Below are 144,179 nucleotides of genomic sequence, written 5' to 3'. Positions count from 1 at the left end.
GTGAGGCAAGCCAACCATAAATACTCGATTTGGTTCTCGTTTTAATATTTTGAAATCGTATTTTTCCTTCTATTAAACAGTAGAAGATGAAATTTATAGAGTAAATGATAATATTTTTAACAAATTTCAATACAAAACAAATCATAGCCACCCTAAAACCTGATGTCACAAGTTCATGAGCATCAACTAGGAATATAAAATAAAATACATCATCTGTCCAGAATACAAATTTGGACAGGAGAAATATAAATACTCTGAAGGAGACTCTACCGGCTGCGGGTCGTAATGTGGAATGCAGCTCACGTAAGTCCCCGTATGCATACACGCCTCTGCTCTCACAAGGCCACTAGTCACAGATGTACTTGCACAAAAATATGCAGCAAGTGTAGCATGAGTACGTAATCAACGTGTACCCAGTAAGTATCTAGCCTAACCCCGGAGAAGTAGTGACGAGGGGTCGACATAGACACCCACTAATGGTCCAATAATATAGAGTATAGTGAAGAGGTAAGTAAAATGAGGTAGGGTAAATAAATGAGGTAAACAAGTAATAAATCACGTGGTACAAATTCCCCCTCTTCACGAGGAACTCAAGCTCTCCATTAGAAATTCCCTCCTTAACCGGAGCATATATATATATAGTGGATCTCATCAAATAGATCGTCATAACTCAAATGGCAAAAACTCACAGATATATTGGCTTTTTGCCAAATATTACGCACGAATCCATGAGGATATGATATAGGAAATGCTGAGGCGTACGGCCCAATCCAACATAATAATAAAACTGTGCACTGTCGAGGGTCGAACGTCCCGAACCATATGATAAATCAATTAACATGCCGAGGCGAACGGCCCTCTCCCATGAGAGTGTGGTACATAAATCCTGTCGAGGCGAATGACCCGATCCCATAAGAATAAGAGGCTTTGACGGGTCCTTGACCCCACTCACGAATAAACGTGTGAATATCTTTAACAAAACCCTTTCAACAAAACATATATGTATATATGTATATATCACGGAAACATGTCGTAGGAGGAGTAAAATTACTCGGTGTCTAATCGTGAAATCGTGAAGTCTCTACAATAGCAATTCTAGTCTCAAATAGAATATAAAGCAGGGGATTTAATAAGCGAGAGACTACTCAAATAGTACAGCTATAGCATGATGTGAACCTAAGTCTACCCGGACAATAACAAGAATAGAGCTACGCAAGGACTCACGTCACCTCGCGCATACGTAGTGCCCACAACAAGTAGCACACATCAAACATATCACCTAGGGGTAATTTTCCCCTCACAGAGTTAGATATGAAACTTACCTCACTCTGAAGTTCCATAACCGGCTCCAAAGCCTTTCCAACAACTCGAACTGATGCCCATCGCTCCAAAACTTGACATAGATGATGCAGAATCTCCCTTCCAAGAGCTCCAAAAATTGCTCAACCAAATGAAAAAGAAATGGAGGAAAAATGGCCAAATCCCGAAATCAAAATAATCTGCCCAGGACAGGACCTTCATCGCATTCGCAATCAAAGCCTCGCGTTCGCGAAGGCTGCAGACACCACGGCTCCGCGTTCGCGGCTGTAGCTCCGCGTACGCGAAGACCAAACTACAGCAGGCTCCCACATCACTTTCTTCTTCGCGTTCGTGACCCCTGTATCGTGTTCGCGTAAGATACCTTAGGCAACCCCCCACGTTCGCGACCTCCGCCTCGCGTTTGCGAAGGCCAAAAACCCAGCTGCCTCCAATTCCTCTTCGCGAACGCGTGACACCCTTCGAGTTCGCGATGAAGGAAACTAGATACCAGCAACAACAGTCCAAAATAGGCCGAAATGATCCGAAATACACCCCACGCCCCCGAGACCCCGTCTAATCACATAAACCAGTCCCACAACATAACACAGACCTGCTCGAGGCCTCAAATAACATCAAACAACATCAAAATCATGAATCACACCCCAATTCGAGCTTAATAAACTTTAGAACTTCAAACTTCTACATTTGATGCCGAAATCTATCAAATCACGCTCGATTGACCTCTAACTTTGTACACAAGTCACATTTGACATTACGGACCTACTCCAACTTCCGGAATCGGAATCCGACCCCGATATCAAAAAGTCCACTCCCGGTCAAACTCTCCAAAACCTTCAAATTTCTAACTTTCGCCAAATGATCTCCAAATGACCTACAGATCTCCAAATCCACATCCGGATGTGCTCCCAATACCAGAATCATCATATGGAACTATTCCTAGACTCGAAATCCCAAACGGATATCGATAGCATTGAAATACACCTCAACCTAATTTTTATGAAATTCTTCCAAAATGCCAACTTCCACAATAGGTGTTGAAACGCTCCCGGGTCATCCTAAACCCGATCCGTACATACGCCCAAGTCCAAAATCATCATATGAACCTGTTGGAACCTTCAAATCCCGATTCTGAGGTCGTTTACCTAAAAATCACGCTTTAGTCAATTCCTCCAACTAAAAGCTTTCGAAATTAGAATTTTCTTTCCAAATCAACTCCGAACTTCCCGAAATTAAATTTTGACCACGTGTACAAGTCATAATACCTGAAGTGAAGCTGCTCAGGGTCTCAAACCACTGAATATCACGCTAGATCTCAAAACGACTGGTCAGGTCGTTACACCCGGGGCCCCGTCCGAACATACCAACAAGTTTGGAATCATAAAACGGACTCGCTCGAACCCTCGGAACGTGTTAGACAATATCAAAACTAAGAATCATTCCTCAAACCAAATTGATTCAACTTAGAAATTTCAAATTCTTCATACTTATTCTGAACCCACCGAAACATACTTAAACTACTCGAAATGACACCAAATTTTGCGTGCAAGTCTTAAATCACCATACAGAACTACTCCCAGGCTCGAAATTCCAAACGAACCTCGATTACTTAAAAACCTACTCCAAACCAAATTTAAAGAACCTTAAAATCTTCAAATAGCAAACTTTCACTATTAAGCGCTGAAACGTTCCCGGGTTGTCCAAAACCCAATTCGAACATACGCCCAAGTCCAAAATCATCATATGAACCTATTGGAACCATAAAATCTCGATTCCAAGGTTGTTTTCTAAAATTATTGACCGAAGTCAAACTTAGCCTTTTTAAAGCCAATTAAGGAACCAAGTGTTCCGATTTCAACCCGAACCCTTCCAATTCCTTAACTAACCATCCCCGCAAGTCACAAAATAGTAAAAGAATCTTATTATCAACTTTGAGTCACCAATAATTTACATACCATTTTAGTTAGAAACCTTTCTCTTGCTTCTTTCCAGGAGGAAATCACAATACACCACACGTTCTCCACACCGGTAGAAACCATCAAGAATACTTTGGAATTCATTTGTACATAATCAAGCCCTTAAAACTAAATTCCTCTAACTCGGACAAGCTACGCAGGTCGCCAAGTCCAGGTTTATTGCCACAAAGCACCTGTAGAAACAATCCTACATCATAAGCACCCAAGAACCAATCATATCCATTACCATACTGATCCAACCTACTACCTAGTTGTCCTATTTTCTCCAAGTCCCTTCCGAATTTGTCTTCAGATTGATACTTCTTCTTGCTAAAATACCACGATCGTTAACCACAACTCACCCTACAAACCTTGCATAGAACCACAATGCCCTACGGCCCATAAGCAACTATATTCTTCTTAAGCCCCTTCAAAAATACCACAACTGTGACACTCACTTTGAGAATACCTTATGTGAATTTGAAATTGTTCTCCTTACCTTCCTTACACAAAAATGTAGAATCCATACACAAGTCCGGAAACATTCTCAATTACTATATATAATTCTCAAACCCACTGGAATTTTCTCGGGAGTCACCCACTTTGCTCACATCTAATTGCACCACCTAAATGGGTCAAATGACACGTGCCCCATTAGCACCACAACACTCAAAGAAGTAACTCTACTTTAACACCACATAGCAACTTCATACTCCGTGCGCACTACATCATTCACCAATAACAACTCACTCATCTTGCGAATTTCATTTACTCATACGTGCAATATAATCCTTAACCAGGAATTTTCTTATTCGAGTCATCCTCGATCTCAACTTTTGCAAGTCATAGCTAACCCACAAATATGCATCAGACCAAAATTAAAATTTAACACCTAACCATGAAATCAAATTATCAATAACAGACTCCCCCACTTGGCTCAAAGCCATAAATTTAAACACTAGATAATATCCATACTCTATTACTGTCATACAACCGCAGTCGGTTCAACAAAAAAAAATTCTCAAGCTCATACAACACCAACCGTAAAATACCTCAATCATCCACTAAGCTCGCATTTATTCTCTTGACACGCAAGTCAACTTTATCAGCCATATTCAAATTCAAGTCTCCACCCATACACCCCGTCGGCAGAAAAGAAACTCTCTACTCACATCATAAGGAATACACTTACGTAGATTACTTCGCAGGGGATAACCTACCTGCTTAGCCTCAAACTGATATCTTGTTATACCCTTTCGTAGTCACAATTACTATGCAATCACTTAGTCTATCTGAGTCCAAACTCACTAACCAGACATGAGAATTTAATTTGTCCCAAAATTTAACAATCGTGAAAGATCCTTCAAAACATTCACACTCGGGACTGTACGTCACATAGAAACGAAAATCAAGCACCCAATGACCTTTCCTTTACATTTCAAGGAAACACTTCTCGTCATATTCAAAACGTCTTAACACGTTCCGCAGTTATATCATACTCATCACAAAGCCATTCCACCGCTCATCAAACCACAAATTCCACATGTAGGGACATTATCGGACATATGAATCCAAATATACAGGTTACAACTGAAGCTACCGAGCCTAAACTGCGGTCTAAACCTGGCCTCAAGTCCTCCAGACTAGCCCATCACCAAAACACTTAATACACATCATGAACCCCGTTCATAAAATCACAAGCCGGCGATGCACAACTGATACCGAGCGCTCATGTGCGCATACAAATACGTGGAAGGAATTCAAAGAGTTATGTCTCAAGGTGAATCAATCTCGCACGATAAGGAAAGAAAGATGGGAAGTATATATCCTAAATGCCCTGTAGCCTCTCGAAGATAAGTATGGACGTCATCATACCGATATGCAAGACTCTACTAGATACTTGTTCATGACTTGTAGAACCTATGAACCTAGAGATCTGATACCACCTTGTCACGACCCAAAATCTAACTAGTCGTGATGGCACCTAACTCAACCCGCTAGGTAAGCCAACTTTCAATTATCCAATTCCAGTAACAATTTTTAAAGTAATTTAAGTGAATAAACATCTTAATCTTATACATCCCCTAAGAACTGGTAGTACAAATCATGAGCTTCTAAGAATAGAGTATACAAAGCGGAAATAAAATAAATACATAGTCTGTTTGATTAATACAAAAATAGAGCTTTTTATAAATCTAAGGCTACCCTGAACAAGAGGCAGCTACAACAGGAACGCAGGTACATCTTCAAGTCCTGCAACTATTGAGCACAGCAACAACAGCTGCCAACATCTACACGCAATGTGCAGAAGTGTAGTATCAGTACAACCGACCACATGTACTGAGTAAGTAACAAACCTAGCCGTAGGTTAAAATTAGTGACGAGCTTCTACCAAGGTCGGGTCCATAACCAATAGTCCACAACAGTCCATAATATCATAAAGCAAATAATACCCGAAGTAACTCAGAGATAAAATACTCAGCCAAATCATGATTTAAAAAAATAATAGTTCCTCCTTTCAAATACATCAGTGAAAACCCAAATCGTTTGTCGGAGTTGCCAAAAATATGAATAGTTTGAAAACAATAAATTTCTCCCAAAATCTTGTCAATAATAAATAAGATGTTTCATTTTCCTTCCGGATAACCCGTGTAAAAACAAATGCTTCACTATGCACATCTGTCAAAAATGTGTGCAAAATCATGAATGATGTGATGCAGTACAACACGAGGAAATACATCTCTATGTCTGTATGTCATGTGGGCATGCCAATGCGGTGCAACTCAATGATAAAATCATAAACAGCCCCTCGGGCAGAACATCACTCATATACAGCCCCTCGGGCAAACCTCACAGTCACTCGTGCCACTCGGGCATACCTCACAATAACTCTTGCCACTCGGGCATACCTCACAATCACTCTTGCCACTCGGGCATACCTCACAATCACTCTTGCCACTCGGGAATAACTCACAATCACTCTTGCCACTCGGGCATACCTCACAATCACTCATGTCTCCCAGTCACTCAGCACTCGGCACTCGCATTCAGTAGGTACCTGCACTCACTGGGGGTGTGTACAGACTCCGGAGGGGCTCCTTCAGCCCAAGCGCTATAATTTGCACGAACAACTCACGTGCTATAATAATAAAGTATGCTGCAGGCGGGCAGCCCCGATCCACACTCATCCTCACAATCAGGCCCTTGGACGATATCAAATATGTTGCGGCATGCAGCCCGATCCCATAAATATGCAACATGCTGCGGCGTGCAGCCCGGTCCCATAAATATCCTCATAAATCAGTCCCTCGGCCTCACTCAGTCATCAATCTCTCCAGTCTCTCGGGCTCACAATGTCATGAAAAATAGCCCAAAATGATGATATGATGTATCAATAAATAACAACAGAGGCTGAGATATGATATGCAATGAAATGAATATGACTGAGTATGAATTTTAAATTTTACACAATAATTCACAGCAATATGACCTCTATGGGTCCCAATAATACTGGCACATAGCCTCAACATGATTTTTAATATGCTTTTCAGCTCAATTTCTTTAACACATAAAATCGCATGGAAAATGAAAAGATTATTTAACTATAAAATTCCACAGAAATAATTATGTCATAATTTCTATAGTGCACGCCCACACGCCCGTCACCTGGCATGTGTGTTACCTCTCAACAATTCACAAAATACATATATTCAGGGTTCATACCCTCAACTCCAAGATTATAAGAGTTACTTACCTCGAGCAAGCCGAATCCAATGTCGAGCAAGCTAAACAATGCTCCAGAAATCCCATTATGCGCGTATCAACTCCCGAATGGCTCGAATCTAGTAATAATTAATTTGATTCAGTCCACACAATTTATAGGAATTAATTCCATATCAAAATGCTAATATTTTCCACAAAAATCCGAAATTACGCCCCAAAAATCACCCGTGGGGCCCACATCTCGAAATCTGACGAAACTCCCAAAATACGACAACCTATCCAATTACAAGTTCAACCATACTAATTTCACTCAAATCCGACTCCAAATCGGTATTCAAACTTAAAAAATTCGTTTTGTGATATTATAGAAATTTTCTTCTATTTCTCTTGAAGATTCAATAATCTTACACCACAAATGAAGATTAATTCATGGAATATAATCACAAGGGAGTTAAGAACACTTACCCCAAGTTGTGTGAAACATTTCCTCTCCAAAATGGCCCAAATCATGCTCCAAAATCCGAAAATGAGAAATTCTCGGAACCCTCGTTTTAAACACTGCCCATGCATTTTCGCACCTGCGCATCCGCATTTGCGGAAAACATTGCGCGCCTGCGGACAATGCCAACCTCTCAAAACCTCGCATCTGCGGTGCCCTTCACACATCTGCGGGCTTGCAGATGTGCAAACCCTTCGCACCTGCGTTCGGCCCAGGCCAGCCCCAGTCCGCATCTGCGCCAACACCTTCGCACATGCGGCCTCGCAGATTCAAAAAATTCCTCGCACCTGCGAGCACTGCCCAGTCCCACTCTTGGCCGCTTCTACGACTGATCTCTCCCACATGCGGCTTCGCACGTGCGATCAAAAGCTTTGCTGGTGCGATCACACTAGTAGGCAGCAGTTCCAGAAATGTTTCAAGTTGAATTTGATCCGTCAACCATCCGAAACTCACCCAAGCCACTCGGGACCCTGTCCAAATACACCAACAAGTCCTAAAACACACTACAAACCTACTCGAGGCCTCAAATCACATCAAACAATCTCAAAAATATGAATTACATACGGATTCAAGCCTAATAAATTTTGAAATTTCCAAATTCTACAAACGACACCGAAACCTATCAAATCACGTCCGATTGACTTCAATTGCACACAAGTCACATTGCACATTACGGGCCTATTCAAATTTCCAGAATCTGATTCCGACCCCAATATTAAAAGTCAACCCCCCGGTCAAACTTTCCAAAAAATTAACTTTAGGCATTTCAAGCCAAACTCTACTACGTACTTCCAAATAATTTTTCAGACACGCTCCTAAGTCCGAAATCACCATACGGAGCTATTAGAATCATCAAAACTTTATTCTGGGGTCGTTTATACATAAGTCGACATCCGGTCACTGTTTTAACTTAAGCTTTACTCCTTGGAACTAAGTGTTCCAATTCATTCCTAAACCTCACTGGACCCAAACCATTTGCCCCGACAATTCACACAATAACTGTAAAGTACAATTTGAGCAGTAAAGGGGGAAGCAAGGTTGTAATACTCAAAATGACCGGCCGGGTCGTTACAGTAGCATTAGTGCTTTTTCCTGACATACCCCAAAAACCCAGTCTCTGAAGTTTAACATTTTCTACAGATTTTTACACTTATATGTTGCACTGTGCGTCGCCCAGTGTGCCACACTAGTTGGCAATTTGGGAAAATATAAAGAGCGAAAGTTGTAGAACTTTTAAATAGCTTTCCAATGATATATTGTGAAGCCCAAATGGATTTCTGAGTGAAACGTTATGTGCATTTTACTGGACGCTGCGTAATATGCCTGCTCAATTCTTCGTTTCGTTCTTAAAGTGCGCTATCATCCGTTGATCCCCAAACAAGATCCCAACTTAATCCTTGAGCTTCTACTCAGACTTCAAAGCTCTAGAATAGCTTGAATTCATTCCATAACTGTAATGACCCAAAATCCAAAAAGGCCGTGATGGTGCCGGACACCACTGTCAGGCAAGCCAACCATAATCAATTAACTTAATTACCCATTTTAGTATTTTTGAAATAAAGATTTATTCAATGAAATAGTAAAGATAAAACTCATAGAGCAAATAATAAATATTTTTAGCAACTAAATTTCTAAACAATTCACAACCATTTCCAAAACCCGGTGTCACAAGTGCATGAGCATTTACTAGGGAATTAAAAATAAAATATAGCATCTGTCCATAATACAAATTAGACGGGAAAATATAATAACTCTGAAGGAGACTCTGTTAGTTGCGGATCGTAATATAAAATACAGCTCACCTATCTCCCCACAATTATTAACCATACCTCTGCGCCCACAAGGCCGCTATACATATATGTACCAACACAATAAAATGTGCAGCAAGTGCAGTATGAGTACGAAAACAACGTGTACCCAATAAGTATCAAGCCTAATCTCGAAGTGGTAGAGACGAGATAGCCGACTTTGACACTCACTATGGGTCAATAATAATAATTGAAATGAAACTAGAATATCTAAATCAGCATAATTCACAGAATATACAATAATGTATTTAACCAGCAGAAATAATCAAATTCCTTCAAATGCAATAATTCTCAATATATTAATTAAATTCCTTCAATTCAAATAATTTCCAATTTATCAATTAATCTCATTTACAGGGAATAACAATTAATTCCTTAACAAGCAGGAATAATAATTCATTAAATTTCAAGGATTCTCCAATTTATCAATTAGCTTCGCAAGCTGAAATAACAATTAAAGTATCGTATAATTATTATTATTAAGCACGATTTCTGCCGAGGACGTACGGCCCGATCCAGAGTGTCGTGTACACTGTCGAGGGACGTGCGACACGATCCATATATGCATTTATCTTGCCGAGGCGTTCGGCCCGCTTCACAAGAAAGGAGGACATATTTCTTATGTACCTCCGTGAATGAGAGTATGTTTATTATAAGATAAATTCGAGAGGATGAATAATTTCTTTTAATAATTAATTAATTTAAACAGAAAATCAAGCATATGAGGTTTCCATCCTTTAATATCTTTATCTAACAATTCACAATATGTTCTCATATATATATATATATATATATATATATATATCAATTAATAATAATTAAACAAAAAATATAATTTACACAAGTAATTCATGCTTTGAGTCCTAAACTACCCGGACTTTAGCATTAATAGTAGCTACGCACGGACTCTCGTCACCTCGTGCGTACATAGCCCCCGCAATTACCAGCAATTATTCAATTTAATTCCTATGGGGTAATTTCCCCCTCTCAAGATTAGACAAGAGACTTACCTCGTCTCAAAATCCACTTTTCGATTACCTCACCGCATTGAATTCTCGATTCAACGCCGAAAATCCAAAACTATCCAAATATTATACAAAGTAATTAATATATGCTAAACGATTCGAAATTTATCTATTAAATAAATTACCTTATCCAAAATGGTAAAATTCTAAAAATTCACCGCCCACGTGCCCGGATTTTGGAAATTTTCTGATGAAAACGTTACCCATAATCTCAAGAACTTAAATATATAATTTCTACCCAATTCCATACTATTTACGTGGTTAAAATCTCATTTTTATAAAAATCTAGGTTTTTCATCTAAATCTTTGATTTCTAAGATTTACTAGTTATAATCTATATATTTAACTCAAGGGGTGTAGAATTAACTTACCTCCAAGTTGTTAGTTGAACTCCCTTCTCAAAAGATCTGAAATCGCCCGAAAATGGAGGAAAAATGGGCTAAAAATGTCTGAGCCCCGATTTTTAACTATTCTGCCAAGTAGTGTTTCGCACCTGCGGAAGGGGTACCGCACCTGCGAAAAAATCCTCGTAGGTGCGAGTTTCGATCGCCTGCCCCCTTTCACATCTGCGCGCACTGCCTCGCACCTGCGTTCGCAGGTGCGCCAAAATTTCGCATTTGCGGCACTGGCCTCCCCTTCCCTTTTTCCGCTTCTGCGCATGAACCTCGCATCTGCGAGAGTCGCACCTGCGGCTGTCCAAGCGCAGGTGCGAACGTACCAGAAACAGAAGGCTTCAGTTCTTCTTCAAAATTCCAAAGTTGGTCCGAGCCTCGTCCGGTTAACATTCAGGGATCCTGGAGCCCCGCCCGAACATACCAAAAGGTTTGAAATCATAAAACGGACTCGCTCGAACTCTGGAAACACGTAAAATAACATCAAATCTAAGAATCATACCCTAAACCAAATTGATTCAAACTTAAGAATTTCAAGTTCGTCAATTCACTTCCAATGTGCCGAAATATACTTAAACTACTCAGAATGACACGAAAATTTGCGTGCAAGTCTTAAATCACTATACGAAACTATTCCCAAACTCGAAATTCCAAACGGACTTCAGTTACTCAAAATCCTACTCCAAACCAAATTTAAAGAATTTTAAACCTTCAAATAGTTGATTTTTACTATTAAGCGTCAAAATGCTCCTGGGTTATCCAAAACCCGATTCGGATATACGCCCTAGTCCAAAATCATCATATGAACCTATTAGAACCGTCAAATCCCGACTCCGATGTCGCTTTCTCAAAATGTTGACTGAAGTCAAACTTGGCCTTTTAAGGCTAACTTAAGGGACCAAGTGTTCCGATTTCAACCCGAACACTTCCAAATCCTGAACCAACAATCCCCGCAAGTCATAAATCATTAAAAACACATACGGGAAATTTTATTTAGGGGAACGGGGTTCTAACAGTCAAAACGACCGGTTGGATCGTTACATTCTCTCCTACTTAAATATACATTCGTCCTCGAACGTGCTAAGGACTGTTCCGGAGTTGTCCAAAATCACAGTTTAACACTTCGAGCACCTACCTGTGCTACCACACCCAATTGAGCACATTCGCTCGAGCCAATCTGAAGATTCTCCCCTTTATATAGGCGATTAAGCCTTAGAGCCCAATTCTAACATCCAGAATTCTCCACCATGCATGTTTCCAACCTACGAACAACGTATCAATCACTACACGATGCACCAATACAGGGTTGCATACCTTGGTTGAATTTAGACCATGCACCGCACCATTCACATGATCATAATATCATCCTTCGATAACAATAGCCGAAATTCCATGAATCTGATGTTCACAACACACCTCATGATACATATAATTCCTGTTCCAACTCTTGAACTGCTTCCACGATGGAAGAAATGTGTAGAAATTCATAACCAACTATTGAGCCAACTAATTATTGAGTTTCTCCTTCTGACAAGAACCATTGCCTCATTATGGACCAAATAATGGTATTTGCTCTTTATTATACTTCATATAATCCGATCATACTGATCCCAGATCCAATAACCTCGTCTCACTTAGTATAAGCTGCTCAGGCAATAAGCCACCTCAGACATGACAAAAAGTCTCATATGACGCCACAATGAGCTAATAAGCTACGGACTCGATTGCAATACATAAGGAAACCAGACTATGGAAAGGATTACTCAACCCACGTGACTAATTAAACAACTGAAAAGGTGTTATGAACCTTCTTCAGAAAATGGGACACAAAACACACAAGATAGAATATAGGGAACTGTACTCAACATCACACTGTTGCGGCGTGCAACCCGATCCGCACAAAAAGAATCTATAAAAAAATACTTACCAAGCTAGAATTCTCATTACTTACAAAATATCCGAACATCGGACACAAGCATGGTAAGTGCATAATACCATCCTTGGAAGGACCGACAACGCTATACGCTACAAAACTCAAGCACAACTAAAGTGCGATATATGATCTGAATCTCGAGAGCCATCCTGCTCACATAACACCGTCGCTATGCGGAACCTCAACACACAAGAAATTTATCAAGTCATTTTGCAACTCACACGATGCAATATAGTATTACATGAAATAATCGACGACGAAACGACATCCAACGTCTGAATACTCCTCCATAGGGAGCGGTTATGTTGAAATGAACACATTCAGCCTGATATAAAGCCCATATTCATATTCAAATCCATCTACAGATCTCAAGACGATTCTGATCGCATCGTACTAGGCTAATAACCTTTCAAGTATCCATAATAACCCTTTTTTCCCATAACATACAAGAATAGCCATCAAAACCGGAACAATACTTCCACAGTCGACAACCAAATGAACCAAGCGCCCTCCAGGCATAAATTCTCGAATCAACGATATTACCACAATCTTCATACTTGGTTTCAATCTTCACTCAATCAAGTGACTACATGTCACTCTTACACAATCTTTCCATGAGACACGCTCCCACGACCTTCCGCACCAGGTAACAAGTCTGCACATCCATGCTACCGGTTACACTAATGCTATAAAACATATCAAGAATCCACAAATCAATACACAAGGTCTCTTACACTTGACATCAACCTTAGATGATGCCAAAAAACAATACCACCTTACTTTAAACATCTAAATCCTTTTCCTGCTCATCCGAGATCATGTAATCCTTGTCAACAGCGAACCGAAATCTTAAATCCTCAACTTTCGAATCCCATGCTACTTAGTGCACTTAACCACGCCAATGCTCAGGAGTACAAGAATTCCATCATAACTCTTGAACCACTAATAGGGTAAAAACTTCATCATATAGAAACCTTCTTCTCAACTCATTTCAAGAGAACCATTGCAACACGTGACTGAATTCCCTTATCCGTAGAAAATACCGGCCTCAAGTAGTGGTCTAAACCACCATAACTCTTCTGGGATCCCTCTACACATAACATGTCATAATACTTGAATTCCTCTAAATAAAATTAATTACGGAGGCCGTCAAGCCTCGCACGTACCGCCACAAATCACATGCATAATTCAATGCGCTGAAAGAACTAATAATTGCCACCATCGTGCCGATTCAACTATTGTTAGTCGATCCGTCTTTTCTCAATTTACTCTGAACTTGCCTTAGAAATAATAATAGCTCCATTCATTACATCACGAACTCTAATCCGCACTCATCCCAAGTGACCTTATTTGACGAGACCACGCTATTTCAAAACCCACTAATTATCTCATATCCCTTCTTGTGCGCACTTTTTACATCTTCAACTGGTACACCCATTCTGATACTTCTTTTATGAATCCGAAGTTATTTTCTTTCGTTTCTCTAATGCTACACCACAACCTGAAGATAACGCAGAGTACTCCAAGCCCCATTTCATAATCTGCTGTAAAAGCTCGATACTCAACCATACTATAGACTCGAGATCCTTAAACACCACACTTTAAATTTTTGAATCCACTAGGTCCGTTATTGAGAGTCACTTGCTCTGACTTGTTCCCATACATGATCAACTCCAAGGCCCTGCTAGCATATGGACACTTTCTCAAGGAAACACCCGACTGTCTCACTTTTCCTGTGCATTATATCTACACGAAGCATAAACTTTAAGTCTTCCCACAAACCTGAATATGAATTGATAAGGCCAAATATGGCACACATTCCCCAAATCCTTTGCTCAAATTACCATCGATGTTTTCTTTCCTTAGTCGTAATGACCCACAAATACACCGATAACCAGAAACCGCATAAGTTGACACTACGCAATCCAATCATAGACAGTGGGGCTCTCCCACTTAGCTTGAAGCTACAAATTACAAAATTCTGGAATCCACCGAGATTCTTTCTTCATCGTCGACATGATCCTGCACACGCAACTCGACAAATTTTCTCAAAATCCTTCTATTAACCTTTAATAAACACTCCGAACCACTAGCCATATTTACATATTAAATCTCTTACCGGGTAGCCAATAAAATTCTTCACAGAAGCTTCGTCAACACCACGCGACCGCTAACCTGCTCACATGAGATAACCCACCTGTGGAAATTGCATGCCGACATATTCCAACGCTGCTGCACTGGTTGCAATTACTACAAAATCAGTAGATCATCCTGAGTCCGAGCTCATTCACTAGCTGGATCAGTCTGTTCACTCCTCATGGACGTCAACTAAAGGTGCAACAATACATTCCAATCCAAAGTCATGTTGTATCCTTCTTCATATGAATCAACTCCCTCCTGTTATATCCAATCTTCCTCAATATAGCAGCTAATATTACAACTTAAGTCCGTAGACCTAGTCACTGTCCATCCTAAATCCCAAATCACTTCAAACTTTACGAAAGCCGTGTAGTTATCCTACCACTTAACTCATATGCTACCTTGCCACTCTCCCACTTTGGTCAAACCCTTCTCCTTTAAGCAATTACTCGATTTCTATTTTCTTACACTTGGCCTTTTCGGAACCTAACCACCGCAAGGCACCTTCCACATGTCCTTCCCTATCCTTCGCTGCCCAGTTATTGCCTTAACTCAAAATCCATCTTTATAGCACTTGAACCAATAGCTCGTTACCAGCTTTAAACATTTCTGACGATCATCCTTCTCGAGACATCAATACTAGGAACGTTTCTTCGATCCTGAATCACTGCACACCGCGATATCTAATGACTGCTTCCCCTATACCAATTCCTAACACCCCGTCGTGAAGGCGAGTTGAAGAAAACCATAACACCGGCAAATCTTAACGCATTTTACAAGGCGATGACACCACATCAAAATTGAGAACTCTACCACACTCGAAAATATCAAGCTTCGTTACTCCATCAACCCCAAACTTGAACATTCATAGTTCGATTGCCTTTTCTCCGTTGGAATTAAAACATGGAACCTCTTAATCATGTACTGAGAAAACCTTCTTTCAAGTCGTTTACTGCCCTGACACATAGACTGGCATTTTACCTTTTCATAAACACTATGCGATAACAACACACAAATCGTCATAACAATCAATGCCAAATCTCAAAACCTTAGGTAGTACTGATACTTAATTTGAAATGACAGAGCGGCCTTTCGCAAGGCGACAACAATAGCCCAATTAATTACACAGAGAGAAGCATCATGTACTACATCTGTAGTACCATTAAAATTTCCTCGATCCCAATTTATAACAAGCGCTTCACGTCGCATAAGATTGAGTAGGAAGGAAATGAAGGCATAAGCCTCAGAGGAATCAAATAGCACGATGAGGAATCAAAAAGGGAAGTATTCCTAACAGCCCTATAGCCTCTCGAAGATAAGTACAGACGTCTCTGTACCGATCCGCAAGACTCTACTAGACTTGCTCATGACTCATGAGACCTAAGTTAACCTAGTGCTCTGATACCATGTTGTCACGACCCGAAATCCAAAAAGGCCGTGATGGCGCCGAACACCACTGTCAGGCAAGCCAACCATAATCAATTAACTTAATTACCCATTTTAATATTTTTGAAATAAAAATTTCTTCAATGAAATAGTAAAGATAAAACTCATAGAGTAAATGATAAATATTTTTAGCAACTAAATTTCTAAACAATTTACAATCATTTTCAAAACTCGGTGTCACAAGTGCATGAGCATTTACTAGGGAATTAAAAATAAAATACAGCATCTGTCCAGAATACAAATTAGACGGAAAAATATAATAACTCTGAAGGAGACTCTGTTAGTTGCGGATCGTAATATAGAATGCAGCTCACCTATCTCCTCACAATTATTAACCATACCTCTGCGCCCACAAGGCCGCTATACATATATGTACCAGCACAATAAAATGTGCAGCAAGTGCAGTATGAGTACGAAAATAACGTGTACCCAGTAAGTATCAAGCCTAATCTCGAAGTGGTAGAGACGAGATAGCCGACTTTGACACTCACTATGGGTCAATAATAATAATTAAAATAAAACTAGAATATCTAAAAGAGCATGATTCACATAATTTACAATAATTTATTTAACCAGCAGAAATAATCAAATTCCTTCAAATGCAACAATTCTCAATATATTAATTAAATTCCTTCAATTCAAATAATTTCCAATTTATCAATTAATCTCATTTACAGGGAATAACAATTAATTCCTTAACAAGCAGGAATAATAATTCATTAAATTTCAAGGATTCTCCAATTTATCAATTAGCTTCGCAAGCTTAAATAACAATTAAAGTATCGTATAATTATTATTATTAAGCACGATTTCTGCCGAGGACGTACGGCCCGATCCAGAGTGTCGTGTACACTGCCGAGGGACGTGCGGCACGATCCATATATGCATTTATCCTGCCGAGGCGTTCGGCCCGCTTCACAAGAAAGGAGGACATTTTTCTTATGTTCCTCCGGGAATGAGAGTATGTTTATTATAAGATAAATTCGAGAGGATGAACAATTTCTTTTAACAATTAATTAATTTAAACAGAAAATCAAGCATATGAGATTTTCATCCTTTAATATCTTTATCTAACAATTCACAATATAATCATATTTATATCCATTAATATTAATTAAACAAAGAATATAATGTACACAATTAATATTAATTAAACAAAGAATACAATTTACACAAGTAATTCATCCTTTGAGTCCTAAACTACCCGGACTTTAGCATTAATAGTAGCTACGCACGGACTCTCGTCACCTCGTGCGTACATAGCTCCCGCAATTAGCAATAATTATTCAATTTAATTCCTATGGGGTAATTTTCCCCTCACAAGATTAGACAAGAGACTTACCTCGTCTCAAAGTCCACTTTCTGATTACCACGCCGCGTTGAATTCTCGATTCGACGCCGAAAATCCAAAACTATCCAAATATTATACAAAGTAATTAATATATGCTAAATGAATCGAAATTTATCTATTAAATAAATTACCTTATCCAAAATGGTAAAATTCCTAAAATTCACCTCGTGCCCACGTGCTCGAATTCTGGAAATTTTCAGATGAAAACGTTACCTATAATCTCAAGAACTTAAATATATAATTTCCACTCAATTCCATACTATTTACGTGGTTAAAATTTTATTTTTATAAAAATCTATGTTTTTCATCTAAATCTTTGATTTCTAAGATTTACTAGTTATAATCTACTTATAATCTATGTATTTAACTCAAGGGGTGTAGAATTAACTTACCTCCAAGTTGTTAGTTGAACTCCCTTCTCAAAAGATCTGAAATCACCCGAAAATGGAGAAAAAATGGGCTCAAAATGTTTGAGCCCCGATTTTAAACCATTCTGCCAAGCAGTGGTTTCGCACCTGCGGAAGGGGTACCGCACCTGCGGCTTTCGCACCTGCGGAAAAATCCTTGCAGGTGCGAGTTTCGATCGCCTGCCCCCTTTCACATCTGCGTGCACTGCCTCGCACCTGCGCGTTCGCAGGTGCGCCAAAATTCCGCATCTGCGGCACTGGCCTCCGCTTCCCTTTTTACGCTTCTGCGCATGAACCTCGCATCTGCGAGAGTCGCACCTGCGGCTGTCCAAGCGCAGGTGCCAACGTACTAGAAACAGAAGGCTTCAGTTCTTCTTCAGAATTCCAAAGTTGATCCGAGCCTCGTCCGGTTAACACTCGGGGGCCCCGGGGTCCCGCCCGAATATACCAACAGGTTTGAAATCATAAAATGGACTCGCTCGAACTCTCGGAACGCGTAAAACAACATCAAATCTAAGAATTATACCCTAAACCAAATTGATTCAAACTTAAGAATTTCAAGTTCTTCAATTCACTTCCAATGCGCCGAAATATACTTAAACTCAGAATTCCAAATGGACTTCAATTACTCAAAATCCTGCTGCAAACCAAATTTAAAGAATTTTAAACCTTCAAATAGTTGATTTTTACTATTAAGCATCAAAACGCTCCAGGGTTATCAAAAACCCTATTTGGACATACGCCCAATTCCAAAATCATCATACGAACCTATTAGAATAGTCAAATCCCGATTCCGATGTCGTTTTCTCAAAATATTGACTGAAGTCAAACTTGGCCTTTTAAGGTTAACTTAAGGAACCAAATGTTATAATTTCAACCCGAACACTTCCAAATCATTAACCAACTATTCCCGCAAGTCATAAATCATTAAAAACACATACGAAAAGTTTTATTTAAGGAAAATGGGTTCTAACAGTCAAAACGACCGGTTAGATCGTTACAATAATATCTACATAGATTGGAATCACTCCTACAAGGCATAAAACACACAACTAGTGCAAAACACTAGCGATTAAAGCTCAAACTCAATCAAAGTGCAGTGAATTAGAGTACGATAAGCGACTAAATTACATAATTATAGCCTACCATCATATGCCTATATTTCTGTACCATTATTTATGTACTGAACTGTACCACCGGAGCTCGTCACTACTTTCAGCCCAGCTGTTAGTCTTGTTACTTATTGAGTTGGTTGTACTCATACTACACTCTGCACCTCGTGTGCAGAGCCAGGTGCTTTCGGACACGGCGACTGTTAGATCTCAGAGTGCTATCCGTTGGAGACTATCAAGGTAGTTACCTGGCGTCCGATGATCTTGATTCTCTCTTTCACTTAGTTATTGTATTGTTCTTTACTGCCAGACGGTGTTTTTATCAGTCAGACTTTGTATTCATATTAGATGCTCATGTACTTAGTGACACAGGGTTTGGGGAGTGTTTATATCTATATTTGCGAGATTTCTTCCGTTGAATATAAATATTATATTTTCAAATTTAAAAGATATGGTATTTTATTGAGATTGTCGGCTTGCCTAGTATTGAGATAGGCGTCATCACGACATGTGAGATTTTGGGTTGTGACACCAATAGACCCTCGGCTCAGGAAAGTATAAGCACCACATTAATGAAAATATAGATAAGAAGGGACAGTACCAAAAAGTCATATAAAAGCAGATTAAAAACAACAAGACAGTAAGGTGATCAACAATGAAAGAAAACAACGGTTAGTCATAAAAACCTACTACCAACAGAAAGCGAGATTGCATGTCAATACTACTGTTATGAATACTCTAGACTACCTACTCTACTACCCTAATCCTCGGCCTTCATATCTTCCTATCAAGGGTCATGTCCTCGGTTAGCTGAAGTTGTGCCATGTCTTGCTTAGTCACTTCTCCCCACCTCTTCTTTGGCCTATCTCTACATCTCCATAGGTCCTCTAATATCAACCTCTCAGACCTCCTCACCAGTGCATCTGTGCTCCTCCTACTCACATGACCAAACCACATAAGTCGCGCTTCCCGTATCTTGTCCTCAATAGGGGTCACACCCACCTTATCGCGAATAACCGTATTTCTGATCCTATCTAACTTGGTGTACCCGCACATCCATCTCAAATTCTAATTGTTTAATTGAATGGTTAGTTATAACTAACGAGACATTCCCCCGAATTTGATTTTTAACTTTAGTAAAACCCTAAACACTTTTATTAAACAGTACCTTGCATATACAATTTATGCGATGTACTTTAAAATATAGCATCTTTACATAAGAGCCACTGGATTTTACTATTTATTTTTTTTGGCCCGTATATAGATGGTATACTAATTATATACATCTTATAAATGGATTAAAGGTTAATTCTTCTATAATGATTTAAATTCAAAAACAAAAAAACCATTCTACGTAACATAAGCTGGATTAGACCTCTACGATATAAGCAAGACACATGCTGAAGACAAAGTCATCAGAAAATATCCAAAATTTTAATTTTTGTGAGTATTTTTACTTGCATTAAGGATTTTAATAGTTTGGATTATTTCCTTAAGTCATATTAGAGAGGAGAAGCTAGAAACCTGAGGTAGAAGACTAGAGATGTTAAGCGTAGGCTGAGTGGTGGAGCAGAGTACTTGAAAAAAAAAATATTTGGATACATAAAAACACAAGAAGAGAAGAAATTTGCCCGACGTATCGTTATTATTTTTACTTTGGTATTAAAGAGCTAGCTAATAATCAACTCTTCTATACAACATATTAGTTTAAAGTCTAATGATGTAACATGGAAAACTATCAGTAACAAGGTTCAATTAAAACGTTGGATAGAAAATATATTATCCCCTATAAATTTCCAAGTTTTTTAAAATTATTCATGTGTGGTACCGAAATATAAATCCAATTCTCAACAATTAATACTGTACAAAGTTGAGGCTTGGAGACCATACCTGGGAAGTCTCGTTATTATTTTTACTTTGGCATGCAACAGTTTTGCCTAGTGTTTTCTAACAGTAGGGCAATTGGAATAACCAATATTCAACCATTTTTTATTAAAATATGCCATCTAACACAAGTAAAAATATAATAAACTAAACTAAAACTAGAAAACACAAAAATAAAAATAAAAACTTGACTTGATATGTAGTAAAGGCTTGATCTAGTGAAACAATTAATTTCGAAGTCCTCGGCAATGGCGCCAAAAACTTGTTGCCCAAAATCACACACGCAAGTATACGCGGTCAATCAAGTAATAAAGAGTGAGTAGAATATCATTCCCACAAGGACTTATGATTAATTATCAACCAAATCAAGCGAATTCTAATTTATCGAGTCAAGAACAATTTCACGATGGTTTTTGTTGATTAATCCTACTAATTATAATTGCAAGTAAACAAAAAACTAATGAACTAGCACACTTAGTACGAAGGACTTTAATTCAATGAGAAATAATATTTTCAGGGTCATGGTTATGTAACAATCCTGTTGAATTCTTCAATCAACTCGACTTATTAATTTATTTAGGTTATTAACCTGCAAGGACAATAATACTACTAGAAATTTGACAACTTCTACTAGCCTATTCAATTTATTCTAAACCCTATATTCCTATGATATTAGAGATAAAAAGAACGCATTAGCAATCTCTTGCACAATTGGCTAAGCACGGCAAATAGGTATATTTCTATCCGTATTCGCAAATCAATTCCCCAATGACTAGGTTTAAGATCGCGCTCTATTCAATCTTATTGCAATCAAGAATTACCTCTTTCAAGTTCAGCTCAAGATTCATACATAGTATTTCACTGTTAGCTAGGAAGTAAAATAATTAAACTCAGGATATGAATAAACAACCTAATATGATAAATTAACTCGTCAAATCAATATTCGAATATCAACATTCATGTAAAACCATAACCCAGAATAAAAGAGTTTAGCCACACATAGTCATGGTAGCAATCTCAATCAATTCCCAAGAATATATAAATTCAACAAAAGAAAGGAAAAGAAGAACTCAAGATGAATTTCGGCGATTCCAAGCTCTGTGATGGCTTCTCCTTGATTTCCAGTGTGTTAGATGACCTAAAAGAGGTATTTTTGGCTTATATAGTGCGTACATGGGTCGTGGGTTGACGTTTTCCTTTTTCTAACCTGATTCAGCTTCAGGGATTGATGCTGGGATGGATGCTTCGCATCCGCCTCAGCTTCCACTTCTTCAGCTTTGCATGCTTGTTCCTTCATCTCTGCTATGCCCAGGTGCGGATGCTAAGGCGGATGCTAAGGCGGATGCCTTGGCCCGACTTCACTGCTAAGGGTGCATCAAATATGATTTTTCCGACGTTGGATGCGACGCATCCAATCTCTTCTCATATAGCTGGAACATCCTTTTCTTCATAGTTTTGCACTCCAAACACCCTAAATCATCACACATAACTTAGTTAGTCATAAAATCAATAATTAACATATGTTGGGTATTTTAAAGATCAAATAGCACTAAAAAGCGGTTAAGACATGGGTAAAGTAATATTAAAACATATAGAAATATTCCCAACATCATAGCCCCACACTTAAACCTTTGTTCGTCCTCGAGCAAAGTAAAATCAACCTATAATGGACCGAACACAATTAAGTTTATCGTTATCATGCCACATATTTCAATTAAGCTCAAGTACCCATAACTTTGGTTAATACCAACAATTAGCCCCTTGCATATGCATTCTTGGACTTTCCTCCCCATATTAAAACCATGCCTAGCACGCTAATGTACAGTTCAAACCAATCAAATAGCAAATTCGGGACATCTCAACCTCAGAAACTGACTCCCTAGCATAACTACTTTCAGGCCAACTTACTCACTCTGACGGAAGAGCTTAATAAAGTCACCAATCTATCATGAAACATGTGCCCTCACCATAAATCACAGAGAAATAGTCCACACACTCAAATAAAATTCGAATGTAATTTAAGGACTTCAAACAATAGAGGAAATCACTCACTCTCTCAAGCTCACATGCACACAAAAAGTACCATATGTTTGCCCGTTATGTAAATCTCTACTAATGTAGCCTGCTCAGTCTAAAATCAATTAGGACTTTATCTTAGTTGTAACGTGGGCTAAGGTACGGGTATGATATATTTAGGAATATTGGTTCATCCTCCTAAGCACTTTAACGCATCATATAATAAGCTCTAAGCGCACTTCTTCAATCCAATTCAATTTCAAAAACAAGATCATTTTTAAAACTTCAAAATCAGCCCTTAGAGTTTGAAGTTTTACCTTCTTCACCTTGTCAATTCCTTGAAGAGAATTTTGTAAAATCTCCCAAGCTTCCTTTGAGATGGTAGCATCTGCCACCTTCTCAAACATGACATCATCCAATGACCGTGAGGGCTTGTTGATCCTTCTTCCTTGTCTTTGCCAAGACATCTTTTTCATTTTGAGACAGAGCTTTCTCGTTATCGGATTTTGCATATCCTCTATCTACTATTTTCCACACATTCTGAAAGTCAAGAATGACTTTCATACGTACACCATTTCTCATAATTATCTTTTGTGAGACAGGGTACTGAAAAGACAGGGTACTGAAAAGACAGCGTACCATTATTTGTCGTGGCTCTGATACCACGTTGTTGGAATGAGAGTGATTTTTCTATGTACTTCATAATGAATTGAGAATTCAGAGATGAATGCCTTTTGCGGAAACGAAAGGAATTGACGAAGAAACTGGAAGTTTCTTGTTCTTCTGAAACAAGAGATGCTCTCTTTCCAAACAAGTACACACAAGCTACAACGATAACAGGTAATTTGAAGAACAATAAGCTCATTGAATTTGGATTTATGCAATTTCACATTTCTGTCTTAACTTTTGCTTTTTCTTTCGTTCCAATTTTATCGAAAGTCTCCGATGGGACAACTTTTTCCGTCTCTTTGTCTCATAGAGAAGAAAACCTAGTGTGTGTTTCATATTTGACATGATAATACATAGCAATGTCTAAAGTCCCCAAATCCACAGAAATCCGCCTCTTATGTTCCTTTTCACTTTAGATTTTTTCTAGCTTTTGCCAAAATTGATAGTGTAACTAAGAATGGAAACCTAAAATTATATGTTCAACTTGACTTCTTACCATGAATGATTAAATAAAGGAGGTTAAATTAAATTGCAATTCGAAGTTAATACATGACAGAAAATCACCTCAAATATAGCACAAGATAGAGCAGAAAGACTTGTATTAACATTCCATCTATGTTTAGATCTTATTTTCATAAAATCTGGTAAATTCCTTTCAAACACAAAAATCTCATACTTCATCCGTTGTATACAATCGCACTCTTTACAGTACTAGGAGGAAGATTTGGGATGGGGTTTTGGGGGGGGGGGGGGGGGGGATCTCTCTCAGTCTATACAAGTTTGAGTCTGCTACTTTTACTGTTAGCAACTTCTGTGTTCTATACATGTATCTACTCAAAGAATGCACAAACAATTTATATGGAGGACAAGACAGTGCGCAAAATGCTTTGATGTGGTATAGGTAATGTTGCATATATGTTGGACAGGACAGAAGGCTGATGTTCCCTTTGGAACTTGTTCAATAGATTGATCATTCGCCTGATAGTTTCTTCTGTTGCTAAATTGTTCCCTGCCCATAAAACCTGGGAATAAAGACAATATATGAAATGGAGGATACCTTAGTGACCAAGTATAGTTAACTAATAATGTGGCAAAATTTTAGGATTAAGGGTACAGGAAAAGGAAATACTACCTCAGCAAAAATTGCTATTATTTTCGGTATATAAGATCATTGAGGGCCAATAATTTTCTTCTCTTGACCTGATAGAACAAGGCACAATGCCAACAATGCATAAGAAATGTTGAAGGTTTATAATCATTTATTGCTTATTGCTCAACTAAAAAAACTTACGTTTCCATCACCGAACAAAGCAGTTCGTGACTGACTTTAGCCTCATCCAAGTTACACCTTATTGGTAAGTGGCTTAGCCAAAGCAAGATAAACTGCCACGTAAAATAGTTTCGTAAATCAAGAAAGACAAGAAAGTTTATAATATGTCATCCAATAAACCACAAATTTAACAAGAGAAGTCGTAAATTTGTGTTGAGTGTTTGTGTGTTCTAGCGTATGAAGTTATGTTTTAGTGCAAACTGAATGTGTGTTATTTATAATAATGATATAGGGAAGGAGTAGCAAGAGAGAAACCTTATAGGTGTAAATGCCTTCCCAGACAAACTGGCTTAACTTCCCACAGGTAGAAATGGCAGCCTCGTAAGCCATGATGTTATCCGGGCATTTTGCATTGGGATGCTCCATTACAGATTTTAAATGATTGAATATTACTGAAACAACATTAAAAAGCTAAGTCAGTCCTGCTAGTGGAGAAAATAAATATCTTAAGCATATTATAATGGACAAATTACCTATAGTATGAGGCTTGAGGATATCGCCTCCGAATTCAGCACAAATACCAACTGCAGTTGCCACTAGCTGAAAAATATAGAATGTCAGATTTGAAGTATATACGACTGATTTTCTAAGGAAACAACTGTAAAAGTAGGGTATAAAACCTGCTGAACATCTGGATTGTTATGATCGTAAACTCTAAGCAGGAGAGGTATCCACTCCTCATAGTACCTGCTTTTAAGGAATCAAAAATGAAGTTCAGCTAAAGCTAGTTGTGCTAATACTTGACTAATAAGACACTGAAATCACAAAAGACTAGACTTACCTGAATGCATCTTCTCGGCACTGCTCAGCGACATCACAGAAAAGGTGCACTACAATTCTTCTTTCTTCTGCTGTTCTATCATTACTCTGTACAGAAGTATGTAGAGAAGTTAAGGGAAATTCACAGAGAAGTATAAAAAGGGCAACCCGATGCACAAGGCATCCGCATTCATGCAGGGTTTGGGGAAGGGCCGCACCCCAAGGGGTGTGATGTAGACAGCCTACACTAATGCAAGCATTAAAGGCTGCTTCCACGGCTCGAACCCGTGACCTATAAGTCACACGGAGATAACTTTACCGTTGCTCCAAGGCTCCCCTTCCACAGAGGAGTATAGTGAAACGGAAATGTGTAATGTCAAGGAAACCATAAAAGTGTCACCATATAATTTCTCAATAGACTGGTTTAAATGACAGTTTATTATCAATTTAGTCACTTTTGATGCTTCAATAGGACGTGTCATGAATTGAATTACATATATAGTACATGATAGAGAGAGTAACTTACCCACACAAGTTATACATGAGGCAAAAACTTGTTAAAAAGGGGCAAGAATGATGCCTTGAGGTTTTTCACCATAGTTCCCAGGCAAATGCCGCTTTGAGTTTAGGAAACAGAGAAACTAACAAAGGTAAGTCTAAGATCCTGTTATATATATATATATATATATATATATATATATATATATATATATATATATATATTATAGGCTGTGTTGAGATAAAACACTAACATTTCTACATATAGTTAAGTGTTGCTCAGTTTCCTCCTTAAGCAGTTCCTGCTCCCTTGAATCGTTGCGCTCTCTTACCCTTTTCTCTCTTTCTGTTTTGCGGTATGAGCTCAAGGGAAAAACATGCTAAGAATAGTATACAGAAGAGAAAATAGTATGCTGACCTGAATGCTTTCGTTGAATGCGTCCAATAGTCTTGCTTGAATTTGTACCTTTGACTCCTAAAGGGAAAGTAGCGTTAAAAGATCGTATCAATATGATATTTGATTAAACTTTTGCTGCAACTCTAGGTTAATTACCTTCTGTAATGCATCAAGCAAAGCAGGGATTATGCTGTCAAATAGCTTTTGAACTGGGGGCTTGCCGCAACCTGTTACAGGAAGCCCTTTCCTCACAGCAAAAGCAACTGAATGCAACAGTAATGGCATTGCTACAAAAGGTGTAAATCCAATTTAGCAAAACATCAGATAAAGTTCAGAATGCCTGAAAGGAATGATTAGAAAGACATGTAGAAATTTACCAGAAATGGCAGCCATTCTTACTTCTTCGCTGGATTTAAAGGTAAGATTTGGAACTAAAGCACTAACAACCTGTATAAACCACAAGTTAGATAGAAATTTTCATCTTCATGTGATAGAAACCACAAGTTTAATCCTTGTTAATTGTAATTATTCAAGACATACCTCATTAACCCATAAATGCAGCCCTTTCTTTACCTCAGCTGCAAAGCAGCATAGTATATGACAGGCCAAGGCTTTTTCTTCCAGAAGTGCGCTTCTTATACCGATCTTTTTATTCCCAGAAGTGACTTTAATCATGCTACAGAACATATTTATATATCAGATGAAGACATCCTCAATAAATTTATGCCAAATAAGTTGCTTATTTTAGTGACTTTGTTTCTCTTTATTACTTGCTGAAATCAACATTTCTCAAACTATCTTTGTGACACAATGTTGGGACCATTGTCTCAGTCACTAAAATAAGCAACTTACGTGAAATGCACAACCATCTACATGCACACCTAGTACTAATACATATGACATGCATTATCAGTGAAATTTTGCCCGAGTGTTTTAAGAAGATTCAACCTTTCATCATCAGAATCCTCTGTATCTGAATTGTTGGAAACACTCAAATAATTCTTTAGCTGAGCAGATTTTAGTACAACGGGCATGGAAACACTCAGATAAGGAAGGAAATCTGCCCCCAAGCATTTGCATAGTCTACCCCATGCCTGCAACATAATCAAGTGGAAAAAACAATAATTTTCTCTGGTATAAATTAGCCAAAAACAGAAAAGCAAAATTCTAAGTGTTTCAACATACTTGTAACAAAAGGCTCCTCATTGGATCTTCTACCTCCATGTGAGTTTCTTGCAGTGAAGTGACCGCAGAAGTGACCTAAAATGACACATCGTTGGTAAATGTAGTTTCCGAACTTAACTGATGTTGATAGTTTCAATCTGTATAAATTTTTTTTTTTTCAGGTTTCTCTATAAGAACTGTATCTACAAGATTTGCTGTAGGAATGAAGATGGTCCATGCTGGAGTTTACAACAGCGTACACCTATTCCATTTGTAAATTCAAATTCTTATCAGTACTTCCCGCATTTTCTAGTCAAATATGACTTCATTTGCCCTGATTTTAATGGTTTAAATGTTGTTTTACCGCTATGTGATTCTAACTTTAAATCTTAAATGTTCACGGCATTGGTTTATTTGTTAGTTCCAAGAAACACAGTCAACATTTATACAATGCCTGCAACAAGGATATAGAAAGATATAAACTGTATTCACCTTCTCAACATAATCAAGGATTGCTAGATTCCCAACAGCCATTGCCGTTATCATAGTAGCAGTTACTAAGATAACTTTCAGATGTGGCATTATTGAATCATATATGTACGCAGAGTCCTCCTACAATATCCGAGGCAAATGAAGTTTAGAACACCAGAACATCGAAAGGAAAGTTCTTTTTGAACCTCTGAAAACAAAAGTACCTGTGATGAAATAGCTAAAAAAGCTAAAGTTGCCAGAGCCGCTTCCTTCATCATCGTCATTCCTCTCTGCAATTCAGCAAGTCACTTGTTAGTCCAAATCATATGAATGTGGCAACACAGTCATCAAACACTAACATCATGTCATTACTCTTACATACATGTACACCGCTGCCAGATGAATGTGGCAACACAGTCATCAAACACTAACATCATGTCATTACTCTTACAGACGTAAATACTATATATCTCATAGATTTCGAAAAGAAGATGTGAAGGATACAGAGAAGAAGATGTGAAACACCTGCAACCTGGGATTGTCAAAATCATCTAAAACTTCTAGCAAAGCTGGGAGGATCTGCTGATGATACTGCTCTTGAAAATGTGGGCTCAGATACTTTGAAAGCTGACCAATTGCATGAATTGTTGCCCAGTGCACTCGGGGATGCGGATCATGAATTAGCATCACAACAGTCTCTACAAGCTGCCTCATCTCCTGCAACAATGCCTGGAATTTCCAAACCATAAATCACATACAAAAACTATAGTAAGCCCATTTTTCGCCTCTCAATAGCCTTCTAAACAATAGCGTTGAACTACTCCCTCTGTTTTATCTTATTTGACGGTATTTTACTTTTGACACATACCAAAAAATACCCTTAGACCTTGTAGTCTAAAAATGCTACGACATCTCTAACGCAATATGAACATGTCATTGAGAGTAAAATGGAAAGTTTATTTGACGGTGTTTTACTTCTGACACATACTAAAAGTACCCTTAGCACTTGTTATCTAAACATGCAACAAATTTACTACGGCAATATATGAACAATGTCAGTAAGGTTAAAATGAAAAGTTCAAAGTTAAGAAGATCTTATTTGACAGTGTTTTACTTTTGACACATACTGAAAAGTACCCTTAGACCTTGTAGTCTAAACATGCTAGTATAACATTTCAACGGCAATAAGAACATGCTACTAGGGGTAAGACGGAAAGTTGAAAGTTAAAGGGTTTCCTAATACAGAAATATAACATTCTTTTCAGAACATACTTGCTAAAAAGGAAAAAGCGCTACATAAAATGGAACAAAGAGAGTATTACCTTCGAGCAACCCTCAGAAATCAGACCAATTGCAGTAACAACAGCATGACGAATTCTCCAATTTTCATCATACAAGAAGCTGAACAAACACTCAGGGCAACTAGGCAAAATCACATATCCTCCAAATGCAATTGCTAACCTACCCAAACTTTCCATAGCATAACTACACATACTCAACTCCCCTGCATTTTCATCATCACTAATTGCATTTCCCCAATTGGGATCATCTTCAATATGTACTAATATCACAATTAGCTGACTAAGCAACTTAGAAAAAACATCCTCAGCAACTGTTAAAACAAACTCTATAGCAAGTTGCCTTGTCCTCTCTTTTAACTCCAAATTCTCTACTACTTTCACCATTAAATCTATTACAACATCAATCTGAACCTTAAAAAACTCAGTTTCTGCCCCGGCCAAAATTATCAAATCCTCAAGAAGACTACACACAAGAACTTCCTCACCTAATGTCATAAACAAAGTCATCATTACATACCCCATAAGATCATAAAACTTGCTATAATTCGCGGTGTTTCCCAAATACAAAACCAATTTTACAGATGCCTTAGCAGCAGCAACACCACACTGATGATCTTCTGATACAGTAGGCATAAGATCTTTAAAACTCTCAATCAAGAAATCAATATAAGGCATAAAAACCTCAGGACAAAAAGGAATCAAATCATTCCATAATAACAAAAGGCTCCTCATTGGATCTTCTACCTCCATGTGAGTTTCTTGCAGTAATATGAGCGCATAAATGACCTAAAATGACACATCATTAGTAACACCGATGTTAGTAGCTTTTTTTTTTTCCTTCAGTTTTCTCTATAAGAACTGTATCTACAAGATGTTGCTGTAGGAATGAAGTTGGTCCATGCTCGAGTTTACAACAATGCACACCTATTGCTCTGGTAAATTCAAATACTTATTACTACTTTCCACATTTCCTAATCAGATATGACTTCATTGCCCTGAATCTAATGGTTTAAATATCGCTTACCGCTATGTGGTTCTAACTTTAAGTCTAAAAAGTTCATTGTATTAGTTTATTTGACAGTTCCAAGAAACACAGTCAACTTTTATAATATGCCTGCTACAAAGGAATGGACAGATATAAACTGTATTCACCTTCTCAACATAATCAAGGATTGCAAGATTTCCGACAGCCATTGCGATCATGGTAATACATTCCAATGATTTGGTAAGGAGCATGTAACTTGTATCTTTAGTAGCAGTTACTAAGATAACTTTCAGATATGGCATTATCGAATCATATATGTACGCAGAGTCCTCCTACAATATCCCAGGCAAATGAAGTTTAGAACACCAAAACATCGAAAGGAAAGTTCTTTTTGAACCTCTGAAAACAAAAGTACCTGTGATGAAATAGCAAAAGAAGCTAAAGTTGCCAGAGTCGCTTCCTTCATCATTGTCATTCCTCTCTGCAATTCAGCAAGTCACTTGTTAGTCCAAATCATATCAGAGTTTCAGAACATACTTGCTGAAAAGGAAAAAGCACTACATAAAATGGAACAAAGAGAGTATTACCTTCGAGCAACCCTCAGAAATCAGACCAATTGCATTTCCCCAATTAGGATCATCTTCAATATGTACTAACATCACAATTAGCTGACTAAGCAACTTAGAAACAACATCCTCAGCAACTGTTAAAACAAACTCTATAGCAAGTTGCCTTGTCCTCTCTTTTAACTCCAAATTCTCTACTACTTTCACCATAGAATCTATTACAACATCAATCTGAACCTTAAAAAACTCAGTTTTCGCCCCGGCCAAAATTATCAAATCCTCAAGAAGACTACACACAATTACTTCCTCACCTAATGCCATAAACAAAGTCATCATTACATACCCCATAAGATCATAAAACTTGCTATAATTCGCGGTGTTTCCCAAATACAAAACCAATTTTACAGATGCCTTAGCAGCAGCAACACCACACCGATGATCTTCTGTTACAGTAGGCATAAGATCTTTAAAACCCTCAATCAAGAAATCAATATAAGGCATAAAAACTTCAGGACAAATAGGAATCAAATCATTCCATAATAACAAAGCACCCAATTTTCTATACAAAGAACTCGAACCCAAGTATCGAAACATGAAGTAAAACAGATTATCCCATTCATTTTTAGGAAATAACAAACCGGCTAAACTTGATACGCAAGAAACACAAGCTTTAAGCGTTTCATAATCCTTTTCAAGCCATAAACGATAGTTTAAGCCATTTTTTAAGTCTTTATGCGTAAATGGAGGAAAACGGAGCCAAAGAGAAGGCAGAAGATCGCGAAGAAGATTATAACAGCGAATACCTGTGATCGATAAAGGGTTACGTTGAATCATTTCGAAGAGTTTGAGAATTAGAGCAGTTGGGTAATGGTTTTTGGTGTAGTTGAACAGAGTTTTTGCTCGTTGATAAAGATGATCGTCGTTAAAATGGAGATGTGATAGAAGATTGATCATTGCTTACGGGTCGGACCTGAATAGTTTTTTTGCGAATTCGCGTGACGCCATTGAAGAGAGCTTTGGAAAGGAACTGTGTGTAATGAAGTGAAGTGAAGTTCGTTTTTGGTCAAATGGGGTTTTGGGCGGGGTTTGAACTTTGAATACACGGAATTCAAGTTGACATTGAACATTCAAGTCAATCCTTTTTTAAGGGAAAAATTCATAAAAAAGTTAACCAAAAGAGATCATGCTAGAAGCTACGGTATATATAGACTGAGTGGCGGATCCAGGATTTTAGGTTCGTGGGTGCTTAACATTTTTGACGTAAAGTACTACCAATCACATTGTATAAGTACACAAGTATTTGAATACGACGATAAAAAAAATTAAAAAAAAAAACTCATAATTTTAATATTATGGACGTTGCAAAATTTTAGTAAAAGGGAGAAGGAAAGAAGATAGCTTATATAGTGAAGGTGCTATTATAGAAAATAACCTACTAGAAGCTAGGGTATATACAGTTTCTCTATAACAACCTCGGTTGTTTCAATATGTAAAGTGTCATTATAGATAACATATACTATAACATGATATTAAAAATGGTTCCAAAGAAGAGAGGTGATATATATACCAGAGAATAGCAAGAAAATCATGAAAAGGCATCGTTCAACATTAATGCTCCTCATTGTCATTTAGTTGAATTCTTCAAAGTGAAACTGCAAATAAGAAGAAAGAAAAAACCTTAGGTTTTAGGGTACGAAACTATTAGAGCATTGGGGATATTTATAGTGTCTATGCAGGACCAGCATTAATTGGTAACATTATAAAATTGGAAATTAATTTAATAGGTCAAAATCTACTGATACTATATATAAGCAATTCTTATTGATGCGTACAAACTTTAATTGGTAATATTAAAATGGAAAACAATCTTCTATAAAAGGTCAAAATATATTGTAAAATACTAGTAGTTCACGCATGGGCAAGTCAAACTCCTTAATTAATAATATCACAAGGAACATCATTAATTAGTGAAGAAGCTCAATTAACCTTAAGTTGGCACTTCTTTTTTACCTAGTTTCCTTCTTCTTTTTTCGAATGCACTTCTTTTTTATTTAATCATTCGAAATTAGAACCCTATTGGGTCCAACTATTTAATTTTGTGTCTTGTAAGACCCCATTAAGGCTTGCAGGAAAAAGAATGGAAAACAATCTTTTATATATAGAAGGTCGAAATATTCTTAGTGTAAGGAAAAATTTAATGCAACTACATATGGTGCTCTATAGAAACATTAATGGGTAAGCTTTGAAAAATGGAAAACAATCTTCTATAATATGTAAAAGTATTGTAAGAAAATCTTTATACGGTCAACATACATAACTAAATTGTAAACTACTAGTATCTATAAACGTGCGTTACACGTTAATAATGACACACGGTGATTGAAATATTTATTTATATGAATGAACAATAAAATTTATCCCACCGTTTACTTTTAGTTGTCAAATATTCTAAAAATAAATTTTCATTTTTACTTGTCACTTTTCGCATATCGAGAGAAAAATAATTTATTTTTTCTGCTTTGCCCTTAGCATTAATTACTCATTTCAAATCATTTTCTAAATTCATTAAGACTATACACCAATTAATATGGGTATCATGATAAATTATGCACTTTATTTATCGTTTCTTAAGGGCTATGCCCGGGCCCAACGACTATTTAGTTTTGTTGTTAATATTATTTTCAGATGTCACTCGCTAACATATTTTTCAATGTGAAACTGTAAATAAGAAGAAAGAAAAAACCTTAGGTTTGAGGGTACGAAACTGTAAGAGCATTGGGAATATTTATAGTGTCTATGCACTCACCAAACATTAATTGGTAACATTATAAAATTGAAAAATAATTTAATAGGTCAAAATCTTCTAATCTACTGATACTATATATAAACAAATTCTTATTGATGCTATATACAAACTTTAATTGGTAATACTAAAACATGGAAAACAATCTTCTATAATAGGTCAAAATATATTGTAAAATACTAGTAGTTCCCGCATGGGCGAGTCAAATTCCTTAATTAATAATATCACAAGGAATATCATTAATTAGCGAAGAAGCTCAATTAACCTTAAGTTGACACTTCTTTTTTACCTAGTTTCCTTCTTCTTTTTTCGAATGTACTTCTTTTTTATTTAATCATTCGAAATTAGAACCCTATTGGGTCCAACTATTTAATTTCGTGTCTTATAATTATTTAATTTCGTGTATTATAAGACCCCATTAGGGCTTGCAGGAAAAAGAATGGAAAACAATCTTTTATATATAGAAGGTCGAAATATTCTTAGTGTAAGGAAAAATTTAATGCAACTACATATGGTGCTCTATAGAAACATTAATGGGTAAGCTTTGAAAAATGGAAAACAATCTTCTATAATATGTAAAAGTAGTGTAAGAAAATCTTTATACGGTCAACATACATAACTAAATTGTAAACTACTAGTATCTATAAACGTGCGTTACACGTTAATAATGACACACGGTGATTAAAATATTTATTTATATGAATGAACAATAAAATTTATCCCACCGTTTACTTTTAGTTGTCAAATATTCTAAAAATAAATTTTTATTTTTACTTGTCACTTTTCGCATATCAAGAGAAAAATAATTTATTTTTTCTGCTTTGCCCTTAGCATTAATTACTCATTTCAAATCATTTTCTAAATTTATTAAGACTATATACCAATTAATATGGGTATCATGGTAAATTATGCATTTTATTTATTGTTTCTTAAGGGGTGTGCAAAGTCAATAGTGGACAAGTAAAAGTGAACAGATGGAGTAATTAATGAGAGAAATTTTATATATAATACTACAACAATCATCTAAATGCCGAAAAATATTGTTACAGTAGCATAATACATGAATTTAAATGAAAGGACATCATCAGAACTTACATAAATTATCAATTTTAGTCATGTTAAGTAGATAATTATGTATTGTAGTTTAAAGGTATCTAATGTGATGGTATCTTAGAGAAAACTTCTTTATAGACGATATTTTTTTTGTATATGTTTCCTTATAATGCTTTGGTTACTCTGTCGTAACCAAAACTCTTATTGTCAATATTGATATCTCTCTTGAAAGTGCAACACATAGTTATTCGTGTAAGAAAATATATTGTGATAAATATAGTCCAATATTTAGGATGTTTGTCCTTGAGCTTTATTTATTATAACTACAAAACATAAACATACTGAAAATTATTTTCACACAAATTTGAAAGGATATTCTTTAGTTTCGGAAGATGAAAGTTGAATTCGGTGATAAACACATACTTAGAAGCACGTTAACCGGTATCATAAGTTATGCATGTATGACGTTATTGTAAAAACTTCTATATACTATATGTGTAGTATTACATAAGCTATTCAGCAGATCTATATTTTTAGTAGCATGACGGGGCATACTTTTCTTCAAAATCAACATATATGCAATGAAAGATCAATTTTAACTTAGTCTATTATATATATAGTGACACTAACATACGTAAGAAATAATGAACTTGATAGCAAACATGTACGGTAGAAGATCATTTGGTATTAAAGTATTTAAATATTCTTCTTGGTAGTAATTGTTGGTATCATCTTCTGCTGAGTCAAAACTGAAAAATATTTTGTTTTTACCAAAAAACTAAGCAATCAACCTTTTATTTAGTTGATCAACATATTCATTTCTGCTAGCTAAGATAGATCTTTAATTTCTATCATGTAATTTGCACAAATATTTTTCTTATTAAATACGCTACTATTACTATTGGGGTTGATAACCAAGTGTTTTAGAAGAACCAAATCATCATTTATTATATGCTCTTCTTCGTTTCCGACAGAAAGCAAGAAGTCACTGAATGTTGGATTTGTTCTTGCTTTTATATTTCTTGTCAATTGAATATTTTTCATTTGAAGTCATAAATATAATTTTGGCAAGCTAGCTTTTACAGTTTCTGCTTTAGTCAATTTTGGAACTACTGATCGTACTTGATACAAATCACCTCCCAAACTATTACTTTTTCACCAAATGATTCATCGATATTCAATATATCTCTAAAACTCTGGCGATTGTTTCGATCGTTTGACACTTAGCTAAAAGCGCTTCATCCCATATTATCACTTTTTTTGGTAAAACAATGAAGTATTACCATTGACAACCAAATGTTTACACCTAATGAGCACTTCAGAGAGATCTCCAAAGCTTCAAACAAAGAAAAACATCACTCAACTAATTACATAGTTGTTGCCTCAAATAACTATATCTACTTGCTTTCCTAGAGTATTTCAAGTTTTTTACCCTCTCTATAATATTTTTATTTATCTGCATAGACACAACCTCAGTATTTACATTTATCCCTCTAAAATATTTCCAATTTCGAGCCTTCTATTTGTGGTAGAGCTTTGCACCCCATATTGATGCTGCTAATTCCTTCTTGAACTGCTTCCAATGTCTGGTTTTGATCCATTCCATGCATTGAGTTGTCCCTTTCCTCTGTATTCTGATACCCGACCATATTTCTAGTTCATCTTGCAATTTCACTGTCCAACTACACTTAGTAAAGAGGTGTAACTGGCTTTCAGCCATGTTTTCATCATATAAGCAGCACATTCCATCATCTACTGGTATATGGAGTCGGATCAACCTCTCTTTTGTTAACAACTTCTCTTGATTAGCCAACCATACTATAAACCTATGTCTAGGTAGCATAATGTTGTTCCATACTAAATCAGCTTCTAACATTTTCTCCATGCTTCCCAGTAAGCTAATATAGCTTCTACTGACAGAATATGCACCATTTAACAGTAGGTGCCATTATTGTACCAATTTGTCATAGCTGCTTTAATGGAATTAAGCTTCCTCCAGTACCAGCTGCTGTCAACAGGTGGAGTGTTAATCCAGATTTCCTGCGTAGGACAAGTTTTTAGAGTATGCACTTGTTATTCTGGAAGTTATTCTCTCTACCAGCTGATAACACTCCACTTTGCTCCATTTTTTTGAAGAGGGAGAGGAAAACCTAGGTATCTGATTGGCAAAGTACCAAGTGAGAACCCAATCATCTGTACCATTTGATCTCTTAGGTTGTTCTCAACCCCTGCTATAAAGATACTAGATTTGTCCATGTTAACTTCCAATCCTGTTATATTACTGAAATGATTTAATGCCTCTATCATCCTCGCAATAGACTTTAGGTCTCCCTTACAGAATAACATTAAATCATCACCAAACACTAAGTGAGTCAGCTTAGTATTCTTATACATTGGATGGAACTTAAAGTCGGGTAGTTCCCCCATCTTTTTCAAAATCCTTGACAAATACTCTATGACTATCACAAATAACATTGGTAACATTGGATCTCCTTGCCTCAACCCTCTTTTCCCTTCAAAGTATCCATATCATTCTCCATTAACCTTGATTGAAAATTTTGTGGAAGTAACACATACCATGACCAGATTAGTAAATGCTTCTGGAAAGCCATACCTAATCAATGCCTCCTTAAGAAATTCACAACTAACCATGTCATATACCTTTCTTAGATCTATCTTCATCATACACCTAGGCGATGTTTTCCTATTGTAGTGCCTAAGGATATCATGGCATATCAACACATTATGCACTAAGGTTCTTCCCCTGACAAAGACTGCTTGATTCTCCGCAACTATACATCCAACTGCCTCTATAAGTCTCCCACACATCGTCTTTGATATAACCTTATACAAGACATTGCAACATGATATAGGTCGGAACTACCCTGCATTTTGAGATACTGAAACTTTAGGAATTAATGAGATAATTATTGCATTCAGTTGCTTCAACAGGTTCCCACTGCTAAAAAATTCCAGCACTGCTTGAGTTATATCATTACCTATAACCCCCCAGGCTGCTTTGAAAAAGTCACTTCCATACCCATCGGGACCTGGACTCTTGTTCTTGTCAATGTTGAATATAGCCTTTTTCACATCTTCACTTCTATAGGGCTGAACTAAGGCAACTTGTTGCCCAAGTGTTAATTTAGGACCATTGTGTAAGAAACTCTTGAAAGCTCTTACCCTTTTCAAAGACTTTTTACCAAGTAAATCTTGATAGAACTCCACCAATATCTGTGCAATATCCTCTGAATCGGTGCATATGATTCCATTCTTGTCTTACAGTTGTGTGATTGCTTGTTACAATTTCATATGCTTTATCACCGAGAAAAAATATCTCGTATTATCATCACCTAGCCTAATACACATTGCCTTACTTCTTTGTTGTAGGAAAATTTCAGCAAGATATGAACTCTTTCTAAATTGTTGATACTTCTCTTTTTCAAGTTGTTGTGGTTTCTTATTCCATGGGTGCTGCTGTAATGCTTCATGTACTTGTTTTAGTGCATCCCTGTCTTCATTTGCATCTGTAACTATATTCCTGAAATATTGCTTATTCAAATCTTTATGTGCCTTATTTAAACTCCTCATTTTTCTTATTACTTGGTATGTCATATGCCCTTCCACTGGCTGCTTCCACACCTCCTCTACTTTGACAAGAAATTGTGGATGTTGTGACCAAGTATTACAGTATTTAAATGCCTTCTGTCTATTATTCTTCAAATTTAACAAAGAAATACTCACTGGAATGTGATCACCGATCCCTTCTAGTAAGAAATTAGCTATATAAGATGGCATGTTATCCAGCCAACTCCTATTAACAAAAACCCAGTCTATCTTTGAATAAATTCTTTCCTGATTGTTCCTTCTTATCCCATTCCTGTTGCGCATTGTGTATTGTTGCTTCTTGTGTTTGTCTTCTACCTTGTGTATTCCCTTTCTTCTTTCTACAGTCACCTTCAGAATGCCCATATTTGTTATAATATTTGCACAATGAAGGTTTCTAGTCATATAAGACTTTTTGCTCAATTAACATCCCTTTCTTATTTCTGAACCATATTTTCTTCGGAAGTTCTGCATCCATCTCAACTTCAATCAATAGACGTGCAAAACTCAAACCTATCTTCTTTTCTGTGTGTTGATCCACCATGAGAGGCTTTCCCACCAAACTTCCAATCTTGCTAAGCCCTTTTTGGCTCTAGTATTTGAATTCTAATCCTGGAAACTTCACCCATATTGGTATTGTGTATAATTCGTCTCTTGTAAACTCCATGTCTGAATTCCAAGCTTTGACTATAAATGGTTTATTGTCAAAGTGGTAAATTCCCCCTTGGATTACTTCATTCTTCCTCTGTTCTGAATCAAACCTTACTAAGACTATCCCATTCTTCAACATGGAGATTTTATGATACCATGCTTCCCCCATTGTCTTTAAATATACTTGCTCATAATTGAGATGGGGGGGGGGGGGGATAAGCACCTAGTACATAGCAAACAACTGCATTCTTCTAGTAGTCTATTTCTGTACTTATATCATCCATCTCTATCTCACATATAGTCGCTTCTCCTTGTTTCACTAGAGACACAAATTCAAGCTTAAATCCTCCACTAGTTAGTTTTTCGATATCGCAATTATCCCAAACCGATGGCTGTCACGACCCAAAATCTTAACATGTTGTGATGGCACCTATCTCAGTACTAGGCAAGCCGACAACATAAATAACCCACGATTTTCTTTAAATTAAAAAAAAACGTAACGTTTAATACAATACCAAAGATCTAGAAGTTTCTTGTACAACACTCCCAAAACTTAGTGTCACTGAGTACATGAGTATCTAATATGAGTACAAGTCTGAAAAATACGGTCTATAATAGTCTGAGACCAAATACAGTAAACAAGGAGATAGAGAACGAGAGACAAGGTCTGCGGAACACGGCAGCTACCTCAAAATCTCCTGAAAATCAACTGCGCGAAATGATCAACACCCGCTATGTTCAGGAACACCTGGATCTGCACACAAAGTGCAGGGTATAGTATGAGTATAACCAACTCAGCAAGTAACAATAATAACTAAGGAACTGAAGATAATGATGCGCTACACAGTCATAATTCACTTTCAGTAGCTCCAACAAAGAATAGACATGCTTTTAAATCCGGCAGTTTAAGTCAAATCAATTTTATACAGTTCAATTTCAAGTAATCCGGATGTAAATTCTTTCAGATATTTCACAACAATAACAGATAGCAAGCAAATGCAACAACAATTGCAAAGCAAGTACAGCCTCGCAGGCAACAGTCATGCAGCTCATCACAACAGCTCAACCACTCGGCTCTCAGCCCTTAGCACTCACACTCAATGGGTACCCGCGCTTACTGGGGGTGTGTACAGACTCCGGAGGGGCTCCTACAACCCAAGCGCCATAATCTGCATGGACAACTCACGTGTTATAATATCCTGCACGGATAACTCACGTGCCATAATATCCGTACCTCACTAGCAGGCCCACGGCCTTACTCAGTCCTTCACCTCTCTAGTCTCTCGGGCTCTCAGAAATCACAAAGATCAGCCCAAACAAAGATAACATAGTGCGTCAACAAATATCAAGAAAGACTGAGGTATGATTCGCTAATAAAATCAAGACTGAGCACAAGATAGCAATTAGCAAATAATTCAACAAGTTCGTGACCTCTCTGGGTCCCAACAGTACTATCACATAGCCTAAGGATGATTTTTAACATGATTTACAGTCAAATGTCTTCAACACAAAGAGAGCTTATAGCTAACAACAGGTTATTCAACTTTACAGTTTCACGGGACGGACCAAGTCACAATCCCTTCGGTGCACGCCCACAAGCCCGTCACCTAGCATGTGCGTCGCCTCCAAAATAATCACATGACACAAAATCCAGGGTTTCATACCCTCAGGACCAGATTTATAACTGTTACTTACCTCAACCAGTGTAATTATTTATTCCGCTATGCCCTTGCCACGAGAATTGGTCTCCGAAAGCCTCGTATCTAGCCACAATTAATTCAAATCAGTCAATATAAATTATTGTAATTAATTCCATAAGGAAATACTAATTTTCCCAATAAAATCTGAAATTAACTCAAAAATTGCCCGTAAGGCCCACGTCTCGGAACCCGACAAAATTACAGAATATGAACGCCCATCCAACCATGAGTCCAACCATATAAATTTCACCAAAATCCGACATCAACTCGACCCTCAAATCTTCAATTAAAGTCTATGAAGATTTCTACCATTTTCAACCCAATCCTTACCCATTTGAACTTAACAATCCTTTCACAACCTTATTGGTATGTATACATAATACTCTTACACCCAAGAGTCATACTATAAATCACCCATTTTTATTCCAAACATACGGGGAGTCTTATTTAGGGGAAGGGGGTCTAGAAGGCAAAATGACTAGTTGGGTCGTTACAGGAAACCCTATGTCTTAAATAAAATTAACTAAGGAGTGGAGACCCTATATTGGAAAACACAGCTAGGGAGTGGAGACCATATACTACCATGATTTTGAACTTTCTTTCTTTTTCTTTCTCTTTTTTCTTATAAAGAGAATGAGTAAAATGCGGGAAAGGATATGGAGAAGACTTCCCTTTTGGAGTTGTTGCTGTTGCAGAGCTATTTTAGTCTCTGCGTGGTTTCTTTTTGGTTGCACCTGCTTCTTACAAGGTTGTTTTTGGATTGCACCTGTTTTTTGTTTTTTCAAACAAAGAACAATTGTTAGTTTAAAACGGTGGTTGGTTTTGAAGCCTTGAGTGTTTTAGTCACTTGATCTTGACTGGCTTCTTTGATGATAATTTTACTTGCAACTAGTTGTTTCTTGAATACCGATTGCACTTCTGGCCGTGGAGAACCTTTGGCTTTTCCAAACTTTGCCATGACGGTTAGCCACTTGGAACTTAACATTTTCAACTTCATTTTGCCTGTAGGCTTTTCACTTCTTTCTTCCAATTTAGCTTTGGAGCATTGGGGAACCCTTGGCTTTTCAAACATTGCCAAGACTATTAGCTACATGGGACTCAACCTTTTCAACTTCCTTTGCCCTTATAGGCACTTCAAATTTGATTTCCTTCTTTGGAGAGTTTTTTATTTCAAAAAACATGACATGTCTTTTGGACTATATTCCTGATTCGTGTAAATCGTCCGACTCTCAAATATTTATCACAACTTTTGCCTCAAAACCGAGAAACCTTGCCCAAGACTGTGTTGATGCCAACAGCTGTGAGGATCCTCTTTTCGATCAGTGGTGCCCTTTGCGGGTTTTCGACAGCTGACCTCTCTCATTTCTCTTCTCACCATCGCCTTATAGTTTCCTTTGCGGGTTTTCACTAACAAGACTTTTAAAAAAAAATTCTCTACTCACTATCGTCTTACGGTGCCCGTGAGGGTTTTTACCAATAAGACTCTCATTTTGTTTCTCTCATTTCTTGATGGCTCCAGGACCAAATATCCATGACCTCCAATTCTTGTTCATTCTTGCCTATTGGTCAGAAGGACTTGAAAGGGATTTGGGTAAAAATAATTTTGGATTGAATTACAACTTTGGAATCTTTCGGGCGAAATCATCTTTAAAACGTTATAGTGGCTGTGAGGATCCTCTTTTCGATCAGTGGCGCCCTTTGCGGGTTTTCAACAGCTGACCTCTCTCATTTCTCTTCTCATCATCGACTTATAGTGCCCTTTGCGTGTTTACACTAACAAGACTTTTTTTTTAAACTTCTCTACTTACCATTGTCTTACGGTGCCCGTAAGGGTTTTCACCAACAAGACTCTCATTTTGTTTCTCTCATTTCTTGATGGCTCCAGGACCAAATATCCGTGACCTATAATTCTTGATCATTCTTTCCTATTGATCGGGTGGACTTGAAAGGGATTTGGATAAAAAGAATTTTGTATTGAATTACAACTTTAGAACCTTTCAGGCGAAATTATCTTTTAATACGTCATAACGGCTGTGAGGATCCTCTTTTCGATCAGTAGCGCCCTTTGCGGGTTTTCAATAGTTGACCTCTTTCATTTCTCTTCTCATCATCGCCTTATAGTGCCATTTGCGGGTTTTCACTAACAAAACTTTTTTTTAAAATTCTCTACTCACCATCGTCTTACAGTGCCCGTAAGGGTTTTCACCAATAAGACTCTCATTTTATATCTCTCATTTCTTGACGGCCCCAGGACAAAATATTTGTGACCTCTAATTCTTGATCATTCTTGCCTATTGGTAGGAAGGACTTGAAAGGGATTTGGGTAAAAAAAATAATTGGATTGAATTACAACTTTGGAACCTTTCGGACGAAATAATCTTTAAAACGTCATAACTGCTGCCCCAGTTTCAACTTTTGGGGGGAATGTGGATTTTTATTTTAGTGTGACTGAACCCCAGAGAGAGGCTACCTACATATCCTTTCGGAATCAAGTCGAACGTAGTTCAATTAACGTGAAATTGTTTTTATTTTTGTCTTGTTTTGTTTTGATTTTCTTTTGCTTTTTTTTTTTAATAACATCTTCAGGTTCCAAAGAGAGTAATCAAAGAAAGGTAACCGGATCAAAAGGGTTAGCAAAAGGGTTAATGATGTTTGGATAGCGAGAATGAAAGCCTTCATCATCCCAATCAGAGAACATTAATGCAACATAGAGGGTTAAACATAGTACCTTTTGATTGCATCCGCGTTGACAGTTGTTTCAGGGACATTGTTTTATGCTTCCCAGGTACAACGCTCTCTTTTGATAATAATCTCGTTACATTGTATGGACTTTTCCAATTTGGAGCCAATTTCCCTTTAGCTTCTTCATAAGGTGGGGAGGATACGTCTCAGAATGAGTTGTTCTATTTCAAATTTCTCCGGCCGCACTTTCTTGTTATAGACATGGGCCATTCTTTGTTGGTACAACTGCCTGTGGCAAATTGGAACTAATCGGTTTTCATCAATCAGTGTCAAGTGTTCCATTCGGTTCTTGACCCAATCTTTATCCTCAATCTTGGATTCAACAATGATCCGAAGAGAGGGAATCTCAACTTCGTTCCAATTTTCTATTTATTTTCTTACAAGCCTTATCTTCAAAACATTCTGTTTTTTTGATTCATTATTTTGGGGTCTGACAGCGTTTTAGGATCTGGGCATGAATTCCGCAAGTATGTCATATCATTATAATCTGCATTAACATAACTGAAAAGAGAATAAGAAAAGTGACAAGATTAAGAAAAGAAACATTCCTCGACAATGAAGTATTAATTTCATTTGATTTTTTTTAAAATTTTTAAAGATAGAAGGGTTTACATCAGAAAGCAAAGCAGTGAAGTAAAACATTCGGATTACACCCTGAAATAACCCATACGTAGAAAAGATAGCAAGACCGGCTACCAAGACTCCCATCTGACAGAGAACGTTTCAAGTTTGGCTCCCGTTTTTAGGTTTTTGTTCTGCCGCAGAAATGGCTACTGTAGCTTTCAATGATGGATCATCAATTCTTCAGCTGCCCTTTTGAGGGTCCAACAGTCCTCTGCATCATGTCCCACTGCTCCATAGTGGTATTCACATCTAGCATGAGCTTGGGCCGATTAGCTTTTGAAACAAAGTTGAATATAATTCACCAATAGGGGTGAACTGATTCCTTCTGAGGGGCTCTCGTGGGCGAGGATTGTATTGGGGAACAATTGGTTGAGGATTATATGGAGCTTGGTAGGGACGGGTATTTTTGGGATGTGGAGCTTGGTTTTGTGTATAATGTTGTGTTCGGGTGTAAGGTTGCACGTTCATCACCGCCTAGGGAGGCGGTGCCATGGCATAAGTAGCATCTTGATGGGGATAATAGTGTTGTGGGACTTTAGGAAGCATATATGATTGGTTGAATGACCTGTGGGCCCCCCAAGCTCGAAGCCATCATGGCTCCCTCTTCCCTCATGTTTCTGCTCATCAAACCCCCTAAACCATTCTGAACACTCTGTCATGTGGCCTTAAAGGCAGCATGACTCAAGATTCGGCCCGTTTTTAAACCATTTTCGACCATCTCCTCAATTTTGATAGCCTCAGCGAACAACTTACCCATAACGGACATCATGTTCTGGAAGTAATCCACCTCTTGAGCATGTAGGAAGACCGCAACCATTTCTTCTTCGTCCATTGGAGGCTTTACCCTGGTGGCTTGCTCGCGCCATTTAACAACATATTCACGGAAACTTTCCGTGGTTTTCTTTTTCAAATTGGACAAAGAGTTTCCTTTTTGGATTTTTTTCACTCTTGCCTTCTTTTTTTTTGGTTGTTTTTCGCTCTTTGTTTTCTTTGTTATTTTTTTCACTCCTTTCTTTCTTTTTCTTTCTCTTTTTTTTTCACTCCGTTTATTTTAAGGCTATGATCGAATCTGATGGGGATTGCCTACGTATCATGACGCCGCATGAATCAGATCTTTACGTAGGAATATCGGGAATAGACTGACCCATTTTTCTTTTTCTTCTTTTTATAAAGGCTTTTAATTTATTTATTTTTTGAGTTTTTTTTTCTTTATATGGAAATTTTGGAAATTGTTTTTTTGAAATAAGGAAAAAAAATATTTGGTTTTTGATTTGATTTTTTTTTTCAAATAAAAGACTTCGGAAAAGAAGGAAAATAATTTGGATTTTTTTTTTGTATTTTCTAAGGAAGGAATTCTAAAGAGGGAATTGAGGAAAGGGAAGTATTTTTGGATTTTATGAAAATTGAGGGTCGGAACCGATTAGGTTTGCCTACGTATCTCACATCCGGTGAGAATCAGACCCGCATAGTTCGGTCAAAACTGACTAAGTTCTCTTTTGATTTATGAAAATTAATCCTTAAAACCATAGAAATAGACCACATCGCCCCCTTATTTTATTTTAATTTTAATATTTTCTTTTAATGAACATTTGTACAAAAATCAGAGAATTTCTCTCTTGTTCATTCAACTGATTTATCCTAAAGTTGGTCAACATGCAAGCCTCCCAATTAATGCAACAGATAGCACATAACATGAACATATTAGTCTCAACAAGGTACCTGTCCAAAAACAGAAACCGGCCCTTGTGTCGAGCGTTGCTAAGTCAAATGCACATGATGCAAATAAAGCGAACCTACTAGGGATAACTGGCATGAGGTTTGTTCTTCTAGGTTTCAATCCTGGTGCAGAAGGTATATAGACTGGTTTACTCGAGCGGATAACTCGAGCCGAGGAGGGTCAGCGTACCGGTAGCATTGCTTTCCGGCTTAGCTGATTGTGCTCCCCGCCTAAAGTATGTGTAACGACCCGACTTGTCGTTTTGAGAACTTATGTTTCGTTCAGTGACTTAAGGTCCCAAGCAGCTTCGTAATATATATTATGACCGTGTGTGGGGTCGAGTTTGATTTTCGGAAGATTCGAAATTTAATTGAAAGAACAATTCTCATTTATAAAGCTTGAATTTCTAAAGTTTGACCGGAGATTTGACTTTTGAGAAAACGACTCCGGAAAAGAGTTTTGATAATTCCAATAGCTTCGTATGGTGATTTTGAACTTGAGCGCATGTCCGAATTTGGATTTGGAAGTCTATAGGACAATTCGGCGCATTTTGTCAAAAGTTGGAAAATAGAAGATTTTTGGAAAGTTTGACCGGGAGTTGACTTTATTGATATTGGGGTCGGAATCTAGTTCTGGAAAGTTTGACAGCTCCATTATGTCATTTAGGACTCGTGTGCAAAATTTAGGGTAATTCCAGATTGATTTGATAGTTTTCGGCATCGAATGTAAAATTTGGAATTCGTTAGTTTTCATTAAGCTTGAATTGGGGTGCGATTCGTGTTTTAGTATTGTTTAATGTAATTTGAGGCATCGACTAAGTTTGTGTCATGTTATGGGACTTGTTAGTATACTTGGTTGGGGTCTCATGGGACTCGGATGAGCTTTGGAAGAGTTTGATGTTTTGAGCATAAACCTATAATGATCCAAAGGTCCATTTTTAGTTCTTGAGATCGAAATTAGATTTCGAGACTTCCGAGAGTTTGATAATGAATTATAGGAATGATCTGGAATGCTTGGTCTAATTTCATCAAGTCACGATTGGGTAGCGCGAAACATGAGTCAATTGTTTAATGAGCTTAGTATCGCATTGAGCGAATGAGCTCTGAATTGAGTTTCGATTGAACGACTAGGTTCGTATTATTATTTGTGACTTATAGGAACAAGAATCGTCAAATTCTGAGTTCGTATGATGGAGTTGGAGCCTTTTTAGTGAAATATTAAATTGCTGGTGCAAGCAGGTTCTGGTGCGGACCTTACGGAAAATGGACCTTTAGTGACGGGATACGAACTTTTAGTGACGGAAAATGAGATTTTATTGAGCAATTTTATTTTTTAGCTCATTTCAACATTTTTGGAGCTAAGGAAATCGGATTTGGGCACTTTTGGAGAGGATTTTCATCAAATTGATTGGGGTAAGTGTTTCCTACTCGATTTTCATTATATTTCATGATTCCATGATTATTTTCATCTTTTATTAGTGAATCAATTAGAAGAAAATGGGATTTTTGCAAAATCTTTCAAAAACAAAAATTTAAGACTTGGAGGTCGATTCGTTATTGGAATTTGATAAATTTGGTATGGTTGAACTCGTATCAGAATGGGTGTTCGAATTTCGTGAAAGTTTTGTCGATTTCCGAGAATCAAGCCCCACGTTTAATTTTGGTTGTCTTTTTAATGCAAATTTTAAGTTAACGTTTTATTATCCGGAATTATTTTCGATGAATTTTAATGAAGTTATACAATCAATTTGGATAGATTTGAGTTGTCCGGAGGTCAATTCAAGCAAGAAGGCTATTTTGGAATATCGGTACAACTTCAAAAAGGTAAGTATCTTGCCTAACCTTGAGTGGGGGAATTACCCCTAAGGCATTGAGTCATATGTGCCAATTGTGAAATGGGAAAATCCATGTACGTGAGGTGACGAGTACGTACTTGGCTTATATGTGTAAATTATACCAGTTAAAATTCTTAGACACTCTTAAGTATTAAATCGGAAATTGTTGGTACTTATTAAATCTGTTATTGTCATGCCTCATTTCTTTGTTTGTCTGATTTGTAATTTATATGATAATTTAGTGTGATTGCCACTTAGAGTTTTATGTGAATTTCGTGTGCTTGTTGATTTGATATTGCTTGGAAATAATCACATTATGGATTTTCCATCAGCAAATAATTAAGTAAATAAGTTTAAATTGAGGCGTTAATATACTTATCAAAATTCGGATTTAAGAAGAGGTTGTTCTTGATGAATTATTCTTCCGTCCTTGCTCATGCATATTTACTTTGGGACTATAAGGCGTTTACTCGGGATATCCCTATGTACTGCATATTTACTTTGGACTACGAGGCGGTACCTCAGGATATCCCCCTACACTGCATATTTACTTTGTGACTACTAGGCGGTACCTCGGGAGATCCCCTGTCTTGCATATTTACTTTGAGACTACGAGGCATTTACTCGGGAGATCCCCCTGTCTTGCATATGTACTTTGGGACTACGAGCCGTTTACTCGGGAGATCCCTATGTACTGCATATTTACTTTGGGATTACGAGCCGTTTAGTCGGGAGATCCCCCTGTCTTGTATATTTATTTTGGGACTACGAGGCGGTACCTCGGGAGATCCACCATGTTGAGCATTTACATTTGGGTTTACGAGGCGATACCTTAGGAGCGCCCCTCTTGGTTACCTTTATTTGCTGTGTTGTTGTCTTTCTATAAATTCTTATTTGTTCACTTATCAGTCATTTTATTATATTATTTTGTCTTCTGCTTTGTGAATTGTCCGTGCGGTTATGATAGAGATATGGGCACGAGGTGTCGTGAGATATGAAAGTGGGTTGAGACCCGAGATGTTTTGGATTTTGAGGGGAGGTGTCAACCGGTGATTTTATTTGAGAGAATTTTATTCGAAAGGTTTTATTTAACAGAATTATATTCGAAAGGTCTTTATTTGAAAGAATTGTATTCAAAAGGTTTTATTTAAAAGAATTATATTCGAAAGGTTTTTATTTAAAAGAATTATATTCGAAAGATAATTATTTGAAAGAAATATATTGGGAGATATTTACTTGGAAGATTACATTCGTAAGATATTTATTTGGAGGAAGTACATTCGGGATATATTATATTGAAAAGATTACATTCTAAAGATTTTTATTTGTAAAACTTATAGATAAAAGATGTATATTTTGAAGGACTTGATTAATTGGTTGCACTTGTCTTTATTATTCGTGTGAGCAATATTTATGATGTTCTTGTTGCCTTGTTGTTTATATAATTAGTTGGTTGTTGTTGCTATCAACGTTATCTGTTTTCTATTATTTTTGTATGCTATGTTGCACATGTCATTTGTCTAGTGAGTGTCTTGACTGTACCTCGTCACTAGTCCACCGAGGTTAGTCTTGATAGTTACTGGGTATCGACTGTGGTGTACTCATACTACACTTCTGCACATTTTTGTGCAGAGCCAGGTATTGGAGATATCGTACTCGGGCATAGTTAGTGTGTTGATCGCAACGATTCAAGGTAGAGCTACTTGGTCATCGCAGTCCCTTGGAGTTTTTCCATTTTTTTATTGTACTGTCAACTCTTATTCGAATAGTATTGTTTATTCGATCCTTGAGATCATTGCATATATTCAGTTAGAGTTCGTGACTCTATATTACCAGTCTTGGGAAGTTGTTATAATTATTTCCGTTGTGGGTTTCGATTATCTATTTCAAAAAAAGGCTTGAATTGATATTAAAATCGGCTTACCTAGTCTTAGAGACTAAGTTCAATCACGACGCCTATGGTGGGATTTTGGGTCGGGACAAGTTGGTATCAGAGCTCTAGGTTCATAGGTTTTACGAGTCACGAATGAGTCTAGTAGAATCTTGCGGATCAGTACGAAGTCGTCTGTACTTATCTTCGAGAGGCTACAGAAATGTTAGGAAATTTCCACTTCTTTCATTCTTGGCGTACGAAAATTGTTGATTTTGGAGTTTGAGCCTTTGTTTCTCTATTCTCTCACAAATGGTGAGGACACGTGCTACCGAGTCAGCTGAGCAGATACCTGCGCATTCTGCTAGGGCCGCAAAAGGCCAGGGCCGAGGGAGGGCACGTGCCACAGCTAGAGCACTTATCAAAGTAGCAGTTGAGGAGCCGCCAGTAGCTCTGGTTGGGGGACATGTACCGAAAGCACCTGTTGTTACCCCCCAGACTTTAGGAGACTTTAGCACAGTTCCTAAACATGTTTGGTACATTAACTCAGGCAGGATGGATCTTAGTTGCACCAAATATTTCACAGATTGGGGGAGGAGCTCAGACCCCTGTCGCCCGTACTCCAGAGAAGCAGGTTCACATTGGTCAAGTTCCTGGCATAGTACCGATACAGAATGTTATTTTGGCTCAGCCTGAGTTCAGGCCAGAGTCATAAGAAGAAGAATAAAAGAGACTTGAGAGATTTCAGAGGTACAATCCACCTATCTTCAGTGGCACAGCTACCGACGATGCCTAGGGATTTCTAGAAAATGTCACTGTAGTCTCCACACCATGGGTATTGTGGAAGTGAGCGAAGTTGCCTTTACTACATTTCAGCTGTCAGGAGCAGCGTATCAATGGTTGCAAGCTTATGAAGAGGGCAGACCAGCAGATGCAACACCACAAACTTGGGCTCAATTTTCGGAGATATTTTTTTGAAAGAGTTTGTTCCCCAGACTCTCTGAGATACATGGCGCACAGAGTTTGAATGGTTGCATCAGGGCACCATGACAGTGTCAGAATATGTTGTCAGGTTCAGTGAGTTAACTCGTCATGAACCTATCTTGGTTCCTACAGTTAGAGAGCGAGTCTGCTGATTCATCGAAGGGCTCGATTATGATTTGAAAATATGTATGGCTCGAGAGTTACAGGCTGACATTCCATTTCAGCAAGTAGTAGAGATTGCCAGGATGTTAGAACATGCTCGAAGTGAGAAAAAGGAGTCTAAGGAGGCCAAAAGGTCTCGGAACTCAAGAGGATTCAGTGGATTCTACTCTGCAGCTATGACTCATCATGGCGGAGGCTCGGACAGTTGGTCAGCCCAGTCCATAATTTCGAATACTCGTAGTGCTCCAATTAGTATTTTTTAGTGCACCACCGCCACGAAGTTCTTACAGTGGTTATTCCAGTTATCCGACACAGACTCAGTATGAGCAGCGGCGACCTCAGAGGAGTTGATATGAGTGTGGTGATACAAGGCACATCATGAGAGATTGTCCCAGACTTAGGAGGAGCGACTTTCATAAAAACACTCAGGCTACAGGCTTTATTCCAGTTAATACTCCATGTGCACAGCCAGTTAATAGTGGAGGACAGGCGGGTAGAGGGTGCCCTAGAGGGGGAGGCCCAGCCCGTTGATATAATTGTTATGGTATGGCCGAGGCCACTACACCAAATGGTGTCATTACAGGTACGATCCCGATTTTTTATAAAGGAATATGTTTTTTAGTTTGATTTGATTCTGAGTATCGAGACGATTCCTCCTATTATGCTCCACTTATGGGTGAACTTTGTAATTCTGTAACCTACTTATGTGTTTATCCCTGTTGACAAATTTTATTACGATAGTCGTGCCTATCCTTTTATTTTGTACACTATTAAGGGCTATGAGTCCAAAAGTGACTTACTGTTACTCATTACGGTGAGTTTTGATGTGATTTTTGAGATAATTGATTACAATTTTATGAATTATATGCCCTACCAGTATGAGAGTTCATTATGTGTTATGAAATTATTTATCGAAAATTTATTAAAAGAGGAAAAAGAAATAGAAGGATTTCGATTGACACTATGTGCATATTACTTGTGACTCAGAGTTGAGGACGAGATCCTCGTATTTTAATATGATGTGAAATGTTTAAACCGGGCTACAAGCCGTGGTGGAAGTTATATAAGGACGAGATACTTGTGATAAAAATTTATGTGTTTAAATTATCCCTTGTGAAATTAAACTTGTACTATAGTACTAATAGGGAGTCATGTGTTAGACTTATTTGATAATTCTTGTATGTGATTTTTTGTGCATATTTAACAATTTCGTGCTGTAATTATTAAGTTTTAGCCCACGAGGTGAGTGACCAGGTGGCGTTAAATGTGACTCGTTAATTCGGGTAAATAATTATGAGATTTTCATGCCTCGTGTCTCGTTCTTAGTAAGGTGAAGGTTTGAAACGAGATTTTAGTCAACATGAGGTTAATTGACTACACTGTAATCGATTATGAACAACTATTATGACCAGGGATGTGGTTATGGGAATACGTATGACGTGTGCGTAGGCACGAATTGCTACAACGGGTTGAGACTAATACCGTGTGTTGATGTGAAAAACAATCTAGCCTTTTGGAAATGTTTGGAGTGTAAGAAATTGGTTTTAATGTTTATAAATGTGGATAAAAGAAATAATCTCAACTGAGATGGTGTTGTCGGACCATGTTAAATTTTCGGTGAAGTGGACTCACCGCGAATAGGTGTGTAATAGTACACTCAGTAATTTAATGTCTTCAAAATAATTCTAGGCACATTCGAAGATGAACGTATGTTTTAAGAGGGGAGAATGTAATGACCCGACTTGTCCTTTTGAGAATTTATGTTCCGTTCAGTGACTTAAGGTCTCGAGCAACTTCGTAATATGTATTATGACCGCATGTGGGGTCGAGTTTGATTTTCGGAAGATTCGAAATTTAATTGATAGAACAATGCTCATTTCTAAAGCTTGAATTTTTAAAGTTTGGCCGGGAATTTGACTTTTGAGAAAATGACTCCGGAATAGAATTTTGATGATTCCAATAGTTTCGTATAGTGATTTTGGACTTATGCGCATGTCCGATTATGGATTTGGAAGTCCGTAGGATAATTCGGCGCATTTTGGCGAAAGTTAGAAAATAGAAGATTTTTTAAAAGTTTGACCGGAAGTTGACTTTATTGATATCGGGATCGGAATCTAGTTTTGGAAAGTTTGACAACTCCATTATGTCATTTAGGACTCGTGTGCAAAATTTAGGGTCATTCCGGATTGATTTGATAGGTTTCGATTTGAATGTAGAATTTGGAATTCGTTAGTTCTCATTAAGCTTGAATTGGGGTGCGATTCGTGTTTTAGTATTTTTTTAATGTAATTTGAGGCATTGACTAAGTTTGTGTCATGTTATGGGGCTTGTTAGTATACTTGGTTGGGGTCCCATGGGGCTCAGATGAGCTTTGGAAGGGTTTTTGGAAGAGTTTGGTATTTTGAGCATAAACATATAATGATCCAAAGGTCCATTTTTAGTTCTAGAGATCGACATTAGATTTCGAGACTTCCGGGAGTTTGATAATGAATTATAGGAATGATCTGGAATGTTTGGTCTAATTTCATCAAGTCACGATTGGGTAGCGCGAAACATGAGTCAATTGTTTAACGAGCTTAGTATCGCATTGAGCGAATGAGCTGTGAATTGAGTTTCGATTGAACAACTAGGTTCGTATTATTATTTGTAACTCATAGGAACAAGAATTGTCGTATTCCGAGTTCGTATGATGGAGTTGGAGCCTTTTTAGTGAAATATTAAATTGCTGGTGCAAGCAGGTTCTGGTGCGGACCTTTAGTGACAGGAAATGGACCTTTAGTGATGGGATACAGACTTTTAGTGACGGGAAATGGGTTTTTATTGAGCAGTTTTGTTTTTTTAGCTCATTTCAACATTTTTGGAGCAAGGGAACTCGGATTTGGGCGATTGTTTAGAGAAATTTCACCAAATGGATTGGGGTAAGTGTTTCCTACTCGATTTTCTTTATATTCCATGATTCCGTGATTATTTTCATCTTTTATTAGTGAATCAATTGGAAGAAAATGGGATTTTAGCAAAATCTTTCAAAAATGAATATTTAAGATTTGGAGGTCGATTCATTATCAAAATTTAGTAAATTTGGTATGGTTGAACTCGTATCGGAATGTGTGTTCGGATTTCGTAAAAATTCTATCGGGTTCCAAGAGGTGGGCCCCGCATTGACTTTTGGTTGACTTTTTAATGCAAAATTTTAAGTTGACATTTTATTATCTGAATTATTTCCGATGAATTTTAATGGAGTTATACAATCAATTTGGATAGATTTGAGCTGTACGGAGGTCAATTCAAGCAAGAAGGCTATTTTGCAATATCGCCACAACTTAAAAAAGGTAAGTATCTTGTCTAACCTTGAGTGGGGGAATTACTCCTTAGGCATTGAGTCGTATGTGCCATTTGTGAAATGTGAAAAGCCGTGTACGCGAGGTGACGAGTACATACTTGGCTTATATTTACAAATTATACCGGTTAAAATTCTTAGACACCCTTAAGTATTAAATTGAAAATTGTTGGTACTTATTAAATCCTTTATTGTCATGCCTCATTCCTTGTTTGTTTAATTTGTAATTTATATGATAATTTGGTGTGATTGCTACTTGGATTTTTATGAGTATTCCGTGTATTTGTTGATTTAATATTTCTTGGAAATAATCACATTATGAATTTTTCATATTCAAATAATTAAGTAAATAAGTTTAAATTGAGGCGTTAATATACTTATCAAAATTCGGATTAAAGAAGAGGTTGTTCTTGCTGGGTTATTCTTCTGTCCTTGCTCTTGCATATTTACTTTGGGACTATGAGGCGTTTACTCGGGAGATCCCCCTGTACTGCATATTTACTTTGGAACTATGAGGCGGTACCTCGAAAGATCCCCTTATACTGCATATTTACTTTGGGACTACGAGGCGTTTACTCGGGAGATCCCCCTGTCTTGCATATTTACTTTGGGACTACGAGACGTTTATTCGGGAGATCCCCCTGTACTGCATATTTACTTTGGGACTACTAGGCGTTTACTTGGGAGATCCCTCTGTCTTGCATATTTACTTTGTGACTGGGAGGAGGTACCTCGGAAGATCCCCCTGTCTTGCATATTTATTTTGGGACTACGAGGCGGTACATTGGGAGATCCCCCTGTTGAGCATTTACATTTGGGTTTATGAGGCAATATCTCGGGAGCGCCCATGTTGTTTACCTCTATTTTTTGTGTTGTTGTCTTTCTGTAAACACTCATTTGTTGAATTATCAGTCATTTCATTATATTATTTTGTCTTCTACTTTCTTAATTGTCCGTGCGGTTGTGATAGAGATATGGGCACGAGGTGCCGTGAGATATGAAAGTGGGCTGAGACCCGAGATTTTTAGAATTTTCAGGTGAGGTGTCAACCGATGATTTTATTTGAAAGAATTATATTCGAAAGGTTTTATTTAAGAGAATTATATTCGAAAGGTCTTTATTTGAACCAATTGTATTCGAAAGATTTTTATTTGAATGAATTATATTCGAATGGTTTTCTTTAAAAGAATTATATTTGAAAGGTTTTTATTTAAAATAATTATATTCGAAAGATAATTATTTGAAAGAAATATATTGGGAGGTATTTACTTGAAAGATTTACATTCGTAAAATATTTATTTGGAGGAAGTATATTCAGGATATATTAAATCGAAAGGAATACATTCTAAAGATTTTTATTTGAAAAACTTATAGATAAAAGATGTATATTTTGAAGGACTTGATTAATTGGTTGCACTTGTCTTTATTATTCATGTGAGCAATATTTATGATGTTCTTGCTGCCTTGTTGTTTATATCATTAGTTTGTTATTGTTGCTATCAGTGTTGTTTGTTTTCTATTATTTTTGTATGCTATGTTGCACATGCTATTTGACTAGTGAGTGTCTTGACTGTACCTCGTCACTACTCCACCGGGGTTAGTCTTGATACTTACTGGGTACCGACTGTGATGTACTCATACTACATTTCTCACATTTTTGTGCAGAGTCAGGTATTGGAGATATCGTACTCATACAAATTTTATCGTACTCACAAAATCCGACAACCCATTTAATTACGAGTTCACCCATACCAATTTTATCAAATTTCGATAAAAACTTGGCTCCAAATCTAAAATTTCCGTTTTTGAAAGATTTTGCAAAAATTTCAATTTCTTCTATTTAAATCCTAATTAAATGATGAATATAACTACGGATTTATGAAATATAATCACTTTTGGATATGTTACCCAAGTTGAAGTCTTGAAGAAATCCTCAAAATCGCCCAAGAACCGTACTCCAAAAATACAAAACGAAATGAAGGAAATGACCATTTTTGGTTCTTAAGTTTCTGCCCAAAACACTCTATGCTGGTCGCTAAAAGTCCAATCCTGTCGCTAAAAGTGTCACATCGGGTCGCTAAAGGTGCACACCAGAACAGTTTACACCAGCAGTTTTGTTTTCACTAAAAAGGCTCTAACTTCATCATACGAACTCGGAATTCGGCGATTCTCTTTTCTATGAGTCCAAAATAATAATACAAACCTAGTCATTCAATCGAAACTCTATTCGGAGCTCATTTGCTCAATGCGATACCAATTTCGCTCGTTAAACAATTAACTCATGTTTCACGCAAAAAACCCAATCGTGACTTAATGAAATTAGACCAAACTTTCCAGATCACTCATATAATTCATTATCAAAATTTAGGAAGTCTCGAAATCGCATTTCGATCTCTAAAACTAAAAATGAACCTTTGGATCATTACATGCTTATGTTGAAAACATCAAACTCTTCCAAAACTCTTCCCCGACAGCCTGTAGTGTATCAACCATAACTTCTTGTACTCAACTCCAACTGCCAACCGGTTTATATTTCTTCAAACTAGATACAAAGGGCTACAACTTTAATATTTTTTGCACTTCCCAACTCCTTATAGATTGCGAGATATAAGCTCCTAAAATCAGCCATGTGCAGTAGAAATTTCTAGCGATGCACACTGTTGTAGCCAAAATTTGCAGTACCAGCTTCAGTCAATCGATCATAACATTTTGTACAAATGTCTGAATGATGAATGGTTTATTATTCTGGAAACTAGAATCAAAGGGAAACAACTTTCGTGTTTTGATAATTTCCATATTCCTTATAGATTTTGAGATATAAGCTTCCAAAATCAGCTCTACGCATCAGAAATTTCGCACATTGCTGTAAAAAGAATCAACAGTTAAAATTGATCTGAAACCACTCTGAAACTCACCCGAGACCCTCGGGACCTCAACCCAATACACCAACAAGTCCTAAAACATCATACGAACTTAGTTGAAACCTCAAATCACATAAAACAACACTAAAACCACGAATCATACTCCAATTCAAGCTTAAGGAACTTAAGAATTTTCAACTTCTACATTCGATTCCGAAACCTATCAATTCAATTCCGATGACCTCAAATCTTGCACACAAGTCATAAATGACATAACAGATCTATGGAAATTTTCAGAACTAGATTCCGACTCCGATATCAAAAAGTCAACTCCCCGGTCAAACTTCCCAAAAATTCAACTTTTTCCATTTCAAGCAAAATTTCACTACGGACTTCCAAATAATTTTCCGGACACGTTCCTAAGTCCAAAATCACCATACAGAGCTATTGGAATCATCAAAAGTCTATTTCGTGGTTGTTTACACATAATTCACCACCCGGTCAATTATTTCAACTTAAGCTTCCAAAACAAGAATTGTTCTTTCAATTAAATCCCGAATCATCTGTCACGACCCAAATCGCGATGGCGCCTATCGTGATACTAGGCAAGTCGACATATCCAAATCACTTTCAACATTTAATAGAAATAAATTAATATATTTAAAATAACCGGAGTCTTTCATAAAAATGGGGTAAAACCCAAAGCATAAGTGCGGAAAAATCACCCAACATCAGGGTGTCACTAAGTCATGAGCATCTAGATATCCAGTCTAATACAAACAGTGTCTAAGTATCAGTACAGAAAAGAAAGAAAACATAGAAGGAAAGACAAGGTCTGCGGACGCCGGCAGCTACCTACTAGTCTCTGATACTTGATCGCGCATGAACTTAACGACCTCCATGATCAAACACACCCGTATCAACACATGAAGTGCAGGGTATAGCATGAGTACAACCAACTCAGCAAGTAACAGAAATAAATAAGGAACAGAGAAGGTAGTGACGAACTATACAATACAGTTCATTTTCAATAATTTTAGCAAGGAACACACATTCTTTCAAATCTGGCAGTTCAAATCAAATCAATTTTATTCAGTAAAAGTGCAGTTAAATCCGGATATAGAATCTTTCAGAAATTTAACGACAATGACAGATAGCAACTAAGTGCATCAACAAATGAAAAAACAAGTACAGCCTCTCAGGGCAAAGTCACTCAACTCGTTACAACAACTCAATCACTCGGCTCTCATCCCTCAGTACTCACACTCAATAGGTACCTCCGCTCAATGGGGGTGTGCAGACTCCGGAGAGGCTCTTTTCAGCCCAAGCGCTATAGCAATGCGGCTTGCAGCCCGACCCAATCATATAAGTATCCATAAGGCTCATTGCGGCATGCAACCTGATCCACAATCCATAAATAGCCATAAGGCTCATTGCGGCGTGCAACCCAATCCACAGTCCATAAACATCCATAAGGCTCATTGCGGCGTGCAACCTGATCCATATACCCTCACATAGCTTACAACTCGACACTCAGGCCCTATCTTAATCACTAACCTTTCCGGCCCTCCCAGGCTTCCAGAAATCATACAATTCAGCCAAAAGAGATAATAACAAGTATCAACAAGAAAACAAAAGCAAATGAAGATATGACTCGCAAGTAGCACTGTGACTGAGTTCAAGAAAATAGCAGTTAATTCAACAAGTACTCGACCGCTACGAGTCCCAACAGTAATAACATATGTCCTAAGCATGGTTTCTAACATGAATGGTAGTGAAATTTCTAGAAGATAGAGGGAACATGTAATTAACAATAAGCTATTCGACTTTACAGTCTCACGAGATGGACCAAGTCATAATCCCCCATGGTGCACACCTACACGCCCGTCACCTAGCATGTGCGTCACCTCCAAAATAATCACATCATACCAACATACTGGGTTTCATACCCTTAGGACCAGATTTAAAACTGTTACTTACCTCAAACCGCGTAGAATCCTACTCCGCAATGCCCTTGCCCCTCGAATCAATCTCCAAATGCCCCGAATCTAACCACAAGCAGTACGATGTAATTAATATAAGCTAAAAGAATCAATTCCACAAGAAAAACATAAAATTATAAGCTAAAATTTGAAATAGGCTCAAATCGGGCCCTGGGTCCACTTCTCAAAATCCGACAAAAGCCACAAAATATGAACACCCATCCTCTCACGAGGCTAACCATACAATAATTACTCGAATCCAACCTCATATCACCTTTCAAAACTCGAAATTTTAGCCTATGAAGTTTCTACCATTTCACCCCAAATTTACAACTCAAATCCCTAATTAGATGATGAAAATAGCAATAGATTCATGAAATATAGTCCAATCCGAGTTGGAATCACTTACCCCAACAATCTTCTTGAAGAAACCTCGAAATATTGCCTCACACCGAGCTCTCAAAGTCCCAACATCGAAATGGAAATCAAACCCTCGAAATCGCATTTTCTGCCTAGTTTTTCCGTATCTGCGGACACACTGTCGCACCTGCGATGCTGCACCTGCAGAATTTCCCTCGCAGGGCTGGGTCCGCATCTGCGAGCAAGCGGTCGTACCTGCGTGTGCGCACCTGCAGACAAAAGTCCGCTTCTGTGATCCTCCCCTCCATCTCACTTTCTGCATCTAAGGAGCTTCAGGCGTATCTGCGGGCTCGCAGATGCGAAAACACCCTCGCACCTACGACCCCTGGCCATCTCCTCAACTCCCGCTTCTGCTCTCCTTCCTCTACACGTGCGAGTACGCGCCTGCCGTCTCCCCACTGCAGGTGCGAAACCACCAGATATCAGAAGGCTTTAGCCATATGCCTAAGTCCAAATTCAAACCGTTAAGCATCTGAAACACACCCGAGGCCCCCAAAACCTCAACTAAATATACCAACAAGTCCTAAAATACCATACGAACTTAGTCAAGCCCTCAAAACACGTCAAACAACAACAAAAACATGAATCACTCTCCAATCCAAACTTAATGAACTTCGAAATTTTCAAATTCGACAAACGATGCCGAATCATACAAAACCATGTCCGATTGACCTCAAATTTTGCACCTACTCCAAATTCCGGAATCGAAATCCGACCCCGATATCTAAAAGTCACCCCCCCCCCCCCCGTCAAACTTCCCAAAAATTTGACTTCCGTCATTTCAAGCCTAAATTAGCTACAGATCTCAAATTTACAGTCCGGACACGCTCCAAAGTACAAAATCACCCAATGGAGCTAACAAAACTCTATTCTAGAGTCGTCTTCACACAATTCCGACTATAGTCAAAATCCTAAGACTTAAGCTTTTGTTTTAGGGACTAAGTGTCCCAAAATACTCCGAAACCAAAAATAAGACCTCCCGGCAAGTTACATACGCAGAAATAGATACGGGAAAAACAGTAAATATGGGATCAATGCTAATATACTCAAAATTACCGCTCGTCCTCGAACGAGCATAGAGACATACCTGAAGTGGTGAAAAAATGAGGATAACGGCTGCGCATATCCTGCTTGGTCTCCCAAGTTGACTCCTCGACCGGCTGACCCCTCAACTTAACCTTCACAGAAGCAATATTCTTCAACATCAGCTTTCGAACCTGCCTATCTAAGATCGCCACCTGCTACTCAACATAAGATAAATCCTTATCCAACTAGACTGAGAAGAAATCCAAAACGTGAGACGGATCACCATGATACTTCCGGAGCATAGAAACATGGAATGCTGGATGAACTCCTGCTAGACTGGGAGGCAAGGAAAGCTCATAAGCGACCTCCCTAACACATCGCAATACCTCAAATGGATCGATAAACCTCGGGCTCAACTTGCCCTTCTTTCTGAATCTCATAACACCCTTCATGGGTGACACCCGGAACAAGACCCGCTCTACAACAATGAATACAATATTTCAAACCTTCTGATCCGTATAACTCTTCTGTATGGACAGGGTTGTGCGTAGTCTATCATGAATCACCCTAACCTTCTCCAGAACATCTTGAACCAAGTCTGTACCCAATAATCTAGCCTCACCCGGCTCGAACCAACCCACTGGAGACCTACACCGCCTACAATATAGAGCCTCATACGGTGCCATCTGGATGCTCGACTGATAACTGTTGTTGTAGGCAAACTCTACTAGTGGCAAGAACTGATCCCACGAACCCCAAAACTCCATCACACACGTACGAAGTATATCCTCTAATATCTGAATAGTGCGCTCAGACTGTCCGTCCGTCTGAGGGTGAAATGTTGTGCTTAACTCCACTCGAGCACCCAACTCATGTTATACGGCCCTCCAGAACCGTTATGTAAACTGCGTACCCCGGTCAAAAATGATAGATATCGGCACGCCATGAAGCCTGACGATCTCGCGGATATACACTCGAGCTAGCTGCTCGAAAGAATAGGTTGTCATCATAGGAAAGAAATGAGCTAACTTGGTCAGCCGGTCCACAATCACCTAAACTACATCAAACTTCCGTTGAGTCCGTGGAAGCCCAACAACAAAATCTATAGTGATCTGCTCCCATTTCCACTCCGGAATCTCTAACTTCTGAAGCAACCCACCTGGTCGTTGATGCTCATACTTCGCATGCTGGCAATTTAGGCACCGAGCTACATACTACACTATGTCCTTCTTCATTCTCCTCTACCAGTAATGCTGTCTCAAGTCCTGATACATCTTCGCGACACCCGGATGAATAGAATACCGCGAACTGTGAGCCTCCTGGAGAATCAACTCGTGTAAACCATCTACATTGGGCACACAAAGTCTGCCCTGCATCCTCAATGTACCATCATCCCCAATAGTGACCTCCTTAGCATCACCGTGATGGACCATGTCCTTAAGGACAAGCAGATGAAGGTTCTCACACTGACGTTCCCTGATACGATCATAAAGAGAAGATCGAGAGAACACACAAGTCAATACTCGACTCGGCTCAGAAATATCCAATCTAACAAACTGGCTAGCTAAGGCTTGAACATCCAATACCAGTGTATTCTCTACTGCTGGAACATATGATAAGCTCCCCAAACTCTCCGCCCGGCGACTCAAGGTATCGGCCACCACATTGGCCTTCCATGGATGGTACAAAATGGTGATGTCATATTCCTTAAGAAGCTCCAACCACCTCTGTTGACGCAAGTAAAGATCCTTCTATTTGAATAGATGCTGCAAACTCCGATGATCAGTGTAAATCTCACAATGGACCCCGTACAAATAGTGCCGCCAAATCTTCAAGGCGTAAACAATAGCTTCTAATGGGACTTCAACTGGCGCGAGGCATAAGCAATCACTCTACCCTCCTGCATCATAACATATCCAATGTCGATCCGCGAGGCATCACAATACACTGTGTAAGAACCAGAAATTAATGGCAGGACTATAAGTAGAGTCGTGGTCAAAGCAGTATTGAGCTTCTGAAAGCTCTCCTCTCACTCCTCCGACCACCTGAAAGGAGCACCCTTTTGGGTTAATTTAGTCAAGAGTGATGCAATAGATGAGAAACCCTCCACAAAATGATTATAATAGCCCGTCAACCCAAGAAAGCTCCAAATCTCTGTGGCTGAGGACGATCTGGGCGAACTCTGCACCGCCTCTATGTTCTTCGGATCCACCTAAATACCCTTACCGGACATCACGTGCCCCAAGAACGCCACTGACCTGAGCCAAAACGCACACTTGGAGAACTTTGCATAAAGTTTCTCCACCCTCAATCGTTGTAACACAATCCTCAGATGCTGAGCATGCTCCTCCTGGCTACAAGAGTACACCAGGATGTCATCAATGAATACAATAACAAACGAGTCGAGATAAGGCTGAAACACACTGTTCATCAAATGCATGAATGTTGTTGGGGCGTTGGTCAGTCCAAAAGACATCACAAGGAACTCATAATGGCCATATCGGGTCCTGAAAGATGACTTAAGAATATCTGAGTCCCGAAGCTTGAGCTGGTGATACCCTAACCTCAAATCAATCTTGGAGAACACCATCACTCCCTGAAGTTGGTCAAACAAATCATCAATGCGCGGAAAATGATACTTGTTCTTGATTGTGACCTTGTTCAACTGTCTGTAATCAATGCACATTCTCATAGTATCATCCTTCTTCTTCACAAATAGAACCGGTGCACCCCAAGGTGACACACTAGTCCGAATAAACCCCTTATCAAGGAGTTCCTGAAGCTGCTCCTCCAACTCCTTCAACTCAGTCGGTGCCATACGGTACGGTGGAATAGAAATGGGCTGAGTGCCCGGCACCAAATTAATACCAAAATTAATATCCCTGTCGGGCGGCATGCCTGGCAGGTCTGCAGGAAACATATCCGGGAAATCTCGCACCACCGGAACAGAATCAATAGCAGGGGCCTCTGCACTAACATCCCTCACAAAGGCCAGATAAGATAGACAACCTTTATCAACCACCCACTGAGCTTTCAAGTATGAAATCACTCTACAGGGAACATAGTCTATAGATCCGCTCCACTCAACCCTCGGCAACCCTGGAATCGCCAACGTCACAGTCTTAGCGTGATAATCTAGAATAGCATGACATGGAGACAACCAATCTATACCCAAAATCATGTCAACATCGACCATACTAAGCAACAAGAGATCTACTCTAGTCTCCAGACTCCCAATAGTCACCACACATGACCGATATACACGGTCCACAATGATAGTATCACCTACAAGAGTGGATAAATGGACAGATGAAACTAGAGACTCACGGGGCATATCCAGATAAGGAGCAAAATACGAGGACATATATGAATAAGTGGAAGCAAGGTCAAATAATACAGATGTATCTCTATGGAAAACTGAGACAATATATGTAATCACATCATCTGAAGCAATGGCATCTGGTCTGGCAGGAAGAGCATAGAAACGGGCCTGGCTGCCCCCTGATCGGCCTTCCCCTCTCGTACGACCCCTAGCTGACTGGGCTCCACCCCGAGCTGGCTGAGCGGGTGGTGAAGAAACTAGTGCTAATGTCATAGACTAGCTCCTCTACTGAGCCGGACCTCCCGTAAGGTGGGGACAATATCTCCTGATGTGGACAAACTCTCCACACTCATAGCAACTCCACGGTGTTGGTGCTGGGGACTGAAGGGAGCCCCGAGCACTGGAATAACTGGTAGAAGGACCTGGCATAGACGAGTCCTGACCCGATGGAGCACAGGACAAACTCTGAGCTGGGAGGGCACCGACAGATGAATGGCCCTGCTGATAACTGTGTGAACCATGGCCAGATGATACACCATGGTGGACTGGGCGATCCGTCTGATCATGTCTGAAAGGACGACCCCTACCGTGGTGAAACTGCCCCCAGAAGGAACACTGCTAAATCCACACTGTCCACGAGGCATCTTGGCCTCCCTCTCGACCCCCTCCTGGCTGTGAACCATCTCAATCTGACCAATAATATCGACAACCTCATCAAAAGTAGCACCAAACACTCTCTCTCTAGTCATAAGCAATCACAGCTAAAAAGTGAGGCCATCAATGAACCTCCTGATCCTCTCCCTTTCTGTGGGAACCAACCAGATAGAATGAAGGGATAACTCTGAAAATTTCATCTCATATTGCGTCACAGACATATCACCCTAACGAAGTTGCTCAAACTGCCTGCGCAGCTCCTCTTTGCGGGACTAAGGCACGAACTTCTCCAGGAATACACCGGAAAACTACTTCTAAGTAAGGGGTGTTGCGCCGACCAGCCTACGCCTCTCATAAGCCTCCCACCAACTGAAGGCAGCCCCAGAGAACTGAAAAATAGTGACCCCACTGGCCTCTAGAATACCTGTTGTACGGAGAATCCTCTGACACCTGTCCAAGAAGCCCTATGTGTCCTCTCCCTTGGTACCACTGAAAGATGGAGGCTGGAGTCTCCCAGATCTCGCCAATCGACGTTGCTCATCATCAGACATGACAGGAACCACAAAATCCTGAGCAACTACAACCGGCTGGGCTGGTGGTGCCCCCGGTGTCTGGAATCCCTATACCACCTATTATGGTGTGCGGGCGACGGGAGTCTGAGCACTTCCCCCGACCTGAGATGTGGCTGCTGCGGCCGGAACAGAGACCACCTGAGCAATACTGGTACACGCGGTCAGAATCTGAGCTAACTCCTCCTAAAGGCCTGGAATGACAATGGGCACGGGTGGTGCCTGAGCTGGTCCCACAGGCTCATCCACAACTGGAGACTGCTCCTAAACTGGGGCAACTGGTTGATCTGCAGGTGCTGCCCTAGCTGCGGTACGAGCTGCACCTCTGCCCCTACCGCGACTTCGGCCTATCGCGGCCCTGACTGGTGGTACTGGTGGCTGTCCATCCTACCCCATAGTACGCATCCTCACCATCTGTGGGAGAATTAGAACAACAAAAATTTAGTCACCAGAATCAAAAGATTCGTACGACAAGAATTCAAGAATGTGAAATTTCCTAAGGGTTCGGCAGCCTCTCGATGATAAGTACAGACGTCTCTGTACCGATCCGCAAGACTTTACTAAACCTGCTCATGACTCGTGAGACCTACGTAACCTAGGCTCTGATACCAACTTATCACGACCCAAAGCCTAACCCATCGTGATGGCGCATATCATGATACTAGGCAAGCCAACATCTCCAAAATACTTTCAACATTTAACATAAATGAATTAATATATTTAAAATAATCGGAGTCTTTCATAAAAAAGGGGTAAAACCCAAAGCATAAGTGCGAAAAAATAGCCCGACATCGGGGTATCACTGAGTCATAAGCATCTAGATATCCAGTCTAATACAAACAGTGTCTAAGTATCAGTACAAAAAAGAAAGAAAATAGAGAAGGAGAGACAAGGTTTGCGGACACCGACAGCTACCTTCGTGATCAAACACACCTGGATCTGCACATGAAGTGCATGGTGTAGCATGAGTACAGCCAACTCAGTAAGTAACAGAAATAAATAAGGATCTGGGAAGGTAGTGACAATCTATAACTTACAGTTCATTTTCAATAATTTTAGCAAGGAACAAACATGCTTTCAAATCTTGAAGTTCAAATCAAATCAATTTTATTCAGTTAAAGTGCAGGTAAATCCGGATATAGAATCTTTCAGAATTTCATGACAATAATAGATAGCAACTAAGTGCATCAACAAATGAAAAGGCAAGTACATCCTCTCAGGGCAACAGTCACTCAACTCGTTACAACAACTCAATCACTCGGCTCTCAGCCCTTAGTACTCACACTCAGTAGGTACCTGCACTCATTGGGGGTGTGCAGACTCAGGAGGTGCTCCTTTCAGCCCAAGCTCTATATCGTTGCGGCGTGCAGCCCGACCCAATCATATAAGTATCCATAAGGCTCGTTGCGGCATGCAACCCTATCCACAGTCCATAAATAGCCATAAGGTCCGTTGTGGCGTGCAACCCGATCCACATTCCATAAACAACCATAAGACTCGTTGCGGCATGCAACCCAATCCATATACCCTCACATAGATTAAAGCTCGGCACTCAGGCCCTAACTCGGTCACTAACCTCTCAAGCCCTTTCGGGCTTCTAGAAATCATACAATTCAGCCAAAAGAGATAATAACAAGTGTCAACAAGAAAACAAAAGGAAACGGAGATATGACTCGCAAGTAGCACTGTGACTGAGTTCAAGCAAATAGCAGTTAATTCAACAGGTACTCGACCGCTACGGGTCCCAACAGTAATAACATATGGCCTAAGCATGGTTTCTAACATGAATGGCAGTCAAATTTCTAGAAGACGGAGGGAACATGTAATTAACAATAAGCTATCCGACTTTACAGTCTCACGAGACGGACCAAGTCACAATCCCCCACGGTGCACACCCAACCGCTCGTCACCTAGCATGTGCGCCACCTCCAAAACAATCATATCATACCAACATCCGGGGTTTCATACCCTCGGGACCAGATTTAAAATTGTTACTTACCTCAAACCGCGCAAAATCCTACTCCGCAATGCCCGTGCCCCTCGAATCAATTTCCTAACACCCCGAATCTAGCCACAAGGAGTATGACGTAATTAATATAAGCAAAAAAGAATCAATTCCACAAGAAAAACACGAAATTATAAGCCAAAATCCGAAATAGGCTCAAACCGGACCCATGCCCACGTCTCGAAATCCGACAAAAGTCACAAAATATGAACACCCATCCACTCACGAGTCCAACCATACAAGAATTACTCGAATTCATCCTCAAATCACCTTCCAAAACTCGAATTTTTAGCCTATGAAGTTTCTACCATTTCCCCCCAAAATTTACAACTCAAAATCCCTAATTAGATGATGAAAATAGCTATAGATTCATGAAATATAGTCCAATCCGAGTTAGAATCACTTACCCCAACAATATTCTTGAAGAAACCTCGAAAAATTGCCTCACACCGAGCTCTCAAATTCCCAAAATCGAAATGGAAATCAAACCCTTGAAATCCCATTTTCTGCCCAGTTCTTCCACATCTGCGGACACACTGTCGTATCTTTGGAATTTCCCTCACAGGTGCGAAAATGACTTAAAAGGATGGGTCCGCATCTGCGAGCAAGCGGTCGCACCTGCGTGTGCACACCTGCGGACAAAAGTCCACTTCTGCGATCCTCCCCTCCATCTCACTCACCGCATCTGCGGAGCTTCAGGCGCATCTGCGGGCTCGCAGATGCTGAAACACCCTCGCACTTGTAACCCTTGGCCATCTCCTCAACTCCAGCTTCTGCGCTCCTTCCTCCGCACGTGCGAGTACGCACCTGCGGTCTCTGCCCCGCAGGTGCGAAACCACCAGATATCAGAAGGCTTCAGCCATATGCCTAAGTCCAAATTCAAACCGTTAAGCATCCGAAACACACCCGAGGCCCCCGGGACCTCAATAAAATATACCAACAAGTCCTAAAACACCATACGAACTTAGTCTAGCCCTCAAAACACGCCAAACAACAACAAAAACACGAATCACTCTCCAATCCAAACTTAATGAACTTCGAAATTTCAAAATTCTACAAACGATGCTGAATCATACCAAACCACGTCCGATTGACCTCAAAATTTGCACACAAGTAATATTCATCATTACGGACCTACTCCGACTTCCGAAATCGGAATCCGACCCCGATATCAAAAAGTCAACCCCTCGGTCAAACATCTTAAAAATTCGGCTTCCTCCATTCCAAGCTTAAATTAGCTACAGACCTCAAATTTACAGTCTGGACACGCTCCTAAGTCCAAAATCACCCAACGGAACTAACGAAACCGGCGGAACTCCATTTCGGAGTCGTCTTCATACAATCTCGACTACGGTCAAAATTCTAAGACTTAAGCTTCCATGTTAGGGACTAAGTACCCAAAAATACTCTGAAACCAAAAACAAGACCTCCCGGCAAGTCACATAAGCAGAAACAGATACAGGGGAAACAGTAAATAAGGGATCGGGGCTAATACACTCAAAACGATCGGCCGGGTCGTTACATCATCCGAAAACTAAACTTGACCACCCTGGCAAGTCATAATACGCATTTCAAAGCTGCTCGAGACCTTAAGCCACCGAACGGAACGTAAATTCTTAAAATGACAAGTCAGGTCGTTACATCCTCCCCCTCTTAAAACATACATTCGTCCTCGAACATGCCAAGAATTATTTTGAGGACATTAAATTACTGAGTGTATTATTACACACATACTCGCGGGTGATTCTACGTCACCACAATTTAGCATGGGTCCGACAACACCATCTCAGTTGAATTTTTTTCTTTTATCCTCATTTATAAACTTTAAAGCCAACTTCTTATACTCCAATTAATTTCAAAAGGCCTTATTAACACATCAACGCACAGTATTAGTTTCAACCAGTTATAGCAACTCGTGCCTACGCACACATCAACGTATGCCCATAACCATATCTCTGGTCATAATAGCTGTTTATAATTAATTCCAGCATCCTCAATTAATCTCATATTAACTAAAATCTCATTTCAAATTTTTGCAACACTGACAGCAACACGCGAGGCATAAAGACCTCATAATTATTTATGCGAATCAACGAGTCGCATTTAACACCACCTGGGCACTCACCTTATAGGCTAAAATGCAATGTCTACAGCACAAATATGGCTAAATATGCATAGAAACATATAAAAGAATTATCAAATAAGCCTAACATACATGACTCCCCATTAATAATATAGTTCAAATTTAATTTCACAAAGGGAGAATTTAAACTCCTAAATTTTTCACCACAAGGACCTCGTCCTTATATAACTTCCACCGCGGCTTGTAGCCCAGTTTAAATATTTCACATCATATAAAAATGTAAGGATCTCGTCCTCAACTCTGAATCACAAGTATTTTGCACACTGTGCCAACTGAATTTTTTCGATTTCCTTTCTTTCTTCTTTTTAATCAATTCCGTAAGCAATTTTCACAACACATAATGAACCACCATACCAATAGGGCATCTAATTCATAAACCTGAACTCAATTATTCTGAAATCACATCAAAACCCACTATAGTGAGTAATAGAAAGTCAATTTTGGACTCATAGCTCTTAGTAGTATACAAAACAAAATGATAGACACGGGCTAACACCGTCAAATCTCCCAACAGGGATAAACACATAAATAGATTTCGGAATTACGAAGCTCATCCATAAGTGGAGCATAATAGGAGGACTCGCCTCGATACTCAATCAAACTAAGGAAAATATTCCTTTATAACAAATCAGGATCGTACCTGTAATGACACCATGTAGTGTAGAAGCATGAGCCATACCATATCAATTATATCAACGGGTCTATCCTCCCCCTCTAGGGTGCCCTCTACCCGCCTGTCCTCTACCCCTAATTGACTGTGCATGTGGGGTAACAAATGGAATAGAGCTTGTAGCCTGAGTATTCTGATAAAATCTACCCCTCCCAAGTCTGGGACAATCTCTCATGATATGCCTAGTATCACCACACTGATAACAACCCATCTGCAGGTTTGGATGCTCATACTGAGTCTGTGCCAGATAACTAGAATAACCATTATAGGAACCCCAGTGCTGGTGGTGCATTAAAAGAACTTACTGGAACACCCCGAGTATTCTGAAATTATTTCCATGACCCCGCTGATATTGAAATGTAGAATTATTAAGGACGCGGGAATACCGCAAGTCCCAGCATCATCCCATATAAATCTCAGCTCTTAATCATATACAAGTTTCGGAGAACCTTTCAATACGACATAAATATATCTCAGGCCAAAATTGATATAACACAGGACCCCCAATCTGATCGTTGATAGTGGACTCCCCTTACTTGGCAAGAAGTCATAGGACACAGTCCGATAATCCACAATACTAACCTTCACCGCTCATAGGTCACCAGTCATAAGACACATCAAGCCATTTATTGGGTGCATGTCATCCTAGTGACAGTCAAAATTGCTTCCTCGAGTGCCTTGACTACTAGTATGCACCTTTCACTAAATGGAAAATCCCATACGAACTATATAGTCTCTAATACCACCAACTATCTTCAGATCTACATCCACCTCGTGACACTACCATGATTGTGACGATTAGGAAATTAATTAAACCTTCTTAAGATCATACTTATCAACCAGATGTCAGAACCTGTTGCACCCCCATGTGCACAACTTAATGATCTCTCAATACTTCCGCATCCTCGATCTGGACGACACGTTGTAACAATGGTTGAGCAACCCTGACTCCCTTAAAACCCCTCTGTAGTAACACGAACCGTTGGCACATAGTTGATACCAAGTACGTAATTTCATACACGAGTGGATGCAAAAGAACATAAGATATATGCTTCAGGCTGAATAAATACTGCACGATAAGGAATGAAAGAAGTGAAATTCTTTTCCTACTAGCTCTGTAGCCTCTCGAAGATAAGTACAGACGTCTCCGTACTGATCCACAAGACTCTACTAAACTCGTTCGTGACTCGTAGAACCTATGAACCTAGAGCTCTGATACCAACTTGTCACGACCCAAAATTCTGCCACAGGCGTCGTGATGGAACTTAGTCTCTAAGACTAGGTAAGCCGATTTTATAACAATTCAAGCCATTTTTTTTATATATATAAACCAACAGAGGAAATAATTACAAATATAACAACCTCCCAAGACTGGTAATACTGAGTCACGAACTCTAACTAAATACATGAAATGATCTCAAGGATCTAATACTCAAAACTGTTTGATTAATAATTAACAGTACAATAAAATGAAAATACTTCAACGGACTGTGACGACCAAGCAGCTCTACCTTGAATCCTTGCGATCACACTTTAACTTTGTCCGAGTCCGATAGCTCCAATATATGGCTCTGCACAAAAATATACAGAAGTATAGTATGAGTACACCACGGTCGATACCCAGTAAGTATTAAGACTAACCTCAGTGGAGTAGTGATGAGGTACAGTCGAGACACTCACTAGTCTAATAATTTGTGCAATATAGTATACAAAAATAATAGGAAACAAATAACAATGATGACAACAATAATCAACCAGTGATATACACAGCAGGGCGACAAGAACACCATAAATATTGCGCAACAAATAATGAATACAAATACAATTAATTAATCAAGTCCTTCCAATATAAATCTTTCACCTATATGTTTTTCAAATAGAAATCTTCAGGATATAATACTTTCAAATAAATCTATTTCAAATACAATTCCTTCAAATAATATTCTTTCAAATAAATCTCTTTCGAATAAAAGTCACCATGTGATACAACATTTCAAAATCATAAAATACGGGTCTCAACCCACTTTCATATTTTCACTACACCTCATGCAAATTTCTCTATCAAAACCGCACGGACAACTCACGTGCCAAATATCATCATCATTTAACCATAGCACCTCGTGCCCACATTTCATATCATAACTGCACGGATAATTCACGTGCCAATAACATCATTATTTAATCACGGCACTTCGTGCCCACATTTCATATCACAACTGCACGGACAGTTCACGTGCCAATATCATCATTATTTACTCACGGCACATCGTGCCCATATTTTATTTCATAATCCGCCTGGCAATAACCACAGGCTCCCAATTTCAACATAGATCAAACTATTATCAATTTATCAACAACAAGACAAATTGCACAAGGTATAAAAATAAACACAAGGAAAATCACAACATCATATGAAAATTACCATCGTAATAACCCCACATCATCACATATTATCCCTGACAATAGCTACCCTTATCTCTCCTATACCTACCCTTATCACTCCTAAAATTACCTTCCTTATCCCTCCGCCCTGAAAATATCAATATTCACCCCCCACCCATATCGCTCCTATAGCCACCCTTATCTCTCTTATAGCCACTCCTATCACTCTGCCCAGACAATATCCTAACACACATAACAACAGTGAAATGCCACCCGTATACCCACATAATATCAACAATGAAATGCCACCCTTATATCCTCAAAATAATAACTCAAATAACACAATAATTTACACGGAATATTATCACAGCAACATAACAAAATTAATTCATATAGCCCAATGTGCCCAATGGCCACAACCAATTCCAAGGATATAACAAAATCAATTAATTTCACAAAAAATAGCCCAAGACTCCACACAATGTGTATAACACCTCAAAATAACAACAGAGATGGAAAATACTCAGTATAGGGCAACACCTTCATTAATTCAAATTCTTGATAATTATATAACGCCTCAGTTTAAACTTATTTCATTAATTATTTGCAGATGAAAAATTCATAATATAATTATTTCCAGGAAATATCGAATCACCAAACTCACGGAATTTACATAAACATTCAAGTAACAATCACATCAAATTGTCACATAAAAACAAATTCAACAAACAAGGATTGAGGCATGGCAAATAGATGATTTAATAAATGCCAACAATTATCCAGTTTACTACACAATAATGCCTAAAACTTTAATACAATAAAATTTACACATATAAGCCCGAGTACGTACTCGTCACCTCGCGTACACGGCTTTTCATATTTCACAAATAGCACATAAGACTCTATGCCTAAGAGGTAATTCCCCCACTCAAGGTTAGGCAAGATACTTACTCTTTTTTAAAGTTAGGCCGATATTCCAAAATTGCCGTCTTTCTTGAATTGATCTTCAGACAGCTCAAATCTATACAAATTAATTCAATTCAGTCAATACTAATTATAGAAAATAATTTCATATGAAAATACTTATTTTCCAACAAAATCCAAAATTTAACTCAAAAATCGCCCCTGAGGCCCACATCTCGGAATCCGATGAAACTCACAAAATCCGACAATTCATTCAATTACGAGTCCACCCATACCAATTTTATCAAATTCTGATAACAACTCGGCCTCCAAATCTAAAATTTTTGTTTTTGAAAGATTTTGCAAAAATCTCAATTTCTTCCATTTAAATTCGAATTAAATGATGAATATAACCATGGATTTATGAAATATAATCAATTTTGGATATAAAACACTTACCCAAGTTGAAGTCTTGAAGAAATCCTCAAAAAATCCTCCAAAAATCCAAAAGGAAATGACCATTTTTGGTCCTTAAGTTTCTGCCCAAAAAATACTATTATGGTCGCTAAAAGTCCAATCGTGTCGCTAAAAGTGTCAAATCTGGTCGCTAAAGGTGCGCACCAAAACTGTTTACACCAGCAGTTTTGTTTTCACTAAAAAGGCTCTAACTCCATCATACGAACTCGGAATTCGATGATTCTTGTTCCTATGAGTCACAAATAAAAATACGAACTTAGTCGTTTAATCAAAACTCAATTTGAACCTCATTTGCTCAATGCGATACCAATTTTGCTCGTTAAACAATTTACTCATGTTTCGCGCTAAAAACTCAATCGCGACTTGATGAAATTAGACCAAACTTTCCAGATCACTCCTATAATTTATTATCAAAATACATGAAGTCTCGAAATTGAATTTCAATCTCTAGAACTAAAAATGGACCTTTGGATCATTACATGCTTATGTTGAAAACATCAAACTCTTCCAAAACTCTTCCCCGACAGCCTGTAGTGTATCAACCATAACTTGTTATACTCAACTCCAACTTCCAAATGGTTTACATTTATTCAAACTAGATATAAAGGTCTACAACTTTCATGTTTTGCACATTGCAAAACTTCTTATAAATTGCGAGATATAAGCTCCCAAAGTCAGCCCTGTGCAGCAGAAATGTTTGGCGATGTACACTGTTGTAGCCAAAATCTGCAGTACAAGCTTTAGTCAATTGATCATAACGTTTTGTACAAATGTTTCAATGATGAATGGTTTATTATTATGGAAACTAGAATCAAAGTTCTACAACTTTCATGTTTTGATATATTCCAGATTCCTTATAAATTTCGAGATATAACCTTCCAAAGTTAGCTTTGCGCATCAGAAATTTCGCACATTGCTGTAAAACAAATCAGCAGTTAAAATTGATCCGAAACTACTCTGAAACTCACCTGAGGCCCTCGGGACCTTAATCCAACACACCAACAAGTCCTAAAATATCATACGAACTTAGTTGAAACCTCAAATCACATAAAACAACGCTAAAACCACGAATCATACCCCAATTCAAACTTAAGGGACTTAAAAATTTCCAACTTCTACATTCGATGTCGAAACTTATCAATTCAATTCCGATTTACCTCAAATTTTTCACACAAGTCATAAATGACATAACAGATCTATGAAACTTTTTAGAACTAGATTCTGACTCCAATATCAAAAAGTCAACTCCCCGATCAAACTTCCCAAAAATTCAACTTTCGCCATTTCAAGCAAAATTTCACTACGGACTTCCAAAAAAAATTTCGGACACACTCCTAAGTCCAAAATTACCATACGGAGCTATTGGAATCATCAAAACTCCATTTTGGGGTCGTTTACACATAATTCACCATCCGGTCAATTATTTCAACTTAAGCTTCCAAAATAAGAATTGTTCTTTCAATTAAATCCTGAATCATCCGAAAACCAAACTTGACCACCCTCGCAAGTCATAATACACATTTCAAAGCTGCTCGAGACCTTAAGTCACCGAACGGAATGTAAATTCTAAAACGACAAGTCGGGTCATTACAACGTGTACACAATTAATACCATTTTATTATATTAAGATTATTTTGGTCAAAGTTGCGCGAACACATACTTCGATTTTGATTTTGGAAATTACAATTATGTCACGCGAACGTATACATAATCGCGATAAACTAATTAAAAGTGCGCCTAACGCATTCTAACGGTGTTCATTATTCTTCCTAAATTTTGAGATTATTGTAAGGTCATGAATTATGGAATTATTTGTGGAAGAAGTGTATGATTTTAGATATTTGAATAAATAAACCATCATATACCAATACCCTACAGCCCAACAATTGAAACCCAAACTTATTAGGGTCCAAATCCCAACTTAAAAGCAAGTTTGAATACAATATGGTTAGCGACAATTAATATTCCGACGAATTAAAAGGGATTGTAAATCGGTCACTTTTCCTTTAATTCTGATCGATATCGGTCGGTATTGTTGGTCGAAATTTGGCAGTTTTCTAGTAGTGATATTTCCAGAAACACGATTTAGCATATATTATTTAAGAACTAATTTTTATTATTATTTATAAAGTTTTAAGGCAAATAAATAAAATCACATGAAATAAGATAAAAAGAACAGAGGAAAGAATAAACCTTCAATGCAAAATTTCCAATTAAATGAGTCTCCAAGAACAGGTAAAATAGCTCAGACGAACGCCGAACAAGAATAAGCGAAGAAGAACATCAAAGCTAGTGAACGGAGCTCCAACGGAATCCTCGACCTCGACTATTGACTCCACTGTTTCGCATGTAAAAAGGGATATTTTGAAGTATTTTTCTTGGGTTTTGGGTGATGAATTGCTGGATTTTTCGAAAGAAACACGAAGAAAGAATGACACAAGTAGAAATTCCCTTAGCGTAGAAGAAGAAAAACATTTCTCTCAATTCCTTCCTCTCATTTCTTCTCCCATTTTTCTCTTCTATTTATAGAAAAACTTTTGAAAGTTTTCAAATTGTTTTTTTAATAAAAAATTCTCACTTCCCATTTTCCTTTCTTTTTAAAAAAGAAATATACCCCACCTTCCTTTACTTTTATTTTTTTATTTTTCACTTTATTTACTTTTCTTTTTTAAAATTTCCACTTACTTTTACTTTTTTTTTAATTTCCACTTTCTTCTACTTTGTTTTAAAACAATTCTACTTTATTTTAATTTTTTTTTTAAAATTCTACTTTATTTTACATTCTTTTCATTCCCACCTACCTTTACTTATATTATTTTATTTTCCACTTTGTTTTACTTTTTATTTTTTAATTTCTCACGTTCCTTTACTTTTATTAATTTTTAATTTACCGCTTTATTTTACTTTTATTTTTAAATTCCCACCTTCCTTTACTTTTAATTTTTAATTCTCTACTTCCCCTTTTCCTTTTTTTCATATTCAAACCGAAATTTTAAAAAAAATTAATTTTTTGTTTTAATTTTTTGTTTTTATTAGAGATAAAAATAAAAATAATATTAATAGTAATAATTGACCTTTTAATTATTTTTAATTTTTACCCCATGAAAAAGGTGTCACAAAGCTAAAAACTGTAGATTAAACCCCTAAAAATATTTACATAGTAGAAGGTGACAAAACTTTAAATATGGTCAAAAATTAGGTGCTCACAGCAGCAAGGTGGTGGGAGGCTTAGGAAGAAACTTCACATGATTTTCTTTTATACTTTGGTAATGAAGAACCAGAGACCGTGGAACCTGTGCAAGATGCAACTCCACCTCCTTCACCAATTAATGTTGAATCTCCTTCTTCTCAAGAAAGTTCAAATGAACACCCGCAAAAGACGATGAGCATTCAAGAGCTCTATGATGGAACAGAAGATGTTACTAATTTTGATTTTTTATAGTCTCTTTGCTGATAGTAAACCAATAAACTTTGATGAAGCTGTTACAGACAAAATATGGAGACAAGCCATGGAGGAGGAGATCGAGTCAATAGAGAAGAACAACACTTGGGAGTTAACAACTCTTCCCAATTAGGGCCATCGCACAATTGGAGTGACATGATTATACAAGACAAAGAAGAATGTTGATGGAGATGTGGAGAGATACAAAACACGACTTGTGGCTAAAAGCTACAAGCAAAGGCAAGGCATTGACTATGAAGAAGTCTATGCACTTGTTGCCCGCATGGAGATGATTCATTTGCTGATTTCTTTGGCAGCGCAAATAAAGTGAAAAATCCATCAACTAGATGGCAAGTCAGCCTTCTTGAATGGCTATCTTAAAGAAGAACTCTATGTTGAACAACCGTTGGGCTTCGTGGTCAAAAACCATGAAGATAAAGTGCTGAAATTGAAGAAACCTTTATATGGATTGAAGGCTTGGAATAGTCACATCGAGAAGTATTTCAAGACAATGGGTTTACTCATTGTCTCCATGAATATGCTCTTTACCTTAAAGTTCATACGAATGTAGATATCTTGATTGTTTGTCTTTATGTTGATGATCTTATTTTCACGGGCAATAACCCAAATTTGTTGAAACTTTTAAGAAAGATATGTCCCGTGAGTTCGAGATGACGGACGTAGGGCTCATGTCATACTATTTAGGCCTAAAAGCGAAGCAGATGGAGGATGGAATATTTATCTCTCAAGAAAGCTATACAAAAGAGATATTGAATAAATTCAACATGCTCAATTGCAACCCTGTGAACACACCGATGGAGAATGAGACAAAATTGTCTAAGTTTGATGAAGGAGAAAAAGTGGATCCCACATTTTTCAAAAGTCTCGTGGAAAGTTTGAGGTACTTGACTTGTACCAGGCCAGATATACTCTTTGCAGGTGGAGCAGTAAGCCACTTCATGTAAGCTCCTACCTCTACTCATTTGAAAGTTGCTAGAAGAATTCTTCGTTACCTAAAAGGTACGATTGACTTTGGACTATTTTATTCTTCTTCTAGTGATTTCAACCTTATGGGATATTATGATAGTGATTATGCGGGAGATATTGATGATAGAAAAAGCACAACTAGTTTTGTGTTTTTCTTGGGTGATTCTGTTATTTCTTGGAGTTCAAAGAACCAGTCCATAGTTACTCTCTCGACTTGTGAAGCTGAATATGTATCAACAACATCATGTACCTATCATGCTATTTAGCTAAGAAGATTATTAAAGGAGCTCAATTTGCCACAAATTGAAGTTACAGAGATTTGTATTGATAACAAATCCGTGCATGCACTTGCGAAGAATCCAGTGTATCATGATCGAAGCAAGCATATAGATATAAGGTATCACTTCATCAGAGAATGCATTGCCAAGAAGGAAGCCGAGATCAAATATGTGAAGTCTCATGATCAAGTTGTTGATATCTTCACAAAGCCTCTCAAGTTTGAAGATTTTCAGAAATTAAGATCAAGACTTGTAATGAAAAAGAAAAATCAAAATGAGAGAGAGATTTGTGGGGTCAGCCTCATTAAATAAAAGAGAAAGAAAGAGCTAAAGGAAAAATGTGATTGGTGGAAAAGAAAGTAATGGTAGGCGGCAACTGATTTTGATGGAACAATTGGTTTTGGTATTGCAATTTGCAATATGCAAAATTTCATATGCAAACATTCTGATTGGTTGGTTCAACGGTAGAGGCTTCTATACAAGGAGCTTCAATTCCCTTATTTCAGTACACCAAATCGAGAGAAGCAACAGGGAGTTAAGACAAAGTAATCCACAAATTATAGTGCGTGAGATAAATAGTGAGCGGGAGAAATATCGTAATGAGATATTTAAAATAAAGAATGTTATTTCTTTTGAAGTTGTAGTAGTCTCTTGACACTATCAAGTTGTAATATTATGTGTTAATATTGCTCTGCTCGAGTATTATATTTTACCCCGTTAAAAGATTTAGTGTCGTTGTTACTCTCTTGTGATATTATTATTTATCGTAGATATTATTTCTTGGCGGAATATTATTTTTTCCCAACAGATTTCATATTTGATATTTGTAACCTAAGATCGGGACTCTAGAATATAACCTAAGATTGATTTTGTTACCAAATTAAGGAAGGATAATCTACATTTAACCAATATAAAGTTAGAATTGATTTTATATTTGATATTTGTAAGCAACAGAGCTAAACAAAGTTGAGAGATTTGTATTGACCATCTTTAAATGAAGCAGCAAGGAAGGATTTTCTTTTTTAAGGATGCAATGTCTGGTCCCATTGAATTATTAGTAACAAGTGTTTTGGGTGGATAAAGAAAAAACAAATTGTTTTGCCTTCTTGATTACAGTTGCACGCCAATTAGAATTGAAAAGGAGACAAACCAAGCTTTTGCTTTGTCTCTTACGGGAATGAGAAACGCAACATATGCTGCAATGTCCTTACCAAAAAGTTGATGGAATATTAAATTAGATGATATACTATTCTTGTAATAGTATACTCAGAGATGATGGGTTTTATTCATTCAAAAGAAAGCAGATTCATTAAGTGGCGTGGGGGGTTCGGTGACGGTTGCAGTTAAGGCTGGCAAGTGGGCCGGTCCAGGCCCGGGACCGGCCCGGGACCGCGGGCCAAACGGTTAAACGGGTCATGATCGTTTGGTCCGGTTTTAACGGGCCTGATGCGGTCTCATGGGCCGGTCCTATGATTTGGGCCCGTCAGGCCCGGGACCGTTAGGCCCCGAGACCGGACCGGACCGGTCCCTTAGCGGGCCCAACGGCTATTTTTTTATAAAAAAAAAAATAACCGTTGGGCTGTCAAAAATAGCCGTTGGCTATTTATGAAATAACCATTTAACCCCCCAACTTTGTTTTAATCCCAAACTTTTTATAATTCCACTTTTTTCCTATTTTCAACTATAAATACCCCATCATTATTTTATTTTTTCTTACAAAATTATCAATCTATCTAATTTACTACTATAATAAAAATATAACGCATTGATTTGAATATCTCTTTACAATATTTTTGTCTTTTTATATATCTTAAGCTATACATATAGTATAATATAGTATAGTATAGTATAGTATAGTATAGTGTATATATATATATATATATATATATATATATATATAAGCTTATATTTATACTATACTATAGTCTATACTATATATACATCTCATAAGATATATATAAGTTATATTCGATATACATATATATATATAAGTCTATATATATACTATCAAATACAGCTTATATACTATAGTATAGTATATATATACTATATATACAACTTAAGATATATAAACTATATTCGATATACTATATATACATCTTAAGATATACTATATATACTGTACTATATATACATCTTAAGATATACTATATATACATAGTATATTAGATATACTAGATATATATATAGTAGATATACATGTATATATAGTATATCTTAAAATATATATATAGTATAGTGTGTAGCTTCAATCTTAATTGTGTATTTGCATCTAAATAGGCTAAACTCTCGAACCATGGCCTTTACTGCAACTAAGGGTGGCAATATATATATATATATATATATATATATATATATATATATTGCCACCCTTAGTTGCAGTAAAGGCCATGGTTCGAGAGTTTAGCCTATTTAGATGCAAATACACAATTAAGATTGAAGCTATTGGAGGCCACTTGGTTAGTGTTCTGGACGCTGTAATATTGGAGGACTTGCCGCTAGCAAGATAAGTGACACTTTAAGTTTTTGCGCTTGCTTTTCAAAATTTATTTTGAAAGTATGTTTAGTAAACATGATCCATGTATTGGGACGAGCTTGTACTTGATAGAATTGGTGGTATGTGACCAGCCGCAAAAATATATTATTTTATGAAAAAACTGAAATTATATATTAGTGGTTTGTTTATGGTGTGCCGTAGCATCGTGCTATGGCATTGGAGCATTAGAAATTATTTATTCGCTGTCGTAATATATTTGGGGCATTGTGTATGCCGCTGTGATAGATTTAGGAGCATTGTGTGTGCTGCCGTGGACTCGTCGGAGTGTTTAAATAATTTTTTCACCGCCATTTATGACAAGTCCTTAGTGTGAATTCTGTTAAAGAAATAAGTGTACACTGTTAAAAATTAGTTTGGACACTTATATTGTAAAATCATTATTGTGCATATTATTTTTGTACTCGTTGTGTATTTATATTTTTAACAGTTATTCCAGGAGTATCAAAGTGACGGGTCGAGAGTTGATGTGTGAACTGTGGTACGATATCCAAGTAGGGAAAATGGTAACTTCTCGTGCCATTGTTTGTGATTATCTACCATCTTCCTTAATATCTTCTTGATATTCTTATTGGCGGCTTCCACAACTCCATTCATTTGTGGCTTATATGCTATGGAATTCTTATGCTTGATCTTGAAGGTTTCACACATAGATTTCGTTAAGTCACTGTTAAGGTTGGTGGCGTTGGCGGTGATGATGGATTCTGGCACCCCGAATCGACAGACAATACGATCCCTAACGAAATCTACGATGACCTTTTTAGTTACAGCCTTATAAGATGCGGCTTCAACCCATTTTGTGAAATAGTCTATGGCCACTAGAATGAACATGTGCCTATTTGAAGCGGCGAGTTCGATGGGGTCGATTGGACCGATGACATCCATTCCCCAAGCGGAGAAAGGCCAAGGTGCACTGGTTGCATTGAGTTCATTGGGTGGCACTCGTATCATATCCGCGTGTACTTGGCATTGATGACACTTTTGGACATACCTGATGTACTCTGTTTCCATAGTCATCTAGAAATATCCTGCTCTTAATATCTTCTTAACTAAAACAAAGCCATTCATGTGTGTACGAGCATTAGAGGCCTCGTGGTTTGCTTCAGAAGTTAGAAATTCCTGAGTGGAAGTGGGAGCGTTTTACTATGGATTTTGTTGTTGGGCTTCCACGGACTCAGAGAAAATTCGACGCAGTCTGGGTCATTATGGACAGGTTGACCAAGTCAACACATTTCATTCCAGTGGTAGTTACCTATTCTTCATAGCGGTTAGCTGAAATTTACATTCATGAGATTGTCCGCCTTCACGGTGTGCCCGTGTCTATTATTTCAGATCGAGGTAGCGATTTACCTCACACTTCTGGAGGGCTATACAGCTTGAGTTAGGTACGCGGGTTGAGTTGAGTACAACATTTCATCCACAGACAGACAAACAGTCATAGCGCACTATTCAGATATTGGAAGATATGCTTCGCGCTTGTGTTATAGACTTTGGAGGTTCTTGGGATCAGTTCTTGCCACTTGCGGAGTTTACCTATAATAATAACTACCACTCGAGAATTCAGATGGCTCCATATGAAGCATTGTACGGGAGGCGATGTCGTTCGCCAATAGACTGGTTTTAACCAGGAGAGGCTCGGTTGTTGGGTACTGATTTGGTACAGGATGCCTTAGATAAGGTCAAGGTTATTCAGGATCGACTTCGCACAGCTCAGTCTAGACAAAAGAGTTATGCCGACCGTAAGTTCGTGATATTGCATTCATGGTTGGAGAAAGAGTATTGCTCCGAGTTTCACCTATAAAAGGTGTAATCAGGTTTGTACTAGGTTATATTTACATATAACTCACTCCTTACCTGCATGTATATCCAGATATTATTCGTGACGTCAGAGCTAGTAGCTGACGAGTTCACCATATTTGATCCAGTTATTGATGTGAGCGCCTGCATTATTCGTGTAGGCTGCCAAAAGAGTCTTTATCATTTATTTATATATTTAATGTCTGTTATTTTGGGATTTACACACACGATCTTGAGTTTTGTAATTCTCTCAGATGCTCCATGGTCTAGTGTGGGATTTGGGCTAGAAAATTGTTGCTCTGTTTGTTATGATTATCCATAACTATTTATGGAACAATTTGGATCAGTAATTATTCACATTTAATTATTGAAATGCTGGAACTTGCATTTATTTCGGTTGAGCCTTGAATAAATGCTAAGTGTATGGTATAAGCTAGTTTGTCTGGTGGGTAGTATTAGCTAGGTGTCAGTCACGTCTAGGAGGTATTTTGGGACGTGACAATATTGATCGATAAATCTACATATTGATAGAGAGGACTGCTCTATTTAACATCTGACAAACACCCAAAAATTAAAATGCAAAATAACATATGTGCAGTGGTATACATATATTTCATATAACAAAAGTATTTTATTTTGTCTGATCATTATGAAATTGGAACTCTGATGCCTTTCCACAAGCATATTAGCTTGGGTTTTAATGCATGATAAAGAATTTTCTACAAACTCAGCCTATCATGTCATAAGTAATATTAAAATTACTAACAAAGATTTCAAGTGGATGGAAACTCAATTCATAGAGTAAATTAAATATTTTTTATGGCCATATTTATCATAGGTAGATTTCGAGCAGCTATAGGTGTGGCCTAGTAATCAATAAAGTGGAAGAGAACCGGAAGCTCCAAGTTCAAATATCAATTATCAGCCAAGGCATCAAAAACAATACGTGATTTTTTTCCATCTGCCTTAAGCTTTGATAAGATAGTAAATATCCGCTGAAATAGTCGATCGAGATGGATGCAAGTTGATTCAGATTCCACGGTCATTAAAAAAAAGTGACATGCTTGCTAACATCACAACGAGTCACACACATTAACACAAATTAACTAATTACTTCAAATTATAATTTTTCTATAAATAATCATCATTCACAAATACTCTATAGAGCGCTCCCAAATATATTGACTTTACAACAACAACAACAACAACAACCACCTAGTGAAATCTCACTTGTGGGGTTTGGGGAGGGTAATATGTACGCAAACCTTACCGCTACCCCGAAGAGGTAGAGACACTGTTTCCGAAAGACCCTCGACTCAAGAGGACAAAAAGACTAAAGGAGACAATATCAGTATCACCACAGAAATCATAGGAAAAATAGGAACAACATGAAATCCAGAAGAAAGATGCAAAGCAAAAACGATAGCTAGTAAATAGGTCCGGCACTGAAACGCAAAATAGTAAGACACGACATTGCCACTAGCTAGCTTAGACAAAAACCCTACCAGACTAGTCTCACAACGGTACGAAGTAAGGCAAGACTCAACTACCTCCTAACCTACAACCCTAAAACTCGACCTCCAGATCTTCCTATCAAGTGTCATGTCCTCGAAAATCTGAAGTCTCGCCATGTCCTGTCTGATCACCTCCCTAATATTTCTTCGGCCGCTCTCTACCTCTTCTCATGCCCTCCACAACCAGCCGCTCACACCTCTTTACCGGGGCATCTGGGCTCCTCCTCTATTCATGCCCGAACCATCTGAGCCTCGCTTCCTGCATCTTGTCATCAATGGGAGCCACGCACACCTTCTCCCGAATATCATCATTCCTGATCTTATCCATCCTAGTGTGCCCGCACATCCACCTCAACATTCTCATTTCTACTACTTTCATCTTCTGGATATGTGAGTTCTTAACGGCCCAACACTCAGCCCCGTACATCATGGCCGGTCTAACCACCGCTTTATAGAACTTACCTTTGTAATAATATTAGTTCTACTTTAAACAGAAAAAAGGACATAATTTTAAAATGTTTTAGTTTTTATAACGTAATATTGGGTGAACTAGAATGATATATAACCAGTTTATTGATATGGAAGATTAAAAAAAAGATCTGACGACTAGAAAAATCTTCCTTTTATTTATCTACTTAATTATTTATTTACTTATCTACTGATTTGTGAATTTATGTATTGATTGTTGGTTCTTTTTCTTTTTCCTTTTTGGGCTTGTATTACTCTCTTAAAATTACTTATAAAATAGCTAAAATGGTGGATTAATTCTTCACTTCTCTTTTTTTCTCTGGAGTTCTTTTTTTTCACATTCATGGATTCTCCCATTGGGTCTAGTTCTGATGAACAAATTCAGAAGCTAGAAGAGTGAGTTTCTTTTGAATAATTTTAAAGTCTCACTCTTTTTTCTTGGTCCTTTTGATTTTCGGTGTTTTTATTCATTCACGATGTTATTCGTTTCAGAAATAGTGTTTAGTTATAAGCTTGTCTCTTTTGATCTTTACCGGTCTGTATTCGTCCCATTCTTTTCCAACTTGTTTCTCCGATTCAACAATTTCAACAACGCACCCTCCACCACATGGGTCTATTTATGGCGACTATCATATCTAAGGGTTTTAAGATACTATATGCTTTAACTCATTTTCTTATATTATTATTTTTTTATTTTTTTATTTTGTTTTAAGATCCTATTTTATGTTTATTTTCTAATTTATCATGGATGTGGCAACTTCCTTTTTCTTAAAATGTATCTGATCTACTTGTTTTTTTTATTTATTACATTTTCATCTTATTTTCTTCGCCCGTCAAATAGATTCACATGTTTCACTTCATTAATTTTAAGAAATTAAAACATAAAGATTGATGCAATTAAGTAAATCACTACTAGAAATTCGGTAAAAACCGACCAACGTTGGTCGGTAATGGCAAAAAACCGACCAAAATGCAATCATTTACGTGTGGACGGTATTTTTGTGGTCGGAAAGGAATACCGACCAAAGTTGGTCGGAAATTACCGACCAACTTTGGTCGGTCAATTAAATTCAAAAAAAAATATTGCAAAAAAACCGACCAAAGTTGGTCGGTATTTTAATTATGTAAAAAAAAATTCACCATCTGGGAATCGAACCGGGGTCTGTACTGTGGCAGGATACTATTCTACCACTAGACCATTTGTACATTTTGTTTTAAGACCGTCTTTTATTTGATTTATACTCTTTAATTGTATTTTCGCACGAAAATAACCGACCAAAGTTGGTTGGTTTTATTAAAAAGTAAAATTACCGACCAAAGTTGGTCGGTTTTTTTAAATGACCCGCCGAATTAACCGACCAATTTTGGTCGGTTTTTTTAATATGAATTTTTATTTATATTAATTGAAAAATCGACCAAAGTTGGTCGGTTTCTTGAAACATAAATTTCGCGGGATTCAAAAATAGTTTCCCGCATTTTTGCGCCAAAGAAAACCGACCAAAGTTGGGCGGTTTCGTAAAAAAAAAAAAAAAAAATTTGAAAAACCGACCAACTTTGGTCGGTTTTTTGGTCGGTATTTTTTACCGACCAAAGTTGATCGGTTTTTACGGAATTTCTAGTAGTGAATCAAGATGGAGAATGATTTCTTACCTAGTTTTAAATTTTAATCCATGCTCAACATAGATTCAATTAACTTTTCTTTTCTTTTTTTTGGAAAAAACACAAACGATTGATGATTACCCGTTGCGGTCTCTCTCTCTCTTACAAATAAATCGCCTCTTTTCATATAGGGAGAGAGGGAGACTACTGAGTCAGTTGGCTTAGCTCTGAATACTAAGTAACGAGAATTTGTTTTTACAGACCTGCGAAATTTTCTTTTGTGTTGATCATAATATTTTCCTTTTCATTGCATGTTTTGGTTTCTATCAATTGGTTTTACCTCATTATAACAAATTTTATTTTTTTTCTTACTAGGGTTTTTAGTCAGATACCAGATCCAGAAAACGATGTGATAGAGAAACTAAGTGAGGAGCTAGGACTTGATGCCAATCAAGTTAAATTTTGGTTTGATAACAAAAGATGCTATATGCAGGTTCTTACAAAATTTAAATAGTTTATTAATTGCATATAAATGCCAGTAACCGAGTTACGTTGAACTCTCGTTATATTGTCGGGAATTAATTCAGCTTTAATATTTGTTGAATAAATTATGGGTTTTCACATAAAAATTTATACCCATCTAAAACATGTTATGTTCGAATGAGCTCGATGTTGAAGAATTTTCTCATGTATTTTTCCTACTAGTATGTGCTAGAAAATTTGTAGTAAATTTAATATGAAAAAGATTTGACAACATTAAGCATGATAATAGTTTGGTTTCGCAAGATGCATGAGAATCAAATATGGAAAAAGTGTTAGATCAGTTCAGGTTTTTTTGTCCCTCGTTGGAAAAAGAAAGAAAGGAAAGAAGTCTTTAAAAGCATTTCTTTGTCTTATATAGTTTGAATACTTTAAAGAATGTTTTAGAGTGAAATTGAATATTTGACTATATTATTAATATTAATTAATAGTCAAGATTGGACACTTGAGCCTATTAAGTAATCCAAAATTTATATTTTAGTCACCTATTATTTTATTAATTAATTTAAAATATTTTTTAAATGAAACTTAGAAAACGTTTTTTAACAGCTTTCTTTTTTAAATTCAAAAAGGTGACTACTGGTTTTAAAATGTGTCTGTTATGAAAAGATGAGTTTGTTAATTACAACAGACTTCTAGTGGTATTATAAATACCCATATCATCTCAAAAACAAATCATCTGAAAATTTTCATCTCTTTCTCTTCTACGGTTTATTTTCTACAACTCATAAATATTTTGTTCTTGTGGAAAATTCGAGTTAATTGCTGAAACTCGAATTTCAGAGGCTTTGTAAAGTTCTGGAGGTTGTAGCAATAAAGTGGGCAGCTTAAATTTCTTAAGGACAGTGATTACACTATCGAAGCCAGATTATTTCATCCCATTATTTACTACTTTGGATGTGATAATTGACTATTTTGCTGAAACTAACGGATCAGAATGTTGTGTGTTCCAATTTTAATTCGTCATTCATTCTGTTTAGTAGTAAATTTATTGGTAAGAATTTATGCTTATTTCTGTTGCATTATTAAAGCCTTAAGTTTCAAACACAAGATATGTTTTTGTATAATTTGGTTTTACATACGTTTATATAGTTACAGGCTGATTTCATAAAAATATTATAAATGATTTCACCGAAGGCAAGGTACAAGAAATATACAACAACAACAATAACGACGATCCAGTAAAATCTCACTAGTGGGGTCTAGAGAGGGTAGTGTGTATGCAGACCTTACCCCTACCCGAGGGAGTAGAGAGGCTGTTTCATAGGTACAAGAAATATAATAGCAAATAAATCTGAAAATGCACATTGCATTACCACTTTTTCTTTAACCAAAAAAGATTACAGTAGGAGGGGTACATTAACCAAACTGCAGTAACACTAGAATTTCAAGATAAATAAGTAACTTATAATAGAAAAGTTGCTCCTCTAGAGAGAGCTACACATAAAAAAAAACACAATTTTATTATAGGAATACCTAACTCCCCCCCCCCCCTTTACTGAAGCAATCTTACTCAACGATTCCAGAGCCCGCTCTACTTTTCATCAACTGATTTCTTCACAATACTGATCAAATTTGATAGCTTTTCGTACTGCAAAAGAAAGAAAGAAAAAAAAAAAATATATATATATATATATATATATATATATATATAAAATTAATATTATATATATATGAGATGAAAATTAAAGTAGAAAACTGACCTCAGCTTCCAACTGGGCAAGCTCCATTGTTTCAAGATGTTTCTTGTGTTCTTCACTACTAGTACAACATGCTGTAATGTTCTTCAAACTTTCACTCAGCACTTTGTGTTTCAAAAGGACCATTTCGTATTCGAGCTTAAGTGCCTTGTTTTCTAACTTTGCGCTAAGGTTTGAAAGCACCATAAAAACTTTATGAAGATTGTAAATTAAATAACAAGAAAAAAAAAAGGAAATCGAAAAGAAGCTCACCTGATAAGTTCTTGCTTTGAACTAAAACCCCGATTTCCAGAAGCCATTGATTAAAAACTAGAGCGAATTAAGATAGAACTTTTTTTTCTTTAGTTTGCTTTATGACTTGCTTCTCACAAGAGGCTAAAGCCCTTTAAATAGATTGTTTTCATAATGTTCTTACCAAATATAATTGTGGAAGTTCATATTATTGTAATATGAAACTAATAAATTCTGAAAAGTTAAAATATCTTGAGAAAATGGTAAGAAATTAATTTTCTTATTGAAATATAAGTTTTCAGAAACAAATTTGAAATTCGACAATTACTTTCCAAATGGGGGTAACAGAATAGTGTGAGTGCCAAATTTGAATTTACAATAGGATACCGTTTACGTAAAACTCTACGTACACGCGCAACTAAAATTGGACATACATGCCCAACTCGAAACAACTTGCAGATACATGTAATTTAATAGTGGTGTGTGTCATATATTGATTGATGAATCTACATATTGATAGAGAGGAGTACTCTTCCGCTTAAGAGAGGCAGACTCAGGATTCCAAGAAGATGTGAATACTATTACAAGAGGTGAATTTAAAATTTATATTTGACGGGTGCTATTCATTTAGAAATTATAGGTTAAAATTAATTTCTTTCTTACAATGTTTGTGATTTTTGACATTTGTACCTATACTCCATATCAAAAATGCTAGATCATTGAACCATGCTACATCATCTACTACTATTAGTTTTAATTATGCAAAATTCTGCAATGCCAAAGGGAGATCAAGGATTTTAATAGGTTAGATTTGCAGGTTCTTAATGAATAAAACAAATAAATAAAAAAGGAAAAAATGAGAAAGATAATTAAAATATTCTGGGGACACTAGACATGCCTATAAACTGAAAATTGAACCTCTAACTTCACTTGTAAAGGTACATCCAATAATCATTGAACCATATGACTCTTCGAGACTAGGTGCACACATATATACCTAAGCAATGTTTTAGAAATATAACATTATTATGCATGGTATAGAGAGAGGAAGATGGGTTCATGCGCCCCATGCTCCAACAAATAAATAATATATATTTTATATAACACAAGTAATTTTAATTTGTCTTATCATTCTGTCCATAAGCATTTTCACTTTGGGTTTTAATGCATAACGGGGAATTTCTACAAACTCAATGAGTAATATTAAAATTACTAGTAGTAACAAAGATTTCAAGTGGATGGAAACTCAACGCACATAGTAAATTAAATATTTTTTATGGCTATATTTATCATAAATAGACTTCGAGCAGCTATAGGTATGATTTAATGGTCAATAAAGTGAAATAAAATCATAATTAGTTCTCAATTTCCAATCTCAGTCGAGGCAACAGAAAAATTTGAGAGCGTAGCAAATGTCTGCAGAAATAGTCGATCGGGATACATGCAAGCAGACCTAGATTTCACCGTCATAAAAAAAGACTTCTAACACTTGATGACCTAAATCCGATATATTTGACAATATGTCATCTTTGAACCAAAAGAAAAAAGAAACTATTAAAGTTGCTAAATTATCGTGAACCGCGACCTGAAAATTTCATTTCTTGTATTGATCGATTATATTCACTTACTTTGCATATTATTAGCATATTTTAACCAATGAAGTTTCAGTCAAAAAGGTTGCGAATATGATCACCAAAATTTGATAAAAGAAAAGGAAAACAAAGTGACATGCTTGCTAACATCAGAACGACCTAGTTTCTTGCAGAGTCACGCAAATTAAGTAATTACTTCAAATTATTATTTTTCTGTAAATAATCATCATTCACAAATGCTCTATAGATTGCTCCCAAATATAATGACTTTACCTAAGTCATAATAATATTCCTACTTTAAACAGAAAAAAGGACATAACTTTTAAAAAAATTAATTTTTAGAACGTAATATTAGATGAAATAGAATGAAACTCATTTATTGATATGGAGATTAGAAAAAGATTTGACAACTGGAAAAGTATTCCTCTTATTTATCTATTTAATTATTTATTTACTTATTTACTTATCTACTAATTTGCTTATTTATTTATTGTCTTTGGTTCTTTTTCTTTTTCCTTTTTGGGTTTGCTTTTACTCTCTTAAAATCACTTATAAAAACTCTAAAATGGTGGATTAATTCTTCACTTCTCTTTTTCTTCACATTCATGGATTCTCCCATTGGGTCTAGTTCTGATGAACAAATTCAGAAGCTAGAAGAGTGAGTTTCTTTTGAATAATTTTAAAGTCTCTCTCTTTTTTCTTGGTCCTTTTAATTTTCGGAGTTTTTATTCATTCACGATGTTATTCATTTCCGATATAGTGTTTAGTTATAAGTTTGTTTATCTTTACCTGTCTATATTCGTCTCATTCTTTTCCAACTTGTTTCTTCGGTTCAACAATTTCAACAACGCGCCCTTCACCTGGGTCTATTTATGGTGGCTATCATATCTAAGGGCTTTAAGATATGCTTTAACTCATTTTGTTATAATTTTTTATCTATCATGGATGTGCCAATTTCCTTTTTCTTAAAATGTACTTATCTGATCTAATTGTTTTTAAGTTTTTTACATCTTCATCTTATTTTCTTCGTCCGTCGAATAGATTCACATGTTTCACTTCATTTTTTAAAGAAAGTAAAACAGAAAGGTTGATGCAATTAAGTAAATCAAGAAGGAGAATGATTTCTTACCTAGATATAAATTTTAATCTATGCTCAACATGGATGCAATTAACTTTTCTTCTTTTTTTGGAAAAAAAAAAAAAAAGATTGATGATTTGCGGTCTCTCTCTCACACACACAAATAAATCTTTGCGTCTTTTAATATAGGGAGAGGGGAGACCACTGTATTAGTTGGCTTAGCTCTGAATACTAGTAACAGAATTTGTTTTCACAAACCTGTGAAATTTTCCCTTATGCTGATCATAATATTTTCCTCTTCATTGCATGTTTTGGTTTCTATCAATTGGTTTTTCCTCATTCTAACAAATTTTATTTTTTTCCGACTAGGGTTTTTAGTCAGATTCCAAATCCAGAAAACGATGTGATAGAGAAATTGAGTGAGGAGCTAGGGCTTGATATCAATCAAGTCAAAATTTGGTTTTATAACAAAAGATGCTACATCCAGGTTCTTATAAACTTTTGATAGTTTATTAATTATTTATAAATGCCGGTAGCCGAGCTACGTTGAATTCTCTTTATTCGATATTTCAATGTAACCCCAAACCGAGTTCTAAAAAAGTTATAGGACTCGGATTTGACACCTATATGTGGTATTTTACTTTTTTTTAATTTTTGTTTTTGTATTCCCCTGACAATATTCCTGGCTCTATCATTGATCGTCATATGATATAAATTTATATGCTACTCCTCTCATTATTATCATAACAATCATCATTTCATCATAGTTTTGCTTCTTTCTTTCTTTATAAGGATATGTTTCCTTTCTTTCTTTTTTGTTTAGAAATGTAACCACTCTTAATTTGAATAGATGAACTATGATCTAAACTTAACACTAATTTCAGGCACAAAGGGATAAGGAAGAATGATCCAAATGGACTAGACTTGAATCTTAAAGTGGAATGTGATCACAATTTTCCAAGATTGAATTGGAACTGAGTGAAGGCTATTTGATGGTTGAAAAGATCAATGATGGACGTTTTAAGTGGCATTTCAAATGTTGCTAGGTTTCAGTATTAGCCGTTAACGCAAATCTGTCGCTAATCCATTTCCAAATAAATTTTAGCGATAGAAATATGCTATTTAGTTACAAAATTCATCTGTCGTTAATTCATGCCTTTTTGGTGTTAAGTGGTTCTATAATTACTTTACCAAAAAAAAATTACAATTAAAGTGATTATAATCAATTTTGAGTTTAGAAACTTTCCCTTACTAAAGGTATTTATTATCCATGGTTAGTTAAACATTTCTAGTGTTGATTTTCTCTTCTTGTCTTCATTCTAGTCAATCTTATTTTATGCGGTTGATATGGAACACGAAGAGCATGTTGAGGACAGTAGGGTTGCTTACTTTTGAAATGCACAAAAATATAAAAGATCTCAAATTTATTTTTCATGGGATAAAGTCACGTAAATAACATAATATTAATATCCAAAAATTGATAATTAAATATAGGAGATTGCCAAACATCATAATGAATAATGACCCAACGAGAGCTACTATGATCAACTAAATTAAATAGTAAACGATTTGCTTTCCAGTGGATGAGAGTTATATAGTAAGTTTGTCTAAAATTACTCGACCTCAACGAGGACCCAAACGAGGATACCTAACGTCACCAGAACGAGAGACAACAACAAAACCTTGAGGAGTAGATGACAAAGCTTGAGGAGTAGCTGACATAAACCGCGAGGTAAAAGAAAACGAACACGTTGTTGTTCGTTTCGAATAGTATTTAATTGTGCATGAGAAAGTTCGAAAGAAGTAGCGGAAATAGGATCACACAATAAAGGTCCTGTTGCCATTAGAATAACTGCAATAGAAATAGAAAGAGATAGCCTCCTTTATATATCTTTATATATATATATATGTGTGTGTCAATAGTAGTAGAAAGCAGAAGCAATTTAATGGTCAAAGGATTTATTTATAATGAGAGTTACAAATTATGAGATAAGTATATCATTTATTCTAAGATAAGAATTAGATTGTAGATATACATGAAATGAGTACAAGATAGATAGCAATAGATAATGAGATAAAAACTATGCTATAAGAGTCCTAAGGACATTGTGTAATATAGTTCGAGCTAGAAGCAACAAAGCGTAGAATATGAAAGAAAATAAAGGAAAATGAAAATAATGAATTAATTGGGTTGGATTATGAGTTTAGTGGGTTAGACCGAGCTAATTATTTTAAATCCTTAAAATAATTACTTCATATAACTTATTTATCCTAACAGTCATGATTATATAGGATAATATCCCTTAAAAGTAGCCATAACTAGAAATAGTGAAATGAATATTGCTATTTACCTCTCTCCTATCAAAGCCTATTACTCAAGTTTATCATTTCCTAAAAAACACGTTACCTTGCACAATACAAACTCTTCAAAGTAAGAAAATTAAATATGCATTCCATAATAATTAGCAGTATTCAATTTAAGCCATAGATAATATTTAGTTTATATGTTCAATACATTTTCAATAATATATTATTCTTAAATAAAGAGGCACATTCGTTTTTTTTTATATTGATAGCATTTACTTTATATATTATTTAATTTAAAACTTAGAGTATTCACTATATCTATGATAATATTCAATAACTACACAATGATATTCAATTTATATGTTATTATTATTCCACTCACATATTCAACTTAGTTTTCGATTTACAACTCAAAAGTATTCTAATGTATATAGTAATATTTAAAATATAATACTAGAATATTCTATTAAAGTGTCCAATTAAAATCTAATATTACATCAACATTACTAGAATATATTATTAAAGAATAGTAGCATTCCAAATAATTTCTACCAATATACCAATATTTAATCATAAAATAGAATTTACAATGTGCTATACTATTAAAGTGTGTTGATTTGAATATTGTATTCTAATATTTTATTTTGGTTTGAATATTGTATTCCAAATTAAAATATTATGATATGTTGGATTTGGATATTATATTTCAATTTAAAATATTGTGGTATGCTTGGTTTGAATGTTATATTCTTCATTAGATTATTGTGGGATGCTTGATTTGAATATTGTATTCCAATTTAAAACATTGTGGTATGCTTGGTTTCGAATATCGTATTCTAATATTTTATTTTTGGTTTGGATACTATGTTCTAAATTAGAATATTGATAATAATAGTAATATGTTATGAGTTTTAAGAATTTAGCCGTGAAGATATGTAAGATAGAATTTGAAAGTAAGGAAATATGAGTGTGAGAGAGAGACTTTTAATGGTAATTAATGTAGTATTATCCAATCCCTTATAAAGTGGGATTTGATAGGTATGATATACAAAAGTTTAAAAAGAAATAAAAAATTATAAAATGAGTATACAGGGAAAATAAATAATTTGAGGGCATACGAAATTAACTAGTGTTTTTAGAGGTATATCGCTTAAATTTCTCCTAATAATTTGAGGACTCGATAGAATTATTAGTTTTTGGATGAATTAATAGGATTGGGTTGTGATCCAGCCCACTTGACACCTTTATTTTAGCGAAGTGCACATACAGCCTAAGTTTATAAATTTTTGTAAATTTAGCTACTTTAAAATAAAACTTCAAACTCGCAAGTCTGAAGTTATAAAGCCTGAAGTTTGGCTAGCCAAATCTTAACTTCATGTCTGAAGTTGGCATATTGCTTGTACTATATAAAAAGGGATTTTTTTTTTTTTGGAACCCCAGAAAAACTCGCAGCCGCTACAGTCTCTGCCCTTCGGGTGAGCACTTTGTGCACACTGGGCAAACTCCCCTCTGTATAATAGCCTGCAAACCACACAGGGTATGTAAACCGCATTAGACAAGCCTTGTGTGACAGGCTCAGACCCAGAAGGCATTGAAGTTGGATCGATCATAGGTCATCACTGTCACGGCCTGAAATTTTCACCTTCAGGACCGTGATGGCGCCTAATATTTTACTTACTAGGCAAGCAAATATTAAAATAATCTTAACCATTTTAAAGTAAATTAAATTAAATAGAAGTCAATTACTGAAATAAAGTGCGGAAGACCATAAATACTGAATTATCAAAATAAATCCCCGAATCTGGTGTCACAAGTGCACGAACTACTATAATAATACAATTAAAGGTCTGAATAAAATTCAAGATGTTTGAAAGATAATACACAACTAAGATAAGATAGAAGGGGACTTCAGAACTACGAACGTTGTGCAGTTATACCTCAAGTCTCCTTTGAGTAGCTGAATCCGAACACGTCTATGGTACGCCGCTGCGACCAACTCCAAAATATGCACAAGAAGTGCAGAGTGTAGTATGAGTACAACCGATCCCATGTACTCCGTAAGTGTTGAGCCTAACCTCGATGAAGTAGTGACGAGACTATGACGGGACACGTACGTAAATAACTTGTACAAGTATATACAAATACGAAACAATAATAACACAATAAATAATAATTTATAAATTTGGGAGGGAACATAAGAAGAGGAATGATATAGAAATTTCAGCACGAGAAGTGTCACATAGCAGCCAATTAATTCATCAATAATAAAATGAGCAACTGATAATAAAAAAATGGCACGGCACCACCCTTAGTGCTTTTACTCTCATTCCTCCCGTAAACTGATAAATAAATAATAGTAATTGGCACGGCATCACCCTTCGTGCTTTTACACTCACAAATGGTACGGCAACACCCTTCGTGCTTTTACATTCTTCCTTACCATGAAAATAATAATATAAATTCGGAAGTGTATTTAAATGTGGGGATATACACTTATCAATCAATTCTATACCAAAATACCGACTTCACCTTCCAAAATATTCAACAATAATTAAATGAATAATTATTTCATGAATAATGATCAAATAATCAATAATAAACTTAAACAAGAATATCTTAATTAAATAAGCAATTATTCTCGATAAACAAATTCCACTCGCATGCTTTGACTCAACCACAACACATAAATACTCGTCACCTCACATATATGTTGTACCCGCACATTAAATCACGTAGCAAATAAACAAATAAACCCTACTCCCTCAAGTCAAGGTTAACCACGACACTTACCTCGCTTTGCAAACAAATTTCAAAATTTCAATACACTTTTGCCTCGCGAATTCGTGTCCGAAAGCTTCAAATTTAATCACAAACAATTCAACATACTCAACATGAATCGTAGGAACTAATTCTATATGAAATTATAAATTTTTTGGATTAAAATCCGAAATTTATTTTAAAAATCAACAGTGAGACCCACGTCTCGAATCCCGAAAAAACTCACAAAATCCAAACACCCGTTTCGATACGAGTTCAACCATACAAAATTTATCGAATTTCGATATCGAATTGCCTTTCAAATCCTCAATTAAAGTTTTTTTGAAGATTTCTACCATTTTCAATCCAATGTTTACCCATTTGAACTCAACAATCTTCCCATAACCTTATTGGTACAAGCATGTAAAACTAATACTTTGTGATGACCCAAAATATCATATTTAAATTTAATAAGTAATTCTATATTCTAAGACCTCGAAAAGCACCATTTATCATTCCTCGACTTGCGTGTGCAGTCCGTACATTTTTTCCGGAAAAGTTTTTATGTGAAAAATGGATTAAATGGGAAATAGAGCATTAAAACTCAACTAAGTTGACTTTGATCAATATTTTGAGCAAACGGACCCGGATAAGTGTTTTAAAAATTCCGGTAGGTCCGTATCGTGATTTGGGACTTGGGCGTATGTCCGGAATCGAATTTCGAGGTCCCTAGCCCGAGTTATGGAATTTTGATGCAAACTTCCTTTGATTTGGTGTCTAATTCGTAGTTCTAGGTGTTATTTTGGTGATTCGATCACGCGAGCAAGTTCGTATGATGTTTTAGAACTTGTGTGCATGTTTGGTTTGGAGCCCCGAGGGCTCGGGTGAGTTTCGGAGAGGCTACGGGATGTTTTGGACTTTGAAAATCTGGTATTTTGCTGCAGCAGGTGTTCTGGCATATTCTTCTTCGCGTTCGCGAAGGTACTCTCGCGAACGCAAAGAGTAAACTGGGCAGCTGGATCTTTCTTCTTCGCGAACGCGAAGTCTTGGTCGCGAACGCGAAGTGATGGGGTCATTACCCTTTGCGAACACGACCATCTCCTCGCGAACGCGTAGTGTTAGGCACACCTGGGGGAGGGTCGATCATTCCTTCAGCGCGAACGCGAGCTATTCCTCGCAAACGCGAAGGCCAGGGGGAAACCTTCGCGAACGCGAAGGAGGACTCGTGAACGTGAAAGCCACGGGCTGCTACTCATCGCGAACGCTACAGGCCCTTCGCGAACGCGAAGAAGACCTGACCCCTGTGACTTAAAATAGAACCAAAAACTGGATTTTTCCCATTTTTCACAAACCCTCAATTATAACTCGGCTTAGGGGCGATTTCAAAGAAGTTTTTCACGATTTCGGACTGGGTAAGTGTTCTTTATCTTATAGTGATTGTATTTCACAAATTCATGTCTATATTCATCATTTATTTCGGATTTAGATGGAAGAAATTAGAATTTTTGTAAAACTTTCCAAAAACGAAAAATTAAGATTTGAAGGTCCATTTGATATTGAAATTAGAATTTGGTATGGTTGAACTCGTATCGGAATGGGTGTTCGGATTTCTGAGCTTTTTCGGGATTTGAGATATGGGTCCCACTGCCAAATATTTTAATGAATTTCGGATTTTTATCCGAAAAATTTTTAAATTAATATGGAATTAATTCCTATGATTAGTATTGAATATATTGAATTGTTTGTGAATAGATTTGAAGATTTCGGAGGTAAATTTAAAAGGAAAAGTTATGGTTGAATAGTTGATTTGGAATTTGCAAAGTGAGGTAAGTGTCGGGGTTAACCTAGACTTGAGGGAATAGAACCCTTAAATTGTTTGTTATGTGAATTGCATGTAAACGACGTATAGGTGAGGTGACGAGTGTCTATACGTCGTCAAATTAATTATTTGCCTGCTTACTTGAAAAATCATAAATTATTTTTAATCATTAAATTAAATATTATAATAATTATTTCTCTCTCATTCTTTGTCAAATATTAATTCTTGAATTGCTGCATTAATTATTACATGTTATTTGAATTATGTGCCTTAATTGTTATTTGACATTTAACATATTAAATATTAAACTGCATATTTGCTCCCTGATTTCCATAATAATTGTTATTTGTCATTGTTTGCTTCATAATTAAATCATAATTATTGTATGCTTGTTGTCTTATGATTTTTATATTAATTATTGCGTTTATTGGGGAATTTCTTCTATAAGAATTGATTGGTAAATGAATATGTTGGAGGAGCGGGTTGCACGCCGCAACAGGATTGATTATAATGAATATATTGGAGGATCAGGTTGCACGCCGCAACAGACTTATTAAAAGTCAATATTAGAGGATCGGGTTGCATGCCGCAACAGACTTATTAAAAGTTAATATTGGAGGATCGGATTGCACGCCGCAACAGACTTATTAAAAGTCAATATTGGAGGATCGGGTTGCACGCCGCAACAGACTTATTAAAAGTCAATATTGGAGGATCGGGTTGCACGCCGCAATAGACTCATTAAAAGTCAAATATTGGAGGATCGGGGTTGCACGCCGCAACAGAACTGAATGTGGATATATTGTGAGAGCGGGTTGCACGCTGCAACAGAAATAATGAAAATGATAATTGGTTATGACTGCTGAGTTGCTTTCAATTATTATAAATGAATGACCTGATTTATTCCTATTATTGTTGTTGTTACTAATATTGCGTACAGGTTAATGTAAGTGAACCGCCTTAGCCTCGTCACTATTTTGTCGAGGTTAGGCTCAGCACTTACCAGTACATGGGGTCGGTTGTACTGATACTACACTCTGCACTTCTTGTGCATATTTTGGAGTTGGTCCCAGTGGCGTACCATAGACTTTCTCGGATTTCAGCTATCAGAGGAGATTTGAGGTATAATTGCATGGCGTCCGCAGTTCTGAAGTCCCCGTCTATTGTACTTTAGCTGTGTGTTTATTTTTAGACAGCTTTATATTATTCAGACCTTTATTTGTATTTATTCTAGAAGCTCATGCACTTGTGACACCAATTCTGGGATGGTATTTAGACACCGTTGTTTGATGGATTATTTCACTATATTTCAAACTTTGCTTCCGCATTTATTTCCTTGTTGTTAATAAATTTAAAATTATTTTAAAAATAGATAATGTTATTCTAACATTGGCTTGCCTAGCAAGTGAAATGTTAGGCGTCATCACGGTCCGAAGGTGAGAATTTCGGGTCGTGACAGTTGGTATCAGAGCACTAGGTTACATAGGTCTCACGAGTCACGAGCAAGCTTAGTAGAGTCTGAAGGATCGGTACGGAGACGTCTGTACTTATCTCTCAGAGGATATGAAGTTTAGGAAAAATATCACTTCTTTCTTATTCTGTCGTGCGATTTTATTCTATCATTGATGATTGAACCATTCTACTCTTATTCTCTCGCAGATGGTGAGAACGCGTAATACCTCTACCGATGGACAGGGACCAGAACCCCCGGTGGCAACTATGGCCAGGGGCAGAGGTCGAGGTCGAAGTCGTGCTAGAGGCCGAGGCAGAGGCCGAGGTAGAGCTCAGTCCAGAGCTCTTGCAGCTGCACCTGTTGTAGAACCTCAGGTAGACCTTCAGGAGGAGGTCCCAGTTCAGAATGTACCAGTTGGACCAGTTCAGGTCCCGGAAGGATTCATAGCCACTCCAGTGCTTCAGGACGCTCTAGTCCGATTGGTGAGTCTTATGGAGGGTGTGGCCCAGAATGGTACATTTCCAGTGGCACCAGCCATCTCACAGGCTGGGGGAGGAGCACAAACTCCCACTACTCCTGCCCCGGAGCAGATGGCTCCCCAGAATCAGGCTCCAGCAGCCCCGCCAGTTGGGGTAGTTCAGCCAGTTATTGTGGCACAGACTGGTGATAGGCCCGCCATGTCTTTTGAGGCCTTATTGAGACTGGATAAGTTTACTAAGCTCTTTCCAGTTCACTTTAGCGGTACACCTTCTGAGGACCCACAAGATTATCTTGAACGCTGCCACGAGGTGCTGCGAAACATGGGTATAGTTGAGACCAATGGAGTTGATTTTGCTGTATTCCAGATGACGGGTTACGCCAAGAGGTGGTGGAGAGATTATACATTGACCCGACCAGTCGGATCACCTACACTTACCTCGGAGCAATTCTCTCAGCTATTTCTGGAGAAGTTCCTCCCTATCACACTGAGAGAGGAATTCCGCAAGCAATTTGAGTATGAGTCCCGTTTTGTGGATTTGGCCCGTCATGCTCTTCTTTTACTACCTACGGAGGGATAGAGAGTGAGGAGGTTCATTGAAGGACTCACACACTCTATCAGACTTCAGATGGCCAAGGAGACCGGAAGTGAGATTTCTTTTCAGGCGGCTGCTAATGTCGCAAGGAGGATCTAGATGGTTCTTGCACAGGAAAGAGGGCAGAGGTCCGATAAGAGGCCTCGTCAGATCGGTGGTTACACTAGTGCCTCGTCTGGAGGCAGGGGTAATTTTGGTAGGGGTCATCCTCCCAGACTGTTTCATTCAGCACTTCATGTATCTCCCGGTGCTTCAGGGAGTAACTGTCCTATTATGCCTTACTCTGGGAAGCCAGTATTCAGTGCACATTCAGCTCCTATCAGTGCACCACCACTCCAGAGTTACTACAGTGGTTATCCAGCCCATCTAGATCAGCTTCAGCTTCAGCAGCCACGGCATCAGGATGGGTGTTATGAGTGTGGGAACATTGGTCATATCAGGAGGTATTGCCCTAGATTGGAGAGTAATAGATCTCGGCAAGATTCTCGTGCCATCATATCGGCACCGGTTGCTTCATTGCCTGCTCATCCAGCTAGAGGTAGGGGTCAGGCAGTTAGAGGTGGAGGTCAGGACATTAGAGGTGGAGGTCAGGCCATTAGAGGTCGAGGCCAGCCATTTAGAGGCCGTCCAAGAGATGCAGTTCAGAGTGGTGGGGCCCAGCCCCAATTTTATGCTTTTCCAGCTAGGCCTGAGGCCGAGTCATCTGATGCTGTGATCACAGGTATTATTCGAGTTTTCCATAGAGATGCTTCAGTTCTATTTGATCCAGGATCTACTTATTCCTATGTGTCCTCCTATTTTGCTTCATATTTGGTTGTGTCTTGTGATTCTCTGAGTGCTTCTGTGTGTGTATCTACACCGGTGGGAGACTCTGTGGTAGTAGATCATGTCTACCATTCGTGTGTGGTTACTATTGGTAATCTTGAAACTAGTGTGGATCTTCTACTTCTTGATATGGTAGATTTTGATATCATCTTGGGTATGGATTGGTCGTCTCCTTATCATGCTATATTGGACTGTCATGACAAGACAGTGACCCTAGCTATGTCGGGGTTACCTCAATTAGAGTGGAAAGGAACTCCTGGCCATTCTGCCAGCAGGGTTATTTCTTATATGAAAGCTCGGTGTATGGTAGAGAAAGGGTGTCTAGCCTATTTGGCTTATATTTATGATCCCAGTGCGGATGTCCCTTCTATGGACTCAGTACCAGTTGTTCGTGAATTTTCGGAAGTATTTCCTACAGATCTGCCGGGGATACCACCCGACAGAGATATTGACTTTTGTATTGATTTGGCTCCGGGCACTCAGCCCATTTCTATTCCACCATATCGTATGGCCCCGCCAGAGTTGAAAGAATTGAAAGAGCAGTTACAAGCCTTGCTTGATCAGGGATTCATTAGACCCAGTGTCTCGCCCTGGGGTGCACCAGTATTATTTGTAAAGAAGAAAGATGGCTCGATGCGGATGTGTATAGATTATCGGCAGTTGAACAAGGCCACTATCAAAAACAAATATTCTCTGCCAAGAATTGATGACTTATTTGATCAGCTTCAGGGTGCCAAGGTATTTTCGAAAATTGATTTGAGATCTGGTTACCATCAGTTGAAGATTAGGGCATCTGATGTCCCTGAGATAGCTTTTCGGACTCGGAATGGGCATTACGAGTTCCTAGTGATGTCATTTGGGTTGACAAATTCTCCAGCAGCATTTAAGAATTTGATGAATCGGGTGTTCAAGCCTTATTTGGATTCTTTTATGGTTGTATTCATTGATGATATCTTGATTTACTCCAGCAGTCGAGAGGAGCATGAGCAGCATCTTCGAAGTGTGCTTCACACCTTGAAGAATAATCGGTTATATGCCAAATTTTCAAAATATGAGTTTTGGTTAGACTCAGTTGCCTTTTTGGGACATGTTGTATCGGCAGAAGGCATAAAGGTGGATCCTAAAAAGATTGAGGCTGTTCAGAATTGGCCTAGACATACTTCGGTTACAGAGATCCGGAGTTTCCTGGGTTTGGCAGGTTATTATTGTCGGTTCGTGGAAGGGTTTTTATCTATAGCAAGCACATTGACCAGACTAACCCAGAAGGGTGTTCCATTCAGATGGTCAGACGAGTGTGAGTTGAGCTTTCAGAAGCTCAAGACCGCTTTGACTACAGCGCCAGTATTGGTATTACCCCACAGGTTCAGGATCGTATACGGTATATTGTGACGTATCTCACATTGGGCTTGGTGCAGTATTAATACAAAATGGCAAGGTAATTGCATATGCGTCGCGGCAGTTGAAAGTTCACGAGAAGATTTATCCTGTTCATGACTTAGAATTGGCATCCATTGTTCATGCGCTGAAGATTTGGAGGCATTACCTCTACAGTGTCTCGTGTGAGGTATTTACTGATCATCGTAGCCTTCAGTATCTGTTCAAACAAAAAGATCTTAATTTGAGGCAGAGAAGATGGATGGAGTTGTTGAAAGACTATGATATCACCATTTTGTATCACCCCCGAAAGACCAATGTGGTGGCCGATGCTTTGAGTAGAAAGGTTGTGAGTATGGGCAGTTTTGCGTATATTCCGGTTGGTGAGAGACCATTAGCTGCAGATGTTCAGACTTTGGCTAATCAGTTTGTGATGTTAGATGTTTCAGAACCCAGCCGGGTTCTAGCTTGTACAGTCGCTTGGTCTTCTTTATATGAGCGCATCAGAGAGAGGCAGTATGATGATCCTCACTTACTTGTCCTTAAGGACACGGTGCGGCACGGTGATGCCAAACGGGTTGCTGTGGGGGAAGATGGAATTTTGCGAATGCAGGGCCGTGTTTGTGTGCCTAATGTGGATGGGTTTCGTGAATTAATTCTTGAAGAGGCACACAGTTCCAGGTATTCTATTCATCCAGGTACCGCCAAAATGTATCAAGATTTGCAGCAACATTATTTGTGGAGGAGAATGAAAAAGGATATAGTTGCACATGTAGCTCGGTGTCTGAATTGTCAGCAAGTTAAGTACGAGCATCAGAGACTTGGTGGTTTGTTTCAGAAGTTAGAAATTCCTGAGTGGAAGTGGGAGCGCATCACAAAGGATTTTGTTGTTAGGCTCCCACGGACTCAGAGAAAATTTGACGCAATTTGGGTCATTGTGGATAGGTTGACCAAGTCAGCCCATTTCATTCCAGTGGCAGTTACCTATTCTTCAGAGAGGTTAGCTGAAATTTACATTCGTGAGATTGTCCGCCTTCACGGTGTGCCCGTGTCTATTATTTTAGATCAAGGTACGCAGTTTATCTCACATTTCTGGAGGGCTGTACAGCGTGAGTTAGGCACGCGGGTGGAGTTGAGTACAGCATTTCATCCACAGACAGACGGACAGTCAGAGTGCACTATTCAGATATTAGAAGATATGCTTCGCGCTTGTGTTATAGACTTTAGAGGTTCTTGGGATCATTTCTTACCACTTGCAGAGTTTGCTTATAATAATAGCTACCAATCGAGTATTCAGATGGCTCCATATGAGGCATTATACGGAAGGCGATGCCGATCGCCAGTTAGTTGGTTTGAACCGGGAGAGGCTCGGTTGTTGGGTACCGATTTGGTACAGGATGCCTTGGATAAGGTCAAGATTATTCAGGATCGACTTCGCACAGCTCAGTCTAGGCAAAAGAGTTATGCTGACCGTAAATTTTGTGATATTGCATTCATGGTTAGAGAACGAATATTGCTCCGGGTTTCACCTATGAAAGGTGTAATGAGGTTCGGAAAGAAGGGCAAGTTGAGCCCTAGGTATATCGGACCCTTTGAAATTCTTGAAAGGGTGGGTGAAGTAGCCTACAGGCTTGCATTACCACCTAGTTTATCATCGGTTCATCCGGTGTTCCATGTGTCTATGCTCCGAAAATATCATGGTGATCCGTCCCATGTGTTAGATTTCAGCTCAGTCTAATTGGACAAAGATTTGACTTACGAGGAGGAGCGGTGGCTATTCTAGCCCGGCAGGTCCGACAGTTGAGATCAAAGAGTTATCCTTCAATTTGGGTGCAATGGAGAGGTCAGTCGGTAGAGACATCTACCTAGGAGTCCGAGTCGGACATGCGGAGTAAATATCCACACCTTTTCTCTAGCTCAGGTACCTTTTTTTTTATTTTTTAACTCCGTTCGAGGACGAACGTTTGTTTTAGAGGTGGAGAATGTGATGACCAAAAATGTCATCTTTAAATTTAATAAGTAATTCTGTATTCTAAGACCTCTAAAAGCATCATTTATCATTCCTCGACTTGCATGCACAGTCCGTACATTTTTTCGGAAAAGTTTTTATGTGAACAATGGATTAAAATAGAAAATAGAGCTTTAAAACTCAACTAAGTTGACTTTGGTCAACATTTTGAGCAAACAGACCCAGATAAGTATTTTAAAAATTCCAATAGGTCTGTATCATGATTTGGGACTTGGGCGTATGCCCAGAATCGAATTCCGAGATCCCTAGCCCGAGTTATGGAATTTTGATGAAAAATTAAAAGCTTGAAAGCTTAATGATTTCTAAGAAATTACTGGTGTTGGATTTATTGACCTCGGGTCCGTATTTTGGTCCCGAAGCCCGGTATAGGTCCACTATAATATTTATGACTTGTCTGCCGAATTTGGCGAGAATCAGAGTTGATTAGACGTGATTCGGATGTCCGGTTGTAAAAATATAAGTTTTAAAGTTTTCTTGAAAACTTCCTTTGATTTGGTGTCTGATTCGTAGTTCTAGGTGTTATTTTGGCGATTAGATCGTGCGAGCAAGTTCGTATGATATTTTAGAACTTGTGTGCATGTTTGGTTTGGAGCCCCGAGGGCTCGGGTGAGTTTCGGATAGGATACAGGATGTTTTGGAGTTTAAAAATCTGGTATTTTGCTGTAGTAGGTGTTCTGGCATGTTCTTCTTCACGTTCGCGAAGGTACTCTCGCGAACGCGAAGAGTAAACTAGGCAGCTGGATCTTTCTTCTTCGTGAACGCGAAGGCTTGGTCGCGAACGCGATCATCTCCTCACGAACGCGTAGTGTTAGGCACACCTGGAGGAGGGTCGATCATTCCTTCAGCGCGAACGTGAGCTATTCCTCGCGAACGCAAAGGCCAGGGGGGAAACCTTCGCGAACGCAAAAAAGGACTTGCGAACGCGAAAGCCACGTGCTGCTACTCATCGCGGTGACAGGCCCTTCGCGAAAGCGAAGAAGGCCTGACCCCTGTGACTTAAAACAGAACCAAAAAACGGGATTTTTCCCATTTTTCACAAACCCTCAATTATAACTCGGCTTAGGGGCGATTTCAAAGGAGTTTTTCACGATTTCGGACTAGGTAAGTGTTCTTTATCATATAGTGATTGTATTTCACAAATCCATGTCTATATTCATCATTTATTTCGGATTTAGATGGAAGAAATTGGAATTTTCGTAAAACTTTCCAAAAACCAAAAATTAAGATTTGAAGGTTGATTTGATATCGAAATTAGACAAATTTGGTATGGTTGAACTCGTATCGGAATGGGCGTTCGGATTTCTGAGTTTTTTCGGGATTTGAGATGTGGGTCCTACTGCCAAATATTTTAATGAATTTTGGATTTTTATCCGGAAAATTTGTAAATTCATATGGAATTAATTCCTAATTAGTATTGAATATATTGAATTGTTTGTGAATAGATTTGAAGCTTTCGGAGGCAAATTTAAAAGGAAAAGTTGTGGTTGAATAATTGATTTGGAATTTGCAAAGCGAGGTAAGTGTCAGGGTTAACCTTGACTTGAGGGAATAGAACCCTTAAATTGTTTGTTACGTGAATTGCATGTAAACGACGTATAGGCGAGGTGACGAGTGTCTATACGTCGTCAAATTAATTGTTTGCCTGCTTACTTGAAAATTCATAAATTATTTTTAATCATAAATTAAATATTATAATAGTTGTTTCTCTCTCATTCTTTATCAAATATTAATTCTTGAATTCCTGCATTAATTGTTACATGTTATTTGAATTGTGTGCCTTAATTGTTATTTGACATTTAGCATATTAAATATTAAACTGCCTATTTGCTCCCTGATTTCCATAATAATTGCTATTTGTCATTGTTTGCTTCATAATTAAATCATAATTATTGTATGCTTGTTGTCTTATGATTTTTGTATTAATTGTTGCGTTTATTGGGGAATTTCTTCTATAAGAATTGATTGGTAAATGAATATGTTGGAGGAGCGGGTTGCACGCCGCAACAGGATTGATTATAATGAATATATTGGAGGATCGGGTTGCACGCCGCAACAGACTTATTAAAAGTCAATATTGGAGGATCGGGTTGCAACAGACTTATTAAAACTCAATATTGGAGGATCGGGTTGCACGCCACAATAGATTTATTAAAAGTCAATATTGGAGGATCGGGTTGTATGCTGCAATAGACTTATTAAAAGTCAATATTGGAGGATCGGGTTGCACGCCGCAACAGACTCATTAAAAGTCAAATATTGGAGGATCGGGTTGCACGCCGCAACAGAACTGAATGTGGATATATTGTGAGAGCGGGTTGCACGCTGCAACAGAAATAATAGAAATAATAATTTGTTATGACTGCTGAGTTGCTTTCAATTATTATAAATGAATTACCTGATTTATTCCTATTATTGTTGTTGTTACTAATATTGCGTACAAGTTAATGTAAGTGAACCGCCTTAGCCTCGTCACTACTTCGTCGAGGTTAGGCTCAGCACTTACCAGTACATGGGGTCGGTTGTACCGATACTCCACTCTGCACTTCTTGTACAGATTTTGGAGTTGGTCCCAGCGGCGTACCATAGACTTGCTCGGATTTCAGCTATCAGAGGAGACTTGAGGTATAACTGCATGGCCTCCGCAGTTCTGAAGTCCCCGTCTATTGAACTTTAGCTGTGTGTTTATTTCCAAGCAGCTTTATATTATTCAGACCTTATTTGTATTTATTCTAGAAGCTCGTGCACTTGTGACACCAATTCTGGGATGGTATTTAGACACCGTTATTCGATGGATTATTTTACTATATTTCAAACTTTGCTTCCGCATTTATTTTCTTATTATTAATAAATTTAAAATTGTTTTAAAAATGGATAATATTATTCTAACGTTGGCTTGCCTAGCAAGTGAAATGTTAGGCACCATCACGGTCCGAATGTGGGAATTTCGGGTCGTGACATACTCTCACATATAAGAATCACACTCACAATCACCCATCTTTACCCAAACTCGAAATTGAAGAATAGGAGTTAGAACCTTACCTCTTGGGTGAAGATCTTGTGATAAATCCTCGTTGGATTTCAAAGCTTGAACAAGATTTTTGATGAACAAAGCACTTGAGCTTCTTTCCTCTCTAAAACACTCTCACTTCTCTCTAGAATCATCACATAATTGTCCCAAAATAAGCCCCAAAGCCTATTTGTCAAAATGTGGTCGGGTTATCAAAATACAAAAATTAACCCTCCAAAATCGGATTTGTGGTCACATAATGGACCGCAGAATGGGTATGCGGGTCGCACAATGCACCGCAGAATCGGTGCCCAGAAATGGGCTTCTCTGGACAGGTCTGCAACCATTTTTGTGGTCGCACAATGTGTCTTGCGATCGCATAATGATTATGTGGTCGCACATCTGACCGCATAATCGCATTTTTCCAGGCTTTGGTAATTTGGTCATAGCTTCTTGTAGGAGTGTCCAAATGAAGAACAGTTTGAAGAGTTAGAAACTAGACTTAAAGATATTTCATTTGATAGGTAGATCATCACATAATTCCTTATATATAGGTATATATGCTCGTTCAAAGTTTGGTCTTGTGCGTATCCATTTGAAACTTTAGTCTATTATAAAATTTTCCAACTTGACTTAGGCTTAGGCCTCTCCTTAGACCCCACATCACTTATAATATGCCTCGTACACTTGTTATCATATCCAATTGGTATCCATAATATTAATAGTCCTCAAATGAGAAGTAGTGTCCATTCCCAAACACATAACATAACTTATCTCTTCTTTCACCCATTTCAATTTCCTGAATTTTTTACTAACTCCCAAAATTTCCAAAGTTTCGCCAGAGTTTCCTTTGTAACTGGGCCTATCCACCTGCCAGAGAATCCCAAAAACCAATTCTAACAACACATACATAATCCAATCAACGTAACACAACATGAAAATAATACTGACAGTGGCATCATAAGCAATATATTACTAGGAAAGGAACGTCATTAACATCAACTATTCAGGTGATACATAACTCATAGCAGGTAAGCTCTCAACATCTTCATAGAACACAGATATGAACGTTTAAATTAAAGATGACATTTTTGGGTCATCACAATCTCCACCTCTAAAACAAATGTTTGTCCTCGAACGGAATTAGAGAAGTACCTGAGCTGGTGAAAAGATGTTGATATTTGCTCCGTATGTCCAACTCGGACTCCCAGGTGGCTGCCTCAATCGACTGACCTCTCCATTGTACCCAAACTTAAGGATAACTCTTAGACCTTAACTGACGGACCTGCCGAGCTAGAATAGCTACCGGCTCATCCTCATAAGTCAAATCTTTGTCCAATTGAACTGAGCTGAAGTCTAACACATGGGACAGATCACCATGATATTTCTGAAGCATGGATACATTAAACACCGGATGAACTGCTGATAAACTAGGTGGTAGCGCAAGCCTGTAGGCTACTTCACCCAGCCTTTCATGAATTTCAAAGCGTCCGATATACCTAGGGCTCAACTTGCCCTATGAATGCAACGTCATGAACCTTACGGTCGGCATAACTCTTTTGCCTAGGCTGAGCTATGTGAAGTCGATCCTGAATAATCTTGACCTTATCCAAGGCATCCTCTACCAAATCGGTACCCAACAACCGAGCCTCTCTCGGTTCAAACCAGCCAACTGGCGAACGACATCGCCTCCCGTATAATGCTTCATATGGAGCCATCCAAATGCTCGACTGGTAGCTGTTATTATAGGCAAACTCTGCAAGTGACAAGAACTGATCCCAAGAACTCCAAAAGTCTATAACACAAGCGCGAAGTATATCTTCCATTATCTGAATAGTGCATTCTGATTGTCCGTCTGTCTGTGGATGAAATTTTGTACTCAACTCAACCCGCGTGCCTAACTCACATTGTACAGCCCTCCATAAGTACGAGGTGAACTGTGTACCTCGATCAGAAATGATAGACACGGGCACACCATGAAGGCGGACAATCTCACCAAGGTAAATTTCAGCTAACCGCTCTAAAGAATAGGTAACTGCCACTAGAATGAAATGTGCTGACTTGGTCAACCTGTCCACAACGTCCCAAAATGCGTCGAATTTTCTATGAGTCAGTGGGAGCCCAACAACAAAATCCATAGTGATACGCTCCCACTTCCACTCAGGAATTTCTAATTTTTGAAGCAAACCACCAGGTCTCTGATGCTCATACTTAACTTGCTGACAATTCAGACACCGAGCTACATATGAAACTATATCCTTCTTCATTCTCCTCCACCAATAATGTTGCCGCAAATCTTGATACATTTTGGCGGCACCTAGATGAATAGAATACCTGGAACTGTGGGCCTCTTCCAGAATTAATTCACGAAGCCCATCCATATTAGGCACACAAATGCTACCCTGCATTCGCAGAACTCCATCTTCCCCCACAGCAACCTGTTTGGCATCACCGTGTCGCACCGTGTCCTTTAGGACAAGTAAATAAGGATCCTGATATTGACGCTCTCTTATGCGCTCATATAAAGAAGACCGAGCGATTGTGCAAGCTAGAACTCGACTGGATTCAGAAACATCTAACCTCACGAACTGATTAGCCAAGGTCTGAACAGTTGCAGCTAACGGTCTATCAACAACCGGGATATACTCAAGACTACCCATACTCATAGCCTTTCTACGCAAAGCATCGGCCACCACATTGGCCTTTCCGGGGTGATAGAAAATAGTGATATCATAATCTTTCAACAACTCCAACCATATTCTCTGCCTCAAATTAAGATCTTTTTGCCTGAACAGATACTATAGGCTACGATGATTAGTAAATACCTCACACGAGACACCATAAAGGTAATGCCTCCAAATCTTCAGAGCATGGACAATAGCTGACAATTCTAATTCATGGACAGGATAATTCTTCTCATGAACTTTCAACTGCTGTGAAAGGCAATCACCATGCTATCTTACATCAATACTACACCAATCCCAACACGAGATGCATCACAATGCACCGTATAAGATCCTGAACTTGTGGATAATACCAACATTAGCGTCGTAGTCAAAGAAGTCTTAAGCTTCTGAAAGGTAAACTCACACTCGTCTGACCATTCGAATGGAACACCTTTCTGGGTCAGTCTGGTCAATGGGCTTGCTATAGATGAAAACCCCTCCACGAACCGACGATAATAACCTGCCAAACCCAGGAAACTCCGTATCTCTGTAACTGAAGTAGGCCTAGGCCAGTTCTGAACTGCCTCAATCTTCTTAGGATCCATTTTTATGCCTTCTACCAATACAACATACCCCCAAAAGGCAACTGAGTCTAACCAAAATTCATATTTTGAAAATTTGGCATATAACTGATTATTTTTCAAATTCTGAAGCATATTCCGAAGATGCTGCTCATTCTCCTCTCTACTGCTGGAGTAAATCAAGATATCATCAATGAATACAACCACAAAAGAATCCAAATAGGGTTTAATTACCCGGTTCATCAAATCCATAAATGTTGCTAGGGCATTTGTGAGCCTAAATGACATCACTAGGAATTCGTAATGCCCATACCGAGTCTGAAAAGCTGTCTTAGGGACATCAGATGCCCTAATCTTCAACTGATGGTAACCAGACCTCAAGTCGATCTTTGAAAACACCTTGGCACCCTGAAGCTGATCGAATAAGTCATCAATTCTTAGCAGTGGATATTTGTTCTTGACAGTAGCCTTGTTCAACTACAGATAATCTATACACATCCGCATTGAACCATCTTTATTCTTTACAAATAACACTGGTGCACCCCAAGGTGAGACGTTAGGTCTAATGAATCCCTAATCAAGCAAGTCTTGTAATTGCTCCTTCAATTCTTTCAATTTCGACGGGCCATACGGTATGTTGGAATAGAAATGGGCTAAGTGCCCGGAGCCAAATCAATACAGAAGTCAATATCTCTGTCGGGTGGCATCCCCGGCAAATCTGCAGGAAATACTTCTGGAAATTCACGAACAACTGGTACCGAGTCCATAGAAGGAATATCCGCACTAGGATCGCGAATATAAGCCAAATAGGCTAGACACCCCTTTTCGACCATACGCCGAGCCTTCATATATGAAACAACAATGTTGGTAGAATGACCAAGAGTTCCTGTCCACTCTAATCGAGGTAACCCCGGCATGGTTAGGGTCACTGTCTTGGCATGACAATCTAATATAGCACGATAAGGTGACAACTAATCCATACCCAAGATGACATCAAAATCTATCATATCAAGAAGTAGAAGATCCAAACTAGTCTCAGGACTCCCAATGGTAACCACACACGAATGATAGACATGATCTATCACGATAGAATCTCCCACCGGAGTGGACACACACACAGGAGCACTCAGAGAATCACGAGGCATCACCAGATATGAAGCAAAATAAGAGGATACAAAGGAATAAGTAGATCCTGGATCAAATAGAACGGAAGCATCTCTATGGAAAACTGGAACAATACCTGTAATCATGGCATCAGATGATTAGACCTCAGGCCTAGCTGGAAAAGCTTAAAATCGGGGCTGGGCCCCACCACTCTGAACTGCGTCCCTAGGACAGCCTCTAACTGGCTGGCCTCCACCTCTAACGGCCTGACCTCCACCTCTAATGGCATGACCTCCACCTCTAGCTGCCTGACCCTACCTATAGTTGGCTGAGCAGGTGGTGAAGCAACTGGTACTGGAACCATAACACGAGAACCATGTTGATGCATGATGCCCTGAGACTTGGGGCAGAATCTAGAAATGTGCCGCGGATCACCAAAAGTATAACAAGACCTCGACTGTTGTGACTGCTGATCCTGAAATTGTCCCTGTCGACTTGAGTAACCACCCTGGAAACACTGGATCGGAGGTGCACTAATAGGAGCTGGTGGTGCACTGTAGGATGCCTGGAGCGCTGAATGAAACGGCCTGGGAGGATGACCCCTACCAAAATTACCCATGCCTCCAGACGAGGCACCACTGAACCCACCGAACTGCTGAGGCTTCTTATCAGACCCCTGCCCTCTTTCCTGTGTAAGAACCATCTCGATCCTCCTCGCAACATTAGCAGCCGCCTGAAAAGAAATCTCACTTCCAGTCTCCTTGGCCATCTGAAGCCTGATAGGGTGAGTAAGCCCCTAAATAAACCTCCTCACTCTCTCTCTCCCTCAGTAGGAAGTAAAAGGAGAGCATGACGGGCGAGATCCAAAAAACGGGTCTCGTACTAAGTAACAGTCATACTGCCCTGCTGGAGAAGCTCAAACTACCTGCGAAAATCCTCTCTCAATGTGATAGGGAGGAACTTCTCTAGAAATAGCCATGAGAACTGCTCCCAAGTCAGTGTAGGCGACCTAGTTGGTCTGGTCAACATAAAATCTCTCCACCACCTCTTGGCGGAACTCATCATCTGAAATAGCAAAATCGACCCCACTAGTCTCAACTATACCCATGTTCCGCAGCACCTCTTGGCAGAACACATCATCTGAAATACAGCAAAATCGACCCCACTGGTCTCAACTATACCCATGTGGGTCCTCAGAAGGTGTACCACTGAAGTGAACTGGAAAGAGCTTAGTAAACCTATCCAGTCTCAACAAGGCCTCAGAAGACATGGCGGGCCTATCACCAGCCTGTGCCGCAACAACTGGCTGAACTACCCCAACTGGTGGGGCTGTTGGAGCTTGATACTGTGGAGCCATCTGCTCCGGAGCGGGAGTAGTGGGAGTCTGTGCTCCTCCCCCAGTCTGTGAGACGGCTGGTGCCACTGAAAATGTACCTTTTTGCACCACACCCTCCATAAGACTCACCAAACGGACTAGAGCGTCCTGAAGCACTGGAGTAACTATAAATCCTTTCGGGACCTGAACTGGTCCAACCGGTACAGTCTGAACGGGAACCTCCTCCTGAAGATCCACCTAAGGTTCTACAACAAGTATTGCTACTCGAGCTCTAGACTGAGCTCTACCTCTGCCTCGACCTCTAACACGACCTCGGCCTCAACCTTTACCCCTGGTCATAGTTGTCACAGGGGGCTCTGGTCTCTGTCCATCGGTAGATGTATTACGTGTTCTCACCATCTGCGAGAGAATAAGAATAGAACGTTTCAATCATCGATGATAGAATAAGAATAGAACGTTTCAATCATCGATGATAGAATAAGATCGCACGACAGATTAAGAAAGAAGTGATATTGTTCCTAAACTTCATAGCCTCAGAAAGATAAGTACAGACGTCTCTGTACCGATCCTTCAGACTCTACTAATCTTGCTTGTGACTCGTGAGACCTAGGTAACCTAGTGCTCTAATACCAACTTGTCACGGCCCGAAATTCTCACCTTCAGGACCGTGATGGCGCCTAACATTTTACTTGCTAGGCAAGCAAATATTAAAATAATCTTAACCATTTTAAAGCAAATTAAATTAAATAGAAGTCAATTACTGAAATAAAGTGCGAAAGACCATAAATACCGAATTATCAAAATAAATCCCCGAATTTGGTGTCACAAGTGCACGAACTACTAGAATAATACAATTAAAGGTCTGAATAAAATTTAAGTTGTTTGAAAGATAATACACAACTAAGATAAAATAGAAGGGGACTTCAGAACTGCAAACACTGTGCAGTTATACCTCAAGTCTCCTCTGAGTAGCTAAATTAGAGCACATCTATGGTACGCCGCTAGGACCAACTCCAAAATATGCATAAGAAGTGTAAAGTGTAGTATGAGTACAACTGATGCCATGTACTCCGTAAGTGTTGAGCCTAACCTCGACGAAGTAGTGACGAGGCTATGGCAGGACACGTACGTAAATAACTTGTACAAGTATATACAAATACGAAACAACAATAACACAATAAATAATAATTTATAAATTTGGGAGGGAACATACGAAGAGGAATGATATAGAAATTTCAGCAGGAGAAGTTTCACATAGTAGCCAATTAATTCATCAACAATAAAATGAGCAACTGATAATATAACAATGGCACGGCACCACCCTTCATGCTTTTACTCTCATTCCTCCCATAAACTGATAAATAAATAATAGTAATTGGCACGGCATCACCCTTCCTGCTTTAACTCTCTTTTGGCACGGCATCACCCTTCGTGCTTTTACACTCTCTGAAATTGGCACGGCATCACCCTTAGTACTTTTACACTCACAAATGGCACAGCAACACCCTTCGTGCTTTTACACTCTTCCTTACCATGAAAATAATAACATAAATTCGGAAGAGTATTTAAATGTGGGGATATACACTTATCAATCAATTCAATACCAAAATACCGACTTCACCTTCCAAAATATTCAACAATAATTAAATGAATAATAATTTCATGAATAATGATCAAATAATCAATAATAAACTTAAGCAGAAATATCTTAATTAAATAGGCAATTACTCTCGATAAACAAATTCCACCCGCATGCTTTGACTCAATCACAACGCATAAGTACTCGTCACCTCATATATACGTTGTACCCGCACATTAAATCACGTAGCAAATAGACAAAAAAGTCCTACTTCCTCAAGTCAAAGTTAACCACGACACTTACCTCGCTTTGCAAACAAATTTCAAGATTTCAATACACTTTTGCCTCGCGAATATGTGTCTGAAAGCTTCAAATCTAATCACAAACAATTCAACATACTCAACACGAATCGTAGGAACTAATTCTATATGAAATTATAAATTTTCTGGATTAAAATCCGAAATTTATTTTAAAAATTAATAGTGGAACCCACATCTTGAATCCCAAAAAAACTTACAAAATTCGAACACCCGTTCCGATACGAGTTCAACCATACAAAAATTATCGAATTCCGACGTCAGATTGCCTTTCAAATCCTCAATTAAAGTTCTTTTGAAGATTTCTACCATTTTTAATCCAATCTTTACCCATTTGAACTCAACAATCTTCCCATAACCTTATTGGTACAAGCATGTATAACTAATACTCTCACATGAAGATCTTGTGATAATTCCTCGTTGGATTTCAAAGCTTGAACAAGGTTTTTGGTGAACAAAGTACTTGAGCTTATTTCTCTCTCTAAAACACTCTCACTTCTCTCTAAAATCATCAGATAATTGTCCCGAAATAAGCCCCAAAGCCTATTTATCAAAATGAGGTTCGGTTATGAAAATAGAAAAATTAACCCTCCGAAATCGAGTCTGGGGTCGCATAATGGACCGCAGAATGGGTATGCGGGTCACACAATGCACCGCATAATTGATGCCCAGAAATGGGCTTCTCTGGATAGGTTTGCGACCAGTTTTGCGGTTGCACAATGTGTTTCGCGATTTCATAATGATTCTGCGATCGCACATCTGACTGCAGAATCGCATTTTTCTAGCCTTTGGTAATCTAGTCATAACTTCTTGTAGGAGTGTCCAAATGACAAACGGTTTGAAGCGTTAGAAATTAGACTCGAAGATCTTTCATTTGATACGTAGATCATTACATAATTCCTTATATATAGGTATATATGCTCGTTCAAAGCTTGGTCTTGTGCATATCCATTTGAAACTTTAGTCTATTATGAAATTTTCCAACTTGACTTAGACTTAGGCCTCTCCTTAGACCCCACATCACTTATAATATGCCTCGTACACTTGTTATCATATCCAATTGGTATCCATAATATTAATAGTCCTCAAATGAGAAGTAAAGTCTGCCCCCAAACACATAACATAACTTATCTCTTCTTTCACCTATTTCAATTTCGCAAATATTTTACTCACTCCCAAAATTTTCAAAAAATTCGCGAGAGTTTCCTTTGTAACTGGGCCTATCCACCTGCCAGAGAATCCTAGAAATCAATCCTAACAATACATACATAATCCAATCAACGTAACACAATATGAAAACAATACTGACAGTGGCATCATAAGCAATATATTACTAGGAAAGGAACGCCATTAACATCAACTATTCAGGTGATACGTAACTCATAGCAGGTAAGCTCTCAACATTTTCATAGAATACGGAATTGAACGTTTAAATTAAAGATGACATTTTTGGGTCATCACAATCGCTATGGATAACCCCCTGCAAACCAACTGGGTCGTCCCGAAGGACTAAAAGGAGCTTTTTTTAAATACCAACAGGGCAAACTGACATTTTAGCCATATAATATTAGAATAGGACTCACTGTTAATTAGTGATACATATGTTACAGAGGAAGTCTAAATTACCTTGGAAGTCTCAGAAATTTGTAGATATTGTTCAGAAGAAATTCAGCAAAAAGGAATTGAAATCAGCTATTGGTTCTAAGAAGTGAATTAAGGCCTAGGTTCGCGTCGCTTCTTCAAGTCAATACCTTCTTCAAAAAATAATGCTAGCTAACGAGCAAGAAAATGAATGCACTAAGGCGCAACAACTTTAGGGTAAAAGATTTTTTGGCAAGAGGCAGGACTCCCTAGAGAAGCAGGAGGCCCATTGAGAATGGAAAGGACGCAATTAGTAGCGGAGGCAGGATTTTTACTAACGATATTCAACATCTACTGTATATATATTTAAAAAATTGACCTTGTATATATAATGTGATTTTCTGGCAACGGAAGTTCGAATAGATCTCCTTCCGCCCCTCTAACTCCACCCCTGAATGCAACTGCCAACATTTAGAATTAGAACAACTAAACATTAGTCCGGTGTACGCAGTCTTACCCTGCATTAGAACAACTAAACATTAGCCCGGTGTACGCGGCCTTACCCTGCATTAGAACAACTAAACATTCAGGACGGTAATTTGAGCAACCATGAGCTTGTAACTTGACATTAACCTCAACTACATTTAAGAAGAAATTAAACTTCAACTCTCAATAAAAAAGATTGGGATGAACTAAATTTTCAAGAAAATGCACCAAAAATAACCAAAAAAATGAGAAGTCTCAAAATTAGTCTTTCAATATAAAAAAACAACAATAGCATCTCAGTCTTGAGATTTCACAAGTCACATTGAAGGGAAAACACCATCCTTCAAATTTATTTTTGTCTAAGTTTTAAAACCTCTTAGAAAATAAAAACAACATGAAATTAAACCACCATCATTTTTTTTTAATCAGCGCAGTCCAATGCAACTTTGATCTTTTGAACTGTAGAACTCAAAAGGGTATGAACAGTAGCCACTGCCTCCATATTTTGCTGCTTAGACATTGGATTATTATTATTATTGGCAGAAATCAATATTTGAAAAGCCACTGTCAACAGCGAACCGGTTTGTAAAATTCCATTACTGTCCCTATCCGCGGCAAGGCGACCATCAGGACTTATGATGAAACCAGAGGGCAATATGGGAATTTGGGTGGTGTCTTCTCCATTTATAATTGAAGTAACTGTTGGTAAATCTATGGGTGCATAGATTATAAAGGCTCCCATTGGATCAATATTGGTTTCTTGAAGCAATAACATGTTGTTCTCCTTTGGCACATAAGGCTGCAGATATAACAACGACGAGTTTAACTTTTATACACTAATAATAATGTATACGAAATTTTTTTACACTGTCGAATTAAATAAAAGATAACTTCGAATAACTGCCCCTAACAAGTGAATGTCTTACCTGGAAAAGGCAGATAACATGCCAAAATAAGGTACTAAAGTAAAATTGATTACAGAAAATGTCTTTTTATGTAGTAATAACTAAATATTAAAAAGCCTAAAGGAAAAAGATACGAGTTAAATGTGATAATTTTAAGAAAAAACTGTGTAGTTAAGGTGCATACCTGAATTATTGAAATACAGTTTCCAGGAAAAAATCCTGTAGGTATTCGGGCTAACTCACCCACAGCATTCCCATTGGTTAAAACATCCCACTGCACCAACCAAATCAAACTTTAATTAATAAAATCATTAACTTGTATAGATAAACTGAAGTCTATGTATGACAAGATATCAAGAAAAAAAAAAAGGTTGTCCGGTGCACTAAGTTCTGTTATGCATGGGTTCAAAGAAAGGCCGGACCACAAGGGTCTATTATATGCAGCTATTTTTACAAGAGACTGTTTTCACGGCTCGAACCGGTGACCTCCTGGTCACATGGCAGCAACTTTACTAGTCACGCCAAAGCTCCCCTTCAATATATCAAGCAAACAAATCTAGAATTAACTGATAAGAAAATACACTTTGGACCTAATTCAATCTTGAAAAATTGGCTTATGAGTTGAGAACCGTCCAGTATCATGATGATAAGAAAATGAGATTATTTGCACCATATATATTGTTAAATACCACTCTTTAAACTCTATTCCCGTTAGTCTGGTGAACTAAATTTCGCTTTTAAAAGTTGTTGGTTTTTTTTTTTTTTTTGAAGACAAAATTAGTTTACTGGACTAACAACAACAAGAACAACAACTCAATTGTAATTTCACTAGTGGGGTCTGGGGACGGTAGAATATACGCAGAACTTACCCCTACTCGAAGAAGATAGAGAAGTTGTTTCCAGAAGACCCTCAGAGAGGAAAGAGTAACAGCAAGCAACAACACCAGCAACCCAAACAGAAAACTGAAGCAACAACTTAACGAATGGCCACAAAAAAAGGCTATTTGTGCAAATATCCCAAGAAAATAGACCTTCACGTAACTCAATCTTAAAGCCAGCTTAAGATTAAGTTAGCTCATTTTCTCAGCCAATGTAAGACAACTAGCTACATACCAAACTATAACTGCAGTGGACTAATATCATTAAATCAACAACTTTCATTAATTAAATCAAGTTTTTAAATTTTAAAAGGAATATTAAAGGAAAGATACAAACCTGAGTTCTTGTCTTCTCATCTTTGAAGAAATTAAAAACAGTATCAAATGAAAGAGGAAGCGATAGGGAAGTAGCAGCAGTAACAATCAAGCCTTTTGGTTGACTTATATCTTCATTTTTCCTAAATGAAACTCGAACTCCACTGTTTGTCATCTCGGATGAAGTAGGGAAGTCTAATCTGTCTCCCATACTTAGTATTTCACAAAAACTCATCACCATCCTTTGACAAATTTGCATAACATTTTGCTTTCCTTCTGGTGCACCAATCACTAACAGAAATAAAAATAAAATGACTTAATAAAAAAATTTATTTGGACACTTAAACCAATGTCCGACCTATTGAACGTCGTGTGGGTAGTGGGTGCACTAACCTCCCGCTATGCGCGGGGTCCGAAAAGGGCCGGACCACAAGGGTCTATTGTACGCTGCCTTACCCTACATTTCTGCAAGAGGCTGTTTCCACGGCTCGAACCCGTGACCTCTGGTCACATGACAGCAACTTTACCAGTTACACCAAGGCTCCCCTTCAAATGAACGAATGAATAAATCACTAAAATAACAATTGGTGTCATTTTTTATAGGGATCTTTACACAAATAGCGGCCATTTTCATATATTATACCTCCATCGACTATTTTTAGTTTAAGAGGTTGCACAGACGGTTATTTGGGTTGATTCTTCTTCTTTCTTTTTTTAATATTTAAACCCAATATTTTCATTTCGTATACAATCTATATATACATTTTTTATAAAAATTTCGACAAAGCGATGTCATGTGGCACTGCTTGCCGTAAGGTGTATTTGTCCCTACATGTCAGACGACAGAGGCGGAGCCAGGATTTGAAGCTTATAGGTTTGAGAACCCGTATTCTGCATTCTAGCCCCGCCCTGGTCGGGTGGTAGACAAGCAACAACATAAGGTGTTAATAGACATGTGTCGGACCCTTAGTTTAGGTGTCTTGAATAAAAGTTGTGACAAATTAAAGGGCAGTCCGGTGCACTAGACATCCCACATTCATGTAGAGTTCGAGGAAGAGTCACACCTCAAAGGTGTGATGTAGACAACCTACCCTAATGCAAGCATTATAGTGGCTGCTTCTACGACTCGAACTCGTGACCTATAGGGGAAAAAAAAAAAGGAAAAGGAATGGATTTACCTCCTTCAAAATCATGATTGTTTGCACCCATTGCAAAATTGTGTCTCTCAGACATCCTTTGAAGAGTAATTATCCATCTCTTAGCTCCAAACATTTGACGACCACACACTAAATCTCTATAGAGACGATTAGTATGAGTTTTGTCATCCACATGAACATGCTCAAGCCAAGTAACCTACAAGAGAAAAAATCAAAAGACAAAATTTGAAATTTTAGAATCTTAATCATAGCCAAAAAGAGGAGATTAAAAGGGAAAAAGATAAAACTATAAGCTTAATTATAGAAGAGTTAACCCAAATAGATGTTCACTTAATTTCTTAAACTAAAAATAGCCGGCGGATGTATAATATATATATAATTTATGTATAATATACATATAATTTATGTATAATATATGTATAACTGTGTATAATCAATGTATAATTTATGTATACCCGCTAGAAAAGATAAACATTAAATCTGATCGGCTATTTGTGTAACACGTAAAGGGTAATTGATAAGGTTAGAGACAGAAATTCTAATAAAGAGATTCAAAAAAGAACAAGAATGTTATGGATATGATTTGAACTTTCAATGTAAAGTAATATGGGGATTTAACAATTTATATATATAAAAATATTATTTTTACCCTTGCTGCGCAATATAATTTTCTTACAAAGAGGATTCAATTGAACTCCTTTCGGATCCTATAGCTCCCCTTTTGCTAATGACATGATGTTCAACCTATAGAAAAGCATTTCGAAATACTACTGTAGTCAAACCTCTTTAAAACAGTCTCGTTTATTCCGATATTTTTAGCTGTTATAGTGAAGTACTGTTATAGAGGACGTATATTATAATATTAATATAAAAATTGGTTCCGAGAAAAACTTGACTTTTATAGTAAATTATTGTTATATAAGGATATTGTTATAGAGAAGTTTATACCTCAAAGACTGGTATCGTGAAAATTTCTTACACAAAATAACATATGATAAATATCTTTGTAACATAACACATCACATAACTTGTGTAATCATTCTTACCATACTTTTTCCATTGCCCAAATCTTGAATAACACAACCAGAAGGAAACTTCCATGACTGAGAAGGTCCACCACTTTGAATTTCTCTTAAGTTATCAAATGAAACATCAACCATTGTCCATGTTGTTGGATCAAGTTGTCGGCAACAACGAATGAAGAAAAAGTCTCTAGCTCCCACAAGAGGAGATAAAATATGTAACTTTTCATACATCTGTTTCGAAGAAGCAAATTAAAAAGTTAGGTATATCATTTTAATCTAGGTCGCTCGGACTTTCTGAAAATGTCACCTTTGTCCGTGTCGGATCCTCCAAAAATAGTGAATTTTTTGAGGGTCAGACACGGGTGCGCGCCAGCATTACTTTGGAGAGTCCGCGCAACATAGTTTTTAATACACCACAGTTGGTATATCATTTTAATCTATATTGCTCGGACTCTCTGAAAATTTCGTCGTATCCGTGTCGGATCCTCCAAAAGTAGTAAATTTTTTTAGGTCCGACACGGTTGCACGCCTACATCATTTTAGAGACTTCGCGTAACATAGTTTTTAATGCACCACGGTTTTGATGTTTATTTTCGTAGGAGATAATAAAAAATGGATTAAATTTTTTATACCAATTGTACAGAACCTCCGAAATTCTCAGTATCAACAACTTCAATAGTCCTAGCTTTCGTGACAATAGTAGGAAACATGTTCATATATCTGACCTGCATACACAAATTAAATCATCATTTTTTAAGTATGAGATTAAACAATAATAACAACAATAATTACACTTAAATGGATAACAATAATTCTCACTATCCATATCGCTCTACTTATACTCATGTTAGCCTAATATTATACAGAATAAAATTAAAAAATAAAAGTAAACAAGCGCTAGATGTTATCTATATTTTCTACTAGCATACATCTCTGACATAACGAACATGACTAAAACTTAATTTTTCTTCTTCAATTGTACCCTATTTTTCAGTAGGTTTCAAAAATTCTAAGTATCTGATTAAATTTCAAATACCTTTTTTTAAATTTATTTTTGTATTCTCAACTTTAACCAAATGTTATCCAAAACGCATACTTACCGGATCAACAAAAATTTGAATCAGCTCAATTGCAGTCATTGTCACAACTCCAGACTCCTTAGATGATTCAATACGAGCAGCAGATTTGTAAGGTTGATTTGGCTTTGGATAAATCTTTTCATAACTATCACGATTAATAAAATATCTCCCATCAATTTGTGACTTAATCCAAATTGGTTCATTCATTTGCAAAAGCTCCACAATTTCATCTGTTGCACTAATAACAGTCCCAAATATTATTGATTTTTCCCGGTCAAAACGAATTTCTTCATTTTCTTGAATTATTGGTGGTGATGGTGGCGGCGGTGGAATATTAGCTGTTGAATTTCCTCGAACGTTATTTAGTTGATTTTCAATGGGAGAGCCAACTATATTTTGGCTAACCAAACTTTCATCAGATGAACTTGATAAAGATCCAACAGTATTTTGTGGTGCTAATTGTGAAGTCATTGCAAAAGACCTTCCCACAAAACTGGAGATCAAATTAGATATTCGTTCATGCTGCAATAATTAAAATAAAATTTTTTAATAAGTCCGTGAAAAGGCTGAGAAATAAAATACGAAAAAAAAAAATTAACAACAATTGTTAAACTATATATGCCATGAAATGCTAATGAAACCAAGCTAATTAAAAGTGTGAGGTCATAAAATATTAGATTAGGTTCATTTAAACTTCAATTGCCAACTTTTTCTTTTATTTTTTCTTTTTAAAATCAATGGTGATGTTTAGATCAGCTTGTGTACACCTGGATTATATATTTTTACATAATCAAGTTATGTTACTTACTATAATTGGTAAATATATTATGATAAACATGGTTAGATAAAATAAAAAATAAAGTAAATAACCTACTATAAAAAGGTTAAGTTATTATGCAAAAATAACGTAAACTATTTTTGTTCAGTTCATTGATTGCTCGACCAGGACGATCTTCTCTTGTCAGAGGCATATCAATTCATAAGCATCGGGTTCATGTGAACCCAATATTTTTTAGGTAGAATATAAAGATATATGTAAAACCATACTAATATTCCAACAAATGTTAGATCAAACCCATAATTTCATATATGTACAATAAGTTGTGTGCAAAAAAACGTAAAGATCAAACCCGTCAAGTTTAAAACATAAATCTGCCTCGGTCTCTTGTTATATATTTGTAAGTAATTTTTTTTTCCTCAATCTAACTGAGATTGATGAAAATGCACAATAGTCCTTACATATACTCTAGCACTCATGAAAGATCTTTTTTGTAGTCAATAAAATTAAATTAAAAATTACGGGGAAAACAGTTAATTAAATACAATAATAAAAATAAAATAAAATTACCTCATCTCTCAATCGTTGATTTGCCATTTTCATTTTTTCTAAATTACGTTTCCTTTCTTCTTCTCCAGGGGGTGGACCATCACAGTGTGGGCAAATAATATTTTTCAGTGCCTCTCTCATTGCCATATTCTCACAATGAAATCTTTCATTTTCTGTTCGAAGAGTATTGTTGTCTGCTCTCTCACTTAGTGCCTGCAATATATATATATATATATATATATATATATATATATATATATATATATATATACAAATAATATAATAAATATATAGATAAATAAAATCAGATTATTAGCTAATATTAAATATAGTAAGAAAATGAAATTAGTAGTACCTGGAAAGAATATTTTTAAATGTTAATAAATTTTCTTTGTTTTATGTGCATTGATAGATACAATATTTACTTTTTCTAGCCGATATACATAAATTATACATAGATATGCATATATTATACATCCGCATACTATTTATAGTTTAATAGATTAGGTGAGCGGCTACTTGGGTTAATTCTTCCTTTTATTTTCAACTGTGCAAATAGATTTTTTGAGTTTTAATTGTTTTAACAGAATTACTGATACTAGCAATTTTTATTCTATTCTTTTTCTCATTCTTTGATAACGTTATAATTAACTTATATGCCTAAATAAAGTAAAAAAGAAATAAGCATTTAAAAATTTCAATTGAAAATAGAAGAAGGAAAATGTCTATTATCTAATTTAAGTTGGAAGGGAAGTTCAAAATTTTAGATAAAGTAGGAGCGAGAAAAAAAATCATCCACAGAAATGAAAATTAGAACTTCGGAGCCGAGTTTGCAAGTTTTTGAAGGATCCGCTCCCGTATGAGTGGCAAAATTAGTGGGCAAAATATAAAACTCGATCAACCGAAAATAATTGTATTTGCTAGTCAAAAATTTATAAAATATATATATTATATGAATATATATATACAAAAATATATATTTTATCGGTTATTATTTTTGAAAAAAATATACATATCTCAAAATTTGTCATGATGGGCTGGGCATATCATGGCGGGCCAATTTGGACAGAGTTCAAGTCAGCTGCGCTGATTTGGATTAAATATCTAGCCCAAATTAACTCATTAGAAGAATTGAAGAATTAACCCGAACAGCCGCTCACTCAATCGCTATCATTAGGATATATATATATATATATATATATATATATATATATATATATATATATATATAATCGTGTATAATCAATGTACAATCTATGTATATAACTAGAAAAAGTAAACAGTGAATATGGCCGGCTATTCGTGTAAAGATCCAAAAACAATTTGTCAAAACTCAAAAGATTTTTTTTCATTTTTTTTTGTATGATATGTTAAAATATTGTCATAATAAAGAAAAAGATTTATTAGCAATTTTCCCTAATTAAACACATTATTAGAAAACAAATAATAAAACTTAAAACTTAGAGTTTATCAAATTGGGCTATAATTCATTTTTAGCCCTCTAGATTTCTGTAATTCGTCAATGATTCCAGAAACGAATAATCATTTGTCACTAGCTGTAACACCAGATTTTTTGTGGCTTCAACTGGAAATTATGTAACTTCCCAAAAATCTATCAAAAATAGAAAAAAAATCCATTTAATAGGACTCCTTGCTAAGATATGGAACCCATTTGAGGGTTATGTATTTCGGATGATGTGACCTGATTCTATTATAATACTTTTTAATCGCTGGATGAAATTTGCGATCTAAAGTTAAACTTTAATAATAGACCTTAAATTTATTTTAATGAAACCTTTACTTAAAGGACTTTAATGACCTCACCCTAGAGCCGGCCCTACTTATAATTAATCAATTTTTTCAATTGTAATCCATATGTATATCTTATAACAAAGTCGCTTTTTATTAGATTTTCACATACTTCAATTAATATCAAAGGTGTCAGTTAATTATAATTAATCATTTCGTAATTAAATCAATCATGCGCATAAAAAATAGACTAAATTAAATCACCTTTGTTTGAGTCCTTTTGTTTTGAAACCAAAACTTGATCTGCTTAGGATCAAGCCCTATTTCCCTACTCAGTTGACGTCGCTGGTTCTCATCTGGATGTGGACATTCCTTGAAAAATCTTCATTTCAATATTCAAAAAAATAAAAGCATCATCAGCAGTGGCGCAATCAAAAAAAATCTTAAGAGTATTCAAGACTTAGTATACATGTATGAAAGTAATTTTTGACCTATATATATATATATACGATATAATTTTTCGGCTAATGGTGTTTAAGTTTAACTAATCAAGTATTCGCCAACTCTTTTTCAATAAACCTAAAAAATAAAAGGATTTGCACGAGAACTTTCTCATGTAACGAGAAGAGATTAGAAGGAAATCACGCCCTTATGTAAGAGTTAATGTACAAACGAAGAATTGAACAACCTATTCATGTATAAAAGAAGATTTATTTGGTAGAACATCATCCAAATAAACTCCTTTTGAACCATTTTAGCAAGTAAATAAAAAAATCAATTATATTGATATTTTTACTAAATTTTAATGGGCTTATAAGGAAAGGACGAAAAAAAGACATGAAATGAATAAGAAATAATATAAATGCACAAAAAAAAAGTGTTTAATGGTTAATCAATTTTGTTTTAACACTCATTTCTATGTAAGAAAATGACTACATTTCCTTATACCAATTTGTTTTTTTCTAAAAAAAGGCCATATATGAAGGTGCAAGTTTTTTTTGTTTTTAATCTTTCAAATAATTAAAATCTTACGTTTCAAGCTGCTGAATTTGTTCCACAGAATGTCTGTTATACTGCTTCTGCCTTCTTGATCTTTTTCTAGAGCTTGAGGATTCTCCAATTTGTTCATTCCCAGAATCAGCCATTTTTCTTTGCTTTTCTGTTCAAAACAAAAAATTTAAAACACACACACACACACACACACACACACAAAAAGTGTTTTTTTGATTATTTTTTAAGACAATCCACTTATATATGAAATAATAGTTATAGAACAAAGAGAAAAGAGATAAAAGAGATTTCTAACCTGTGATATGTTAATTAAAAGGATTGAGACTAAAAGAGTGAAATATTATATATGGTCTTTTTTATAGTAGAAAGCAAGTTGACAACACATGTAATAGACACAGAATCTGATATAGCAAAATATTCGGGGGTTAAGATTTTATAATGTGTAAACACAATATAAGAATTGTGATACGCTTCTCTGTTTCTTTCACTAATGTTTTGACTGATGTGTATAAATAGTCTACTATTTAAACAATGTTTGTTTATAAATAGTCCGGAGTGAGATTTTACGTGTAAACACAACATAAGAATTATAATACAATTCTCTTTTTCTTCACAAAAAATTTGATTTGAGAATATTAGCATAAACGGTCTGGTTTTATACAGTGTCTAAGCAAAATGCACGTGCATCATTAATATTGTCATGTACGTGTCATGATAAGATAAAAAGTTGAGAGTGAGATTTTATATGTAGACGCGAGATACGAATTGTGTCCAAATATATTTCCAAATATATATGCATGTTATGATAAAATGAGAAGTTAGGTATGAGTTCTTAGAATGCATAAGCAAAAGATAATAATTGTTATATGTTTTGTTAGGATCGGGAATCCGGGTAGTGCAGAATATAGACAAACAACGGTATAATGACAATAACAAAGACAATAAAAGTTGATAACAATGACAATTAAAATAGATAAAGAAGACACAAATTTAACGTGGTTCGGTCAAAGTGACCTACGTCCACAAGCGAAGAAGGGCAATTTACTATAACAATAAGAGTACAAAAGAGAGTACAAAATTAGAGTAAATACTCTAATTAATCCCAAATACCCTAAGGGAATAACCTCACAAGATTACTCCAAAGAAAGGGTTCACACAAGTGCTTCCCAACACTAACTCTCATACAAAATACTCTTAATAAAGGAAGAAAGGAAGAAACAAGAATTGAAGACAAGTCTTGTTGGTGTGTCTAAAATGAACTAATGGCCTTCCCTTTTATAGGCAAAAAAGTCTTAACCTCTTAGGTGTAAAAGAAGAGATACAATTTGTGCAAATGATGTCCAACACACAATGCAATATTTTTGGGTCTCAAAGAATATTGCCAACAAAGTCTACACTTTGCAAAGATGCTTATGTGAGATGAACTCCATTTGACAAAATAATGGCCATATTACATGCTTCTTGATTTCTTTGCTACAATTTGGTCGGAAATTTGCATAAGCAGTTTGTTATCCGTGTATTATCTATGAAAATAGTCGAAAGTGAGATTTTACATGTAAACCAAGATACGGATCGCGATATGCTTCGTTGTTTCTTGACCAAATTTGGGTATGAGAATATTAGCATAAACGGCATGCTTCTTATACATTATCTACGTAAATTACACGCGCATTATCATGGTTTTATACATACCATGATAAAATAAAAGGTCGAGATAAATATTTTACGTAAAATGTAAAAACACAAGATACGAATTACTATGATTTACTATATATGCGTAAATAGTTTGGAGTGAGATTCTATAACATATAACACAAGATAAAAATTGTGGTATGCTTCTATTTCTTCACCAAAATATTTTGGTTTGAGAATATTAGCGTAAGTAGTCTGCTTTTTATACGTTTATGTAAATTGCACGCGCGTAATTATTATGGTGTCATATAGATGTCATGATAAAATAAAACAAAGATTATGAGATTTTATAATGTGTACACACAATAACTTTAATAAGTTTCTCTGTTTCTTCTCTAAGTTCTAATTAATATGAGAATATTAGCATAAACGATCTGTTTTTCATATATTATGAAAATAGCACGCGTATTATTATGATATCATAATAATATTTTGTGGAATTATGTCAATCAATCAATTTCTAATATTAATTCAACTATCAGTCAACCACCAATAAATGAAAAACGCCTCAAAAGTTCGCCGCAATTGTATAATCATGTAAGAGTTTTTTTATGCATACAAGAGTACAAACTATATATTAAACACTATTTTGTTTAATCAGATAGAGATATTGGGATATTAATAATGGGATGACACAAGATGACCCCTATAAGAAATTAATCATCCCCTTATCTAAGGGAATAAATAAAATAATATTGGATATTTGACTTCTGAATATATTCTAAACATCTACCTTTTTTTTTGCTATGGATATAGTTTTTAACGATCTTATAGGGTCGACGTATTAAGGAGTAACATTAGTGTGTAAAAGTTTCCGTTACGGAAAGAAAATATAGAGATATAGGATGGTCTAATACTTTTAGAAAAACTATATTATGATTATCAGTGATAAAGATAATCAACAAATGGTTATAGTTGTTACAATTGTAATATTAATAGGATTAAGTAAATTTCAATTATATTTTAAATACGTGACAAAATTGGTGAGAACAAGTCAGCCAATAGCACCTGGAAAATTGGTATTCATTTCTTCTTGATTATAGTAATATAATTATATCTGATATTGGTTTTGGCAGATTTAGTAAGTAAAGTTCTTCGTAGGAAAAGAATTCAACAGTTCCCCGTAAAATAAAAATGTTATTAACTAATGTGCTTGATTTCCTTTCTTTTCTATTTGCTTCAAATAAAGTTAATTCGTTGATATTCCATATTTGATTATTTTGATAATTTTCGAAGCGTCACTTAAGTAGGGATGATAAACAAGACAAGACAAAGCAGGGCGGGGCATGTAAAATTTTTGCCCCGTAAAATTTTAACTTGCCCCGCCCTGCTTAATTTATTTATTTAAATAATTATAATGCAATGATTTTATGCACTAAATTGTGATAGGTTTATTACTTTATACTTGACAAAGTTGGTCTAATGAGTCTACTCTTTGACGGAAGTAACAATGACTACTTCAACTCATTCTGCTCTTATATTGACCAAATTAGTTGAGTTTTGACAAAAATATATATATATATATCACCATGTAATAATAATATTGAAGCTTTTAACACTACATGCAATTATAGTATCACATCTAGAGCATCTAGACGTGTAGGCTAGCTATCAAACTAGTGAGTAAAAATCACAAGAGATCAAGATTCAAATTCTAGCAGGTGATTTATACTTCCAGAAAGTAACAAATACCCCATAAAATAGTCAAGATATATGTAAATTAGTTCAATTAATATGTACTATATTAAAAGTATGAAGACCCGTAGCGAAATATCGTTTGCCTTTTTTTTCTTTAAAAATAAATTTTATTTCGTCATATTTAAAAATAAATATTTAATTATTTTTCTAATATTTAGGATTTCAAAATTAACTAAATTTTGTGTATTAATATATTCTTATTTAAATTGTATAAAGTATGTATAGTTAAATCAATCGTTATTCTCTTGGATTACTTTTTTCACAATGAGTCAAACCATATTTGTAACGACTCGCCCGGTCGTTTTGAGTGTTGTAGCCCCGTCCCTTATTTACTGCTTATTTCATGCTCATTTGTCATTATGTGACTTGTCGGAGTAGTTGGTTCGGTTCCGGGAATGTTTCGGAATGAGTTGAGACACTTAGTCTCAAGGTTGGAAGCTTAAGTTGAAAAGGTTGACCGAATGTTGACTTATGTGTAAACAACTCCTAAATGGAGTTTCGATGGTTTCAATAGCTCCGTAAGGTGATTTTGGACTTAGGAGTGTGTCCGCATAGCGATTTGAAGGTCCGTAGTTGATTTAGACTTGAAATGGCGAAAGTTAGAAAATTAAAAGTTTTGAAAATTGAGAAGTAATTGTGATTGAGTTTAACTTCTATGAATTATAAAGTGCAAGAAAATATTACATGTTACTTAAAAAATAACTACTACTATATATAAAAAAAATAACAACCTAAAAGATAAGACAAATAACTTTATAACATATTAAATCCCGTTCATATACATGCAGACATTTTTTTACGCAAGCCGTGTATAAGTGAAATAGTTTCTGATTTTAGTCTTCTTATAGTACTCCCACTGTATCATATTAACAGTTGTGGTTACTAAAAATAATTGTCTCAAATTATTTGTTATTTTAGAAGTTCAAGACAAAATTGATTATTTTTTCCTTTTTTACCCTTAATAATAATTGTTTTTCAATATGGAGATAACACATAAATAGAATAAATATTCAACGAATAGAGATTATATCTTAAGATTGTGAATCTTTAAACCAACTCCGACTAAATTGGCACATTTTTTCCTAAATAAAGTTTTAGGAAATTTATGATAAACTGGTTGGCAAGGCCCTCTTTATATGCAGTGCCCTGTTGTGACTTAATCCTTCTTGTGGCAGCTCGTATTCATGAAAAGTGTTCTTGTGGCTTTCCAACACTTGCCCTACCATGTTGGTCAACTCTCCACTGGTGATGTTGTTAGGTACATAGGCTTCGTTGAACACCTTCATCAGGGCATTCTTATGTGCCTCGGAGTTTTGCAATAATGATAAAATGGATATTTAAGCTGGGGTTTTGTTCAAATGATCAATCACAAAATATTCCCTTGCTTGCACCTTTCTCCAAAGGTCAGTTACTGGGATCAGATTTTGATTCCGCAAGTTGGAGTAGGTCTGTGTGTCATTTATGACTTGTGCGCAAAATTTGAGGTCAATCGGACTTGATTTGTTAGGTTTCGGCATCGATTGTAGAAGTTGGAATTTCTTAATTTTTGTTAAGTTTGAATTGAGGTGCGATTCGTGTTTTGATGTTGTTTGATGTAATTTGAGGCCTCGACTAAGTTCGTATCGTATTTTAGGACTTGTTGGTATGTTTGGTTGAGGTCACGGGGGCCTCGGGAGTTGTTTCGGATGGTTAACGGATCGAATTTTGGACTTGGGAGATTGCTGAAGTTTTTATGATGTACAGGTCTGGTTTCCTTCTATGCAATCACGTGAATAGGTCTGCGATCGCAAAGGCTTGTTTGGACAGTTGGGATTTTTATTCTACGCGTTCGCGGGATGAGGGTTGTGATCGCGTAGGTTAGAGAAGCAGTGAATCGCGAACGCATGGGTTAGGTGACCTATCGCGCACAATGCAAACCTCAATACAAGATATGAATCGGTCGATCACAATTATAGTAACCCAACAAGAGTCGGGATCGAATCCACAAGGAGATAGATGGAAGTTAGGAGTATATATTCTAGTGCGTGAATTTGAACTATCTTAATTTGCACTTGCACAAATTGGTATTGTTTCTGATTCTATTTTAAAACTAAAGATTGTAAAGTAAAGGAATAAGACTAGGATAATTGTTTTTGTTGTTTTTCACGTTAGTAAAAAAGGCCTAGGGCTATGACCATCGCCTAGGTGTTCGCCTAATGGGATAAAATCTTTAATGTTTGTTTTGTTGATCGGGATGTATTATAGCTATCAACTCTCAATTACTCACTCAATACCTCTCGGTCAAGGAGTGGTTTTGCCCGATTTGGCTTTCTTAAGTTCAAATAAATATCACAGAAAACGGTTGATAAAAGCTCAAGTCGGGTTATTACTATCTCTAGGTTGAACCCTTTAATTGGATTAATCAATCTCTCGATTGACCCAATTTTTTGTTAGCCAAGTTTTTCTAGACTAAATCTCTCTTTCTCAAGTAGAGACTAACTCAAATAGGCATGAACTAATGTTTGCAATCATTAATTCCACAAATTAAGCATGAATAAGGCTAAATAATAAACACTCAATCATAAACAAGCACTAAATTAGATACTCATAAGGTTTACACACTAGGGTTGGGTCACAACCCTACTAAAAATCTAGCTACTCATGCTTTAAATTGAAGAAATAGAAGAACAAATACTAATTAAACTCATATTGTAAAGTTAAAATGATAAAATCTATAGTAAAATACTCCAAAATATAGAAAACTTCCAAAAGGGGCAAAGAAAATTGGCTACAGGACTTGCTGATGTCAAAAGTTGACCTAATTTTGTGAAACTCGTCTATTTATACAAGGCTAAAAATTTCGGACAAAAATGCCCTTCGGGAGGTTCTGCGGCCACACAATTCCACGTGCGGTCTGCACAATTCTTCATCTTGCAAGAGCTGGAATTCTTCGGGCACACAATTCTCAATTGCAGCCGCGAGGCAATGTTTTTGCGGTCCGCAGATTTATCATTGCGTCCTTAATTTGGTCTTTTACGGCCGCAAGGCACTTCTTCTGCGGTCAACAATTTTGAGGGACTTGGACTTTGGAAATTTTGCAACCCTCTAAAGTTGATCTCCAGCTCGTCATTTACAGCCGCACAATTCCTATGCGGTCCGCAGTTTGCTAGAAAGCCTGCTAGGATTTTCTTTATTGCTTGCGACCGCAGATGGAATTTCGCGGTCCGCACTTTGTGAGCTTCTGTGCCTTTTACTGCATTGTATTTAGATTACTCCTTTTTGAGTCAGATTTCATCTCGAGAGTCCAACATTCCTGCAATTTGGCACATTTGATCAGCTTTGGGAACCCAATTCAACGCTTTTAGACTAAAATAAAAGCTAAAAGATGCTAATAAGTAGTCAAAATCTCCACTTATCAACTCCCCCAAACTTAAGGTTTTGCTTGTCCTCAAGCAAACAAAATAGTTCCCACCTCCACAAGTTAAGGGTTATTTCAGCCAGTCAAAGGTGAGTCATTCACACATCAGTTGGGATCAACAATTACCCACACTACTTATGTATTATCAACAAGGCAACAAGTTAAACTTTTATACACATATAGTTCTAATGTGATACTTGAGCATCAAGAGTTGACTTTATTCATCAAGAAAGCTCGCTCTCTCTTGTAGGTCATTGTGGATCCCAAACTCATCCTCCTCTACTCTCCTTTTAGCACTCAATCCAAAGATTTACAAAAGAAACACTCATCTCTCTCAAGAGAATGTTGCAAGTACGGCTTCAAGTACCATAGGCTTGCCCCTCATGTAGATCGCCACTAATGTAAGCTCACTCAGCTTGAAATCACGTAGGGCTTTTTCGGTATGTAATGAAGGCTTTTGGATTAAGGTTGAATACACTATGGTTGAGTGGGTTAACCTTTCCTTAAGCACTCCATTTTTTTATTCTAGGCTCATGCTTTGCCAATTCTTTGAGGCACTCTCTTTTACTTGGGGAACCAGAGAGTCTTAGCATCACTCTTTCTTGATCATGATATTCATTTTCTCCCTCTTTTATTTCTCCATGCTTTGTATCATTACTTTTCTTTGAATCCATTCAACTCCTCCACTTATTCACTTTCTTTTGCATTTTTCTTTATGTTCTTTCCTTTTCTTGCCTTTTCTTCTCATCATTTCTTTTCTCTTTTTGTGCCTTGATACCTCTTTCAAGTTCCTCGTCTCTCCCCCAAACTTACATTTTTAGCCAATTGTCTCACAAGAGTGTTAAGGAAAGCTCGGGTGCCAAGAGAGGGTCACGACAAAACGGGTAAAGGTTTGTAACATGGTTATCAAATGAGAAAGACTCGAGGCTCAAATGGGTTGACTAGGGATAACAACATTGGTAGGCAACGGAAGAATTCAAGCGGGTCAAGGAAAGCCTACAATCACTTCTCAAGCCAAGCAAAACTTAAGATTTCGCCTTGAAACACATTCAGGGCAAGTTCTACACCATTCGCATGGGTACTTGGACTAGCAAAAAAATATCTCACTCCTCACGCAATTGGATTATTAAAGAGGATAGAGTCGAGGGCCCATAACGACCACATTCAAGATTGAAAATCACTATGGTTCGATTAAACCACTCGATGATTGCCTGAGTCAACATAAGAGTCACAAAGTCACTAACTAGAGCTATTTCTTTCCAAAATACTTATTTCTAACCATAAGCACGTAGTTAAGTGTGTTGGTACCAAGTGAAGTATGTTTGACTCTTCAAGCATGACTTAATTAGGTTTTTTTTATTCATTATTACTACTATTATTACATAAACACCAAAAACTGACTCAGTCCCTTAAGAAGGTTGTCACACCATCCATCATTGGGAAAATTCACCCGATTCACACAAAAACTACCTTTGGAAAGAACCATGGCATTAAGAAAACCAAAGGCTTATTATCCACTAAAACATAAAAAGAAGCTACTAAATCGAAAAGAAGCTACTAATTCAAAAAGAAGTTACTAAATAGAAAAGAAGCTACTAAATTAAACATTAACTAGTAGAAGAAACAAACATAAAGAAGCTACAAGAAAAAACTATCGAAAGCAATACGAATATATATAATGAGAGAATAAAAGAGAGAATATATACAGAATAAGGAAAAAGAAGAAAATACTGTCAGTTATTACAAACCAATTGTCTCATAATCATCAAATCAGATCAAATAAACTCCCCCCCCCCCTCCGAATAAAAATAAGCATTATCCCCAATGCTTAACAAAATAAGAGTAAAGGAAGGGTAAGAGTGAAGAAAACTCCTTATGGCTCCTTGGCCATCTCTATGTCCACAGCAGCGTCACCGACCTTAGTCTCATCCAACTGGACCTCATCATCCTCAAATCTGGGAGTAACTGGGTTGGTGAACATCTGATGCACTGCCTCGACAGTGTCAGCAGCAAGGTCTGGCTCCTCAAACTGGTGCCGAAGGTGCTGCAGGATCTGGGCCTGGATGGTGTGGGTCAATCAGCATGTCAAAGGGAATGTCTCAGGCTGTTGCAAGCTTGGTAACCTGTCTTCGGAGCTTGTCCACACACTTTTTAGAGGCCTGGGACTTTCTTATCTTTTTCACTTCCTTGCCCGTCTTTTCTATCACTGACCATGCTGCACCAATATAGCCATAATCGTGTTCTGGTTCTCCACGAGCTTCTTTAATATTTCTTCCATTGTTGGGGGCATCTGAAGTGCCAGAATAGAGGACTGTGCTGTAACAGTACTGGATATGTCAGACAGCTTTGCAGTAGTTATCTGTATCCAGTTGTTGAGGCTCGCTAATGTCTGGGAGACTCGCAGCACAGATAGTAGAGCAGGAGGCATCGGCACCGGCTTCAAAGCCGAGATGGAACCTATAATAGGGGTTGCTGAAGGTACTGAGACTGGAGGTGGAGTCATAGTTGTTGCACTAGTTAAAGGCTCGGCTGAAGTGGATGGAATGTCAATTGCCTTTGCAGCTACCATCGATGACTCATCAGACTGGCCTGTGGTAGTAAACTGCTGACCCTTTCTCTTAGGGTTATGTGCATCCATCAATGAGTACCATGAGAAAGGCTTCTTCGTTCGCACCTTCGTATCAAAATCTCTCGGATCCACCCTCGCATCCGTAAGATACTCTATAATGGTGTTGGGATACGGGTAGGATGTGTCAGCTTGCCTGGCGACCACGGAGATGTTGGCCGATATCACGAAACCCACATTGATTGGGTACCCAGCCATTATGTAAGCCACTAGAACTTCCCGCGGGATAGGGAGATATGTGTCATTCTGGCTCGGGTCTAGTCGGCTGCATACAAAGGTTTGCCACCCCTTTGCCTCAAAGCTCAGTGTACTCAGGTGAATAGAAACCCCTGTTGTGATCCATGGTGGTGGTGGTCCAGGAGCTGCCAAAATCTTAACAAGCCAAGGACGAGTTGCATCCCCAAGTGCACATTTCTCAAGGTACTCTGTGGGCTCGACATCATCAAACCCCAGGTAAGTGTTTAATGTGTGCTGATCAAAACGTACTTTGAGGCTCCTCACTTTAGTCACCTTTGTCCCTTTTTTGATATGCGTCACATTGGCATAGAACTCCCGGACAAGGTATTCCTTCGCATCCACCACGCTCTGGGTGAACCACATCTACCCTCTGCGCTCTCAAAACTGCCTCAAAACTACAGGGTTGTACTTTTCTAGATCTCTCAACTGGAACTGTCACTCAAAAGTGAGCGACCTCACTGGCCACCACTCACGGAAGCTAGAAAAGGCAGCCAAACTGACGAACCGGTCCTCTCACACCTCTTTCTTCTTTGACCGCTCAAGGACGACAACTGTAGCATCTTCCCTTCGGCCATCACCTCGATGTACTGAACTGATGTCTCTGGTGCCTGGGGGATAGGTGTAGTGGAAGGCTCAGAAGCCTGACTGGCACTCTCCGAACCCTCAGAGGTTCTATGCAATGAAGACGGCTCAACCCATAGCTGATATCTCCCTGGTGGCCTTGATTGCACTTCTGGCTGCTCATGAACTATGGTTGAGTTGCCCTCGGAGACGTTCCTATACAGGACATAAGAACTGGTCTCTGAGAGGTCTGCACCTCTCCCTCTGCCGACTGCTAACTTCTTTCTTCTTTCAGGTTGTTGGGAACTGGGTAAGGGTATCTTTCCTCGTCCCCGAGAAGCGTCACCCCTTCCTTTTGAAGTGTCTGCTCGTCCTCTAGATCGAACCATGTTCTGTACCAAGCAAAGGCGAATGTTAGTTGCAATTCAAGTTCAAACATAGAATGAATGTAAGAACACATAAGAGATTACAGTGAAAAACACAGTAGAGACATGCTTGCAGGGTAGGGAATTGTGGTCCGCAGAATTGTCATTGCGGCTACAGAATGGGCATTGTGGACCGCACAATTTTCCTTTGCGGCCGCAGAAATGGATTGCGGTCCACAGCTCAGATATCACCAATATGTCAACTCTCTGATGACAGAGAAGTTGTTGTTTTGCGTCCGCAACCAGTTTTCTACGGACCGCCTAAATAGTTTTGCAGCTGCACTTGAGAGTCACCAAAATGGCAACTCTCTCATCACAGAGATTAAGTTGTTTTGCGGCCGCAATGGGATTTCTGTGGTCCTCACATTTTTCATTGCGGCCGCAGAACCATGCCTTACTATAATGCCGTAGACTTTAACTTCTGCGGACCGCACAATTGCTTGTGCGACCGCCCATTCCAGCAATTACGAACAGACGGTCAATTTTCACCTAGGGCTAGAAATTTTTGCACAATTTTGACATGGAAACAACATCTAAGCATGAAAATGTATTTACCCGGTCCCCTTAGAGCATTTAACAATCTACCCACTACATATTTACCCTACATGGTTGTTCAAATTGATTCAATCAGACAAAGGATCCAAAATTTCACTAAAAATCTAAGAAATTAATCAAGATAATGATGCATACCAGATATGAATGAGTGCAAGTGATGAGTGATCAATAGTTGTTAGGCTTGTGAGCAGATAATATAACAAGAAATTTCAATTTAGTGCAATTTATGAGCTCAGAGAGGGAAAAAGGGAACAATGCCCTAGCCTCTTCTATTTATAGTGATCGGTTTCTGGCAAGTGAAGGGGAGGTGAGTGCGGCCGCAAAATTCCAATTGAGGTCCGCACTCTGTTACTTGAGGGCCCAGTTGCCCTGGCATTTTGCATTCCACATAATTTGTTGTGCAGCCGCAGATTCTGTTGCGGTCCGCAAAATTTGGGTTGCTGCCGCAGATTGGCCATTTCCCCGACGGACCAACTTCAGAGAGTTGACATATTCCACTTTCAACTTGTGCGGTCCGCAATGCAATTGTGGGGCCGCAGAGTACCTTTTGTTACAGTAACCAAAATTGTGTTGTCCGCACAATACAATTGCGGTCCGCAATTCATTCCACACCTAACCAGATTTATGGGCATTCTTCTTGTAAAACACACCCATTCCTGCAACACACTTCAAATCCAGTTAGCACAAAAATAGCACATATCTACAAAAGAAGAAAAGAAAAGAAAAAGAAACATGGGTTGCCTCCCAAGAAGCGCCTGATTTAACGTCGCGACACGACGCAGATTACCATCATTTGAAATAAATCACTGCCACAACATGGCCATCACCAACCTTTCCCAAATAGTGCTTTACCCGATGACCATTAACTCGGAATACCTCATTGTTTTTGTTCTTCAAGCCCAATGCACCAAAAGGTGTCACACCCATAATTTCAAAGGGACTACTCAATTTAGATTTCAGCTTTCCGAGAAACATCCTCAACCGAGAGTTGAACAGCAAAACAAGATCGCCCACCTTGAACTCTTTGTTCCAAATGTATTTGTCATGAAGGTACTTCATCTTCTCTTTGTACAAGGATGAACTTGCATAGGGATGGTACAGGAACTCATCCAATTCATTCAAATATGCAACCCTCAAGTTAGCGGCTGCATCCCAATCAAGATTCAATTTCTTTAAAACTCACATGGCATTGTACTCAAGTTCCACCGGAAGATAAAAATCTTTGCCGAACACCAACCGGTATGGAGACATTCCGATAGGTGTCTTAAAAACAGTCTGATAAGCCCATAATGCATCATCAAGCTTCTTTGACCAATCCGTCTGGTTAGCATTCACTGTTTTGGACAAGATACTCTTTATCTCCCGGTTGGATACTTTCACTTGACCGCTAGCTTGTGGATGATAGGGAGTCGTAACTTTATGAATGACACCATACTTTCTAAGCAAAGTATCAAAAGCCTTGTTGCAAAAATACGACCCCCCATCGCTTATGATATCCCACAGAGTACCAAACCTTGTGAAAATATTTTTCTTCAAGAATGCCACCACACTTCTCGCTTCATTGTTGGGTAGAGCAATGGCCTCAACCCATTTAGACACATAATCAACCGCGACCAAGATGTAGGTGTTTCCACAAGAACTCACAAAAGGACCCATGAAGTCAATACCCGACACATCAAAGATATCAATCTCCAAAATGGTATTGAGAGGCATTTCATTATTCTTCGAGATTCCACCGGCCCGTTGACATTAATCACATCTTTTCACCACATCACTTGCATCTTTGTAAAGAGTAGGCCAATAGAAATCGCAACTTAGCACTTTGGTCGCCGTGACCATCATAAGGTGAAGAATGGCAAGCCCCAAGAATATCACTTTGCTCTTCTTTCGGTACACATATTCTAATTACCCCATCCGTGCAAATTTGAAAAAGGTATGGCTCATCCCAATAATAATCTTGACAATCCCGTTTGAGCTTCTTCCTTTGATTTGAAAAGAACTCATCTGGGATGATTCCACACACAAGAAAGTTTGCTAGATCCGGGAACCATGGCACCTCCTCTTCTGAGATAGCCAAGAGTTGCTCATCAGGGAAGGAGTCATTAATTTCAAGGCCATCATGCGGGCTTCCCTCCTCCTCCTCCAAACAAGAGAAGTAGCCTGCCACTTAATTTTCACACTTTTTTCGATCTTGGATGTCAATATCAAACTCTTGCAAAAATAGCACCCATCGCATCAACCGTGCTTTTGAATCTTTCTTGCTCATAAGATAGCAAAGTGCCACATGATCCGTATGAACAATAACCTTTGCACCCATCAAGTACGGGCGAAACTTCTCTATTGCAAACACAATGGCAAGGAGATCTTTCTTCGTAACGGTGTAATTGACTTAGGCACTATTCATGGTCTTACTAGCATAGTAGACCATATGAAAAATCTTGTTGATGCATTTCCCCAAAACAGCCCCAACCGCTACATCGCTAGCATCGCACATGAGCTCAAAAGGGATACTCCAATTAGAAGCGGTGATAATGGGAGTGGTTGTTAACTTGAACTTTAGCAATTCAAAGGCTCTCATGCAATTATCATTAAAGTAAAACTTTGCATCTTTCTCTAAGAGCTTTCACAACAGGTTCACCACTTTAGAGAAATCCTTTATGAAGTGCCGGTAAAACCCTACGTGACCTAAGAAACTCTATACGCCTTTCACCAAAGTCAAAGGTGAAAGTTTAGAAATTACCTCAATCTTTACCTTGTCGATTTCTGTGCCATTCTTTGAGATCTTGTGGCCTAGGACAATGCCTTCGTCGACCATAAAATGGCACTTCTCCCAATCTAGCACCAAGTTCGTTTCTTCATATCTTGCCAATATTTTATCCAAATTTGCCAAGCAATCATCAAAGGAATCCCCGACCACCGAGAAGTCATCCATGAAAACTTCAAGGTAGTCCTCTACCATGTCCGTGAAGATCGCCATCATACACCTTTGAAAAGTCGTCGGTGCATTACATAGACCAAATGGCATCCGCTTGAAGGCGAAAGTACCATAGGGACATGTAAAAGTTATTTTCTCTTAATCCTCCAGAGCAATAAGGATTTGGTTGTAGCCCGAATATCCATCTAGAAAGCAATAGAAATCACATCCGGCCAACCTATCAAGCATTTGGTCAAGGAAAGAAAGTGGAAAATGATCTTTCCTTGTGACTTTATTTAGCTTGCGATAGTCCATACACACTCTCCACCCGGTCACCATTATTGTAGGAATCAACTCATTCTTGTCATTGGTGACTATCGCCATGCCCCCTTCTTTGGGACACATTGCACCAGAGAAGTTTATGAACTATCGAAAATGGGGTAGACAACCCCGGCATCCAACCACTTAATAATCTCCTTTTTGACCACGTCTTGCATATCCTCCACGCCGATGAAGTATCCGCCATTTCATCCAAAATATCACACGCCTCCGCATAAGGCATAGTCATGAAGTTCCCACCAGCAAGTTTATTCACTACATATTAGTTGGTCGTGTTGATCCCCCGATAGAAGGTTTGTTGAACCATGTTCTCCATCATATCATTATTGGGACACTCTTTAACCATTGTTCTATATTGTTCCCATATATCGTGTAGTGGTTCATTGGGCTCTTGATTGAATGCTAGAATTTCATCCCGAAGTATAGCCATGTGCCCGGGGGAGAAGTACTTAGAAATAAATTTCTCCGCCAATTCATCCCAAGTATGAATGGAATGGTTTGGCAAACGTTCTAACCAATCTAAGGCTTTCCCTCATAGAGAGAAAGGAAAAAGCCTTGGCCTCAAAGCATCCTCGGAGACATTTGTTTGTTTACTCCCCCAACACGTATCCACGAACCCTTTAAAGTGTTTGTATGCATTTTGACCCGGAGCACCGGTGAAGAACTCTCGTTGCTCAAGCAAGGTGAGCATCATGTTGGTTATTTAAAAGTTTTTCACCCTAATACGGGAAGGGACTATTGCACTTGCATATCCTTCATTCGGCAACACCTGGTGTGAGCCGCTCATGGTGGAGGTGGGGGTGCAGTGGGCACATTGTCATGAGGCACTCGGCCTCATCTATTGGCTTGAGGTTCAAGAGTAACCTCATCCATTTGATCATCCTCAACGTCCATATCCCCTAAAGCAATGTTTCCAAGCTCATTGTTTGACATGGTTGCACCTACCATTTCCCAACACGTTAGTAACATGGAAGGAAAAGAATATATTCCAAAAACACACTCAAATATATAGCTAACACCATTTTTAACTCCCCGGCAACGGCGCCAAAAATTGACCTATCGCGCACAATGCACACCTCAATACAAGATATGAATCGGTCGATCGCAATTATAGTAACCCAACAAAGAGTCGGGATCGAATCCATAGGGAGTTAGATGGGAGTTAGGAGTATATATTCTAGTGCGTGAATTTGAACTATCTTAATTTGCACTTCCAAAAATTAGTGTTGTTACTGTTTCTATTTTAAAACTAAAGATTGTAAAGTAAAGGAATAAGACTAGGATAATTGTTTTTGTTATTTTTCATGTTTGTAAAAAAGGCCTAGGGCTATGACCATCGCCTAGGTGTTTGCCTAATGGGATAAAATCCTTAATGCTTGTTTTGTTGATCGGGGTGTATTATAGCTATCAACTCTCAATTGCTCACTCAGTACCTCTCGGTCAAGGAGCGATTTTGCCCGATTTGGCTTTCTTAAGTCCAAATGAATATCACATAAAACGGTTGATAAAATCTCAAGTCGGGTTATTACTATTTCTAGGTTGAACCCTTTAATTGGATTAATCAGTCTCTCGATTGACCCAATTTTTTGTTAGCCAAGTTTTCCTAGACTAAATCTCTCTTTCTCAAGTAAAGACTAACTCAAATAGGCATGAACTAATGTTTGCAACCATTAATTCTACAAATTAAGCATGAACAAGGCTAAATAATAAATACTCAATCATAAACAAGTACTAAATTAGATACTCATAAGGTTTACACACTAGGGTTGGGTCACAACCCTAGTAAAAATCTAGCTACTCATGCTTTAAATTGAAGAAATAGAAGAAGAAATACTAATTAAACTCATATTGTAAAGTTAAAATGATAAAATCTATAGTAAAATACTCCACATATAGAAAACTTCCAAAAGAGGCAAAGAAAATTGGCTACAGGACTTGTTGATGTCAAAAGTTGACCTAATTTTGTGAAACTCGTCTATTTATACAAGGCTAAAAATTTCGGACAAAAATGTCATTCGGGAGGTTCTGCGGCCGTACAATTTCATGTGCGGTCCACAGAATTCTTCATCTTGCAGGAGCTGAGATTCTACGGCTGCGCAATTCTTAACTGCGGTCGCGAAGCAGTGTTTCTGTGATCCGCATATTTATCACTGCAGCCGCAATCTGGTCATCCGCGGCCACAAGGCACTTCTTCTATGGCCGCACAATTCTTGTGCGGTCCGCAATTTTGAAGGACTTGGACTTTGGAAATTTTGCAACCCTCTAAAGTTGATCTCTTGTATGGTTTGTAGTTTGCTAGAAAGCATGCTAGGATTTTCTTCATTGTTTGCGACCGCAGATGAAATTTTACGGTCCGCACTTTGTGAGTTTCTGTGCCTTTTATTGCCTTATGTTTAGATTACTCCCTTTTGAGTCAGATTTTATCTCGGGAGTTCAACTTCCAACATTCCTATAATTTTGCACATCTCATCAGTTTTGGGAACACAATTCAATACTTTTAGACAAAAACAAAAGCTAAAAGGGGCTAATAAGTAGTCAAAATCCCCACTTATCACTAGTCGCGTTCGGGAA

At 37.5% G+C, this 144,179-nt stretch overlaps 5 protein-coding genes across 5 annotated transcripts; all 5 read right to left on the bottom strand.

Annotated features, from left to right (window-relative positions):
- Nucleotides 1-19,881: 19,881 nt before the first annotated feature.
- On the bottom strand, nucleotides 19,882-22,288 carry LOC138893213 (uncharacterized). Its single transcript, XM_070176990.1, has 2 exons — nucleotides 22,199-22,288; nucleotides 19,882-20,175 (listed from the first exon to the last, which is right to left on the bottom strand). Exons 1-2 carry the CDS (start codon nucleotides 22,286-22,288, stop codon nucleotides 19,882-19,884), a joined length of 384 nt encoding a protein of 127 aa, XP_070033091.1.
- A 2,658-nt stretch (nucleotides 22,289-24,946) lies between these two features.
- Nucleotides 24,947-28,716, bottom strand: LOC117275973 (uncharacterized). Its single transcript, XM_070176989.1, has 14 exons — nucleotides 28,678-28,716; nucleotides 28,520-28,585; nucleotides 28,317-28,436; nucleotides 27,846-27,920; nucleotides 27,609-27,754; nucleotides 27,201-27,336; nucleotides 27,038-27,107; nucleotides 26,817-26,947; nucleotides 26,641-26,738; nucleotides 25,788-26,078; nucleotides 25,627-25,693; nucleotides 25,480-25,546; nucleotides 25,262-25,398; nucleotides 24,947-25,059 (listed from the first exon to the last, which is right to left on the bottom strand). The coding sequence occupies exons 1-14, from the start codon at nucleotides 28,714-28,716 to the stop codon at nucleotides 24,964-24,966; spliced, it is 1,539 nt and encodes a 512-aa protein (XP_070033090.1). The 3' UTR covers nucleotides 24,947-24,963.
- A 1,184-nt stretch (nucleotides 28,717-29,900) lies between these two features.
- LOC138893212 (uncharacterized) lies at nucleotides 29,901-32,101 on the bottom strand. Its single transcript, XM_070176988.1, has 5 exons — nucleotides 31,169-32,101; nucleotides 30,997-31,062; nucleotides 30,749-30,913; nucleotides 30,114-30,382; nucleotides 29,901-29,985 (listed from the first exon to the last, which is right to left on the bottom strand). Exons 1-5 carry the CDS (start codon nucleotides 32,099-32,101, stop codon nucleotides 29,901-29,903), a joined length of 1,518 nt encoding a protein of 505 aa, XP_070033089.1.
- Nucleotides 32,102-57,067: 24,966 nt separating this feature from the next.
- Nucleotides 57,068-113,188, bottom strand: LOC138893211 (uncharacterized). Its single transcript, XM_070176987.1, has 6 exons — nucleotides 112,738-113,188; nucleotides 65,400-65,478; nucleotides 64,429-64,582; nucleotides 62,778-62,873; nucleotides 61,907-62,246; nucleotides 57,068-57,093 (listed from the first exon to the last, which is right to left on the bottom strand). Exons 1-6 carry the CDS (start codon nucleotides 113,186-113,188, stop codon nucleotides 57,068-57,070), a joined length of 1,146 nt encoding a protein of 381 aa, XP_070033088.1.
- Nucleotides 113,189-117,952: 4,764 nt separating this feature from the next.
- Nucleotides 117,953-127,298, bottom strand: LOC104121155 (homeobox-leucine zipper protein ROC8-like). Its single transcript, XM_070176986.1, has 9 exons — nucleotides 127,186-127,298; nucleotides 126,418-126,535; nucleotides 123,099-123,599; nucleotides 122,631-122,723; nucleotides 122,020-122,229; nucleotides 120,995-121,169; nucleotides 119,839-120,107; nucleotides 118,808-118,897; nucleotides 117,953-118,517 (listed from the first exon to the last, which is right to left on the bottom strand). Exons 1-9 carry the CDS (start codon nucleotides 127,296-127,298, stop codon nucleotides 118,140-118,142), a joined length of 1,947 nt encoding a protein of 648 aa, XP_070033087.1. The 3' UTR covers nucleotides 117,953-118,139.
- Nucleotides 127,299-144,179: the final 16,881 nt, after the last annotated feature.

Source organism: Nicotiana tomentosiformis, chromosome 5, assembly GCF_000390325.3.
Source record: "Nicotiana tomentosiformis chromosome 5, ASM39032v3, whole genome shotgun sequence".
Lineage (NCBI taxonomy): Eukaryota > Viridiplantae > Streptophyta > Magnoliopsida > Solanales > Solanaceae > Nicotiana > Nicotiana tomentosiformis.
This window is presented reverse-complemented; position numbering and strand designations above follow the sequence as displayed.

What these genes read in the sequence shown, in the direction of transcription:
- LOC138893212 (XM_070176988.1), bottom strand. Translation starts at nt 32,101, where the DNA reads ATGATCAATCTTCTATCACATCTCCATTTTAACGACGATCATCTTTAT. An exon ending in TCCTTGATTATGTTGAGAAG is followed by an intron (nt 30,383 to 30,748) that starts GTGAATACAGTT and finishes GTGTCATTTTAG; the next exon opens with GTCATTTATGCGCTCATATT. An exon ending in AAGTTTTATGATCTTATGGG is followed by an intron (nt 29,986 to 30,113) that starts GTATGTAATGAT and finishes ATGTTGTAATAG; the next exon opens with ATTTAATGGTGAAAGTAGTA.
- LOC138893213 (XM_070176990.1), bottom strand. Translation starts at nt 22,288, where the DNA reads ATGAAGGAACAAGCATGCAAAGCTGAAGAAGTGGAAGCTGAGGCGGAT. An exon ending in AATCCCTGAAGCTGAATCAG is followed by an intron (nt 20,176 to 22,198) that starts GTTAGAAAAAGG and finishes TTAAACAATTAG; the next exon opens with AATTTGAGATGGATGTGCGG.
- LOC117275973 (XM_070176989.1), bottom strand. Translation starts at nt 28,716, where the DNA reads ATGACTGTGTTGCCACATTCATCTGGCAGCGGTGTACAT. An exon ending in CTGTATACTATTCTTAGCAT is followed by an intron (nt 26,079 to 26,640) that starts GTTTTTCCCTTG and finishes GCAACGGTAAAG; the next exon opens with TTATCTCCGTGTGACTTATA. An exon ending in CCTCAAGCCTCATACTATAG is followed by an intron (nt 25,399 to 25,479) that starts GTAATTTGTCCA and finishes ATGTTGTTTCAG; the next exon opens with TAATATTCAATCATTTAAAA.
- LOC104121155 (XM_070176986.1), bottom strand. Translation starts at nt 127,298, where the DNA reads ATGGCTGATTCTGGGAATGAACAAATTGGAGAATCCTCAAGCTCTAGA. An exon ending in TTCAAATTTTTGTTGATCCG is followed by an intron (nt 122,724 to 123,098) that starts GTAAGTATGCGT and finishes TTGTGTATGCAG; the next exon opens with GTCAGATATATGAACATGTT. An exon ending in TCGGAGGTTCTGTACAATTG is followed by an intron (nt 122,230 to 122,630) that starts GTATAAAAAATT and finishes TCTTCGAAACAG; the next exon opens with ATGTATGAAAAGTTACATAT.
- LOC138893211 (XM_070176987.1), bottom strand. Translation starts at nt 113,188, where the DNA reads ATGGCCAAGGAGACTGGAAGTGAGATTTCTTTTCAGGCGGCTGCTAAT. An exon ending in ACCTGCTCAGCCAACTATAG is followed by an intron (nt 65,479 to 112,737) that starts GTAGGGTCAGGC and finishes ATTCTCCCACAG; the next exon opens with ATGGTGAGGATGCGTACTAT. An exon ending in AAGTGTGCGTTTTGGCTCAG is followed by an intron (nt 62,247 to 62,777) that starts GTCAGTGGCGTT and finishes TTGCGTCAACAG; the next exon opens with AGGTGGTTGGAGCTTCTTAA.